The 144,179-nt window shown below is 36.2% G+C and overlaps 6 protein-coding genes, 1 long non-coding RNA gene and 1 other non-coding gene across 9 annotated transcripts; 5 read left to right on the forward strand and 3 right to left on the reverse strand.

Moving 5' to 3' along the window:
• The first annotated feature begins 6,128 nt into the window (after positions 1–6,128).
• Positions 6,129–17,426, forward strand: LOC120333184 (uncharacterized). The gene is made up of 5 exons (XM_078119390.1): positions 6,129–6,243; positions 7,320–7,415; positions 8,303–8,577; positions 12,327–12,455; positions 16,026–17,426. Exons 1-5 carry the CDS (start codon positions 6,129–6,131, stop codon positions 16,962–16,964), a joined length of 1,554 nt encoding a protein of 517 aa, XP_077975516.1. The 3' UTR covers positions 16,965–17,426.
• An 8,262-nt stretch (positions 17,427–25,688) lies between these two features.
• LOC120333185 (uncharacterized) lies at positions 25,689–30,285 on the reverse strand. The gene is made up of 4 exons (XM_039400554.2): positions 29,907–30,285; positions 29,274–29,369; positions 27,339–27,574; positions 25,689–26,464 (listed from the first exon to the last, which is right to left on the reverse strand). The coding sequence occupies exons 1-4, from the start codon at positions 30,157–30,159 to the stop codon at positions 26,264–26,266; spliced, it is 786 nt and encodes a 261-aa protein (XP_039256488.2). The 5' UTR covers positions 30,160–30,285; the 3' UTR covers positions 25,689–26,263.
• Positions 30,286–36,371: 6,086 nt separating this feature from the next.
• On the forward strand, positions 36,372–36,444 carry Trnat-ugu (transfer RNA threonine (anticodon UGU)). Its single transcript has one exon. It is a non-coding gene; the product is annotated as a tRNA-Thr (tRNA).
• Positions 36,445–37,072: 628 nt separating this feature from the next.
• Positions 37,073–86,423, forward strand: LOC120333168 (U4/U6 small nuclear ribonucleoprotein Prp3-like). The gene is made up of 14 exons (XM_039400534.2): positions 37,073–37,570; positions 38,385–38,488; positions 38,866–38,985; positions 40,178–40,282; positions 41,493–41,610; positions 41,808–41,871; positions 42,509–42,614; positions 42,962–43,156; positions 43,720–43,880; positions 44,726–44,802; positions 45,701–45,841; positions 78,351–78,564; positions 84,552–84,748; positions 85,279–86,423. Exons 1-14 carry the CDS (start codon positions 37,420–37,422, stop codon positions 85,464–85,466), a joined length of 1,941 nt encoding a protein of 646 aa, XP_039256468.2. The 5' UTR covers positions 37,073–37,419; the 3' UTR covers positions 85,467–86,423.
• Positions 47,750–63,659, reverse strand: LOC120333169 (melanocortin receptor 5-like). Of its 2 annotated transcripts, XM_039400536.2 has the most exons (11): positions 63,346–63,659; positions 60,465–60,613; positions 59,982–60,048; positions 54,448–54,589; positions 53,925–54,034; positions 53,307–53,479; positions 52,628–52,821; positions 52,057–52,127; positions 51,228–51,395; positions 50,491–50,512; positions 49,214–49,471 (listed from the first exon to the last, which is right to left on the reverse strand). In XM_039400536.2, the coding sequence occupies exons 1-11, from the start codon at positions 63,561–63,563 to the stop codon at positions 49,352–49,354; spliced, it is 1,434 nt and encodes a 477-aa protein (XP_039256470.1). In that variant the 5' UTR covers positions 63,564–63,659; the 3' UTR covers positions 49,214–49,351. The 2 variants fall into 2 exon arrangements, with proteins under 2 accessions (XP_039256469.2, XP_039256470.1); XM_039400535.2 differs by lacking the exon at positions 50,491–50,512 and having other exon boundaries at positions 47,750–49,471; positions 63,346–63,653.
• A 1,328-nt stretch (positions 86,424–87,751) lies between the features above and the next one.
• LOC120333195 (uncharacterized) lies at positions 87,752–92,195 on the forward strand. The gene is made up of 3 exons (XR_005568194.2): positions 87,752–87,917; positions 88,461–88,604; positions 89,056–92,195. It is a non-coding gene; the product is annotated as an uncharacterized LOC120333195 (long non-coding RNA).
• A 6,635-nt stretch (positions 92,196–98,830) lies between these two features.
• LOC120333173 (uncharacterized) lies at positions 98,831–112,949 on the reverse strand. Its single transcript, XM_078119164.1, has 2 exons — positions 111,242–112,949; positions 98,831–102,467 (listed from the first exon to the last, which is right to left on the reverse strand). Exons 1-2 carry the CDS (start codon positions 111,751–111,753, stop codon positions 101,033–101,035), a joined length of 1,947 nt encoding a protein of 648 aa, XP_077975290.1. The 5' UTR covers positions 111,754–112,949; the 3' UTR covers positions 98,831–101,032.
• Positions 112,950–132,678: 19,729 nt separating this feature from the next.
• On the forward strand, positions 132,679–134,173 carry LOC120333178 (uncharacterized). Its single transcript, XM_039400547.2, has one exon. The coding sequence runs from the start codon at positions 132,855–132,857 to the stop codon at positions 133,791–133,793; it is 939 nt and encodes a 312-aa protein (XP_039256481.2). The 5' UTR covers positions 132,679–132,854; the 3' UTR covers positions 133,794–134,173.
• Positions 134,174–144,179: the final 10,006 nt, after the last annotated feature.

Here is a 144,179-nt window from a genome sequence, read left to right on the forward strand (position 1 = left end):
AAGCCGAAAGGGTAAGAGCTATGCCCACTGCTGCTATTGCGACAGCGATATCAACCTAGAGGCCATGAAAACAGCAATTAGTGCCCACAATACTACCACGAAACACAAGAAATTTGCAAGAAGGATTGCAGGAAATCCAAGTATGAAAACCTGTTTTACAAGCAAAACTTTCCCGAAAAAAATAGACTACGAGGTGGCGGCTTCTGAGGGTGCTTTGGCATTCCATACTGCAAAACATCAGCGATCATTTCTTTCCAACGATTGCACCACGCAACTAATCTATTTTAAACGATCGTTCCCGATTCTGAGAACGTTAGGAATTTCTTAAGTGCTATAACAAAGTCTACAGCCATTATCACAGGAGTTCTTGCTCCTAATGCTCAGAAAAAAAATGCTGTCAGGATTCGGAAATCAGCCCTTTTCAATATCCGTTGATGCCTCCAACTTCCAACCACAACGAAGTGAAACTTTTTCCTTTGGTTATCAGATATTTTAGCTCTAGAGTGGGAGTTAGGATGCGTAATCTCGACCTATGATCGATGCCCTTTGAGTCCTCTGAACAAATAATGAACGGACCTCCTGAAGTATGCGCACCTCCTGAACTCAGGTTGTGTACCAGGTTAGGTTCAGGTTATGCGACATCTTGGTGCGCATACTTCAGGAAGTCCGTTCATTATTTGTTTAGAGGACTCAAAGGGCATCGATCGCAGGTCGAGAAGTTCATTAGGAGCACCTAATGAACTTTATTATTTTTTCTCTTGAGGAAAATGGCCTTGGGTTGGAAAATGTGACATCCTTCTATGCTGACAATGCAGCAGTAAACTTTAGGGGGTTGCAACAAAGGGAAAAAAACAACGTTTTTAATGATCTAAAAGAACGAACTTCTGCACGTCTGATCCCAAAAATGATCAAAACATCGCGAGTTCACTCACTTTAAATATACAGCATTTAGGAATGAGAGTTTACCGATCTCATCAGTTTTTCAAGGAAACTATATAAACCCTTTAGTTATTTTGAAATTGCTTACCGAGAAATATCGTGGTATTTTCGGTATCCTTTCTCGTGTTTGGTTTTGTAATGTAGCTTCAAATCAATATTCTTACGTGGCAGATATTACTTGAAAACACACCAAACACTGTGGTTCAACGTTGTTGTGGGTTAAGAAATTTGTTTCCTCACAGTTTACCTCGGTCATCTTTTTTACACTCATTGTATGATGATTTGTTATATTTGACTAATTTTATTTGGAATTTATTAAGTTGGATTCCGGACCCAGTTAAAAAAAACTGGATCACGTGGCGCTAAGTCAGTTCTGCGGTTCATCACTACTTTCACATGGCCAACGCTTGAAAAAAGAGGAGTGATAGAGGCACAAAACGTCTCTCCAATAGACCTCATTCATTAAAAACCCATCCTACGCGCAAAAAAAAGTGAGGTAAAATTTTTTTTTTTAACATTAGCTCTTATGGGGAATGTGATCACCAGAGCAGAAATTTGCATTTTATGTATGATTGCTTGATATGATATGCTTGATTCAGAGTTTAGACCATGAGAGGCCCCTTCATATTTTTGAGCTCAGAATTTCTCTCTAAACAACACCACATTTAATTGCTTAAAATTTAAAAATATGAAACTTTTCATTCTCCCCATTCATGGGTGTGAATTTTTAATTAAAAGAATAAAAATTTACTTGAGGCAGTTTTGCTTTCAATTTCTTTGATCAAACAACCGCTACAGCCATACTTTAACATAGAAACTTCCAGCAGAATGCGCATAATAATAATTTCCTCATTATGATGCAAACGACGCAATAATGGCTGTTTACAATGTGGTTGAAACCAGTTGTGTACATAATTTTCTACTCTAAAAAGCTTGATATATATACTTTTTGTAGGGTTTAAACTTGTCAAGTTTTCAAAAGAATTACAAACTTCGAAACCGAATTTCGAGGCTTTAAGTTTCAGCCTGCCTAGCCTATTGATAAATCCAGCCCTGGTGATGGTCCCTGCAGCAAATTTCTGACCCTAATCACTCAGCAGCTTGAAATAAATGGTTTTCAGCATTTATTAGCAAAGATAGATATTTTAATCAAACATATAGTTCAACTTAAAGCCTGTATAATGATATTATAAATATATGTCCCATTATTACTGCATTGTGAGAAGGCTTTCCACACTATCAAGTCTATAAGGTTTTAGCGTCTTCCAATGTCTCAGATGGGAACTTCAGTCTTCATTTCGCATATTCTTTTCATTAATGTCATTAGCATTTGAAGCTTGACTGATTCCAATGTACCTTTTCCATTGTTGTTTAACTGTGACTGTGATGGTCGTATCGCTCCCCAGTCTATACCGAATAACTGTGTGTTTTGTATATCATTTTTATTGATTCAATGCTTGTATTATGATGACAAAATAAATCTCCCTCTCGTATTCAGTCATGTTTTTTAACCTAGTTAGGAGACCGGTATTGTACTATTATAGGTTGGAGATATTCATCTTTTTTGTATATCGGTACAGTACAACTTATCCTGCCTATTGGCAGGATGGCCAACATTTTTGTTCGTAAGCCTAGGCTATTTCAGTATTTACTAAATAATTTAGTTTTCACCTCTTGTAGGCTTGGTACGGTAACGGTAGTTTAAATAACACGTCAACATGCCTTCATTAAATGATTGCTATCTGTAGAGGTATAAATACGTAAAACCAGTAAACAAACGTGATAGAAATGGTATGGGTTATAGATTGTCAATGTTAAACGCTTCCAGTACCGGACCCAAAGCGACATTAGCGCCGCATTTGCAGCGCGTATCCCACTGAGCACGGCGCGTTGGCAGAATCTCATGGTCTACTGAGAATGACGTCATCGGAAACAACGCGCTCATTAAAATTTTAATGAACGATTATCAAAAATCTTGACCATGTTTATCCTGATAAAAATATCAAAAAAGATGTAAAAAATATTCCATCTTCAAAACTGCTCACGTACACAAAGAAAGATATCTAAAAAATTACAAAAAAATGCAAATTTCTGCTCTGGTGATCACATTCCCCATAAGAGATAATGTCGAAAAAAAAATTTTTACATCACTTTTCTTTTTGCGCGTAGGATGGGTTTTCAATGAATAAGGTTCATTGAAGAAATACTTGACGCTAGCACAAAGTAAGAAATTTAGATAAAACCGAGCCATCACGAACCATCTCATCGGCTTGGTCCTGTCTGCACAATATCATCTATTCTCCTTGTACCGATCACAGGATTTCATTCCCATATTGGCACCGTCCTGACGTTTATAGATACAACATTGAAATTCCTTGATTTTAACAAACATGAATTCCGACATCGGGATTTGGAAAAGGGCTATTCCCAGTTGAAATAGTTTAAAAATAAATCAAAATGTTCTGCCAATAAATACAAATATCTGCCAATGATTTGGTAAAGGATAAATTGTTCTGCGGGCCGCACGGAAAGTGTTGGCGGGCCGCATGTGGCCCGTGGTTTGGACCACCCGGATATATCTGAATGAGCATCATTCTGGGTATCGTACTCACACTCGCTGCACAGTAATTTCACAATTTAATATTTTGGGGACATATACGATCGAGTTATTACAAGATGTATCCGAGTCGAATGGAACGTATTGTTTAACGTTAATACTGTATTTACAACTGAAGCTCCGCTATCATAGACCGCAGGAATCCACACATTAGGCTTTAACTAAAGTTTAACTACTGCCTCCCAATTTACAAGATTGTATTCATGAGTTAAAAGGAATAGAAGTAGATAGAATTGTGGCATACAATAACATAGTTATACTCTTGTTATTTCAGTAGGATTTTACTGTTGATTTTGAAATTAATAACATTGAACGTAGTCAAATTATTCAACTTGGAATTAGGCTTATAATCCGCCATGACTTGTTTTTTCACTAAAAACAATTGAGAATGGCCCCAAGCCATTACTCAATGACCATCTATCAGTTTTGATATAATTTATCTCTGTTTCACACTTGATAAAGACATTTTCATGCATAGGTAATTAGTATATAAGCCACTCATTATTCACTGATTGGGTATGTACCTAATCTTATTGTATCGTATCGTACTGTGATTGTAAGGTACTGTGATCGCACGTTGGACAATAAAGACATTGTCTCGTTAAAGTGTCTGTAGGCGAAGACGAGCATTGATACTAGTTCCTCACCGTCGCAAGTCAAGTGATCCCGTAACCCGCGTCTGTCATGACTTCTTTCGTCAACCATGACTATATAACACTAAACTAGCCTTTCTCAATTCAACTATAACAGAACAATATACCGTCTTTTCGGTCCCCCTCTCGCGGGAAATTACAAAACGCTTCTGGGGGGCACGATGGCTTGGCGGTAAAAACGCATTGATTTTAACATGGGTGCAATAGCAGATTAAACATCTAAGGTTTTAAATACCATGCCTCTCATCCAGGGTGTAATAAGTTGGGTAGGCAAATGGGTGGGAGGGCAACTAGGGCGCCCAATCGAAAAGATTCCGGTCAATCCAAATAATAACAGCTCGTTAGACCTCAGTAGTGGCTTGTATAAGACCTTGTTCAGAGCGAAAACCGATATTCATATAAGCGTACTATAAAAAAGGGTGGATATCTATACAGTGTAATATTTGAACTAAATTAGCCGAGACGAATTAACAACGTGTGTAAGCAATGCATACTTGTCGTTCACCGAATTGATTAATCTTGCTGTTTTGATATGACATATGAGGTGGAAACTCCCTAACCCGAAAAACCATTTTCATGTATGATTGATTACTCTTTGGTTGCTGAGATTAAATTCTCAAAGGAAATGTCAAAAAGATCAATAAATATGTAAATGAATTATATAGTTTTGACAGGTATATTTGACAAATGTACAATAATTAAGACGAATTTATTACTTCAACACGGTAGTTCAGTATAAATAGGCCAACACCGTTTAATCTAAAGGTAATATTAGGCTGAAAGAAGAATGACCTCATGCTGCGTGTTCTTGTTAATTGGCACCAAGTAACCTTTTTCGTGGCAATTGTATTTTTATTTACCCATTAAGTTGGAAATATGGCGTATGTAAATGCAGTGGCTAAATTCGGCACTGTATATTTGCTTGGTCAGGTGTAGCATTTCAAATAAATTAGCCGGTAGATTTTAACCACTCAGTAATCCGCACACATGATTAAAGTTGAATCTCAGGGCTGAAATTAAAGTCTCGAAATAAATGTCTGAGAAACCAATATATATGCAAATCAAATGATTTGGCAGACATTCAGACAGATATATCAAAATGATAAATTGAAGATTTCATCACGACAACTCTTTATAAAATAGGCCAACAAAGTCGAGAGATCTATTCTAATGACTAATTCGAGCCGAACGTACCTGTCTAGATGGTTGCTATAGACCTAAAGTGATAGTATTTTTGAGAACACGACACAAACAACTAGAATCGGGAATTGGCAGGCATTGCGATAAACTTCGGTTTGTTAAATTGCTCCAGGTTTGTGTTGAGGCACGAAATACGACAAGCTGTTCCGATAACCTGTATATTCGTTGCCGATGAAAATCCGACGTCGCCAACCTGATGAAATATCAACGTAGTTGGAAAGAAGGAGGCTCAATGATATATAAAGCTACAATGCAAGAAACACGAACTTGGAACAGTGATTCTCAAACGCTGGGTCGCGTCCCACAAGAGGGGTTTAGACAATTTTTTGAAGGGGCGTGAAGCTAATTAAAATTAATTTTGTTATGTTTGATCTTGCCCGCCTTATTTTGGATATTTACATTTCTTTACTGTATGGAGATTGCGATTCCATCCACATATTTCCAACCTTTTTGATTTTTAAATAAAATATATTTACTCCTTACTATCTATTATTTGTAGCTTATTGTAAGTAGTTATTTTAGGTGGGCGCGCGACTTGACAAGTAAATAGGGGCGCGGCTTAAAAAGTTTGAGAACAACTGCTTTAGAATGTCATGTTGCACAACATCATTTATATATTTGGTATTTCAGAGGTAAAAACAGTGACGATCATGACGATATTTTGTTTGGGGATTTTATTTAGCTTGGTAATAGCACAATGTTTTGGAACTAACAGACACATGGTTTGCAAGGAAATCGAAGACATTTTCGATGCTGGAAATGATAGTCCGATTAGTAACAGTGCGCGAGGCATACAAGGAACACCTGGGAAAAGAGGAAAATCAGGGATCAAAGGTGAAGTGGGACTCTCGACGCAGCGTTATAGAGTACTGGCCCATGATTTTGTAACTGCAATTTGGAAATTTGTGACTCTATAATATGGTTACAGATACATGAGAAAATTATAATGACGTCATGGAGGGTCTCCGGGGAAATTTGTTATGACATCATAATAACGATCCTAGATCTCTCAAAATGTATATGATGTCACAAATGAATTATAAACACGTGCGTCAATTGCGAAATTTTGTTTATGGACATGATACGTACATGGCATGGCGCAAGTATATGCAAGTATATTACATAGCAAATCGAATTCAAAAATAATTTGAGAAGCTCAAAGCAACATGGTAATGGTACAGAAAAACGTAAAATTTTGCCGTTTCATTATGTCCATATTACAGGCAAGTATGATATATATATAGGCTTACCATACGTCCCGCTTTTTAGCATTTTCTTGTCCCGCCGTCCCGACAACTCAGTCAAAAGTCCCGCTTTGGCGTTCAGCCATCCAGCATAATACACGAACTTGTTACTGTTGTTGCTTCGTAGCGCAACGCTAGCCTACTTACTGAAGGTGGATGCGTTATTTCGTTTGTTTCCTGCTAACATTGTTCGCGAACGTATCACATGTAAAATCAATTCTAATTGGTCCTGTTCGGACGTTCACGTGAATGTAACATTGAACAACGTCTTTTTAAAAGTACTATCAACAAAAAAGCATGCTTGGGCGAATAAGTAAATTCTCAATGCTTGAAAACGGCAGACTATTTTATTATTCTTTATACCTTTTGATATACATAAAAAAATCAAAATTCGGATCATTTGTGTCGTTAGCGTCTATTCCTTTCTATTTTTCGAACTGAACCCGATATTTAGATAGTTACAGGATCACGGCTAAGGGGTTGTGTCTTTGGAGGCATCCCGCTTTGAAGTCAAAAAAATATGGTTACCCTATCTATATATACCATATACCCATATTTAGAATTTATTCGTCTATAGGTTTTATTAGAAACGCGAACGTCGATTCAACGCGTACACGCACACCTACAATCTGAACTATAATGAAAATGTCTCAACTTGTTTTGCAGATTCTAAGATAATGAAAGACAGGATAAGTGAAATGGAAAAGAAAATAGCAAACTTGACGGCTCAAAACGAAGCGATGATGGAACGGACCGCCGAAGGTATGCAAAATGTCTCAACGTTTAATAATATTCAAATTGTAATGAAACTTGAGACTCGGGCGCACATATTAATGTAACTGCATTTATTTGGGAATTTGTTTTGTTGAATAAAAAGAAACAGACTTGTATGACGATTGGATTATTAAAAATTTCTGAAAAGACATGCTGTAGGCAACTGACAAGAAATAACATTTATAACAACAACATTCAGAAAGCTGTACACCAACTCATAGCATGAAAAAAAAAAGCAGTATGCCTGTGAACTTTGTGAAGTCCTTCACACAGAAAGTTCTTTGCAAAGACACATGCGAATTCATACACAAAAGCGACTTTCTTTTTGTGAAGTTTGTGGGAAAAGTTTTACAACACCAAGTGCATATATTAGCCACGTTTGAATCCATACTGGAGGAAAACCATATACTTGTGAACATTGTGAAAAGTCCTTTACACTGAAAGGGAACTTGGAAAGTCATATGCGAATTCACACACAAAAAAAAATGTCTTTTTGTGAAGTTTGCAAAAAAAGTTTTACACTTAGTCTATACAGGCGCCACATTCTGATTCACTCTGGAGAAAAACCATATTCCTGTGAACAATGTGGAAAATGCCATGCTCAGAAAGGTAATCTGAAGAGGCATGAAACGATTCATATTAAGAAACCTTTTGTTTGTAAAGAATGTCTGAAGTGCTTCAATGCTAATGAAGATTTACAAAGCCATATGCGAACCCATACAGAAGAAAAACAATTTATTTGCAAACAATGTGGAATAGGCTTTGCGATACATTCTAATCTGAATAGGCATATTCGAACTCATACTAGGGAAGCTTCGAGTACATTCGTGCACCGCATTCTATCTCAAACCAAAGAAAAATCGGACTCTTGTAAGCACTGCGGCAGACGTTTTACTGGGAAGCTAATTTGAAGGCACATGAAAAAATCCATGCAGAGAAGAGACCCTTTGTCTGTAAAGAATGTAAGAAATCGTTCAAATTTAAACAAATATTACAATTTCATATGCGGATCCATACTGGGGAAAAGCCATTTATTTGTACAATCTGTGGAAAGTGTTTTGCGAGACAATGTATTCCCAAAGATCATCTTAGAACTCATAGTGGAGAAAATTCATACACTTGTAAACAATGTGGAAAAAGTTTTCGATCAGTTCTGGCTTAAGACATCATAGGGCTATTCCAAGTGACACTACAGGACAATTCCAGAAATTTTGCATGTTGTTAGATGCAATATATTTTTTACATTATCAGCTACATGTTCCGTTTCATTGTCCAAACAATTGCTTTATTGAATATGAAAAATTTCACAAAAGTTACACACGAGACTTACTTAGTGGATATAAAAAAATGTAGTAAAATACGCAAATCCACCATGGATTAACGTTACATTGTGTTGTGCTGTAAATTTTTGCGATGGTACAGCAGTAGCCCATAATATTTTCTGGTGCAGTAGCTGAAGGACCCCCCTATGTGTTTCTCAAGTTACCCAATGTAACACTGTAAATCCATGCCAATAATGTGCATATTGTATGTGACACTACAAGACATTTTTCCACTTCGGAACAGCGGCCTCTATCATCTTTTAGAATCCTGGTAATAAATCGTTGAATGAGTGAAGAATAGTCCTACAGCACTGCAATTATTTAAACTTTATTAACTTAAATTCAGTGCGTCTATTTCATATGAAATAACTGTATCACGCAGTCAAACACTTTGTGTCACGAATCATCACGAAATATGTCAATTATACCAAAATTTTTACATTTCAGGCCATTTTTATAAATCATCAAAAACCTGGGTGAAATTTCAACTTTTTCGGTAAAATATATGCAGTCCAATAAAATTTCTATGACTTTTGATAAACTTTTAAAAAAAATTGATGGTTTGCTCGGAATTGCCCCTTTTCAAAATCCACACGAGGAAAACATTAGGATGTTTCAAATGTGGAATGCGGTTTTTGCATCAGTCTAGTTCAGTGGTTCTTAAACTGGGGGGGGGGGGCGAAATGCCCACAGGGGGGCGCGAAAGGTCACAAAATGAAATCGGAAATATTCATGTAACTGCTCCTGAAACGGTCTCCGCTCTCGTTAAAAATACCGACTTTTCCGCGGTTTATTAAATTTTTCTGTCTCGTAATATTCAATCTATGACAACTACAAGAATTTAAAATGTCTCACTATTTCAATTCATTTGTGTTCAAGGTAACTCGCGGTTGCGGCGACTCATGACAAAATAAACTGATTACCAATCTAAAATACCACTCCAATCCACGGACATAATAATGTGTGATCAACTGCCCGATTAGATTTAGTTTTGATATATATTGCGCTCATGCAAATTTGTTATCGTCGTTAGAAAGATCTGGTATAATATCCCAAAAAGTATATTTAATTTGGTACAATGAAAATAAATATAAAGTATATTAGTAGGCTAGATGAAAAATACATATTCAACGACTCGAAATCCCTGCGGTACGGCTCCTGAGACAGTCATCGAGATTACGACACTCGTTGAAAGACCCAACTTTTTCAATGGATATGTCATGGTTTTTCTGTTGAATAAAATATATAATCCATGACCGATGTACATATTTGATGGTTGCTTTATTTATTTAATAAAATCTGCGATTGCGTCGATAAAATAAGAGCACCACTGCCCCAAAAAAACACGGTAATCCGCGGACATAAAAAGTGTGGCAAAGTGCCCGATTACATTTTGTTTTGATTCGTATTCCTGCAAATCACATCAATATGTCCCTGCAATTTGTACGGCTTAATTAACGCCATGCTGATGAAAACAATCGAGATTTAAACAAAATGCAATCGCAAACGCCTTAGCGACTTTATTTTCAGCGATCGAGGACCGGGGAAACATCAACATGCATTGTAACTATTAAAAATGAACTGCTTTTAAATTTACATAAATTCATTCGCAATTCTCCTTTTTGTAAACTGTATTTTTTTAACCTGGTGGTTGTCCAATTATATTGGTAGTGAATTTTGAAAACGTTGGGAAAGGTAAGGAGTCTGTAATTGTTGCTTAGTAAATAAACAGTAAAGTGAATAATTTTTGCAGTAAATCATTTTTGCAGTGCTCAATAGTGATGAAGTAAACAATTGATTGAAATTTTATGTGTCTTATGTAAACGAAAATACATTTAAGCATAGGTTTATTGCGTGTTTAGTTTTACTTAAAAAATAGTTTGACTTTACCAGGTATTGCAAACTGAGCGGAAAAACGAGAATGTGTGATGACCACTATTTGGCTTTATAAATACGACAGTGAATGGCGAAGTTGTACTCCGATGCGTTTTATGCCTAAACAATCCGAGCAATGACGCTATAAGACCAACACTCTTACAGCGCTATTGTAATATATAGCAACCCGCCCATCACAAAAGCATTTTTTCAAAGCAAAAAGAGGGGGGCAAAAACACGCCTTTTCGTTATAAGTAGACAGTAACGGGCGAGGGCGATCTCTAAAGACAAGGATTGGTAGCGCTATAAACGCCGTTTAGCAAATACAAAAGTAAATTGTTGCAACAATTCGAAGCTGCTTTCGTGCCACTTGAAATACTCCCGCGTATCACTAGTGGTACGCGTAACTCAGATTGAGAACAATTGCTCTAACTAAGGCATAGTTTGATGACTTTTTGGGACGAAAATTCACAAGACACCATCAAGTTCCAATCAGATCGAGGCGTGTAATGAAGGCAAAGGGAGGATATATCGAAAAATAGCACTGAAATCTAATATTTATCTTTATAATACACTGTGCACAGTGCAGCGGGGCTCCAAGCGGTTAGAATTTAGAAATTTAGGCCGCCAAACCAAAAGCTGCATTGCAAAACCAGTAATCTACATCTTATTGATATTGTTGATGTTAGTTCGTTTCAGATCGTTTTGTTACGTAACAATGCTAGGAAGTCGTCGATTTTCGGCTTCGTGTGGTTTGATCACCGGCACAATTACGAAGGCTATCAGAATGAAATATTTTGTCAAAAGCATGGAAATTGGTCAAAATGTGCGTGCAAGCATGGAGGCCCAATATGCTACGCAAACAAAAGAAAACAGACGAATAATGACTTCCATTGTCAAGACTGTCATGTTCTGTGCTTCGGGTAACATACTCTGCACGGACATTCCGGGAATAGTGTTAATTTTGTGAACCTTCTTCTATTTCATATCGACGCAGGGGATGGAGATTTGAAAAAGCATTTCGCTCGAATGACCGGTAACGCCAAGTATACAAGCCCGATGGTACAGAATGAAATTCTCAAGGTAGCAAGCAACATGATAGTGCAAGATATCGTTATGGAGGCTAATAAATCGTTTGTGTCCGTATTAGCCGACGAATCATGTGATATTTCTGGGAAAGAACAACTAAGCATCGTTTTGAGGTACGGGAAAGGTGGTGAAGTGTGCGAGCGCTTCACATGATTAGTGGAAATGGATTCCGTTTCTGCCGAGTCAACTTCCTCAAATATTTTGACCCACCTCTCTGGTGTAAGAGTGTATTTGCAAAATCTTGTGGGGCAAGGCTATGATGGTGCAACGACAATGGTAGGTCACTCCAGCGGTGTGCAAAAACGCATTCGTGATCAATACCCGCGCGCAATATTTGTGCACTGCGCTTCTCATTGTTTGAATTTGGCCATGAATGACCAAAGTAAAGTTGCAATCATCAGTACTTGAGGCTCTTGATTCTTTGGCGAGAGATGCTAACAGTGAGACGCGGGCGAAGGCTTTCTCTCTGAAATCTGCTCTGAAAAAGTCTTCCGTTATCTACGCCGTATGTTTGATTGGTCGATATTCGGTACTGATGGAGCCACTAGCGCGCGCACTTCAGGCGGTCGCAGTCAGTGTGCCATCAGTAAAGAACCTCACATCCTCTCTTCAGAGCGTTATCGCTGAAGAACGCCATGACTCGGAAATTGCATTGAATATTTACAAAGAAGCTTGTGAAATAGCTGGCTTGAAAGAGTTGACAATACCCAGAGTAGTCGAAATACAAGTTTATCGCGATAATGTCTGTGCTGATTCAGCATCCCAGTATTTTAAACGTTCCGTATATCTCCCATACGTCGACGGCTTGAGCTGCTCTATTCGGGAACGCTTCGTTGACAACCCTTCATTTTTTTCATTGCTATCAATTTTTTCGCCGAACAAACCAGTTCACGTGAATGAGGTAGAGCGTCTGTATTTATTGAATAACCTCCAGAATGAAGTGAGGCTGTGGAGAACTTCTTTGAGTTCCGACGTTAAAGACAAATGTTTAGAGGGGCTTCTTCTGAGCGCTCGAAATTATCCAAGCGTGCACACCGCAATTCAGATCGCTATGACGCTAGCAACTACCTGTGAGGCTGAGCGTCTTTCTCATGCATGAAACAGGTAAAGACATGGCTGCGCTCATCAATGACGTCCAAACGCCTTTCTGATTTGTGTGTACTTCACTGTCGCCGTGAAATCGTCACCGAGGAGAAAATTAATCGAGTTGTGTCGAGCATAGCTGGCGGGAAGCGAAGAATGGACTTTTAATCGGGGCGATGTATTTCACTTATTCAAATTGCGTTGTTAATACTTGTTTCAAATTAAAAGTTGTTTATTAAAATGGATTTTGTATTCACAAAAAGCCAGCTGAGTTGTTGAATCAGTTTGCTTATTGATAAACTGTTGTTGTTTTGCGCTTGAAGAAAGTGTGTCTTAAACCCAATAAAATTTCTGAAATTTTCAAATCCCCCCCACCCCCCCAATTTTGGACTGGCTACGCCACTGTATCGGTAGCAAACTCCGAAAAACCATATACGTGTTCAATCTCCAAAAGTGATGGCGCCGGCGCGAATGAATTTTCTTCCAAAACTTACACGACAATTATCACAGGTAAGCTACTGATTTTTGAAGCAAATTGAAAAAGTTGTATAATTTGGTGTAAAAACGACTAAAACTCAATTTTTAGATGACGATTCGCTAACGAAGCTGACACAATGCCAGTATCCATCGGACATGGAGAACTTTATTGGCGTTGAAATCAGCACAAATTAAAAAAATTATAATAGACGAAGGCTCGTGTCGACCCCGAGGGCCTTTCCCGAGGAATACACAGCGGAAAAGGGGGTTTTCCGTATCATATTACACAAAACAAACAAAGAGAAAAGATTCAAGTTTTCCTGATATTTGTACAGCCTTGGTGATCTTTCCAACGTTGCCCGTAACTACCTCAACTGCCGAGAGTTTGTTTTCGAAACCGAAATTAATAAAAAATTATCTAAGGAGCACGATGTCGCAGGAAAGACTCTCTGGACTGGCTCTGCTGAGTATTGAATTTGAACGCTCGACCCAACTTGATATGACGAAGATGGTGGATGAGTTTGCTAACGCGAAAGCGCAAATTTTAGATTACCATTGCCTTTTTATACCGACATGTTATGCTTTTTGACGAAATAACAAAAAAAAGTTGTCTTAGCTTATGTCCGAGAGTTTTTAAGGTCATTTCCACGAAATATTTTTGCGGGAGTGTTGATGATGGCTAATAATGCCTTGTCGAGTAACGTCCCTACTAATTGATTGTGCTATCTGTCTAATGCTAACGTGTCGCAGTTGCGTCACTTGCTAGAATGTTCTGTCGCTGTAAGCATCTTATGTTGTTTGTAAAGCTGGTGTAATAAAGAAGTGTAAGCGTTAACAGTTGAACCCTTATTCTATAATAGCTTGGGTGTAGAACTTAAGATATAACCAAGACATTATTAACACGAGAGTCTCGCTACATATTGATTCATTCATTAGTATTGTATGCTCTCATTACAAAATATTCATAAACCTAAGTGCATGTCACAAGTCCACTGATGATTAAGCTTCCACTGGAACAGTTTTTTTTTTTGAATAAGGAGGGGGTTGAAGAGACCCAATAGGAAAAATGTGTCTGTAAAGGTTGTAAACACTGATTTGTTTAGACTAGGGGTGTGAAACCGGCGGCCCGCGAACCCCAGGCGACTTTTATCATTTTACCTGGCGTCGTTACCGCAAGACTAAGCAATAGTCGCATTATTTTCTCTTGCATCCCCAGCATATAAGAACTAGTATGTTTTGTATGGCCCGGATAGAAGTTAGTTATATGGCGAAAAAATGCTGCGCACCCCTGTGGACTATTAACTATTTGTGAAGATGAATATCCGAGTTTGTGAAATTCTTCCGCTGATGCTTTATGTTTGGCATGAGAATCATAGCAAAGTCTGTTTCAAATCCCAGAATACAATTGGCCAATCGATTTACAAAGCTAAAGGCTGTCTATCTTCCGAACATTAAAACGGCGGGACGCGTGCGATATCCTGTAGAGATCGTAGAAAAAATAGGTCTAGGAACTCGAAGCATAAAACATCGGCGTTGTGTCAAACAAAAGAAGTCCAAAAAGTCAAACATGCCCTTTCGATAGATCACAGCATTAGATGGCAAAACCGCAGGATTTTAGAAACGCACCACAGGAAACGTCGTCTCGAACCATATAAATAATAAACAAAGAAGAAAATCGATAATTGATAAAGAAGCGATATTGTTCTCGTCTGTTTGTAATCGTTGTTTAGTCCCCGGGCTTGTTTGAACTTTCGCTATATTACTCATATCTATTATATCAAACTATCTATCGTGCATTTAGGATTAGATATCACGCAATGATAATTGTCTTCGTCATGTATATATACGCTAGTATCTCTACCTTATCGTGTCACAGCATTGGTTACTGACTGTTACGAGTATCAGACGGTGTTTCGATTAAGTTTCGCTATACTTAAAGACTCAATGTAATTGTGTTGCATGTTCTTGTGTTCAGGTAAAGATGTGTTTTAAGATTCTTAAATCCATAATTTTTGTTATATTTATAAATAATAAACTGTCACAACAGTCCTGGAAACTAAATTACACGGAAATATGTAGTACATCAAGAAATGGAGAAAACCAGAAATATATGGCAGCCTGATTTAATCACCCAACGGGCCGCAGTTTGCCAGTGTCAGATATAATACCTCAATATGCATCCATGCATTGTTGTAAACACGTGTTATTTGTAAATCATAAATTTAAATAATTCGTAAATCAAATAATTTAATTGTTATTATGGAGCTTTAGTTTTAGTTACAATAATAATAAAAATTAGTCACGACTAAGCTGCGATAGACTTCACCAGACTAATAGTAGCTAACAGTACCTGTAAGCGGCACGTGTATGAAAGTTTTAAGCGAAAATGATGGTTTTAGATACGTAAACCATTCTTTAAGTGCCAACTACACAAAAAAAACTCAGAATAAACATTAAAAATTAAGTGCAGCGAAAATTTCTTGGGGGTCAAAGATCGGGGAAACATACATAGACAACAAATATACTAACACGAAGAATGGTTGTCCAGTTACTTTTATTTAACCTGCTACTCTGCTGCTGAAGATTAAGTTTACTGGTCGCGTATTAGATCAACGTTCAATATGCTTCTAGAGCCTACACGTACCAGTAAACCAAAAAATTATAAATGTCTGCTTCTGATGTGTTTTATTGTATCACAGGTCATACTAGAAATCTTGTTACGAATGTATTACGACTTATTCGTAAATTGTGAAGCGACGTGATTTGGTCACCTGTATATGTATCCAAGGGAATTGTATCTATAGTACCGGCAACAATTCATAATATTGAAAAAACAATGTCGTACTCTTTTGAACAACTTGATAGGTCCAATACACGGGAAGAATCTTTGCAAAGTCATACACTAGTCTTCACACGAAAACGACTGTCCGTTTGTGAAAAAAGTTTTACATCACCAAATGCATGCCGTCGCCACATTCAAATTCATAATGGAGAAAAACCATATTCTTGTGAACTATGCTGTAGATTTATTCCACATCAAGTGAAGGTGCATAAACAAATGTATAGCGAACATGAAGCATTTGCTTGTGAACATGGTAATAAGCGCTACACTACGAAAAGTAATTTGAAAGAGCATAAAAGAATTCCTACTCGGAAGAAAATGTTTCATTTTGAGGAATGTCAGAAGTCCTGCAAGAATAATTCTCAATTACAACGTCATGTGAGAATCCATACCGGAGAAAAACCATTTGTTTGTAAACATTGTGCGAAGTGTTTCGCAAGACATTATCATCTGAAAATGCATATAAGAACCCATACTGGAGAGAAACCCTTTGTTTGTAAACATTGTGGAAAGAGTTTCGTAACACATGACCGTCTGAAGAGGCATATGAGAACCCATACTGGAGAAAAGTCATACACTTGTGAACAATGTGAAAAACGTTTTTCGGACAGTTCTAACTTGAAGAGGCATGTCAAAATGCACACCGGAGAAAAACAGTACGGTTGTTCTCAATGTGAAATGAAGTTTTCGCATCGTTTTCATTTAAAAACTCATATTCGAACCCATACTGGAGAAAAACCATACACATGCAAACAGTGTGAAAAGTGTTTTTCAGATAGTTCCAACTTAAGAAGGCATTTGAAAATCCATATACGCGAAAAGCATCATGTTCGAACGGGAGGAAAGTAAAACCGTTCGTCGAATGAAAACGAGGAAAAGCTGTTACAGTTGCGTCAAATGTAGAAAGACGTTCTCGCATGGCCATATTGGCAGAAATGATATCAGTGTGTCTTTTGCGTGATCTGTAGGAAGCGATTCATTAGTTCATTTATATTGAAAAATATAATGTTCACAACGTTGCAGAAACTTCTTTGCCGAAGCGTGGCAATCAACAATCAAAATGGTACTTAGACGCCATAATAGAAATACTAATATTGCTAAAAGTTAATTTTTAAAAGTGACTGAAATAAATTAAGCTGAAAATATTGTTCTGAATGCACTAGTAAAGACTTAGCGGAAGGATTGCAAAATATATGGGGCTTTTTTGTCTGTTTAAAATTATTGAAAACGGATTTTTATCTACTGACATTTCAAAATGAGTTTGGCTTTCATTTATTACTGCAATTAATCTATAGCTTTTAAATAAGAGGATTATTTGTGGAATTGTATACTTTGCTGAATTTATTTTTATTTTTCTTAATTTTGGTGACTGCTACTATGGATTCATCTAAGAAGCGCACGATTACCATCGAGTATATACATGTTAAAAATAAACAAAAGAGCTATGCTCTAATACAGCCCCCTCCCCCCAGAGGGGGGGGGAGTCGAAGGGGGCGATTTCGCCTAACCTGGTTTTGTTCGGCGCATCGTGCACTTGATTACTGTACTCTGCGTGCTTTTGTAGGTTTGAATCACGTGGGCGATTATCACACGCGAAAGGATTGCTGGACTCGTCTCCGCCATAAGGTACGGTAGTTCGCGTATACCAGTGGTCCGCAAAATACGGCCGAAGTAAAATAATAGTCGGTCAAGGCTTTTTCCACATTCGAGTCGACAAATCTAAAACGAGAATATCGGTTGGAAACCGAAGACTTATCGATCGATAGTTAGGGGATCCCCCAAAACAGAAACTGCAGTTTCGATTCATCCGCTCTTGTAACTTGCGCACTGCGCATCGCACACACACACTCGGCGGGTCTCAAAATTCTCTCGCTTTACAAAAATCTAGATCACTATATCAATAATTGATTGATAACTCGCTAATTATACCACATAATTCGCCCAAAATCAATAGGTTTCTGGTCCGAGATAAGATGAATGCACATGCAAAATTTGGAGCAGATTCAACCTCGCATTCGCGAGATATCGCGGTCATCAGACAGACAGACATACATACAGACAAATACCTATCAATATACTTACCGATCTTAAGATCGATAAGTAACAAATGACTGATCAATTCTATGGACTGGACTGGTAATGTTAGGATGAGGATTCGAGGATGAATTTTACCGAAGATCGTTATATATCATGTATTTTGGTGCAGGTCATCAGGCTGTAAAATCATTACAATCATTAATCACAAAATTGAGAAAATTAACTTTGTTTTTATTATTTTAATGTGAAATGGGCTATGAGGCAAGTACACGGCGGTTTTCGAAGGAGTAGAACCCTGTGTTCTTTCATTTCCGATCTCCTATATGATGAATATCGGGTTTTCATGCTACTATTGCTATCAAAACAATGAAATCGCCTCTCCATCAGAAAACGGGGTGATTTTAGATTGTGTCTGACAAAAATGTCACCAAATAATAAATCGCTGAAGAACACCAAGCTCATCCATTTCATTAAAAACACTATAAAATATGATTTGCCGTCTTATTTTGTCCATACTGGAGGTAAACAATGTGGAAGGTGTTTTTTACAAGAAAAACATTAAAGGCATATTCGATTTCATACATAAAAAAACATTACGATTTCAAGCAATTGGAGAACCTTTTTCTATTTATAACGATGCTAAGCTATAGCTTTGCATAGTTACAAGCCGTACTGGCAGAAATGCTATGAGTGTGAGGTCTGCGAAAAGGCTGATGGATTTTCCAAATGAAAGACTATCTCTCTCCCGAACTTGTGAGAAAATGTGCTTGATGCATGCGACTTCCGGTAGCGATGAGAGTCCTGTTTACATCAGAGAAACATCAGTGTTGTGTTGAACGAACGGAGTCCAAACTTATCGATATCTCACACGAAGTATTGAATGTTAGAACAGCAAGATTTCACAAAACACATCACAGGAAGGCTCGTCTCGAACCATATGAACGAAGATAAAAATTCGATGAATGATAATAAAGCGTTCCAGTCTCCCTTAGAAATCGTTGTTCAGATTGTCCCCAAGCTTGTTTAATCTTCCGCCAAGTTACTTATTGTATCAAACTATCGTGCATTCAGATTAGATATCACGCACTCATAATTATCTTTGCTATATTTATTTACGTTAGTATCTTTACCACATCATGCTCTGATTAGGAATTTTTGTATAGAAGTCGAATCGTCGGCAAATTACAGTTTCGCTAGCACCGCTAGTGCTGTAAATAGATGAACCTCAACTTGTTTAGACCAGGGCTCTTTGGTCAAGAACAAAGTGACTATAAACCGAGGGGAGACACCGACTGCAATGATGCATATCGGACTTCATTATGAGTCCGGCGAATAGCGGGAACGCTGCAGCCTCGGTTTGTTTCAGCTTCGTCAGTCTGCTGATCAGGTTTCGTTTGTTAATTTGTTTGGAGATTTGTTACTGTTTTGGATTATATTCGGGTAAGTTCAGTATTTTTTCTTGCTATTTGCCTAGTGGAATAATACTGGTATCGTGCGGTTTCGTGAAAGTTGCGATAGTTATCTATCTTATTATCTCGTGTGAGTTATGCAACTTTGAAACCTCATACCTCACTAACCTCTTATTATATTTAGACATGTTTTATATTGTTTGAGAGGCAATCTAGGAGACTAATTATAATTATGAGATGAAGAAATGTTGCAATTATCGTACGAACATCGGCAAAATTGAAAAGCGTGAATTTTTTTTGAAAAGCCTTCGAATTAAATAACAAAAACTTCGATTTGTCCTCGTTTTAACCTGGACCTTGTTTCGAATGGTAATCTTTGATTGAATATATCGTGCATGAGTAAAATTGTATAAGCTTTTCTATTCAATGTTCAACAATCTTTCACGTGTCGGCTGCGCGGACTTGAGTTAAACAAACTAACTACTTTGTTACACAGCGACGTTTCGCAATTACGTTGCAACGTAGCAGTTCTGCATTCTTTATGAAAAACACATATCGCTTTCCTTCGCAAGTGTAAAACGTTATTAACCTAACGCAGGGATCTCTAACACGGCCGGCGTCATGGTTAAGATTTTTCCAGAAAAAAAAACTAAAATAGTACGATGTCAACTATGAGTTTTATCGTGTTATTTAACATCAAGAGTCCGGCACGACAATCATTAGTCATTAATTCTGCACATATGCAGTTAAAGCAAAACTAAATTAATATAAACTTTTTATAAAGAAGTAAACCCACACGCGATGTCCAAGGATCGTACATTTTCGGAAGAGCACAGAATATTTCAAGAGAAGTGAGGAGGATCTGTATTTTGTATTAAATTGTATTAACAAGGTTCAGTGTCTCATATGTTGTGCAATTATTGCTATTCGAAAAGAATGCAACATTCGATGACATTATGACTCATTACATAGGGGGAAATACCATGTCTATACGGAAACAATTCGTCACGAAAATGCATCGCAGTTAAAATTTTCACTGGTGAAACATAGAATTTTTTTTTCAGTCTCAAACAAAACTTGTTAAGCTTCAGTGAGAGCAAGCTTTTCCATAAGTGAGATGATTACGAAATAGTCGCGTTCTTTCGTTGAAGAAAGCCTTATTAAAGGGTGTATGTTGAAGGCCTGTGGAGTAATAGCAGCATTGCCGACGTTTCTTACAACAACGTGTTGACATATTCACGCATTCCTTCTCGTTCGTTGGTTGCTTGAAGAGATGATAGTTTCCTCGCCTTCGTTTTTGTCGCTTGTTTCGCTATTTGAATCAGTTAGAGACCTTTAGTCCATTTGCTTTCGATTTTCCACATTCCTTTTGAGCTCCTCACTTCTTTCCGGCTTCGCATTTCTTAGCCTTAGATCTCATAATGAATAAGGTTGATGCACTACTTCGCACTCCGTTTTCGCAGCTGCCGCTGGAACAAAAATTAGAGATACAACGTCTTGGGCCTTATCAACCAAAAAATTGTTCACTGGAACAATTCCATGACGGAGGAAAGCGTCGGCGTACATTCTGCGCAGAAACTTGGTATAAAACACACGAATGGTTGTGTTACAGCGAGGACAAAAATGCACTTTTTTGTTTTTATTGCTTACTTTTTGCTACCGCCCGTGACTCACGTTGGTGTAAATTTGGTTTTAGAGATCTTAAACATCTTTCCGAGCGTGCCAGGGATCATCAATCTTCTATGGAGCATCTGGACAATGCAATAAAATACCGAACATTCGGAAATGTTAATATTGCAGCACAGTTGGATGAAGGACGCGCGGTTTCTATTCGTCGGTACAACCAAAACGTCAAGAAAAACCGCCATGTTCTCGGTCGATTGATAGATGTTTTGAAGTTCATTGGTTGTCACGAGCTGTCCCTCCGTGGGCACGATGAACGGGCTGGCTCTTCTAATAGAGGGGTATTTTTGGATATGGTGGAATACACCGCATCCCTAGATACAGTATTGAGAGATCATCTTGATGCCGCAACTGTTTCGAAAGGGCCATCTAAGATTCTAAGGATATTCAAAATGATTTGCTCGACTCAATGTATAAAATTTATTTACAACATTTAGCTCTGGAAATTGAGAATTGCCAGTTCCTTTTGATTCAGTCTGACGAGACAACTGACATCACGTGCGTTTCCCAACTGGCTGATTTTTCGGTTTGTGAAAGATGGTAAACCTACCGAGAGATTTCACAGCTTTGTGCCAATCGTTGATCGCACGGCTTGCGGGATATCGGCTGTACTGAAAGAAGTGTTACAGCCTTACAACGCGATGTCAAAATTGATAGCTCAAACTTATGACGGCGCGGCAGTCGTGAGTGGGTCGAAACATGGTGTTCAAGTTTATATAAAAGAAGATTTTCCTCATGCGCATTTTTTACATTGTTATGCACACCAATTCAACCTCGTTATTAAAAATATGTGTCTTGATACCCCTCTCGTCCGTATATTTTTTGCAAATGTTTCGGGGTTTTCTTCATTTTTTTCCGTTTCGCCGAAGCGCTCTGACCTCCTTCGCCAGATATGGAGCCGCCGTCTCCCAGCTTGTGCACCAACACGTTGGAACTTCCAATCACGCGTGGTGCAGGGCGTGTCCGAAATTAGGTCTGAGCTCAATGAGTTTTTCATTGGCATTCAGAGCTCTCCGGTTTGGGACGAACGCTCTGTGAGGGAGGCGGCAGGTCTAAACTCTAAAGCGTCTGCTAGAAGATGGTGAGTTTTCATTTTTCCTCGCTTTTTTCTCCACAATATTCTATCACGTGGATGTATTATACGGCGCATTGCAGTCAAGGCTAATGGATGGAGCGTCTGTGCTGTCGTGTAATCCAGACTTCTGCGATGCTGTATCTCGTATCCGAGAAACAATAAAATACGACGACACATGGAGTGCTTCTTTACGCCGCGGGCAAACAACGCAGCGTTTGATTTTGTCTGCAAAGGAATGCTGTGACATTCTGGTGAATCAAATAGGCGATCGTCTGCGCACTGAACACCTTGCCGCGTTCTCTTTGATCAACCCCAAATTTTTTTCAAAATTTGCACGTCAATTTCCCATCCATTTGTTGGCTACTGTTCCAAATTTTACCCCATGATAAACGTGGGTAAATTGGAAAATGAATTGCGATGTATATACACCAATCAAACTTTTTTGAACATCACATCAACTTGCGCGCTCTATGGGTTCCTCATAGATAACACTCTAGTAACTACCTTTGCGGCGTCTGCAAAATTTCTGGACATCATTTGACGACGCCTATTTCTTCCGCCGACGCAGAGCGAACATTCAGCACGCTGAAGCGTATTAAAACGTATCTCAGAAACACAATGAAGCAAGATAGATTAAATTCCTTGGCTGTTTTATCCATTCACAGATACGTTATTTCTGGGATGCATGACTTTAATCAGCGCGTTATTGAGCATTTTGCTTCCAAGAAACCGCGGCGTGTTGCATATATGTTCAAGCAGTAGAAGTCTAGCAGCATATATATCTATGAGTGAGCGACGCATGTCCTTATCTTTGCATTAACTTTCCTTTCTTCATAGTAACGTTTTAAACCTTATTTTGGGTTTTGTCTGCTTTCCCGAAGTTTCTGTTAATATGTCATTGTATTTATCTAGGTAAATATTGTCTTTCCTTTGGAAAGAGGTTTCAAAATAAACTATGTCTATATTTATTAATCCCTTGACTTGGACCGGTTTTAAAGACACTTTCTTATCGTTAAAAATTGTCGCTTTTGCCGATTGGTTGTTACCGATGGAATAGTTTTTATACTCATAAAATGAGGGGAGAACTTACAGCGCTCATCCTGTCCCCGTAGATGGGGGTGACTTGGTCCCGCAGTAGCTTGCCCCGGTTGTCAAAATGACCACGCGCCGCCACTGAATTTTAATGATATACAAGTAAATACAACAGTGAAAAATTAGCCTTTTTTTCCGACAGAACCCTATAAAGACGCGGGGTTCCGATTTTTTGGTTTGGCCATTTAGTTACGTCCCATAATCAGATACCAAACGTATATATAATATCATGGCCCTTGTTTTTCAGGAATTAATATCTATGTGTGAGGGACAAATGTCACAGGGCAGCTGATATAACTTAGGGTGACCATACCTCCTCCTTTTGGAGGACTTGTCCTCTTTTTTCGTTGAAAATTTTATGTCCTCCGAGGACGCTCTGAAACAGGGGTGGGCAACATACGGGCCGCGTCCGGCCCGCGACGAGATTTGGACCGGCCCGCTGACTGTACCGGTATCCAACCATACTCTGTAATGTGGTCCGACGCATCATTCCTGAAAGTTGCCGATCGCTCTACTCTCACCGCACTGTCAGAGCGAGCTGGTGAAATAAACAATTGCCTTGGCGAACAAACAATGGACCTTTCCCCGACCTTTGAATCCCGAAAAATCCTTCCTATACTTTACCATTGCAAAATTTCTGGGCTTATTTTAAGAGTGGTTTCGCGAGTTGGCGCCTGTAAAATGGGGTATGTGTTTCAAACCATCATTATGATTCATCACATACAACAATCTGTTTTTCAAAAGTACCGATAAAGAATTTTAGCCCAGTCTATCACAACTATTTCTACACTAATTTTTTATTACTGCGATTAAATTAAAACTCATAAGAAGACAGAGTGATCATTGAATTATCTTATATATATTTAAATTTCCGAAACACAACTGAAAACTGACGAATAGAGTTCAAAAACGAGGAAATGTTTACGACAACGCCTGAAAATCTGTTTGAGGGAGAAAAGCGTCTGAGCAGATGCGAAAAGGGAGAATTGTTACGTCACTTTTTGCATCTTGCTGATTGGCCAATGTCACGAAGTAAACAAGGAAGTCGATGCTCGGGGAAAGGTCCATTGAGTTAGCACACTTGTAAAACAACAAATCAGAGAGCGTTGTAAACATTACCTACTACTGTTATCAGTTATATTTAGATTCTATATATAAATAGATTTTATATTAGGTTTTATCAACCATGGAATATCCCAAGAAACGTAAAGTTGACAGAGTGTCGAGCATTTAACAAAGATTGGGTACCGAAGTATTTTTTACAAAAGTTGGCGACAAAGCAGTATGTTTACTGTTTGGTCAAAGTGTTGCGGTATTGAAAGAGTACAACATTAGTCGTCATTATGTAACTATGGCATTAATTTATCAGCAGTAGAACGGCAAACTAGAGCAACAGAACTGGACAGAAAACTCGCTAGGCAGCAGAATGTTTTTTAAGCGCGATTTATAATTTTCTTTCTTGCATTAGCGAATAATTATGTGATTAAGATAATGAATACTATTCATGTAATAATCCGGCCTGCCGAGGTCTTCATTTTCTCACATCTGGCCCGCCGACTAAAAAAGTTGCCCACCCCTGCTCTAAAACATGGTTGTCCAACCCACTTGACATGGTTTTTATATTTCAGTTTTAAAGATACAGTTAAGTCAAAAGTTTTTACCAAACATAGATATTTCTATGCCAAGTATGACACCGCTTTTATCCAATGAGTTTGTCAATATGCGATGGACGATGTAGCAATCAATGCATAGCGAATTTTTCATATGCCTGTCAGAAATTAGTGATCTCACAGGGTATTTGAATTAGTTCATCAGAGAAAAAACCTGCTCGTACAAGTAGCCTATGTGCTGTCAAATATTGAGGTCATAAAAACCGCCTCTTCTAGTTTCAAAGAGAAAGGACAGAAAAACAGATTGAAATACATGGCACACGATAATAATAAATTCAAACATCTCTCTCCAGCAATAACGCTCACAATGGGATCTAAATAAGATTTCGACAGCTGGGTGGTACTTCTCGCACGTTTGAATGACAAGAAATAATTTTTTATATTAGAGGTTTCAAAAATAGCCTAGATTTGTAAAAGACATTGGGATTCGAATAATACCGCGCGGGCCACTCGGAAACCTACGGCGGGCCACATGTGGCCCGCGGGCCCCGGGTTGGACGATCCTGCTCTAAAATGTGCTCCTTTTTCAAGAGATTTAAAATTCTTTTACGACATATTCAACATTTTTTGACGGGTTAATAAAATTTTGTAAGCAATGCATTGAGATACCATATATGTCGATAAATACCTTAATAAATCCCGAATACAAAATAGGTTGAAAATAACTTAGTTAGGTTGTTAGGACAAACCTGGGGGTTTTAAGTTATTGCGTGGGCAACACCTCATTTCTAATCTACTAAAAAATTGTAGCTCAGTTTTACGAACAAGTTGTATGTAAGAAATAAGTGTATATAAATTGATTTAAGATCAAGACGTCTTTAGTGGCACTATAAAGAATACATTTGTGGCAACAACTATTTAATTATAGATGTGCTAAATTATCATCCGTTATGGACGGCCGCAAAATAACGCTAAGTCATAAGGTAGACTATGTCAATTCCTGCAAGAATCTATGAAAAAACACTTTAATCCGCATTCGAAAGCAGTTCGAAATTTGAGAAATGACTGAGCTACCAACATTTTCGAGGTATCGTATCATTCTTCCGATCTCAAAAAATTTTGCTCACCCTTGGTTCCAACTAGATGACAAAGTTTAGGTCATATTGCGTTATATTGAAAATATTAGTCAATAAGAGTATATAATACACGACTAGGATCTTGCCAACAAACGATTTATAACAGTCAATTGATCTGGCACAACGCTCCATGGGCATTCCATGTGTCCCAGATAGCTCCAAATCCTTGGTCGGTCGCATTGGGATCCGGCGATGCAACAAGATAAACCAGCGTTCGCTTAGCTTCACCTTTGTTCCACTTTGACGCGTTGGATCGGGGTTTCACATACGGTGTTTTGATGCCGGTAGAAAGAATTGCACCCTCGCCCTAAATGTAACAGAAAAAAATTGTTAATTTACCATGTCAACCATGTTAATTTATTATATCAACGCACTGTTTATCCTTGCTGGGGGTTTGCAGGTTTGAATCACTTAGCCTTCTCGTTTTAACTAGCGCTTACCAATTTCGAGTTGAGTGATCATTTTCTATGGATTATGGCTAGCCATTCCGAATCGAATAGTAAACTATTCGAACTGGTTCGGACATCTTTTTTGCCCGTATAAAGTCTTTGTGAATCCTACTATTTTTCGTGAAGCCATATCTTCTGGCAGAAAGGCTAACTCTATTCTTCGTAATGACTTATTGATGAAACATGTTTCTTATCGTGTGTGACAGCTCAGCGACCTGACTGAGTGATGGATTCTATGTTATCAGAAATTACCCATTACAAAACAAATTTACATATTACAATTATGTCTTTATATTAATTTGAATATCTTCCGAATATTCGATTCGAAAAAAAATATTTGATTAATTTGATTGATTAATTCCGAAATCATCAGGTATTCGAAAATGCCGGGCCCTAGTAATTTCGACTTTTATCCGGAAGAGTTTAGTTGCGGTAACGAAATGGAAAATCGGTCCCGTAAGGCTGGACGAACTAGAAGCTAAAACTGCTTTCTCGCAATAGCTACTTAATGTTTTACATAAAATTGTCATGTTGAATATTTACACTCTACACAGCTCGCTGGGCCACCACCAAAATAGACGTAAAAATGTTACAATCGTGAAGTCCAGGAATAATTTTTATGTTGCCAAGATTTGCCGTAGTAATTTTGTAACGATTATATCGTAGTTTCGAATCTCCTAGCCTGAAAAACAAATTTAAAGAATTGTATATTATCCCACATCTTCGGCTTACCCTTCGTTTCATTCCTGTCCAAACGTACAAAAGTGTTTTCCCGGCTACAATTTGCGGTCTTAGATACGTCATTATTGCATCGTAATGATCTTTGCTATATATATCGGCCAATCGCGATCCTTTACTTGTACAACGTTGCTGAGCTTTTGCTAGATTGATGTCCTGGGTTCGGGAAACGTCGGTCCAAAAACATGTAGAATTATAAAATATCCCGGAAAACGTTCTTTGGCATCTTTCTATGAAAAATATAAATTACAAGAGATGACAACATAATTTTTTATATTATTCTGGGTGAGAGGTAAGACGGCTAAACTATATAAGTAGCGACGATCCCTAATTTGGTCACAAGTCCGCATCGGGTGTGGTAATAATACTAAACCAATTAATCATTACTTATCGATCTCGATCGGTATGTTTGTTGATAGGATTTTGTCTGTTTGGCGATTAGACACTTTCGTATGTAACGCGATATCTTGCGAAAGCGAGTTGAATCTGCTCCAAATTTTATATGTGCATGCATCATATCTCGGACCAGAAGCCTATTGATTTTGGATAAATTATGTCGGATATTTAGCGAGGTAATAATTAATTAGTGATGAGACACGCGATGTCGCTATTGAGTCAGAGCGGAGGAATCGAAACCGCAAGATCGATGAGTCGGCGGTTTTCCATCGCTATCTAGTTTGAGATGTTGGTTGTTTGTCCAAGTCAAAATCTATTACGGTTATATGAATCACGACGTGACAGCAATAAATCCAGCAACCCTGTTTTAATCAAGGCAAGATAATAAAAGTCGAAGAAAATAATCACGATGTCGCAGGAATATCTGGGATTTTTCAGGATAAGTGTTGGAATTAAACTTCCCGCGTTTCCTCGAAAATAAGACGACTTGTTTCAATTTTCCTTCGAAAAATACCACTAGGGCTAATTTGGGGGGATGTCTTTTATTTTTATTTATCAAAAACAAAATTACAAAGTAGAGAATTACGAGATTTTCAAATATACAAAATATGAAAACCGATATCCATTAACATATAAATGACACGTTTTTAATTTAGATAATTGCTAAGCATAGATTTTTAATCATTCAAAACGAGTAGGAAAGATTTCTTGCTATCGACTAGGTCGAATAAAAATTTGCGATATCGGATAAGTCTCATTTTATGGAAAGGGCTTATTTTGAAATAATTTTTAAAATTCATGTTAGGTCTTATTTTCCGGGAAACACGGTAAATTTCAACGCAAAAAATTGTTTCTTCTAATTTCAAAGCCATGGAGTTTAAAAATAATAATTGTTATCAAATCTAAAAAATAAAAACTATAGAGTTAGGTTCAACATATTCATTATCATTTTGTAGGTTTCATTTTTTGGGACATCCTGTATTTTCGCCCTGATGGTGTGCTACGTATACTTGTCTACTATTTGATGCGACATCTTATAAAGAAACTGGTTTGCGCTGAATTTTTGTAAGCTTCCAAGTTCTTATTATACCAAGTCTGTTGTTTTTTATTCAAACAAAATAAACTTCCAGACAAATGCAGGTAAATTAATATATGCGTCTGGGTCCCAATTTTTATTACGATTGAGACAGTGGTTCGGTGAAGCGCGCCCCACAAGTGGGCGAAGACAATTTTTTGAGGTGGCGTGAAGCTAAGTAAAAAAAAAACATTTGTTCGATTTTATCTTGCCCGTCGTATTTTGGATATTTTCATTTCTTTGTTGTTTAACTTTAGAGATTGCCATTCTACCACGTATTTTCAACGTGCTTTTTGAACAAAACATACTTTGGCCTTATTCTCTGTTATTTGTAGCTTATTTTTAGCAGGTTATTTTTGAGGTGGGCGCGAGACTTGACAAATTCCAGAAGAAGGCGCGGTTTGAAAAGTTTGAGAATCACAGGATTAGAATATTAAACGTTGAGACATTTTGCATACCTTCGGCAGTCCTTTCCATCATAACTTCGTTTTGAGATGCCAAGTTTGCTATTTTCTTTTCCATGTCATCCATCCTGTCTTTCATTATCTTGAAATCTGCAAAACAAGTTGAGACATTTTCAATACAGTCCAAATGGTAGTTATGCATGTACGCGTTGAATCGACGTTAAACCTAAAGATTAATAAATTCCAACCGCAAATATGGGCATATGTTATATATATCATATTTGCCTGTAATATGGACATAATCAATCGGGAAAAATTTAACACTATGACGTCATGTTTTTCTGTATCATGTTGTTATTACAGTTTTGAACTTCCTAAATTATATTGGAATTCGATCTATCATATAATACACGTGATTATCGTATGTATCTTGTCTATAAAGGAAATTTCGCGATTTACAAACGAAATTAGTGACGTCAAAATTAATTTTAAAATATCCAGGATCTTGATTATGATAGAATAACAAATTTTCTGGAAACCATGCTTGACGTCATAAAAAAAATTTCATGTTTTTAAATACAAAATATAACACCGTATAATGTCGTCAGAAATTTTCAATTGCAGCAACAAAATCATGGGCCAGAACTTTATAACGCAGCATCAAGATTTCCAGCTCAGCACACTTACCAGGAGCAATTTCACGGCGTATTGTTTTCTTTATTTTACCATAATCCACTATTCCAGGTACGCCCGGAGGTCCCACTTCACCTTTGACCCCCTTTTTCCCAGGTGGCCCCTGTATGCCTCGCTCTCTGTCACTAATAAGACTATCATTTTCAGCATCGAAAGGGTCGATTTCTTTGCAAACCATGTGTTTGTTAATTCCAACGCATTGTGCTATTACAAAACTGAATAAAAATCCCAAACGAAATATTGCCATGTTCGTCGCAGTGTTTTTACCTCTGAAATATCAAATATAAATAATATAATTGGTCTGCTTTGGCCAAGAGACGTATTGGTGTAGAAATACAGAAATTATATTGTGCAACATGACATTCTAGAGAGGTGGTTCAAATTTTTTAAGCCGGAGTGGTTTACAACCTTTTTGGTGAAGCTTAATCCCAATGAAACATTCCATAGGCTCGGGAAATCTCTGTCTAATAGTTCAGTTTCTTGCCTAATCGCGTATACTTATAGACTATAAATATATACAAAATCATCCTTAATGCTCGCAAAAACAATGGTATTTAGACTGTGAACTCGCGGATTTTGATGGGAACTTATGGAACCTCTGAATTGCACTGGTGGAATTCTAGGGTGCCACGGAACCCCGGCTGTAAACCACCGTAATAGACGATAAAATATTTGCGTTACGCGGCGCATATCTTGTATTAATCACCTACATCTAAATTCTGAACTGAGAAAGTATGCTTAAACGTATATACACAGATGTAGAATGGCCACATACTAGCGTAGTTACTCAATATCAGCAAAATTCAAAAGGGTCGTGATTCTACAGATAATTTATTAAAAAAAAAATGGAAAAAATAGCTTTCTGAAAAAAGATTTTCCTGTTCAATCGCTTATATACTTAAAAGTAATTTTTCCAGTATAATCAAACAGAAATCAATTTCTGCGACAACAATTCAAAGAACCGCAAGGCCTAACAATCCTATTTGTTTGCGTCGAGTTATTTTTATAACATCTACTTGCAGTTGATTCCTTTTACTGTGTTTAACTACACATGTTTTCACCGGAAATAAAAACACTACATCTTTAGGTTTATTTAGTGTGAAATATCATCTATACAGGCACGTTCACTCGACCTCGTTATTGGAATAAATCTTTCGATTTTGCTGGCCCATTTTATAATGAGACGTGATGGAATCTTCAATTTATCATTTTGATATGTTTGTTTGAATGTCGGCCAAAACTATAATTTACATATATATTAAATTATTAGAAATTTGATATATCTGTCCGATTATCTGCCAAAATTATTCCATTTACATACGGTATATATATATTAAATTATTAGACATTTGATATATCTGGCCGAATGTCTGCCAAAACCATTTATATACATCTATATTGGATATATATATTTCTCAAGCTAGCGATTCAACCTTAATCCTGTGTTTGATTGCTAAGTGGTAAATTCTTTCGGAGAATTTATTTGAAATGCTACACCTGACCGTACAAATATGGATGCTCCAGAAGTACCAAGATGGCGGTCCAGTATGTTCCCCAGCTTTTCCATTTAGGGGGGGTGTTTCGAAATTTAGGGGGTGGTAAATAATTTGCTATTTGAGATAAAACTAGGCTAATTGTATTCTTAAAAAAATGGTATGTATTTAAGAAACGATGTACTAGAGGGGCCCCCCAAGTTGATTGACGGCGAGCCAAAATCCACAGCAGAATAAAATTGTAGGGCCAGAAAAGGGCAGCGAGGAAAAGTACGGGACGGCACGGCTGGGGTTCAGGGCGCGCCTAAGCGCCCTGAGAAAATTTTGAGAAATAGGCACCAAAATAGGCTCTAAGCTCGATTTTAGATACACCTAGCATCGCAGTTTGTTATGTAATGAAATCAATAATTATAATATTTAGCTGATAGAACTCCCGGGAAATAGATAATAAAGCAAGGCTTTCCACCGTAACTATATACTACTAGGTTTCAACAAGTAATTTGCAACTGATAGTGACTAATGAAGTTACTAGCTCATCTGGCATTGTATGAATGGCTACTTATGGCTTGTTTTGTTACACATTTCACATTTTTTTTAACATGTTTGTTTGAACTTTGTATGAATTATGCAATGAATTAAATTTTGAAATACGCGCGTCAACTGATCATAATGGCGCATAATGTTGTATTCCTTCAGAACTGAAATATTTTGTTGGTAAGAAGACAAATCGCTGAAATTTGATTCTTTTCAATAAAAAAATAAAAACGCTATCATTCATCTAAAAAACGTCTGTTTTCGGTGCCTAGTTTTCGTTTTGTGACATTATTAAGCTTTCCTAATATACGGCTGATATCTAAAATACTGCAGTGTGTAATCCTAATACCCATACGTATACATAAGATACCGATATAATTCAAATGTTACGAAATAAACGTCCTTAAACGGTGATAATGATGTAACAATAGACGGTATCTAAAACTCAAAATGTACCACATGAAGGGTTAAACTATTTCACTCAAGTTCGGCGGGCCATTTTAAATCGTCACGCGAGCCGTAATTGGCCCGCAGACTGCGGTTTGGAACCACTCATCTACACTGATGAATATGCCATAGGCGTTATATTTGAATACAATTATACTAGAGTTAGGAATTACAGTGTGGAATCTCACCTCAAAATTAGGGGGGGTGTTTGAAATTTTAGGGGGGGTGTTCACCCCCTATAGGGGGGGTGTAGGGAAATCACTGTGGCGGTCACCGGAACGTAGTGTGTGTACCAGGTTGAAGTTATTAGGCCATAATTTTATTCTAATTTTCCTTATTACTTATCGATTTTAATCGGTAAGTATGTTGATAGGTATTAGTCTGTCTGTATGTATGTCTGTTAGATGCACGCGATATCTCACGAAAGCGAGATTGAATCTGCTCCAGATTTTGCATGTGCATTCATCTTATCTCGGACCAGTAGCCTATTGATTTTGGGCGAATTAGGTCGTATAATTAGCAGGTTATCAATCAATTATTGATATAGTGATCTAGATTTTTGTAAAGCGAGAGAATTTTGAGACCCGCCGAGTGTGTGTGTGTGCGATGCGCAGTGCGCAAGTTACAAGAGCGGATGAATCGAAACTGCAGTTTCCGTTTTGGGGGATCCCCTAACTATCGATCGATAAGTCTTCGGTTTCCAACCGATATTCTCGTTTTAAATCTTTCACGAGATCAGGGACTAGCCAAGTGACTCCCTTATTATTCGTACCTGAAATTTGTGCCTAACCCTAACCTGGTACACATACTACTTTCCGGCGTCCACCATCTTGGTGCACATACACCTGGCTGTACAAATATGTAGTGCCGAATTTCGTCACTGTATTTACATACGCCAAATCTCCAACTGAGTGGAGAAATAAAAATACAATTGCCACTAAAATGGTTCACTTGGTGCCAAATAACAAGAACACGTACATGGGGTCTGTCTTCTTTCAGATCGATGTTATTGTCAGATTAAACCATATTGTAATATTTTCTTCTGAACTATCGTGATGAAGTATTTAGTTCAACTTAAATTATTATAGATCCGTCAAATATGTCAGGCCAAATCCTATGATTTCCAGTATTCAAATATATAGTGATCTTTTCCTTCGAGAATGTAATCTCAACGACAAAAGAGTAGTACATGAAAATGGCTTTTCGGGGTCGAGGTTTCACCTCATCTCCCATATCGAAACAGCAAGATTAATACTGTGGACGACAAGTTTGCATTAGAGATGTACCGATACCACTTTTGTCGCCGATACCAATGAAAAAAGCCGACGCCGATATTCGAAAACGGCCGATATTACGATACCGATATTATGTAATTAGTACCTCAAGTGTGCAGGGCAGACGGTTTAAAACAATACTCTTTGGGCATTATTAATAGTGCACATTATTTCGGTTCAAAAAAGGGAAATATCACACACACACATATATATATATTAAGAAGTATATGTTTGGGATCCAAATGCTTTGATTGATTCAGATGCATTAAGCACTGGCGCTAGTATTCTCGGTGTTCAATTAGAAAACCAATAGAATTTGGCTACTGTTGGTGTTGAAATAAATAAATGTTTGAGCCTACTTATCGTATGAAACTGATACATCGAGTCATGGCGCATGATTTTGTGCCAATATAACGTCGTATTTTCTATTTCACACATGTCGATTGATATATTTCTTCATAATTATCATGCAAGATTAAAAATTTTAATATAAAAATTTGGCAGCGAAACAGCCGGTTTGGCTGATAGATGGCTAAAACAGATCAGAATACGATTTCCGTTTCTACATTTTCACATTATCTATACTGCTTTGGAATTTTCAGTGTTTTAAAATTGTATTTTTCGTCAGAAGGCTATTACTTTTATTTATTTCAACAATTTCTGTGGACCCTATTTGATTCGTTTTTTTTTGTGTACGATTACGATATCAAAAATTGCACACCTTGCGAAGGTTACGTTTGCGTTAGTCGTGAAGTTTGCGGTAATCTCCTGACTCTCTCGATTTCATTTATTTTTGCAAAATTGTTTTGTGAACTCAGCAAACACGCTGCGCTGGCACGATGAGTCTGGTAGTCTTTCGCAGCCACGCGTCAATTGCGAAAATATTGTATGGGTCTTTATTTCAATTGAACTTTTTGTTACCACTTTTTTATTACTTATGTCGATACAATATTCCATGTAAGACTAAAATAAAATATTTGAATCCGGTACGTTTTGAACTCGGTGTTTATATATTTGAGCATCGCTTTTTTGTTAATACGACGCTTATGTGAAAACGTCTTTCGCTCTGGACAGGGCCTTGTACAAGCAACCATGAGGTCTAACGTGCTGCTAATATTTGGATCGTACAGAATCTTTCCAATTCGAAATCGCCATTTTATTACACCTTGCGTGAGGGGCAAACCCTAGATGTGTAATATGTTATTGTAATACATTTAAAATTTATGCGTTTTAACTGCCAAGCCATCGAGCCACCAAGAAGGGCTTCGTAATCTCCCAAGGGAGGGGGAGCCAATAAAACGGCTTGATAAAAGCACCACGATATATTGTTCTCTTATAGTTTGGTTGAGAATTGCTAGCTTATTGTTATACAGTCATGGTTGACGGAGAAAGTCGTGACAGACTCCAAGTTACGTCGTGATCATTTTATGTAGTAGGTAAGGAGCTAGTATCGGCTCTGTTTATATCAGCTTATTCATATTAGTCTTATGACGAGTAAAGTGAAAATCTGGGGTTTAATCCTGTTGCAAGCGTGGGCGTCTGGGCGCCGGCGTTTGTCATTGGCTACAGCACTCTTGTAAGCCACAGTTCTATCCTCACTTGTGCCTCTGTCTTCAATTCTTTTTTTTGTAGTTCCTCTTAATGGATAAACTCCAAATGAACACAATTTGCTTAGTGTTCAGAGCAACCATTTTGTAAACCCAGCGACATGAGCTAACGCTTCATTGGTGGATTCCTACTTGCGTTTTATTCAAATAATGCAAATAATAATCTTTTTCATTTCCGATCTTCACATTATTTTGATGATTATGCCGGCCACCATATTAACCATCGCGCCTCTGACTACCCTGCGTGGGTTTGCTGATTCTAAACCCCTGGGTGATAATTATGTGCCAGAGGATTGCTGGAATCCTTGTCGCCGTTGGGTGGTTTCCGTGACCACTGCTCGGTTACGACTCCCTCTATCAACAAGTCCATGCATTTGAAAGAAATAATTGGCTATCTAATCCCATACCAGACATGTAATTGAGATTGTGATCTCGATAATAGCGATCTTTAATAGCGAAGCTTTGATTATTTACATGATATTATCAACAAATGAAACAAACCAAGGAATACGTTTAAACTTAAATTAACCAATTACCGTGCCGTATTATCGCTGTAATAACCATAGCATGCGTGTCGCCAAAACGATAAAATGCAAAATTACTGTACAGCGAGTGTGAGTTCGATTCCCTATAATGACGCACATTCAGATATCATTGGACATGATTCCATGATAATTGCGATTATCAGCTTTGTCAAGACCGATTTGTGGCAGAAGTCCTGAGACTATTTAATATTCCGTAGCTTTGTACATTGGTGTATCGGCCGCCATACCTCAGTGGTTGGAGCACTGGTCTCGTGGACCAGGGGTCGTGAGTTCGGTCCTCACTGGTGGCTTCCATCTATCTTCTCGTTTTCTGCAAAGCAATTTCTAAATTTACTTTGAATGTTACCCATTAGCCACAGCAATGAACTTCCAGTTCTAAATACATTGGCTCGATATCAACGACGGAAAAGAGAGAAATTCTTGAAAAATAAGGGTAAGGGTACGATAGATAATGACTCCCCGTCTTACACCAGTATCCAGCCAGGGATGTATTTTTAAAATGCTTTTCTTTGATTTTCGATCAGGATGCGGCCTCGTATTTTTGTCGCGTTGTACGTTGGCTGCCATAGCTCAGTGTTTAGAGCACTGGTCTTGTAAACCAGAGGTCGTGAGTTCTATCCTCACTGGCGGCTTTATAATCCCTATTTATTCTATACTAACACAATTCAACTCCTGTGTTTACTCTTCAATATGAGTACTGCTGTGAGCAATTTACACAGCTAAATAACATATAGATAGGCCAGAATAGGTCGATGCAACGCACTCGAGTGAGTGAAAAGTTAGCTCTACATATTAATTAAGATAGTACAATTGACATATGTCATGGAATAAATTCCTTTATGAAGTGTATACATACACCTCAATGTAATATAATGGTTTATGTTCAGTTGTCTTTGACTCCGACCACCATCGGTAAAACGTATGCGAGACGTTTTTTTTAATACAAAATGCATCATGCCAGATTGCAGTGCATCAAACTGAGACATATGTATATTTTAGCATTGAATCTGTCATAATTCAAGTTCACTATTTACTAATAATTATATCGTCATAAGTATATACAATATACTTTTAATATTATACTTATATTAGAACAGAAATTATTTCTGAGATTTCTTATTTCCATGGAGAAATCTGGCATCTGTTATGCACTTTTACCGAGTGCGGTTTAATAATTCACCACTGTGAAGTTAGCATTATTATTAGACTATTGCTGTAGATTTTTAGATTATTCGGCATTTTGGTGTCATGAATTAATTTTAGCGGTTCATGTTTACTGAGATTCCACTTATTAATAATACTTAACTTTATATTTGATAGGGTTTTATTACAAAACAGATTGCCTGTTTCTACCATCACCTCATGTTTCAGAGAATTTGTAAAATCCTATCCTTTTGTCCTTGATCAAATAAAATGGCTGTAACATCGTGTACGTTATTCACCCTTTCGAATCTACCTCCAATTGAAATACATAGCATATTTTCAGACAGTAGCCTAGGATAACTTTAACAATTTTCTGAATCTAGATAGGCTAGTTCTGTAGTTTACATTTTAAAAGCAAAAGTTATCACTGTTCCAGGATTTTGTTTTTCAGTTCTAAATCAACTATGAAAATGGCGTTATCAAGAAAAGAAGCTGATGAATTGAAGCCTCAAATCAGTGGAATTGTTGAAAAAGTACTTGGTTTCTCCGACAATTCTGTTGTCGTGGCAGCAATCCAATGTCTACAGAAGGACATGGACAAAGGAAGAATAATTGGTTTGTATTTATTGTTGCTTTACCACAATGATAAATCGTAAACAGGATTTCTAAAGCCCTCCATTTGAAATGCAAAAATCTTTGTTGCATCTCCTGAACAATTTCTGGAAGTTGTTGTTTCTATTTCCTCTTTCAGTCTTTATTCTGTTATTTGTGTATCAATTTTTATTTATTAGAGTTCTCGGGGCTTAACCACCTGAATATCTATTACTCTAAGATTTTCATTGGCGGAATAAATATGAAATCGACTCATGCTGATCGTTATCATAAGAATGTTGGTGTCTTATCGATTGGTTTTTCGACTCGGCTCCTAGTTGTGTTCATCTTACTTCTACAAGGACTCTTTGTCGTTCTCAAACATCATTTTATTCAGACATCTCTTTATGGTATACCTATAAACATGGTTCATGGTTATACTTATGGTTCAATAGCAAATATTGTGAAATTGAAGATTGAAATTATTTATTTATCCGGTAGATCATTATTGGATAGAGATGCATCCAGTGCTATCATTTTTGCTTATTAATATCTCCAGTGACAGAGCAGTTATGTTGGTATTGAGAACAAATTTTACCTATTTGATGTGAATCATCTCGTAAATCTATAATTTGAAATTAAAAGTGTTGAAAAGAAACATATCACCTAATGTCATGCAATGAAGCGCATCTCTCATTGACAGTAAGGAATGGCTAGGATTTTATATTAGAGTTACATATCTGACATTTGTTATTGCGTTTTTGAGACTTCACGTTTTTCAAGTTTTAAAATATAGCTTCTTATTGAACCTCTTATTTATTCACAACATTTCATTCAGAACATCTGCAACCTCTGATGGATAAATCAGCAAAAAAGTTTGTTGAGGAGTTGTATACAACAGTTGAACTTTCTAAAACGAAAAAGAAAAGCAGAAAAAGAAAGGTCAGTTTTTCTTTGTTTTTTCTTCGGAACCATTTTTTATGAGCAGGCTCTGAACAAGGTTCTAGACATGTTGCCAGATTGATTGGCATATAATAAATACAGGTTAGGTGGAAACGATTAGAATTTGAAATCTCAAAATGCGAAGTGAATTATTTGAATGCAGACTTAAAATATCTGGTTTACCAGAAATTCGTTGTCTTGGCGATTAAGATTTGATTTTCATGTAGGTTTTTGTGTGGGAACAGTTTTTTGTGGCTCTCAAACAAGTCGAATATTTATATTGCAATTGCCCCATTTTGAAATAATTTCACACTTGTCGTCAAGTAACTTACCTGTCAACAAAGCAATTCTTATTCTTTCTAATCATATTGTTTTAGGAGGATGAAGTTGAAACAGCAGGGACCAAGAAAGTTCGTCGTTTTGTTGAACCTGATATTCCTGTTGCTCTTCCTGCTGAACCCATCGCTGAGAGTCCTGGAATGCTCACCACTCAACAGGTGAAGACGAGATTTTGTCGTTTCCATTCACTTACTATCTTTCAATTAACCTATACGAACCTGCCGAAATCCTATGTTATTCTGCAAGCTTCCATTGAACCCCATCAATTTTACCAGTAAGAGTTGATAAGGCTATAAAAATGCAACAATCTTCAATTTAATTCGTTATTATGTAGCATAGGTTGAGTTTTTAGGACATACACTCTAACAATGATATGACTCATCAACACCCTGAATGCAGCGCTCATTTAATCAATGTTAGGCAATCCACTGTTCGGATACGACCGCCAGCCAAATTCATTCAGCTTGAGACGTATCAACTAGCTTTCACAAGAATAGGGCTAGTCGCTTTTTATACAGTTCTAACTAAACCGCAGTGTTGCCACTATTCAAAGAATATGCGTATCGCCAAATAATCTTCAGCGGAATAAAACTACGGTATATGTAACTAATTATTTCCTCACTTAAAGCTCCAGATAAGTAGCTGCTTATACCTGGACAATAACTAATTTTACTAATCAGCATGTCTAATATATTTGTGTGTCATGTCGTGGGCCTTGGGCTTAATATGCTTAACTTCTGATATTCATCTATTGCATTTAACTACTCGACCTTATCGTCTCATATTTAGTTATTTTAAATACATTTTATATCAAAAATATCATAGTTCCACAGTGTGACCAGAAAAGCCTCCATTTAATATATGGAGTCTATATCGGTAATATGGAAGAGAAGACCACTCAAATTGATGTTTTTCTGAATTACTCATATGCTATTCCAAATTCAAAGTCATTGGATAAATATATAAAACACTTAAAGTCCCTAAAATCACGAATTAACTAACGTATTTTACGCAGCACACTAGGTCATGATGCGCACCGTCAATAAATTGCTCAGATTGGGTTTTTATTCATACATAAGGCGGAACCGTACTGGTTTTGAGCGCAGGCACATTACCTGGTCTATTACATTAGGCGCGTCGCGTTGGCTCGGAAGCCGCACAATCAATTTTCAGAAAAAAGTATTTGAAACGCTGCCTTCCGTAAAATACTGTATATAGAATATAACTATCTTTAGATATATTTGAATACTGTTTTCATTTTCTACATACCTGTGCTAGGTATGCCTAACTATCAGTGTATAATTTTTTTGCGTTACTGCTAACTATCATTATCCTCTTTCCAACATACAGATCAAAAACATGATGGAACACGCCAGAAAACAAATTGAACAAAGGAAGGAACAATTGAAAATGATGGATCCAGCTGATATCAGAGCTCAGGCTGAAGCAGCTAAGGTATCGGATCACGTATATATTGGGGAATAAAAATGTTGCCTCGTTGGTTAGCGACCTATTTGTCGTCATGTTAATTGGTTCAATTTGCTTCAAATTCTGAAGATCAATCATTTATATTTGCTTCTCTGCCACAAACCATGATGACACCTAACACAATTTTTAAAGTAAGTCAACTTGGTTCAGAGAAAGCAAGGAGGAAGAGCATAGCCTGAAATACGGTTGAAAACTAACATGTTTTATGTGTCTGAGAATTGCTATACCAGGGGAGGGCAAGGTTTTTGAACCAGGGGCCAACAATTTTGCCCACCTAGACTGGCGGGCCATGTAATTATGACGTTGAAAGTTACATTTTAAGAATAAATTTACAGTGTTACAAAAGCAAATTTGAAAAATAAGCCTCATGCCAAAACTAAAATTGCAATAAATTTTTTCGAGCTATTTGACAGCTAAAACATCAAAATTTGGTTTTAGTTCGATTGTGGCAGCATCAGACAAGCAGATTGAATTGCCTAACTGAATTACCCACGGGACGTAGTTTGCCCATGTCAGTGCTAGACTATACAACATCACCTTTTCTCGGTTCCCATTAGTTTGTTGTGTGGTCGAGCTCCCTCATCCTCTTTCTTTTTTCATGTAGAATTTAACACAGTCATTGTCATGCTGAGCATTATTAACATGTTCTCATTGTACTGCAATTATTTAATTTGCATGGCTTCAAATTCTCTGTGCGGCAGCGGTTCCCAGAGATTTTGTTCGTGCAGTGCCAAATTATCAGAGAAAAAACTCACGGCGTGAAAACGATAAAAATTTTGGTGATAATTAACGTGTACTCCACGTATTCAAAGTCTGTAAACATGTAGGCGTAAGGAATAAAGGCAAAATGTCAACTCTTCTTCCTCATCTTTGCCTGATTTTTCTTTGAAATGCTAAACAAATCACCAAGGTTGTGATGAGAACTTCGTGGACACCCTGTATGTTAAGGATATTGTCTTATGCATCGTGCTGTGCTGGTGCAACAATTTTTGAGTGAAGTCATTCCTTTACCAAATATATCAAAATTTTTTAGGAAACTATTGAAACATACCGTAAATGAAACCCAGAACCTCAGATCATAGCACTCGAAAATACTACATTGGGTCGCGTTGTGCTTTCATTTCTATATTAATCATCACATCTATATTAATTATCATTTTTTGTGAAAATTTTGCAGATTTCCAATGGCAGTGAACAGCAGGCTCTAATAGAAAGTTCAATGACAAAAGCTGAAAAGGCTGCAGAATTGCAGAGAAAAATACAAGAAAAATTAGCTGCTAGGCCTGGACTCTTAAGTAAGTGTTGCAAGGGTTTGTCCAACATACAGGTTAATATTGCTAGTGGTACAGATATATCTCAGGTTACTCATGGTTTTATTTTCCTCTATTTCAGTGGAACATTTGGTCCAACTTTTGTCAACAGAAGAGGACTCAGTGTGTAACATTACCCTGAATCTATGTCAATTATTAACTGATTTTCTGTTTAAACTTAGGTGCACCACCTTCGACCCCCGAAGCAATGACATCACTGATTGCTAAAATCACAGGCAAAGTTGGGTATGATGAAATTTTTATTCCCCTGAAATTTATTACAAACCTTAGCTGCGAGAAAGCTTGCAGTTTCCAAGTGTCATTTTTTTGGATGCCCCTTACCCTTGTGAAAAACATCAATTTTCTCTAAAGTGTTGCCAACTCAAATTACCTTGTATTTTTATTGTTTTTTTACTCCACTCCTCCTGTATCATGACGGCTTGAATACAGCGAAATCCGGCGGGTTTGGAGCCTCGACCTTTACCACCTTGCCGTTGACCCACATATGATAGTATCATCCTAACTGTAGATTTTCTAGGTATTCAATTTTGTATATATTTTTTAAAAGTTAATGTTGTTTTGTGAAACAAAATCTCTAAAATTAAGTGTATCAACACTTTAATTTTATTGGAGATTTGACTGGTAATCTGACAAAAGGCCAAGGTTTGTCATATTATTTAGTCCTCTCCCGGCGTCTTATTTCAAGTTCTGTTCAGCAAATTAAGTGTTTGAACATTGGCATTTTTATTTTTAAACTTCTTCTCCAAACAGCTTAGATGAGAGCCTTTGGTTCACCTTATGGTTAAGCCCTCTCTTGTTGGTTTTCTCTCTCCTTGTTATAATGTCAAATCTTATCTCATACCAATTTTCTTATGTTCAACAGCGCGGAGGAAAGTGCACCAAAGCCACTTATATTAGATGACCAAGGAAGAACAGTTGATGCAACAGGGCAGTTGCTCAACATTCCACAAAGAGTTCCAACTTTGAAGGTGAAAGCTGAAATTCTCTTAACAAGACTCCAAGAACACTTTATTAAATTTCATTTTAATTAAGCATGAATTCCATGAAACGCTCACCTAAGCTTTCTCTCCGAATCATAATTTCATTCCCATCTTCCTTTTAGTTTCCATTTTAGTTCTATTACGACTTTGGGGAATGCCTGCGTTAGATAAGTGAATATCCCTCTGCCCATGGGTTCCAGTCCCTTTACGCATCTTGATGTAAAATAGGCGAACAAAATTGGTCACCTCCATATTGGTAAACATACACATGTTTATATCTGATGCCTCCCCAATTTTTTCATTCATTCATGAAATATTCAATTTCCCTACTTCAGGCAAACATCAGAGCCAAAAAGCGTGAAGAATTTCGACAAAAAATGCTGGAGAAGCCGGAAGAAGAATCTTCATCAGAAGTTAAAACGTTTTATGATCCCAGAGTTCCACAGGAAGGTCCGACAAGACAGAAACGACAATTTAAATTTTACGATAAAGGAAGATTTGTACAAATTGCCCAAAAGATAAGGACAAAGGTACTTGATTTTTTTTATTAAATGTTCGTTCATTTAGTGATATTCGGATGCCTGTGTATTACTTTACATTTGGATAAGATATTTCTCCCTTATCTTGAAGAGTGAAACATCTTCATCATATAGAAAACTTTGGCCTCTAGTTCATTTCATCTTAGGTATGAGAATATCTAACCAATTATTTATTGAAGATAACCAGCAGTTATGCGAACCACCCTATGACAGGATCACTTGTGAACAAGTACCCCATATGATTTGATATGAGAGTCAATGCACCATAGTCAAGGGCATATTTGACATATTGGCCTAACATGCTCATTCATATCAAAGGTTCTAAACTGGTTATAGAGCTTCCAACAGCTAATTTATATCTATTTTCTATTACGGTATAAGTTCACAGATTTTTGGGTAACTTACATGCTAAATTCAAGACCCTATCTCTCATTTGCTATTTGCTATCCTGTTGCTATTAAATTAATTACACCTTTGGTCTAGTTGCATGGGTTTTGAAACCCTATAAGTTTTAACACGCATTTGTTTTTAACATAATGGTTTTTAATCTTCAGACTCAACTGGAAAAATTACAAAATGAGATTGCACAAGCAGCTAAGAAGACAGGCATCCAGCAAGCCTCAAAACTTGCTCTTATCGCACCAAAAGCTGTCGTTGAATCTGGACAAATACCTGACCTCGAGTGGTGGGACGAGTATCTCATCCCGCAAGAAAGGTGAGTTTTTTTCATATTTTTAGGAAGTCATGAAATTTTGCCACTTAAGTTGTTAAATCTTCTCTGGTGCATCTGGATATCTTTTATGTGGGGAATAAATATGTGCGAAAGAATTACTGGACTCTTCACTGTAGGGTGGTTCACATAACCACTAGTCAGTTACATTAGTCCTTCTTCATCGATTCCATATTTCTAAACCCATCATGGTCTAATAATTGGATGACAGCCTTTTGTTTCTATATGACTAAGCCATCTTATCGTTATTGGTTTTTTTCTCTTTTCAAAAAATATGAAAAATCCCATCCTTTTACTACATTAAAGGCCTCTCATGCGGCTTACCACTAAAGTAAAGTTAATTCCTAGCTTAGTGGTTGGATTGAAATAGGGTTAACTGAATATTAATCATAACAACTCAACAAAAAGATTTAGAGGAGTCTACTGCCAAAATGCTTTGTATTTATATATAAGGAAGAAGTGAAATTGCACTTCTGAGTTATCACTCCCCCGGCGGTGTGTAGTTTTTTGACAGTTTGAAACGCTCAACCACATCCTCATAAAGAAAAAACAGTTCATTTCTATGCAAGCATCTTCAAGAATCCACAACTTCAATCTGATGGAAATTGCAGTGATTAGTGAATGCAGATGTTATTTCTGATGGAATAAATTCTTTCCCTGGACATGCAGATTTTTTTCACAGTATTTCACATTCTTAGCGTCTACTTCTATAATATAGTTCATTCATGCCCTTTCTAAAATGCTGAATGATTTTTAACTGTAGCGTTTAACTATTCGTTTATCGTATAGTGTTTATATCATTACAATAAAACTGTTCGTTTTATTTACAGTTCCATTGACACATCAGAAGAAAAATATCATGGGATAACAAATTTGATTGAACATCCTACGCAGATGGATCCACCAGGTTTGTAGGGAAATATCACGTTTTAGGGAAATATCCTCATTTCGCTTGTTACATGTCGTACTAGATGCAGGGTGGTGACTAATACAGAGTCTTCTTTAGGTTTGAGTGTCATCATGTAGAAATGGCAAGTTTCTGTTTCCTGTTGAAAATTTTATTTGCATTTTTGGTTTATTTTAGGCATTTATTTTTGCTTTGTGGATTGTGGCAAAATCAGGACTGCTGCTTTGGATAAAGTCCTACCAAAAATGTTCTATTGTTTGCAAATAGTTCTTTCTTATACTCAAAATGTCTTACCTGTGATGGCTAAAATTTACTCACATGAAATATATTACCAACTTGGTTAAAACACTCTCCATGAATGTAGAACAGGCTATTGCAGACATGGGCAAACTACGTCCCTCGAACCAAATCAGGCCGAAATATTTTTGCACCTGAGCTGATATCCATACAGCAGAACGTCATTGATCATATATTTGACACATCTTATCGGCTTTCCTCTTTTTCAAGTCCATGCTTCCGAAAACAAATAACTGACTAACTAATCCCAAATCCGACATGGATTGGTAACCGGACGAGAGGCCGTACTTTGCAACATGATTAAGCCGTCTTTTCGGTACTCCCCTAGTATGTGTACCAGGTTAGGGTTCGGCCATAATTTTATTCCGATTTTTCCTATTTTAGTTCTATTACGAGTCCAGGGACTGTTTGTGTTAGCCAAGTGAATATACCCCCTGGCCATAAGTTTCAGTCCTTTAATACAACTTTACACAAAATAGGCAAACAAAATTAGTTACCTCCATATTGGTACACATCCTTCTGCAGCGTCGGCTTTCCTCTCCCCCGAGACAAATATGTAAAGCCTATTCTTTTAACAAATTAATCAAGAATCAAATTTCAGGTGAAAAGAAAGAGGTCACGATGGGTCTTTTCTTAACCAAGAAAGAACGAAAGAAATTGAGAAGATTGAACAGGAGGGAAGCCATGAAAGATGAACAGGAAAAAGTTCGACTCGGACTTGCGCCCGCTCCTGAACCAAAAGGTAAGAGAAAATTGTTTTTACAATTATGAGGGCGCTAAAGTGCCAATATTATTCTGGTCACATTGTATGACTGTAACCTTTTTAGAAGTTTAATTTAGGTATTCTGTATTTTTTTGCTTTACCTGCTCTTGAAATTCAACAAATAGATGTCCCTGAACCGATGACTTATAAGAATCTTTTGTGAATTATGGCCTATGGTCTATTGCTAAGAATCGCATTATAGCCAGGGGTACGCATGCATGCATTGGATATATTTGCTTTCATTCTATATATAAAATTCTTGTTTTACGGATTTGATTTAAGAATAGAATCAGAAATATTGGTACATGTAACCTGTCTCAATTTAGTATTGTAATTCAATACAGTGCGGCCCGCGAAACGAATTTTTAATTTAGTTTAATTTGGTGCATGCGATCAATCTCAATCTCTTTGCATTGCAAAGTCTATACCAAAGTCCAGATTATTATCTATTCCTATGACGTTACAATGACCCAGCTAGCTTGTGCCAATCGCATAACGCATGTCATAAGATCATTAATCAAAATTTGTGTTCCCTCCTGTGTTAAAGGTTGCACACCCCTAGTGTAGACGAATGGTACGGACCGTATATCGTAATAAGAACAAGTCATAACTCATGAACAATATTTTATTTCAGTATTTTACAATTAATTATGGATTTTAGGGGACAAATTTCATCAAAATAATATCATACATTTAAACAAAGTGCCCGCTATTTTTTCTGCTGATTCTATTGATTGTTGTAGACAAATTTCATAATTTTTGATTTAAAGGCTCGCATTGCAACTCTTCTTGGTTTGCTAAGCTTCCCACTTACTCAATACATGTATTTCTATTCATTGCGTAATATTGGCGCGGTCATCTTCGTCAACTGGGTAGTTTTCTCTGTGTGTGAGGACAAACCATAATTGCATGTCCTTGTAAGTGGGTGGATAGATGCAAAGTTAAGATGACTTGAATAAAAATTGAAATAGTCATATGTTGTATGACTTGTATCCCAACGCGGATTGTTAATCGCTAATCACACGATAGACCTTGGTCCGTCTCCGAATCAGCCAGTCGGGTTAATGTATATAGGACACTTTACGTCTAAGCTGCAGGAAATGACCTTTAATAAAATTTATAGCTTCACAGTGTCGCAAAACCTGAGAATTTATATTCGTCAATAGTTCGATATCTATATTAAGACTGTCGTTGTTCTATGTGTGTCTAAAATTCAGGGTGGTCCAAGGTTGTCAGCTCCGCGGGCCATAAAATTATTTTTGCATTGTTCACGGGCCACAACAGTGCCAAAAATAGGTGAACACTGAACAGTGCAATACAAAACAAACACTTTTATTGTGCAAACACATAGTTATCAGGCATAGCCATTCTAGGCTAATAGAATCCGCATTCGATTTTTAGTTTTGTATGATGCCTATATATTTAGCATATATTCCCTACCAAAATGTTAGAAGCCAGATAACAATTTAGACTGCCAAGCACATCATTCAACTTCGTTAGTTGCCTCAGCTAGCCATAACACTTTAATTCAGTGACATTAGTGATTCCAATATTATATCAAAAGATTTTTCTGATTACTTTTATGACGAAACAACACGAAATGCGATTTTTTGATTACTCTCCGAATGTGACGCGGGCCACAGGTAATGAAGCGGCGGGCCAGAGTTTGGACCACCCTGGTCTAAATAGTTCAATTACTTTCGTTTTGATAAAACAAGCAATCTTATCCGATATGATTGGAATATTCTCATTGGCTTTCCGCTCGCTATTAAACCAAATGATCACCGCGGAAGTGTAAATGTAATCTATATGTCGAATCCAAAGATAGCTATAGAAAGTTCAGTTAGCTGTCTAATGGTGGATGACAGACGGATTTGTAAATAGCTGAAGATGGTCTTAAATAATCAGTATTGTATAGAACCATATGTAGCACCATTTTATTTCAATTTTTTAATAAAAATCTTTAATACACATTCAGAGAAATAAGTACGTAAACAAGAGTAAACTATAAGAATGTTATATATATATCCCATAGATTCATTTTTCAATTCACATTATGGAATAAAGGATCTATACTTATCTCGAATAGTGGACGCCAATTCAAAGGCATGCCAGGAAGACGCTTAACACCAGGCATGGTAGATTAGTAAAGAGGCCCCAGAAGATTTCTGGTGTCACTAAGTGGCAACAGGTGTTCCCGCACTTTAATTACTGGGTCGCCTCCATCGCCTTATAATTACTGGGTCGTAATTTAATTGAATGTTGCACCCCAAGTTGTTAGTAGTACGTATATAGAAAGTAAGTAAAATACAAAATAATAACGCATTCAATAGCAGATAGAGTACTATGTAGTAGAGATACGTGGCGGGTTCGGTCGTCTCAAGCAGTTATGAGTGTTTTTTTCTGCTGAATGTTTTCATAGGTGATGTGCTGCAATGCTGTTCTGTTCACTTAGTTCACTGAGTAATAAGCTCTTGTGGCTGATTTGTACACTTATCATGAGCTGTTAGGGATTGTAATCTATTATTATATTTTGTCTTCGAAATATACGGAATGCCACTTTTGTCAGAATATTATGGTGCCTATTTGATTTAAAATGCAAGTGAATATTTCAACTTCATATTAGAATTTGAAGCAAATAACAATTATCTGCCTTGCAAAATATAAGGTATCCATAAAGTCTTAAAATATTTTTAAATTACAAAGGGGATTTACCGATACCATGTATTGTTTTGGCCCTCGCAGATGTATCAAATGAAGTAAAAATACTGAACAATTAGTGATTGAAAAACAACAAACCTGGTTAAGATATATTGGGAACTGACTTCATAACAAAATTGAAACTGTAAAGGGACTTATTGGACACCCTGTATTTATTCTGTGTTAATAGAGTATTGTGGCTAATACGATCGTCATAGGCTGTTTTGGAATGTGATCTAATATTATATTTTCATTTTTCATTATCTTTTTTATTTGTCTGAAATCCCAATTTTGCCAGCAGATTTGAAATTTCTAGATTTTCAACTGCGACATATTTCTTCCGTGTTATTTACTAATTTCCAGCTTCGCCTTCATATTCAGCATTCTTCAGTTTCTTTCTCGGCCTGATTTTCCGAGGTTTCCTCCGTTTTAGCGACTTTGGGGGTTTCTTCGGTACAATCTTCCTGTGCGTCTGTTTCAAATTCATGAATATTTTCTAATTCTGACGATTCCATTTGTGAAGTCATATTCTTATCGGTTTCGGTTGAGTTGCTGTTGTCAACGCTGTCGTCGATGGCGCTGAAGAACACTATCGAATCGTCTTCTTCCATAATCGCCGGCGACATTTCAGGCGAAACCACAGTACTTGCGGTGCATCTGGTAAATCCATTTGTATTTGAGGATGCCGAAATACTTCTCGTTAAGGAATTATATCTTTCTATGGGGGAGTAAATATTAAGTGATAGTTGGCTGTTTTTATCTTGACGCTTTCCTGTAGTATTGATGACGTCATTGTTGTCCCCCCTCCACACTTGTTGGTGATTGGTTGTCGGTATGAAAGTAATAGGCATCCCCGTTTTGGGGTCTTTCTGTGTCTGCGCTTTTCCGTTTACTGTCGTAATATTCATCCTGAGAAATCACAAAATAGTACAATCGTTATCGTTGCTATGTAAAACCCTATTTCCAAGTGTTAAAAATATCGGAATAGCAAAATCTTTTTTGACATTAATAGCGAGGTTTGGAACCTTCAACTGGCGCAGTGGACATGTCAAGAATTGGTGAACATTGAATGAAATAACTTGTACAATTTACTGGTGCACGACAAATTATATCTAATCTCGAAAGCTATTCTTAACCTATGCAAATGTGTCGATGTCATATTAGGTTAAACAAGCAAATCGAAGTTTGAGTTGAATGCAGCTATACTTTCCACGTTGCATTAAAACACTTCAAATCGAGACGTTCAGGAAAACATCTAATTAAAGGCGAATTCCACAAAGCTTTTGGGGTCAGCCAGGTATCAAATTCCGCTGACATTTATAGAAGCTAAATTTGAAACAAATATGTTGTAACCGTTCAAAACTGAACAACACTTAATAATAATTCGTAATTAACTCCACCCAATTAAAATAGAGCTCGGCACCTCATTGGTCTCTCGCAATTAACTCTACTCAACGTTAACGTTCGACACCTCATTGGTCACTCGTAATTAACTCCATCCAATTACATTAGCGCTCGGTACTTCATTGGTCGCTCGTAATTAATTCCGCCCAATTACAGTAGCTCTCGGCACTTCATTCGTCACTCGTAATCAACTCCGCCCAATTACAGTGGCTCTTGGTACTTCATTGGTAGTTCGTGACTAACCCCACGCACAGGTCCCTCATGATTAACTTCGCCCACAGATAAGTTTCTTTTACTCCTTGGTACGCGTGACTTTGCTATGAGCAAATTTTCTCAAAAAATATGAAATTATGAAATTTCCCATTGAACAAAGTGGCAAGTCTAGTATGGTTCCATTAGTCGTTAAATATCAGATCTGCGGGGTGACGTATATTTTTTACAACATTATCATGCGATTCACAACACTCACACAACGACGGAAATACCTGGACAACGTTAAGCAATTGCGTTGTTGTATATTTTACCTGTACAACTGCTGTCAAGGTCCTTTATTTTGTATGAAAGACATGAAAAAATGTTTGAATAGTGTTAATGAATCAATAATATTGCTGCAGCTGGAAATGAAAAACTTTTATTCGGCCATATCTGCTTTTTAAGCAGAGCTTTTAAACTTACAAAAAACGTGTCATTTTCAATACACCCTATCATTACAAATATATATCGTTTACTACAACTGTTACTGAAAAATGTCTCTCTATTTTGCTTATTTTTATTATTTGATTGATGGCTAAACGACTTCTGCAGCAAGTTCGCTGTCTATATGACAGCTAAATAGCAATATATCCATCACCATTTCCAACTGTCTATATTACAGCAATGGTGATTGTGACCATATCTTCATCTATATTCCTCCCTAGTTTATTTGTAATTCTTGAAGCATGATGGGCCGTGCGAAATATTCAAAATTTCAATGCTCTTAATTCCGATCTGGCTATTAGGCTAGGCTACTTTAAGTGTCTGAATTTTAAAAATAGTAATAATGTTTTGTTTTTTATTCAGTAAATTTGTTCGGAAACCATTAATATGGGTTGACAATTAATATCCGAACAATTCGGTATTTCAGAATTCAATCGCTCATATAATATCAAACAGTTGAAATGTGCCTATTTCAAAATATCTGAAATTCTAAGACTTGATTAAATAGAAAAAATTTTAATCTTTTTTTTCCAATTCTAAAGAAGAATTGTCAGATTTCACTCACTTTCTCTCCTCTCCGCTTTTCGATCTTTTTGCGATCATCTTTCGTCGTCTTTTGCGATCAGAGTCTCCTCTTGTAATCATGGACTTGAATTTCTCCCAACTAAACTTTCTCTTCTTTCCGATTGTTGTGGCAAACATCTTCTTCAAAGCTTTACGGAAATTCTCGTTTCTGGAACGAAAATCATGTTCAGTGTAGAGAAGATAAATGAACCCAGCCACAGGCTCAGCTTTTGAAATTACTGAACGCTATCATTGAGATAACTTTTTTAAAGCTGCAATAACCGAAACAATTGAAGCCCCTGAATGCTTGTTTTGAACCTAGTTCGGAGCGCGGGTATATAGCATGTTATAGATGTACTATTTTAAACAAAATTTCCTCTTATTTTGACTGGCCAAAGTAAGCCCAAATGCGGACAAAGCTCAAATTCGATTTTATTATTTCTGACAAAGTATGGATACGATGGATAAAGCAAACAGCAGATGCTTTAAATTGCGTTTTTTCTTTGCAACCCCAGGCCATGTAACGCAGTTTAGCGATTGCTTGTCTTAAGCCTTACTCTGAGCGTCTGGATATAGGTAATTGATACCACCAATGTAATCTCCAAAGCTAAAAAAAACCTAGGCCATTGCAAATTTCTCGTCTTTGACTGTATGGTACCTTCTGCAAAAATGCATATGTTTAGAATGACCTTTCAAAACGGATTTTTTCTTTTCTAGTCCCAAACATTCTATCAGACAGTAGCGCTCACCGTACTTGTTTTGAGCCGTTTTCATAGCTTAAATGTGTAATATAGCATAGATGTGTTATTAATTTTTAAAACATAAATTACCTCCAACTGTATATAATGAAGTTCCACGCGCTGTTACTGACAAGCAGAAGAACAAGGAACACGTAGATAATCTGAATATCATTAAAATTTATTCAATTGCATAAAAAACAGCATTTTATTGAACCCCTTTGCCATTAAACGCTTATAGGAGTGTCTGTAACCTGTAATTATGTCTGTCGTTAAAATAGGGCAAAAAGTCGAAATAATTTTAAACCATTATTCGATTTTTAAAACAAAGATATTTCCAAGAACTCCTACAGCTTGGCTACCTTATAGCTGCCGCCCACCTAGCCTTCAGGCCATGTAAGTGTGACGTAAAAAGTTACTTTTTTTAAACAATATTTACAGTGTTCCAAAACAAAAGTGAAAAACAATAAATCTCTGGCCCAAACTCAATTTAATCACAATCTCAACAAATTCCTTTTTAAAATTTTTTTTCATCAAATCATCGAAATTTGGTTTTAGTTCGGTTGTGGCAGAATCCGGCGTGCCAGATTAAATTACCCAACGGGCCCGATTTGGCCCGCGGGCCGTACTTTGCCCATGTCAGGTATTGCGTGTATACACTCACCCCTTCAGTGTAGTTTCCCTCCTCGTATGTCCCTTTTGCATTTTGGTCGTTGAAGACCATAAGAACGATAAGTGATGGAACTGTACTCATTGTGAACACCAGTACCATGACCAACAGAGTTACTGTAGCTTTTACTTCGTTTCTTCGTCGTATTGCCTGACTCGTTTGTCGTGTAGGACTCGTTTTTGGTACATCTGGAAAATTACAGAAGATTTCCTATATATTTTGTCTAAAAATAACTGTCATTCCATTTGTTTTTACCTCATTTTGGTTGTTGGAATGAAAAATTTCCTTCAATTTTACGGTAGTGAAAAAGCCTATTATTATTCAATAGGGCTCTTTACCGCCGTAGGTTGTTTTACGTAACCGATGGTCGGTTACGGCTTCCTCTACCATCGAGTCCATGTAAACAAGTAATTGGCTAACGAATTCCATAACCGACATGGACTAGCAACCGGAAGAACCGTGGCGCGTCATGATTAAACGGTCGACTTTCCAAAATCGACTTTCCTCTCACCCAATATAAAAATGATATTCAATCCTATCGGTATTTTTATGTTAAATTATCTGCGTTTTCGAGAGCCGATCTTATGACTGCGAAACGTTGCGTCATCAATTGACGATTTGACTTTTTCTATCCATATATTTGAGCATTGTCCTATAACTGAACGACACTCACTGTTAGTTCTTTTCTTTATTTTTGCCCATTTTTTAAACAAAAGTGCTCCCGTTCCAAGATTTAATCCAAGTAGTGTTATATAAGGAAGCCCGATCGAAAATATTGTGTAGAAGAATACCACATCGCTGTCTTTCACTCCCATTGTGAACACCATCGTAGAAGTGAGAACAAAACTGTGAAATAAAATATGATTTATAAAGTGAAATAGGCATGTAAAATGATTTATGAGCGTATGTGTGTGCAGTAATATATTTATGATAGCTTGTGAACTAAGGGGAAAATCTTTACATTTCATAATCGTTATGGTCGTGGAGTCGATTATTTATCTTTTCAAGTGTTATTTATTTTGCCCGTCATGTAATTAATAGAACTACGCTCGAGTAACGAAAGAATTGATAATAACAGCCTAATTCTCGCGACAAATGCAATCTTTAACCACTGGAAATTTCAAAACAATTGGTCCAATAATAGCTATAATGAAAAAAATGCTTTTTTTACAAGAAGAAGAAAAGCATCACAACAAAAACAACATAATAACGAAACGATCCATATGCCCATTTTAGGCCAATAACGACTCTCTAAATTTGGATTAAAATTGTGAAACTTAATTTCCATTACCTGAAATACTCGTCTCCCATTGCTATTGGAAGGATGACCGATAATGTAATGCAGGCAACCCAAACAAGCATTATCAATACTCCCGCCATTTTGTTGCCTATAGCTCGTCCCTGGAAAAGGAAAGTTTTTTACACGTATTTTTACTATAAATAGAATGTTGGTGCGACAATTGGGTCAAAAACATGTTACATGCCATTACGGGCATTACATAAACCCATTTTTTCATAACTTCATTTTCGAATGTAGCGTTTCTTTATAGACGTGTTGATATATATGTGCGTATGTTTTTTACAGTACTAATATCCATGTTTCATTTATGCTAATGATCTGGATACATTAATAAAAAGACAATTTTTACATAGAAATTTCACTCGATTGGCACTACACTGTGTAGCTGCCAAAAATTTAAATCTGCTGTCTAATGTGGCAGCACAATATGCGCTCTACGGGGAAGGCTATTCAAAAGCGATTGGAATAATATTTCTATCTTTAAACCTAACTTCTGCATTTACGTTATCATTACCTGGTTATACTTGATAGGACAAAGAACAGCCAGAAATCTATCGACGCTTAGAAGTACAAGACTTAGTATTGATGCCATGATTGAAAGAACTCCCACAATGCTCAGAAGCATTCCGTAGGTAGTCAAGCCTTCCCGGTGAATTCTGAAAAAAGAATTATTCTGTTTAGCACATTCATAATCGTGTTATCTTGCGTCGTGTTATCTTTACTTGCATCGAATTATTGGGAATATGGAAACAGAATGGTCTGGAAAACGTAATGCTTTTTGTGGCGCCCGATGTCTCAGAAATCTCGTGCCCAACTCAAGATTTGTTCCACACTTGTCTCCTTTTCAGCACAATTGCTACGCCTGTACCACTGCTCGGATCAGGGTAGCGAAAAGTGGGGACACTCTTTGGCATTACAGCACTTGCGAGTGTGTTGCAAAAATAAAAATAAAATCAGATGATGATATCGTGAAAGCACTCCTTCTGTATGGAAACCTCAAAAATTGTTGACTTTTATTTGAGTCGTTTATTTTCAGCATAAGGATAGTTCACGGGAATTATATTTAAAACTTTCGGCAAATCAAATATCTTTGTACATATTCACAATAAGCCGTCTGTTGTTTGAGCAACAGTTTAGTGACTTCATGGGTGCCATGACATAAGAATTAGAAAATACGAGCATGAATTGGGAAAAATTATTCCTTTGAGGAACCTGCATTTGATAAAACCTTCGATGATCAGATTTTAGATTAATTTTCAAAAACATGTTACCTTGTGTGTTTCGCGGATATAATTATTCAAATCAATGTTATTTTAATCTCTTCGAAGCAAATAGGTCCGTAATCGATACTGAATTACCTGCTATTTTGACACGGCATATCTATCAGAACTCAAGTAAACAGAACGTGTGTATACATGTACAGAAACACGAATGGCCAGTCGAACACGTAACTCTTTGTCCAAGGTTGTGGGTAGCTGATTAGATTATGGGATCGTGTTTTCGCGTAAAATTGACATTAAAACGACGTCCAGTGTAAACATTAGATAAAAGGAAAATACGTGTAGGGTTGTCGCGCCAGACGGAAATTATTTATCCGGGAACTCGTATCGCTGGTCATTCCGGACTCAAAAACATGTCAACTTGTTTTTCAGTAAGAGTTCCGTATGGTTCATATTTTCTAATTGTTTTTAGTTTGCCAAAGACAATTTCAACATTTTCGAATTCGTGCTCACGCTTCTTAGCCAATATAAGGAGTATATAGATTTTTATTGTTAACGTAAATATGCAGCCGCGAGCAATGAAATCAATAAAGGTTACGCACTCGGAATTTATTTGCATATTATTTAATTATCTGAAGTAAACGAAACAATTCAAACTGTCTATTGGAATCACTTGAAATAAATTCAAAAATGAAATCTCTTCGCGACACACCAATAATCATTCCGCGATACACTAATGTGCCGCGGCACGGTGGTTGGGAAACACTGATCTAAACGAAACAAATAATATTATTCAAATATGTAAAAATTATTGCATTCTCACGAGGCTGATCTGACTTCAAATAAAATACTGACAAAGAATAATTTAGAATAACAATGCAACTGACACATACGGATCCGCAGTAGAAAGTAAACAAGGAGAAAGGACTTGCAGTTCAGTACACAATACCCTATAGTTAACCCCGTAAAGCATAATTTGTTTAATTAATAATTACAATTCGACATTAATAATGTAATAAAAAACAATCCTGACAGGAAGAGGTAATATGTTTCGTCACATTCGTCTCTATTCTAATTGATGTAGCAAATTTAAAATTTAAGAATACAAAAAAAATAGAACGATATGCGTCCGATGATTCTAATGTTTTTTTTTGTATACATCGAGTAGATTTCTCTTATGTTTTTTTTTAGAGTTTTCATATCACAGACCCAGAGCAGAATTCTCTTTCCATATTTAGTTTCACTTGTGCCTTCTCAACTTATGTAACAACCAGGCGTAGGAAAAATAAGAAATGTGTGCCCGTTTCGTAGAGACATTTCCAAAATTCTACTGATCACGTTAAGTTTGTGAAATTGTCTTATGTATTGTCTCACGTATTCTATTAATTAGCTACAAGTAGGATTGCCTATAGTTGTATAGTATAGTTTCTTATTTTGAGTTTATTTTCTTCAATTCTGACTTGGAGCGTCCTTGCGTGTTACTTTATTTTGACTTGCGTGAACTTCCTGCATTAAATGGTTTTCCAAATTCGCGCCGCTTTGTAGGTAATAATGCTTTGTGGTTCGTTTGTCATTTATTATTTATGGGTGAATTCAAGTGCAAGAACCTTTTTCCATCCCAACCACCTATGAAAAAAAAACTAAATTTTGGAAATAGTAGCTCGAAAATTAAATCAAAAATCCGGAAAAGTAGCTCTGACATGTTGTAAAGGAGTAACTCCACTCCACTTCCCAGTCCTAAAATTTTAATAGGCCCACAAGTCTGTCATTGTGTGGACTACTATCAGGACATTCCTGTTTACATATAAACCGCACCAAACTCACAACTTCAAATATTAAAACAGGTGATATCCGACATTTTTGTCGATATCTGTTGTCACCACAAACGGTAGCTCAAACGATTAAACTACGAAATGAAATCAGCCATGACTCCCATTGTCGTATTGTGTTGTAATTTCAACACAAAATCAGGCTTTGTCGGTTTTTTGTTCGACCTTGTTTGTTCAGGATGTTTTTAGTGGGCGTGAATTCCCACATTAAAGGATATTTGGAAATGTGCTCGAGCGGAACGCTTTCCTTTATGACGCCATAAACTCACAACTCGCTTCCGTATTTGAAAACATTCTATATAGTGATCATTACTTCAAGGCGGAATTGATTCTCGTCCTCTCTGAATTAACAGAATATTAATCAATTGTGATTACCTAAATCATTCACAAATAAATACATTTTTCATTAGTCGCCATTTAATATGCATAATCAAGAAGCTAACGATTGTCTTACAAAAGTAGGTACAAAACACGCTCTGCAAATATTTCATTCTTGACTAGCCGTGAGTTCTGATTGGTTTATTTATTCATTTAAATATTGGGTCATATTTCACGTCAATCGCAATCCAATTTGTAAATGGTGTTTTGACGGCAACGGGTTGCTTGAGTCATAATTTTATTATAGGATTGCTCAAATGACTTTACTATGCATTTCATGCCAACCCTGTTATACCTGACGTTGCGACTGACTGGATTGGATAAGAGCGTGCACTGCGATTAAAACCCATTTAAACTTTAAAATATCATTACCGCGATATTTTCTATTCGGTCAAAAATCATTCATAACCTTATTGGAGCGAATATTATAAATTTTAAATTCATTGATCTGTCCTTAATAGTTCGTTTTCCTTGTTTCAAATATTTTATAGCTTGTTTTTATAATTGTTCTAAACAAAACACAGCAACCAATTTGAGAGTTGTTACCGGAAAGGGTGAAATTTAAGTAAAGCTGTTTTGTGAAAATAAGGAAAAACAAGTTGAACACTTCGAATTATAACACGCTTATATGTCATTTGTTTATATGACGTCTGTGTATTAGAGAAAAATATTTATAAATTTTTATTCTGTTTATTTTAAGTGCGTTGTAAACCTGAGCGTTTTACGCCCTAAATTTAATACGTCTACGTCAAAGTTTATCTCTGTAAAATCAATTTTCGAAAAGAAAGAAAGAACAGAAAATTCTTTTGAATAATTTAACATAAATAGATGTAAGACGAGCTGAGTTTCAGGTCAATTTTTTTAGTTTGCCATGCATATCGAAATACAAAATATTTTTCAGTGATGGATTTTATGGAACTTTTTTTATCATGTAATATTCGCAGTTTACAAACATCTCTGGGGATTTAAAAATAGTCCGCAATTTGTTTTTTTTTCACTACTATTCAACATCCTTGGCGGTCTTGCTCAAAGCAAAGTGTCGCGTACTCAAAGTAAAGTAGATTCCATGAGCAAAAATTTGGGCGACTACTGAAGAGACATAAACTACTAAAACTATATAGTATAGTGGCGGTACAATTTAGCATCAAGTAGTAGTAATGACTCAGGCAATAAGTGATTACCCATGGTGGTGACTGGTGATAAGGATTACGAAATATAAGCGACTGGACACGATTTAAATTAAGCACGACGAAACATTTCGGGCATGGCGTTTGTATTGGTTAAGAACATGATTTAGTCTAAACTTCGGATGATACTGGTAAAAAGGATCCAGCATTCGAAAATAATATAAGATGCTGCACTTATCGGATCTCGATGCAGGACCTAATATTTAACTTCGCTAGAAAGTCCAGATTGACCTAAATATGTCATTAATGTCAATATCTCGCAGTAAATATTCAAATTATTTGAATTCGAGAATGAATAAAATTTTAAGCGGAATACTGAAATTCACTGGTGGCTTTTAGCTTCATCTAAATTTTTTAATTTTAGATTTTACCATATCGGTGTTGTGACCATTTGTCAAACATATGAACGCGGTTTAATTTGAGTTTGCGAAAGTTCAAAAATTACCCAAGCAGATTAAAATACATGGCAGGAAATCAATATTTGATTTCAACTCGTTCCCAGGAGACGAAATATTTCTGTGTTATGACATCATAATAGCGATTTCTCCTGTCGTTAGAATCGGGAACTAAGTGTTGCTTTAGATTAATTTCGTTTAATAATTGAATTTCTTCTGCTAGTTTAATTCTATTACACAATATTTTACCACAATTTACCAAAATACCTGTTGTTTGTGCGCATAGAAATACGGGCTTGTTTGTGACTTGAATCGATAGACATTGTAAAGACCGGTCAATTACCTCCAAGGTGGGGGTATTTCAACAACAACAATGTGAATAAAAATAGGAATCAATGTTATTTTGGGTTTGATGGCTTATCTCATTGGTTCTCAAACGGTGTGGCGCGCTTCACAAAGGGCGGCGTAGACAATTTTTTGAGGGTGCGTGAAGCTAATTAAAAATAAAAATATTCGTTTGATTTGATCTTGTCCGCCTTATTTTGAATATAAACATTTTTAGAACTTTTCATTTATTTTATTATTCACTTTCTTTTCACGTATTTTCAACGTGATTTCGTATAAAACATACTTTCGTCTTACTCAAAGAGTTGGGAACCCACTGCCCTAGCGGTTGAAGCGTTCTGCTATTTTGGCAAAAAATCTACACTTTTGGATTCTAATCCTATGGCCACGATTTCATCGGAGGTGTAATAAATTGAGTAGGCGATGCCGAATGGGAAAGATTTCGATCCTCCTAGAATTGTAAACTTCTAACATATAGTTAGCTATCAGTGGCCGGTCATACATGACCTTGTTCGTTGCGAATAAGTGTCGTTTAAAATATTGTAAAGGTGTTCTTAGAAAAATTCTACAGCTAGCAATAGTAGTATTTCCCATAATTTCAGTATATTGCATTTGCGCTTATTATAGTTGTGTAGTACGAATATACGAAACGTGTTACAAAAGTCAAAATCATCAAACAAACACATCAGCTCACCTTGCGCACACACTATCTGGATGAACGGTTTTTCCATTCCAGGTATAAATTGTTTCAGTATCACCATCTGTAAAAATATCAAAAATGAAAGATTTGACTATAGTTAGGCATCTTATTGCCAGGTCCTCCTTCACCCTCTTGGTGTTCGGAATAAGACAATGGATAATTTAAAGACTTATTGCTCTGCTCTATATAGAATTATCTTCAGTTTTTTTTTCTTTTCTGGCCGAGATTGCCTTTGTTTCATGTCTCGCGCCAAAGTCTACTAATATCTCTCCCGCAAGAATAAATGTATTTGTATAGCTCTGCCCCTCTTCCGTGGTGGCTCGCACCCACTTTTTAGTATTTTTTCCATTTTTAGGTATAGTTTTTTTAGAACCTTTCTCTGCGCAAACATACGTATATAGAAACCATCGCTACCTAAAATTATCAAGTTTTTATGCCAGTATAGCAATATGAAAAAAAAACAGCTCCCAGAATTACCATAATTCGTTTTGTTGTGGTCATATGGTGTTAGTAATACAATCGGTATCTCTACCAGAGCTCCGGGTAACACCAAGATCCCAACGAGTAGATCAGCAACCGCCAGAGAACATTTGAACATATGGAAAGGGTTGTGGAATATCTTGTTTCTGAAATAGCAAAAATCTTAATTAAAAGCAAAATTGTCTTCGATTTAGAATATTATTGCCATCTAACCATGAAAAGCTGTTTAAAATGAATAACAATTTTTACAGTAAGCAATAATTTGCTCTCACACTCGTTATGGGGCAAGACTGACTGATGGAAATCTGAACTGTATTTCATTATCAAGCATTTTTACATTCGTAGGTGTACGTTTTACTATTATAAAAGATGCCGGGGTCGAAGGTCATCGACCATATGCGGATATGAATACTGAGTTTACCGCCGGCACGCTAAAACTGCTATGAATATGTAAACAGTTTGAATGAAATGTTTGGACCGAATCGATCTATCAGTTGACATTATTATCGGTTGACAATACGAAACGAGATTCCGCTTGTGATCTGTGGTTGCCAGATAGTTGCCGCAAATTGAAAATTTCGAGACGCATTTCCAGGAAAATTTGATTTATAATCCGTTTATTTATGCGGTGATATAGGGCGTGAAATTTACAATGCGGAAATTAGAGTGTTTATTTTATTGGTGTTTTTTCTGACATTTTTTATTTTCGCGGAAAACAGGTCATTACACTATATTATTGCAGTTTTGAATCAATTATTCCCCAGAACGAAAAAGGGGGCAAATTACCGCAACTTCATGTGACCGGGCCACGTTGCCAAGTCGCTTTAGATACCTCTTGAGGTTCGAATCTCATTGGGCTAATCTAATACATTGGTCTCACAATATACTTACCGGTAATAGGTTCGACTGAACCGGTACAAATATGCATTTTGTGTTGTCAGATAATATGCTTATAATGGATTTTGTATCTCCAAATCCTACTTAATTGAAGAAGCGTGCGAGAATTTTTATCTGGAACAACTTTATATTATTCAAGTTGTACAAGCGATAAATATTTTGTTACTAATCATTTCAATTGTTTATGAGCATTGAAAAAGGAATTTTCTGCAAGAATGCAAAAAATGTATTTTTCTTTCAATCTACGTTTAACAGAGAACACTCCTTTCGTCCAAGGCGTTTAATAAAATTAATATTCATTATTAAAATTGGAGATGAATATTTGATCTGCAATTTTTGCAATGCATTTTAAACTCCTGAAATGCTCTCGAGTATCATTTGTTCATCAAACAAATTACAGCCAATATTGAGTCCCATTTTCATATATCGAAAAATCGTCACAATGGAGATTCCGATATTTTTAGGTTGGGACAAAAGTAATGTTATTAATAATTAATTTATAGTAATCGTCACCCTGTTTTGGGATTTTACCGGCATTACAGACTTGTTAAAATCAATTTTTTCGTTCCTAACCCCAATGGCCGCCTGAAAAAAAACGTGAAAAATCACCAAAAACCCTGCATGTTACGCTTGCAATGTATGTTTTGTCTCATCTCTAGTTAGTCACAAAAACTTGGATATTTTTTAGTATTATGAGTAACATCGAAAATTGGAATATCGGAATCCAATTTCCCGACTATCACACATTGGTAAATTACATAAAAACTTTATCTAGCAATTTTATCAACTCCAAATAATTAATTCGTCGTAAAAAGCAAAACAACTTTTGTTCCAATTTAATAAATCGTGAATGACCATTGCATTTTCATTACATTCATTGCAATAAAAGGGCTTATTTATATACAGTTAATTAATGGTAGACTGCTTGGATTGCCAAATAGTAGCTGATTATGTTGCTATTCAAATTACATAAAAATACGCGTGTTGGTTTGCTTTAGTTACCTTTGTAGAAAACGAGTGCCATAAAACATTTTTTGAAATTGATTGACGGACACTTGTTTTTACATTTATATAAAATAAAGGTAGAATTCAACAAATAGTTGACGATCCTATTTCTTGCTTTTCACATTATTTGTAATAATACCTGTGTTGTTTTGCTTTAGTAAACTTCCAGTGAAAAACATTTTTTGACATTGAGTGATGATGGTCTCAAAACAAGGGTTTTGTTTATCCTCTTCTAATTTGGATTATTTCATATCATGCTTGGGGTATACGTAAGAGTTTCTACCCCAAAGGAGTTTATCTTTTTCCCGTGAAAGGCCTGTTGCCATTTATATCAAATATAGATGTTTTTTTTAAATGATTCAGATTGTTTTTGTCATGCGCGCGGTATCTTGTTTCCATTGTCTCGCGAACTCTCGCGACTTCTATGACGTCATAATATAATTTGGAATAATGGCGGGAATTGTCGCCTGACAAGTGTTTTCATTGGAAAGATCGATGTTTTAACATTTCATACTCTGAACTTTGTAACGTTAATTATATCGATAACTTTTCATGGTGTGCTTCATGCCTTCGCCCGGAGCGAACAAGGCACTGGACAGATTGCTACGTATAAAACAATTGAAGGATCGTATACTTTCATTAAAGTTCGACATACCCACGCTATTTATCACAAATGGAGTTATTTATTTTAATATGGAATCCCTGCATATTTGGGTATGCAGGCCCCTATACCTATTTAGTGCGAAGAATTTGCTTAATGATTCGTTTGCAATCTTGCTATACTTTTTCTACGCATAAAAACCATTGAACGATCGTATACTTTGTTGTTCGCCATATTTTACTCTTTTTATTACACATTAATGATTGCATTTTTACTTAGTTAGGTCCACGGTCCACTGGATTCTCTGTCAAATTAATGCATCACTTGCAATTTTTTTTCCAATAATTCTATATTACGTCATAAAAACTTGCTTACCTCATTATGACAAGAATAATGCCAATGTTGCCAAGTACGATGAACACGCTCAAGAATAAAAGAACTATGAACAGCAAAGCTATTGTTACTGGGTAACATTTATCGCATGATGTTGGTGCATCGTGCTGACTGATGTTACAGTTTCTTGTGTCACAAAATGGAACCACGATGCACCAGACTGAGAGGTTCTCTCTTGAAGCCGTAGCGTTGTCGAACATTGTTTTGTATTGAAGGTGTATATTATTATAAGTACTATAAAAAGTATTTAAAAATATTATAGATTCTTAAGTAGATTATATAAACGGCCAAATGTGAAATTTTATCCCAGCTCAAGGTAGTTTTGCTTTATCGAAAAAGACTTGTTGGTGGAACTCTATACTCTCCACCAGAACAATTTTTACTCAAAGTATTGGAAAGTTAACTGACTATAGTTATTTTGTATTTTTTACATTTGTTCCTCACAGAACTGTATTTCGAACCTGTTTCTCATTTTTATTTAAAGAGAATAAACCATCCTCCACATCAAATATAGTACATGTTGACACACCCTTTGAAACATTTTGGGCTCTTCTTTATTTTGACTTGGTATAAACGATTTTCTATTACGAATTTTGAATAAAAAATTTTCTATTACGGCCAGGATCGGGATCATATTTTTTTAGCAGGGCTAAAAAAGTCAGCCAACTTACAAATCTTAAGAGGACTCGAGTAAATTTGAGAATAACTGCCTACTTAGGACAACCTGTCAGCTGAATGAGCAACCTGTCAGCTGAATGTCCAGGAACTGTCTTATATAGCCTTCATCTTATATTATTACACTTCTGTTCTATTTGGCATACTGCAATATCTGCTGCTCCATCTTATTAAATACATGTACAAAACACCCCCTTTTTGCACTATTCCGCGGCACAAATTTTCTATTGATGTTATATTAACTCCCTACAGGCCAGATAAGCTAATTATTTTCGGCCATGTTCGAATCCATGGTTGGAGAACTTACTAAAAAAAATTAATAAACCAATATCTTACATTATTTTCTCTATTTTTATGCCTGGTGATATCTCATCAGTCATCACACAAATAGATTCATCGTGCAGGGAAATGTTGTAACATTTTCCAAATACGTCACTAGAGTTTGGCAGCCCTTTTCAATTTACGAAAAATAATTCTAATGAAAAGTTTTATGCTTTTGCCGTCGAAGTACTTTAAATATTTAATGAGAAATGTGTTATATGTGTATCCTTCGTGTCAAACTGATTTTAAAAAATCGATTGACCACAAAAACTGTTTTATAGATAAAGGCTACATCACAGAAATATTTGCATAACATTTATACCCACATTCGTAGGCCTATATTTTTGGTAAACAAGGAAAGTACGTATGAATGTTTTCTTAATGAAAATCCAGTTATGACTATACGCAAGTAATGATCTTTTACATAGCCGATAAAATATTTTTAAAATTTTTTTTATATTTCCTCCACAAATTTAATTTTTAAGAGAGAAAATGGTGCCACTTGGTATGCGATATTAGCGTCATGAAACTAAAAACTGAGTGTCACCAGTCACCACTCACTTCAGTATACGTTTAATCTCGTGAATACATTCTCATAGAATTCAGTTTCTAACCCAAACTCTGTCATTGTTGGGTTGGGGTTAGGTTGATACTAAAATCACACAACTGAGATCGCATACCGAAGTGACACCGAGAAAATTATCTCAACATGGCCACGCGCACTTACTCAGTATTGAAGGAGATTCCTAGAAGTCCTAGACCAGGGCTACTCAACTATTTTCACCGAAGGTCCGTACACAAAATTTTAAAATTACTGGGGTCCGGTCATTCCAGAAATATATTTTAACTATGCAAACGAAAATTCGAATGCATCGTTTGACAAAATACAAGAGCAATGCTCAATATCGCGCTTCGGTGCTCTGACATTCTTTTCCTTGATGGTTTAGCAGGAAAGGGAATACGTCGTGATTATGAAATAAAAAACCAAAGTCGAACGCGGCTGTGGTCCAAATTTAATACTCAAAAGGTCCTGATTTGACCGCGGTCCGCTAGTTGAGTAGCCCTGTCGTAAACTACACTCAAATGCCAAGAGATACTGACACTATATACAAATATGCGCCTTACGCCCCAGTAAATGCATATTGGAGCGAGAATTCAGTTCATATTCGAATGAGCCCCGCCATTACAATAATAATAATATTTTTAAAATCACTATTTAAGACCAAGTGGGAAAAGACGTTTTTAAAACTGAATTATTTTGACTTCAAAATTTAAAGTTTCAAGTATTAGAAAAGAGCCTCAGTCAATGTTTACGTGTATTTTTATGTATTGGTTTTAATGCGGTTATTAAAATGATACAATCGAATGAGTTTCATGTCTTTTGTGTGCAAACTATAATGCGCGAACCACTATCTTTGTAATGAATCCCAACATTCTACGCTTGCTCCTACCCACCCGGTGGTTTCCAACACGTTTTAATACCGCTCTTTGCCAAATATGAAACTCGTCATTCTTCCATCACTATTCATAAAAAACATTTCACGTCTGTTTTTTAATCTTTCATGAACCATTAAATGGTGATGCGCGCAACTTGCACCAAGGTATTCTACTCACAAATGTAAAGTAAAGTTTTTTTTCCTTCAAACATAATTAAATTCTTTTCCGATTAGCAAAACTCTGCTCTAACCATTCGTTTAACGTTTTAACTCATCTGCCATTGCTACCTTCATTTTAATTATGATTTATTTATACATAAACTCATTATTCAATTATTATTGACTTCAATTTAACAATTATTACTAATACACTAACTTCGTACTTTTTTAGTCATTTATTAAACGGAAATGACATCATGTTAATTCAAGACTCTATCAAGTCGTGATTCGCAATCGCTTTGCTTGCTATTTTTTGGATAAAAATGTTCAAATTCATATTTGGAGGGTGTTTTAAATGTTCCATTCTGAAAAAGATACGTTTGAGAACTCGGACGATGTCAAAAGTAGTTTGGTAATTACAATGACAATTTTATGATTATTAGAGGTTGTTGCGTCACAAACGTAAGGTCTCACCACCTCTTGTGACAGAGGCAATGCAATGTCTGTTCCGATGACGACCGTTATCGCCTGTGTTTTCTTTTAGGTTGCTATTAATACGAAGTTTAGCCCAAATCGATCGGCTAGGATCAATGTTTTATAATTACCGCGGCTATCCCGATATCGTCCGCCCCACTTCATTTCAACATAATTTACCCATACCATACCTAAAATAAAGAGAAAACGGATTCATGAGATGTTTGCGGTGGGGCTTATAGCAGGTAACACAAAGTAAGAGAAGCAGAATCAAAAACATACCACAAATTATTGATGGACTGGAGGGGTAATAACAGTCCTTGTATTTACCAAATCCTAACCTAAGATAATGACAAATTTTAACCGGATAGTAACAAGCACTGTCATGGCATGTTCGTTGTTCTGTCTAAGTTGGCCCTGCTAACGTTGATATTTGGTGTTGCACTCACAATTCGTTATGCTACTTCTCAATGGAAATCTAAATATAATTGAACACGAGATGGTTCGTGCCGGAGTCACTGGCTCTGGCGATTTCATGGCTTTATTAATAATAACTAAATTCAAACATGCGGTTTGATTTCATCCAGTATCAGTACAGAGTTCATGGAATAACGTTATGATTAGACCAGTGTTCTTCAACCTTTTTTTATCGTGGCATACCTTTTACAATTTTTCAAGACTTTGTATACCTTACAAATATCAATGTTTATTTGGGGCTTGAATAAACATTAAATTTTAAGCACATATTGTACTGCGATATCATCATGCGTCATCTTAGCGTCTACGGGAATAATGTTCAACCTAAATCAAACGAAGTGCATGGCAGCCACCAACCCAGATACGTGACCGCATTATCTGTAATTCTATATAATTTGTGATGTAACAATGTGCTCACATCGGTCCTTTGCATAAATAATATTTTATATTTCATGTGCGCTCGTGTACCCGGTTGAAGAGCACTGGATAAGACCGATTAGAACCACATTTTCCCGTCGCGGACGAATTCCCCACCAGGGAGAGAATTTTGAGATTCCTGAGGAATAATTTTGCTGTAATAATATTTATATTCTTCAACCCAGATACGTGACCGCATTATCTGTAATTCTATATAATTTGTGATGTAACAATGTGCTCACATCGGTCCTTTGCGTAAATAATATTTTATATTTTATGTGCGCTCGTGTACCCGGTTGAAGAGCACTGGATAAGACCGATTAGAACCACATTTTCCTGTCGCAGACGAATTCCCCACCAGGGAGAGAATTTTGAGATTCCTGAGGAATAATTTTGCTGTAATAATACTTATATTCTTCAACCCAGATACGTGACCGCATTATCTGTAATTCTATATAATTTGTGATGTAACAATGTGCTCACATCGGTCCTTTGCGTATATAACATTTTATATTTCATGTGCGCTCGTGTACCCGGTTGAAGAGCACTGGATAAGACCGATTAGAACCACGTTTTCCTGTCGCGGACGAATTCCCCACCAGGGGAAGAATTTTGAGATTCCTGAGGAATAATTTTGCTGTAATAATACTTATATTCGTCAATTCCTAATTACTACTAAACAGGAATACTTATGTATGTACACATTATGAACTGCATGAAAGCCGGTAGGGTACTCCCGTAGTATGTGCAACAAGGTGGCGTACACCGGAACGTAGTATGTGTACCAGGTTAGGGTTAGGCCATAATTTCAGGTACAAATACTACGAGAGTAACTCGGCTACTCCCCGAACTCGTAATAGAACTGAAATAAGAAAAATTGGGTAAAATTATGGCCTAACCCTAATCTGGTACACATACTATGTTCAGGTGTCCGCCATCTTGGTTTACATACTACGGGAGCGCCAACGGGAGATCATAACGGTAGCTAAAGATCTGTTACAGATTGAACAAATTAAGTAGGTTTTATGCATAGTAAGAGAGGAATTAAGAGTTCTAAAATAAGGGGAGGGTTTGAACCTAATTTCTGATCAGCTTTTCTCAATGCTAGTTGTCTGATAAACAAGCATCTGCTACCGTTCCCATCCATTTGATAAGGTTTTATCTGCTTTTGCCCAACATAGTCAACCCAAGACAGCGATTTCGCTGATCAAGTAGTATTATAATCATTTATTTGCTCATTTTGACGTATTTCTGCGAGAAATATCGATATGTATTTTATTTATCGTTGAGAAAAATACATACAAATGCAAACTGTACAAAATACCAATATTGGATATTTATATTATCAGAAATTTTTTATATGCCGGAACTGATAGGCTACAAGAAGAGTTTTTGCTTATTGGTCGCGAAATATCGTACACATAAAATCTACTCTAAATTTAAAATGATTTGGCAGGTTTTTATTTAAAAGCAATATTTTGCGCGAGGCAATGCGGTCACCCAGCAAGCATAGTCTAAAGACGTATAACAAAATCAAAATTTCGAATAATTTAAACGATTATTGAAAAACATTTTCTCGCACGTCGCATTGGCCATGCTTATATCGTTATTTGTACCGTCTGTATTAGGATTTATATAGAGTCAAGTGTTTACCATATAACACGAATTGTACGTTATTATGGCAGACGTATGGTGCTTGAAACGATATATTTAGTGATAGTTCTGAATCATCCCTCTGTGTATTTTCACCCGGAATGCTACGACAAAATTGGGTACCGTTCAAAATGTCACGTCGATTAGGTTGTCGACTATCGGCAAAAACATTCTTGGCAAATAAAGTGTCATCATACTTGGCGACCTTAACAGTACCATTTACTATTTACTTTGTATTGCATGTTAATAGTACTAATTTTTGTAATGTATGTTCGATGGTGTTTCACAGCTTTGTTTTCCTAAAACGCCTTAACTGTATCAACAACACCAAACAAAATATTTATCTTTACCTTAGCATATTCAACAGCAATGTATTCATTAGTTTATTTAAAAGACTTTATTTGCTAAACTTGTGCGAGAGTCTCGAAAAAGAATTCTGTGATTGATCGAAGTTTACAAACTCTCGTAATGACCTAATCCAAGCCAGCATCGAAGACCTCATTTAACTTGATATTTCACCGAAATCGCCAATATATCTAAGGATCTGTGCAATGACGCCCAAGCTGAACATAGCGATCGATAAATAATAGTCAAAAACAGCTATATTCAATGAATTGCATGCGCCTTTGTTTGTCCACTATATACCGTCATGAGAATTGTGGCAACTCTCGAACAAGTCTACCTCACTAGCTAGAATCTGCAATCATCTATGCTCGGATATCACAAATAGTTGTGTGTGGAGCAGGAATGGTTTCTGTCTTGAATAGATAGATAAAATTAACACGCATTTTCTGTAGAGTGTGTCTCCGATCAAGTTTATTTCAGTTATCTGAATATGACTTCCCAATTTCATAAAAATTGTGACTGTCAATATCAACTGCTAATATTTCACAACCCTATACTCAAGGTATCATCTTGTTTCAACAATCACTTGTTTATTTCCTATTCATAACCCAATTGATTTTACTTTCATTATTTTCGGAATGGCTTCGACTGAGTCTACATCGCTGAATTTGGAATGATTTGATCGGGTTTTTCATTCAAGAACATCTTTCCCGCAATGGGATGGGTTATTGGTCAACCAACAAGCAAAATTAAATCGAAATTGCAATTAATTTAGATGAATGCTAAATAGCCTTTTCCACGCGCGTTGCATTGGCCTTGCTTGTATCGTTATTCGTATTGGGCTCTTTCATAGGTCAAGTGTTTGCTTTTTCTAAGTTCATAAAAATTTTGACTGTCAAAAACTGCTAAGATATACAACCCTGTACTCGATGTCTCATCTTGTTCCAACAATCACTTGATTCCTCCCTATCCATAATCTTTTCTCTCGTTATTTTCAGAATGGCTTCGACTGAAACTCTATCGCTAAATGTTGTTCGCCGTCACTCTCCCGTATTTTATATCAATCATGTCGCCTTCGCATCCCCGGTATAAGTCACGTGACTTTGTTTTTGTTGTCGCTCGTCCTAAATTCGATCTCCGACCAGGTCTGGGTGAGACATGACGTCTTGAATATAAATCTAGCATACGTGCTGCGATAAATATTTTGTTAGGGATTGAACACTGGACCGAACTTGTTCAACTTTGGGCCAGGTCCGTGAAGTTTTTCGTAACCTAATAAGAGATACTGTCGATTGGGTTTCTGTGGACCAACTATTTATCCTTCTATGCTTTTGCCGAAGTTTCAATTTAAAAAAATAAAATTAAAATTAAAAAAGGATTCCAAATGTGATGCGATCTTCAAAGTAATTCAACAAAATAAAGCGTTCATGTTGTACGTGTTCATCTTGTACCGCCATCGAAATAAATTTTATTTCTTGAATTTATTTAATTTTGATTGAGCTTTCCACTAAACACCACGCGGCGAACGAATTCAGTTGAATTGCTTTAAATATTGAATTATTTTGAAGATCTCTCACAAATTGAAAAAAAAAAATTTTTTTTTCAAATCAATGACTTGTACTGTGTGCCTACTTCTTGTCCTGCTTTGGCTAATTGTCAAATCTTTTTGCGCGTTGTTGAATTACTCAAAATGTATAAAAGAAATTTTAGAAATCAACTTTGATGGAAAAGTAGAATCTCGGCATATTCAAAAATTTCTTATGAAAAAGATCGATGCTATGATCTTGGCCTCTAATTATTGAGCCCCTATTTTGAGTTTTTTTTTTTAAATAATAGTTATTAAGTGGAGCGTTAGTGTTGAATCGTACAATTTAATATTCCTGTTGACTCTTTTTTTCTACAAAACTTCGTGCCACACTGTCTTCTTCGTTGCAATAATTTTTCAACTTTGCACTTATTTATGGCGAACGTGACAATGCGCTCGTCGCAAATGTTGTGGGCATGGTATTTTTGCCACCTACTTTGAAATTGAAATGTATTATAATAAAATTTCCACCTTGCAGAATATTTTTACGCATCCAAAATTATAAGCTGGTTTTTATTTGTTGTGCAAAAAATCGCCATTTTGTCTTTGTTACTTGGAGGATATTTAATTCAATTTCACTAACTTCACAGAGCAGGTACATAAGGCAGTTACTTCCATCTACCAAGCAATATTTTTATTCATTTTATTTTATATATTTTCGTTAAAATTCCATAAGAATGATGCAAAAACTATTATCCCCTATGGTATTATTGTACCGAAATTTTACTATATCATCAAGGCGTTACCTCAACCATTTTGCGGTAACACGATTGTTTTTCTTGCGGTCGATCCGTTCGCAACTCCCCGATGTCAATTATCACCGGAGCAGTTAACTCGCATTACTTTTTCAATACTACATCAATACTTTTTATATCTTGACTTTTATCGCATCGCCTTAAAAATATATATTTGCAATAAAAAACACCTTATACTCGACAATATTGTTAGTAGTCAGTCTGGTCAATCGACGAAAAAATAGGATTTTGCGCATTTGTTATCGTATCGTATAATTTATCTGTTTTTTATTTCTTTTATTTTAAATGTATCAATTTTTCCATCGATAAAATGGAGGCATATGTTCAAGGCAGGCCTACTTTGGACAGAAATATTAAAATCTCGTACATGTTGATTGCTTTTATAGAGCCTTACTAGCCTAATAGTAATATGTATTCCTACAGACTTTTTTTTTGGAAAGCATTAATTTGCTCTAATTTTCGTTCAAATCTAGTTCTACGAATGTACCCGATATAACCCCGATTAAATTAGTTTAGAGTCCACAAACAGCCGTTAAAAACCAATGCTTGCGTTATTGATCAATCCCAGGAGATGCTTCAATGTCTGCGGTTGTTGGAGGTGTTTGCTTGAGTCAAGATGAACTTTACATATATCAGATATAATTCCTAAATAATCTGTATTAACCTGCGGTCAAGTGAAATTGAAGGTTGTGGGGGCTCAAGTGATTCGAAGCCTAAGAAACCTCCTTGGTGAATTAGACTGCTGGCAGTGAGTATATGGAATGGAATCAGTGGCGTATCTATACGTAAAAGGGAGCCCAAGGGAGCCCAAAATTAAAAAATTGCGCCCCCTCGATCGTTATTTGACAAGTTTTATTAACAGTTGTTCTCGAAATGAGAACCTTGTACATTATTATTTCTGTAAAAATACGAGTTTCATCCATTTCCAGTTTTTAATTAGTTCAGTAATAAAACTTTTTACGATCATAACTTTTCGCTATTTTTGCCCGTATCCCAACAACGCCCATTAAACGAGCCCTGGCTGGCATACCCTGGCCTATATACTCTACTGAGTGGAATATGACTTATGATGAACTTAACGTGTAATTCGCCTCAGATGTAATACACCAAAGATTCTCTATTTAACCCCTTTGTCAATTAGAAAGATAAGGTTATGGGTGCTCAAGTGATACAAAGGTTTGATACATTATACATCAGGAATTGAAAGGTGTGATTCGTATTAAGAAAGCTCCATGGTCATAAATGTTATGGAATGGTAGGTATGTTTTTTCACTCTTTAATTATTTCCTACGGAAGACTATGAACATAGCAGATGTCCGCCCATTTCCAACCTCACAATTACACTAGCTGGTAGTAGATCCCCGGAGATATTTCTATGTCTGCGTTCGTTTGAAATTGTATCGGAGGTGTTACTTGTCTCAAGAAGAACTTAACATATGTCAAATATGGTGACCGTACATTTGAAACATGTATCCGCGGGTTCAATCTATGTGCAGGTGCTAAAACCATGGGTCAGGGTTAGTATGGGTTCAAATTCACGTAAAACAAAAAAAAATTTCATGGGTGCAATAGTATGCAGGTGCAATTGTCGTGGGTTCAGCTGTACGTGGGTTCAAATGTAATGGAACCGTCAAATATAATATAATAGTCTGACGTCTGTATTACCTCGTGGTTAAGAGAAGGCGTTGGGAAACGGTTGGCGCGATCAAACGATTCATTGATACATTATGTTTCGAGAAAGCTTTGTAGTGAGTTAACCTGGTTAACGTAGGTATATGAAGTGGGATCTGGGGTTGAATTGATTTTTCAAGCAAAATTATTTTCACAAATATCAAAAGGTGATAGATGACATTCTTTTGGAATTTGGAATTAATTCGGCTCTTAATGTTTTCCTCAGAGTGTCCGATTCTTAGTCTTCTCATTTTTGTGCATCAACTACAGATCCAGTTTCCATAAATTTACAATGAATTGCATAAATTGTTCGTTGTGTAGGAGCCAAATTTTCTGTTAAAGGGCGCCGAGTTTGCCCTAATAATTTATTTGCTTCTTGCCTAAAAGCAATTTTGCTCCTCATTTCTTGGGTTAATCTCCTTATCATTCTATGGGTTGATGAAAAATGCAAACAATACCTAAATTTTACTACTTATCCGTACTATGTTTTCAGAAGAAATGACTTCATGATGTGTACCTAAAAAGCAAATCAAAATCAAAAGTGTATACCTACTTTTGATACACCCTGTATACATAACCTAACTCAGAACAGTTGGAGAATAGGTGGGTGGGGGGGGGGTCACCCATAAACCAATAAATTTAGTTCGGTATTGAATTCATAATTAATGTTATACGATAAAGATCTATTTGAATTTCAGAACCTAATTAGAAATATTTTTTTCTGTTAAAAGCTCCATTTTTGTGACAAGTCAATGATTTGCGTTGATTTTTGCGAATAAAACTTAATATATTCCATAATTCTACTGTAATATGAAATATTGGAAATCGCAAATTTTTAAATATTAATCTACTCAGATAAAGAATTTTATCAAACAACACGATCTTGTGAACTATAATCGCCGGTAATAGATACCTTTTGATCAAAACTGCGCATTGCTTTGTAGATAAAATTACCCCATTTAGATCAAATAATGATAATAAATCATAAATTTAAAATTTTGATATTCATTGAGTATGTATAGTCGTTTTTGTTTGTTTTGAAAAAAGTTGACTATTTGGTAATTCACCATAACCCGACTAAAAAGTCATTAAGGACCATAAGATCGTCGCGTTCTGTGTATTGTTTACATCATAATATACCAAGAAAACCAAAATGAGTAATAAATAGCTTGCGAATTCAATTTGTATATTTATTCTGACGCCATAATTACGTTTATTTTATCATAAACGCTTCAAAATACCTGGTACATAGCTTGCAAAATTTGTTAAACGTGGTATCTGAAAAAAACTTTTCTAGAAGTGTTATGACTGTGTGAAAAAAACTTTTTTGCGACTTTACCAGGAAACATAGTGCGTTTGATATGCTTCATTTTTTAAGACGTGTATTCACGTCTTTCACCTAGATTAAGGCCCTGTACAAATAATCTGTAAGTAGCTGCAATGTCTGAGGGTTTTTCCACAGTTATTAAAGTTTAAGACTTGAACATAGCTCTGTATGTGCCAAGTGAGGCTTTGCATTTTCATTTGCGAAATTATTAGTTTGCAGTGTTCAATGCGTGGACGAAATAAAATATCTGAATCTAAACAGGATCAGAAACCAATGTGACTCAATCGTAGTTTTTAAGGCCACAATGAGCTCCAGTTTCTCATAGTTGAAATGTGTTTAATAATATATTCCTACAAGCTCTGTCCAAGAAGCCTGGTTTTGAACGATTGATCGTTCTCTCAGTCAGCCTTTTTTTTTCTAACTGGCCTGTTTGAACAGATTGTTTATTTCATACAGATTTTTCACTTCCTTCACTCTTATGTTTATACTCCTACAAGGCTCCGCGCTAGCAGCCTGGTTTTAAACGATCGATCGTTCTCTTAGTCGGTCTAGTTTCTAATACCGGAATGAATTGTTTATGACAAAATATCTCGAGTTTGCACCCAAGATCTATAAAGATTGATATTGATATACTGGGACATTGACCTAGTCCTTAGGAAGTGGTTCCTAGCTATTTTTGATTGCATCCCTTCGCATATTTTGAAAGTCTTCATTCCTCACAAGAGCAAGCACTGAATACACATATTTTTTAAACGATATACTACAGTCGCTATGAATAAAACTTTGCTTTACTTTGTTGTTTAGTCTTTAATGTATGCATCACTGATGAGTGGTCATACGTGCAATCGGCACCCTGACATTTGTATAATAAGAATAGTTAAATTCCCCCCCCCCCCCCCCATTTAGAAATACCGCCACCGCCATAGGTAACGAATTTGACTCGGTTTTATGACAATAGACTGTCTAGGTTTCGAAGCCAAGATTACAATCGTAAGTTCCTCATCAATGTATCAAGACAACGCTTCCAAATTCAGAAGTATCATCGCCCATATGCTACCCAGTTTATTAGTGTTTTCCTTCAATTCCATTACATGTAAACACTTTAATCAACTCGCTCATGCCCTTTTTGTCATCGCGCATGGTACCACATGTATTCATTCATTGTTAAGTTGTCTCAGGGGTCTGTTGTTGTTTACGTTCAATATTATTTATCACAAGGTAGGGATGGGACGAGTCCGGCATTACAGAGATTCGACGAATCCGAGTAATAGGTCAAGGACTCGAATCGAATCCTCCGAGTCCGTGACGTCACAATGTAAGAGTGGAAAAACACGTTTTTGACCATACTACAGCATCGCGCGCTAACAAACATACGACGTAGCTCATATTTTTTGCCTAATGGTTCTGCAGATAGCTGTTGAATCAATTTAAAAATATATTTTTCTTTTTTTTTGGCTGCCATAATACAAACGTAAACGTGGGTCAATGTGCCCCTTGGCTGTGAACTGGATTTTCAGCCAACCACTTTGCGTCAATTCTGGGCGGCTATTTAGAAATTCTTACATGTCAAATAAAAAAATAAAAAGCTTTTGACTACAATGCTTTCCCATAATTCCAGATATTTCTAACCTTAAATTTACTATGCCGCGTGTGCAAATGGTAGAGAAACGCTCCATGCTTTCCATTGCTCCAAAGGATAGATATTTTGAAAGCGACTGGCGTATCATTGTTATAAGCTATCAATTGTTTTTACCTTGCGTTATATTATCTGGATATCTGTCGTCGTTTTTATTAGGAGTGTTTATAATACACACGAGTGATATTGTTGAATATCTAACCTTGAATTTCAACTAGTTACGGAAGATAGTGAGATTTATAGGGGGAAAAGTACAAAAATAGGCGTAAATTAGTAAAAACAGAATTGATTATAGACTCGATAAAAACGACGTGGACTCGAAATCGAATCCGAGTCCAAAAAATGCCTGGATTCGACTCGAATCCGAGTCCGGATCCGAATCCCGGCCCATCCCTATCACAAGGGGCTTGTGTGTTGTATTCGGGGTGAAAAATTCATAAGTGTTCCTCTTAGATTTCTCTACATGTAAACACCTCAATCAACTGGCTCGCGCGTGTAGACTTCTTCCGTCGCGCTCTTCAAGCGCATTGTATCTATCACGTGTATTCATCCTTGTTAAGTTGTCTCAGAAATCTGTTGTTGTTTACGTTCAGTATTATTTGTCACAAAGGACTTTGTGTGTTGTATTCGGGATGATGGACTTTATTAGAATCTAATAATATTTGTCCTTACTGGCGCAGAATTGAACGCCACCTTGATTTACAGTAAATCGGACGGAACCATACAAATAACCGTGAAATTAAATCCGTCATGAAACGAAAGATAAAATCAAGCCGTGATAAGGATTTGTCTGGCTACCTACCGACTTGTCGGTTTTAGCTAGGTGTGTTAAAAATAGTGAGTTCAAATTAAAATAAATGAGATTCGAATACATTATATTATAAGAGTGTTCATACAGTCTTGAAATGTTTTAAAATTGTAAAGGGAATTTATTGACACCATATATTATTTTGGACCTCACGGATGTATTAAATGAAGTAAAAATACTTAAACAATCACTGATTAAAAAACAATAAACCTGGTCAAGATATATTAAGAACTGACTTTATAACAAAATTGAAATTGTAAAGATATTTTATGGACACCGTGTCTTTTTAAAAACACGAATCGAGATTTTTAAATAGAACAGTGGATTTTCCAATCATTTGGCGACGTCGTATTTAATGTTAAACTTTGCAGCATGAAATTTTAATATATTTAAAGGAGTCATTTGAAATATCCAAGATGAAATAATTTGCAATTATAAAAAGAATTATAAATATTACTATTTATATGTGTTGTTGATTCAGTTTTGCAACTGCATTCGTAACGAATATTATAATTCATTTTTGACATTGAAGGATTAAGTTAGCTGTTATTGTTCTTTTTTTATGTTATTTTCTTATATTTGTTATAAACAGTAGCGTAGCCAGAAATTTCCGGAAGGGTGTTCTCGAATTTCTCATTGCCAAGTTAGTTTATATTGTAACGACCTACTATTTACAATGTGCCCATCTCATTTCGAGATTCGCGTTCGAAAACCATCCTCATTTCCATAACCCATACTTATCTATTGCGTTTGTACACGTCTAAGTATGTGCCCCATTTATCTCGGCTTTGTGCAACAATTCTAAATATATAAACCCCTATAACGTGAAATATCCTAAGCAATTCAAGAGTCTTTCTGCACACTAACACAAAGATATTTCTATAACGTCTGACCTTGGTCACGTTAATATATTTGTGTTAGTGTGCAGCAAGACTCTTGAATCACTTGGGATTGTTATCTCTACTCTTGCTACAGCATTCTTGCATTATATGTATACGGACCCACCGACACAAAAGCATAGAAGTAGGATAAGTAGTTAGTCCCGCTGAAACCAAATCATTAGCGAGCGTGAAATATTTTGCTATTTTCAGCGAGTATCATTTTCCGAGAGCTTGGGCATTGTGTATTATAGTGTGCCCCTAATCATCTTCAGTCAAAATTCGTTCTTATATCAATTCAAACAATTTCGCTGTTTTCGCTTTAATCGCTTGAAACGCTCTAATCAGGTTGAAAATTTTCCATTTGCAGTGAAGCTGTCCAATCTCATGCGCGTCCTTGGGAACGATGCGGTGCAAGATCCAACTAAAGTGGAACAACATGTCCGTGCTCAAATGGCCAAAAGAAAGCGTGAACACGAGCAAGCCAATGCAGCGAGAAAATTGACAACTGAACAGAGAAAAGAAAAGAAGATGAAGAAATTAAAGGAAGATGTTTCTTCGGGAGTGCATGTTGCTATCTACAGGTATGAGTTTACGCTAAAAACGTTATAAATAGCAGTTACTGCTGCCGCATGGTTAATACAATTCTTGAATGACCTGGAAGAGCTCTATCGATGTAAATCTACTTTTTAAATTCCAATATGTGCAATACATATTAAAACTCATTTCTCTTAAAAATGCATCTGAAACGCACAAGGGAAAAATTTTGTCGTTTGGGGGGAGGATTTGCTACAAAATTACTAGTAGTGGTACTTATGCATAGAGAGAGGGGAATAAATATTTCCAAAATAGACGGAAGGGGGGCTTTAACGACGAAGGTTGGGAACCACTGGTGTACGTCAATCAACGGTAAATAAATATTGTCTCCATCCACTGGCGTACGTTAATAAATGGTAAATAAACTTTGTCACCATCCACTGGTGTACGGCAATAAACATTAAATAAAATGTGTCGTCATCCACTGCTGTACGGCAATAAACGGTAAACAAAATTTGTCGCCATCCATTGGTGTACGTCAATAAACGGTAAATGAAATTGGTCGCCATCGCTTTGCGTAACCGGTAAACCATTTCCAGTATTTGATGTGTGAATAATTATTATTTTTGTTTTTTCTGAATGAGAATTTTCTTAAAATTCAAATTTTCCGAACTCACGTAACAATCCAGACATTGCGACTCTTTATAATCTTTTGAATAAATAAATTAGGTTACAATTGCGTAATAAAATAATAGATTAGATTAAGTTCATGCTTTCTAGGTCATTTGATGAATCTATATTTTGCACCTAAAGGTTTACGAGGTTTTATAAGTTCACTTGGCTAACACAAACAGTCTCCGAACTCGTAATAGAAATAAAACAAGGAAAATTGGAATGAAATTATGGCCTAACCCTAACCTGGTACACATACGGGAGTACCGACAATTTTTCGTTCAGAAAAACGGAAAAGAATTTTCACTTTTGACTTCCCAATGTTGAATGACAGCCGGATTTTGAAATATTTTTGATTGCTACAAATCCTAAAGTCTTTAATTTCTTTATTTGTGGTATTAAGTATTTATTGTTTATGTTACATGTAGTGTCGAGTTCAATTGCGACATACGTCTCTGACGCGTGAACCTAATATTATCGTAATAAGTGATTTCAGCTTCACACTGCAGGTTCTTCATTTCGACAAGTTTTTACATCACGTGCATCGGGTTATTTTTGAAACTTACGAAGAGCGTCCTGGCGATGCTGCCCAATGCCCACAATTATGTATTTCAGCTTCAAACCAATTATGCAGTTTATCTTACCAGGGTTTACCAAACTGAGGTCCGCGGACCCTTTGGTGTCTGCGATGGTGACCGTACATTTGAACCCATGTGTATATCCGCGGGATCAATCCATATGCGGGTGCTAAAACCCACGGGTTAGGATTAGTATGGGTTCGAATATACGCAAAACAAAAAAAAATCCATAGGTGCAATATATGCAGGTACAATTGTCGTGGGTTCAAATGTACGGGAACCGTCTGCGATGATTGCACAGAGGTTCCGGTTCGCAACGATATGAAAAGGGTCGATCGATCTTCAATGATCGATTTCAATTAAAAAGCCATTTTTTTTTTTTGAGCGTTGCGGACGAATATACATTGCTGTCAGAAGAGGCAAATAAAATTTTATTGCCTTTCGCAACGACCTACAAGTGTGAGGCAGCATTTTCAGCTCTTACCAATATGCTGACAATATACAGGTCGAGATTTGGGGATCCGTCTAGAGTCTAGAATAAATAAGACTCACAAACAAGGGTCCGTCGTCGAAAAAGTTTGGGATGGCTGGGGTTAAAATCGAATAATTTAACGCAAACAATACAAAACAGGTTTCCAAAGCGTTTTGTGGTGGATGTTTTTTAGATTGGATTTGATTTGTAACACCGATTTCACAATACTCATAAGATGTTAGAAACTCTGAATACCTAGCAAACAAAAACTTCAAACGTAGAAGATCCAACTTATTTAGAGATTTGATCAGATTAACATGGCAATGGAAACTCTTCATAAAATCTTCCGATATTACATAATAAAATAATTTGACTGCTTATTTATTTTTGTTGAAACTGTTTCATAACCGCGCAATAAGTTTGCGCTGTTTAAATCCGTAAATTATATATTTTATTTTCTATATTTTCCCTAATAGGTTATGCAAATTATTTTTGCATATTTGTGTTATCATAAACAATATGATAACGAATTTGTCATAACGAAATTCCACTATTTTTGTTTTGATACCTAAATGGAGCATATTCAGTTCTATTCAATGTTTTGTTTATTATTTTTTGTTGAGGTATGGGGGAGGGGGGGGGGGCATTTATTTCCCAACTGGTTTTCGAATTACTGTATTTTCCCGTAATTGCTAGACGTTTCCGCAACTAATTGGGCCATTTAATTTCAAAATTTTAGTACTAAAAATGGAATAAGTCGCTAGAACGCTATTGTTCTTACTTTTTCGAATTTTCTCAAAGCCCTACAGTATAGCCCTAAATTTTACTAATTCACAAAAAATACACGCTCACATGACATTAGGTATATTTACATTTAACACGTCTATTAACATCATAACATCTTAGCAATTGACTAATTTAACTGACATTGGATGACAATAATAGTCATTTGACCTTGGTATTCAAATATCCCAGCATTGCTATTTTGTTTATAAAAGTGACGAATGATCAGTACCGAGCAATTAAACTTTGACCCCATCGGAACACTTATTGTTCGTAGAGTGATCATGTGAATAGTTGTGATTAAAATGCGGTGATATACCTGAGTAGCTCAAAGCCTATATTAGTATTATGTATAAAAAAAAAAGGAAAGTTAATTGATTCCAACAGTATTCCAACTAAATATATATTTTTGTGGAGTTGAATTAAGACGGCCAACCCTCGAAGCAGGAATGTCAAAACGCTATCCGTGTGACGCAGTGTTTCCCAACCAGGTGTTTTTTTGTTTTTTGCGAAACCTCTTTTAAACATGGGCACCTTTAAATAATAATAATAATGACCTCATCCGTGGTGTAATAAATTAGGTACGATATTTGCCGAACTTTGAAGTTTCCTGTCCATTTAAAATCTCCGTTCACGGCAGTGGCTACGTGCGTAGTGTGAAGAGCCTTGTTCTGAGCTAGAATGTGAATAATTTCGCAAAAATGGCAGCTACGTGTGTTATTGGTCAGCGCTTTCTCCAGTGCGCGTGTCAGATCTTATCATTTAACTTTTGCAACCGTCGCCACCAATTCGTTACATTTTTTCGGTAACGCCTATTACTTAAATCCGATAGAAAAATAAACTTTTAAAACTTTTTGGTAGTTTTCCTATATTGTAATTGTAACGCCCATCTTTCAATCCCCCACTTATCGGCTTTTTGTACCCAAACCAAGCATCATTACCGGTGATAAATTGGTATTATTTTTACGGCTTTGTCGGGCGATTTTTCGCTTATTTCTTACTGTTTGCTTATTTCTTACTGCAACAATTTGTTTCATGATTGTGCATTTTTTACATCACAATTAGGCGTTTTTAGTTTAAAAATTGGAGGGTTGCACACATCAAGGCGACTGTGTGGTGCCAAGTTTTATTATCGGACTAATTTTGTGTGTCGTCAAAACTATCTTTAGGCTCACGTAAACAGTTTTAAGAGTAAAACGAACCAAAGTACCTCGATTCTCTCCTCACACAGACTGCAAAGGTTCGTTCTTTCTCAGGCCTTTATTCCTACACCTTGACTAACCCTTTCTGTCGATCATATAGGAAATGTGAAGCGGTTTGGCGCCCCCAGAGTACTGCTTGGCCTATTTAAAGCCAATGTTTTGTATTAGACCATTCAATAAGCTACTATCAGTAATCAGTAGTATTTTATTCTTTCACCATACTCAATATACAGTTATACGACCGAATATAATGATGGAAGGTAATTATGACATTTCAACCAATGCTGGTTAACGAGCAAAGACACCCATGATTACGTCTAATAGTAATTAGTACAGGAGGGAGAGAAAAAAGTTAAAATACTGAAAATTGTCACATGCCACCATTGAAAAGTACCGTCTAATATTTGCCTGTTCTGACCTAACGTATACAAGCTGCAGGTGGATCATCCCTCATTTGCACATATCTTCATTGGGGAAGTCAATATCCGAATAGTTCGCTACTCCTTGCACTCGGGCAATAGTAGGGACGTCCAAAACTAATCGAATATTTGAAATTCATCATATTCGATATTGTAAATTTTTGAACAATTTAGAATATTCTTATTAAAAAATTAGTGATTTTGAGCCGCCAGGCAAACAAATCTAAACGTACGATATCTCAACTGATAACAAACAACACAGAGAAAACGATGATCTTTATATTTATGTCGTTTTAGACATGATGAAATAGTGATTGAAGGTATTTTTCAATAAGAATGTTTTTGATATTTCATATTCGAAGATATTTTCTCAGAATGTATTCGGGATAGGGAAATATTCAGTTTTGATCATTACTGAATACAAGATAATTCATTGTGATATCTGCCAAAATTTTACTTGAAGTAACAAAAGTTATGGCTTCCTTGCAAACAAATTTTAGAGGGACATGTCCACTTTCTCGTAACGTGTGGCACAAAAATGCGTCTATTATGCGCGCCGTGTTTATGTTTGCAGAGAATACTTTACATTGTAAACAAATTTGGTTCATAAGGGGCTTCCTCAATGGCATTTAATCTGCTCAGTCGAAGTCAAAGAAATATAACTGAACTAGGTGCTCCCGAAGTATGCGAACCAAGATGGCGGACATCGGAACGTAACATGGGTAACAGGTTAGGGTTAGGCGATAATTTTTTTCCAATTTTCCTTATTTTAGTCCTATTATCAGTTCGAAGACTAGCCAAGAGCCTCCCGTAGTATTTATACCTAAAATTATGGCCTAACCCTAACCTAGTACACATATTACATTCCGATGTCCGCCATCTTGGTTCGCATACTTCGGGAGCCCCCTGAATGCTTGTTATTTTCATAGACGATATTGCCACGTGAAATATTTCCCTTGTTCAGGATGGCCGCCGTAGATTCTCCCGGTGTTATTAGCATATGGTTTCTAGACTTCTGGAAACTGTTCATGTGTGGGAGGGTTGCACCAATGTTTTCAAGTTCAATTACAGCTACTGCATCGTTTTTTTTTTAAACTTTGTGATTTGGTGAGATGAGTTCCCATAACAAACTATAATTTATCTCGATTGTTTCTGCGAAAAACATGATCAAAGTTCCTTCAAAATTTGCTGATATTATCATGAAACCAATAATAATTATGGACTGATCATTCGAGCCAATTTTTTTCTGAAAAGAGCTATTTAAAATTGTAGTAATAATGTTTTTGGTGGAAAAAAAGACAAAGTTTAGATTTAGTTAGCGGAACACCTGCTATCACCGTGATTTTATAACAAAAGATCTCTCAGAATATCATTCGCAAAAATCACCAACCAATCGTATTGCCGAATTCATAATTCGTATTTTTTTTTCATAAAGCCATGCCCGACGTCATATTTTTATATCATCATTTTATATCCCTGGCCATATTCTGCTTCGAATACAATACTGTCATTTTAAAATCGTATTTTATCGATTCAAATAGAGAGCGCATCAATCCACCAGTTTTCTATTCAAAATAAATCTTTAGCGGCACCTGCTGTTGTATTTGTAACTAAATTTGATTTTCTCGGAGCTGGTGTCAAAATTTTCACAATCCGGAGTCGTGAATTTTTTTTTTTAGCCTGTCAAAATCAGAACTTCCAGCTCCCTGATCAATCACTTTATATTTGCTCCGATATATATTCGTTATCTTATATGTTTAAAATATAAGCAGCGCAGTTGTATGAAAGCGTGGGTCACGGTTGTCCCGCCTCTTTATTAACGTTCCTTTGCCAGGATTTATTGGGATATTCTATCTTATCCTATTGCATAAACTGGGTTTTAAACGGCGATTGTTTTTGCACTTCTAGAGTCAAAAGTCTGCGAGATCCGGCGAAGAAATTCAAAATCGAAGCGAACAGTAATCAATTATATATGACAGGATGTGTTGTTTTGTTCAAAGATATAAACGTTGTTGTTGTGGAGGGTGGGCCGAAGGCGCAGAGAAAATTTCAAAGATTAATGATGATAAGAATGAAATGGGCCGACGAGAAAAAGTGGAAGAGAGGCGAGTTATGTTATATGTAAATATTGGGGATTTGGATATTTAAAGTTTCGTATTCATTCCTTGTGATATTGCAGAGTCACTTTGTCTTGCTTAGAATTTCAACTTTGAATAAATCTCATTTTCTGATAGTTTCTAGTTTGCAGTTTAATTGGAGTCATTGCACAGGTTAAGTCGTAAGATCAATTACACTCAAAATTGATATTTTATGGCGATGCTTATGCAATAGAAATGTCCTCCCACTCGGAGGTATATATATGATTTGGGTAGAGTTGTGTTTCAGCATTTGCCTCTGCACATCTCATGTGTTCCAGTCGATATTATTACTCTTAAGAATATAGCCCACTTAAATATAAATTATGATTATATGTTAGTGTGCAGCAGAACTCTCAAACTGAATAATATGGTCATGCTTATTCCGGCTACAGCACCCTTTCATTATACGCATACCAGCGCAAAGGCATAGGGGAGAAGGATTGGAAGTTAGTCCTGTTTAACCTCTACTGATACTAATAAATATGTTCAATTTTCAGATGAAGGCGAAGAGTCCGGCCCTAATTCATGCCAGCTTATATGGGAAGGCCAGTCGAAGTCGAAGAACTTCGGACCAATAACAGTTAAACAATGTTTAACCGAATTGGCCGCTCGAGAATTTTTCAAAAAACATGGCGTCGAACATTACTGGGATCTCGCTCACTCGACGAAAATTTTAGAAGAGTGAGTGTAATAAAACGAAGAATATCAATGTCGGAATATAATAAGAAGTGGACGAGTGATGTGGAGATATTGAAGGGCGGTGGCATTACTGCCAAGTACAAGCTTGTTTACAAGACAATAATAACAGCGACAGTTTGAGGCTGTCTATCCTTTCTATTTAACCGTAAGCCCGTTCTATTTATATGGACCCGTTGAATAGACCCTGGTTTGCTGAAAGGAGCCATATTTCAGCAATTGCATAATATAAAATGGCTACTTATCTTCGCTATATTTATCTCAACGTCGCCCAGTCGAAGCAAAGTCCCCAGCTATTGCTTAAGGTTAGAATGAATACTTTGACAATCGCTGATACTTCAGAGGCTATAGCTAGGCTTGTCCCTGCGACGGACAGATCAGACGGGGGTTGTTGCGAAATTTGAAATCATTCCATCCGTACTGCTAGGAAGTGGAAACGGCTAGAAGGGACTTTTACAAACTTGAGAGGTTCTTGGAATCAATTGGATTTCAAATTTTGTAATAATTTTTCAATGTGCAAAAAATTAAAACATAAATGTGAATATGAACCTATGAGGCGAATTTAATACAAAATATTTGAAATGATCACGAGGAGACGTATTTCTCAGCTTTTTATCATTCTATCTATTGTCTTGAAGCAGATTATGGTGTACTCCCGAAGTATGTGAACCAAGATGGCGGACACTGGAACGTAGTATGTGTATCAGGTCAGGGCTAGGCCGTAGTTTAGGTACAAATGCCACGGTAGTCACTTGGCTTTCCCCCAAAATGAGGAAAATTGTAATAAAACTATGGTGTCCGCCATTTTGGTTCCCATACTTAGGGAGTATCGATTATGGTGCTCGATTTCTCTGGAAACTTTCAGCAAGTGACTTGTTTCGTCTAAGTACAAATGTCGTTCTGCGATTCAACTATGTGAAAAATTTAATAAACGAAAATACAATTATCTTTGTAATCTGTGAGAGTGACTGGGCGATATTACAGATTAAAGTTGTTGTGCACACGGGTTTATTTGTAAAATTGTTGTTGGGTTGTTGTGAAAGGGTTTGCTTAGAAACTAATAAACTTATCGGTGTCAAATGCGCAACACCCGAACAGTCACTAAGAGACTTCCACTTTATGATTTAAATAAAGTGATTGGTCGTTATTACGTTAGGTCATTACGCCACTCGAAAAATAGTCGACATTTTCAGCAGATAACGACTTTTTAGTTGCGTAAAATATTCAATGCATGACCGACGCAAGCATTTAAAATGTCTTGTCATATTAATTTAATTGCGTCAAATTACGGTGAAATAAATACACTAAAACTCTATAAAATGCTACAGCAATCTAAGGCGCGGACATAAAATAAACTGGTCGAATATAAATAGATTGTCGGCTTTTTTGCGACCTTGGCATCTGTCAACTCCGATATATTATTTTGGCACTGGGTGCCAGCACTCAAGCTAACTTTAAAGATACTGCCGTTAGAGAAATCCCAAGTCTGCGTTAAAATACCAAAGAGTGAAATCAGCAACTTCGCAAAGTATTTAATTCATGTCCAATACGGGTATATTTAATAAATGTGTTTAATATAATTAACTGTTGAGTAGACCAAAAATATAAATGCATTACTTTTCCTGAATGCGGCGCCATAAATGTGCGTGCGAAAAGTATTAATCATGAAAAGTTCAATGATATAATTTTGAATTGGGAATAACTGGAACTGGTATTTTTACTCAAATAATATTGTACAAGTATCTCAATTCAATAATAGTCATTATAAATTGTCAAACAACTATCAAGGGGGCGCATTTTCAGACTTTGCCATGAGCGCCGTTTTACGTAGATACGCCACTGATGTGTTTACCCCCATTATCAAACGACACTCAAATTTGTATTACCTCAGTGAAGTTTGATTTGAAATGAGTTCATCTTCATGAGATAATGAATAATACCGAGTCCGGCCAGTTATGTCGATAGAGTTAAAATTCCGAACGTGGTCGAGAGACGTAGACGGAGAAAATTTGCTTTGCGGACCGCGTGTTGGAGACCCCTGGTTTGACTTGTGTAGTAATTTATTTGTTATTGTTGACGCTGTAATTCCCTTGATTGACAGTGTGTTTCTAAACAATTTATTACAAAACAATTGAGAGAGTCTTTGTGGGCAATTACTTGTCCAGGCACATCTCGCTTAGTCATGGGCGCTTTACTTTTGTGGAGAATGGCGCTCGTTTCGTTGTAAATAAGTTGAAATTAGTATAGCGACTTTTAACATTAGAACGATTAGTTTAGGGTTTTTCCACAAAGGTTTAGTTTAAGGATAGTTTTATGAGCATTGGATTGTCTTTGTGATTGGTTTTACAGTTATAGGTTATTTAATTGATTTGATTAGATTTCATTGACGAATGATTTCATGTTAAACTTGTGATATTTCAAGCACGGAATAGCAGCTTCGGTATGTTATAATATGTAATTCTTTCTGACTTGAAGGCTGTAAGTTATTTAATAGTAATTTGGTTCGACTTTCTAATTAACTATGTTTAATAAATGTGTTGGGAAATTTGAGTAGGCTTTCTAGAAGCCGAATTAGGTATGATTATTTCTTTATTGCAAGTATTTTATACTTATTGTTTCTACATTTGTATTAAGGTAACCGTGTGAACTGTATACTTCGCGTTGTTTGATTTTCTGGATTTGAGAATACAAACTTGGGGCTTGAAATACCGCGTTAATGAACTGTTAATGAGTATCAAGTGTGCAGTCGGTGTCGTCCAGGTAACAAAAAACGTCTGTTACAGTTTTCGAAATCTTGCATTCACATCCCATACCCACGACCAACAACAAATGGCAATGTAGAAACCAAAAAAATCTGGTATTTCGAACAATAGCAGTTAATTAGATATCAATAGACCGTTGTGCAGAGCATTGTTTCGGGAAAGTTTTGAAAACGACTTACAAATTAAAAAGATAAATTATAATTATGTATCCTCATTTTCAGGCATGTTTTTAATTGCTCTAATCTTTACGATGAGATCTGGGAGTTACTTCCTGGACATATTCGACGGATACTCAGTTACATTTGACTTTTTCCTGTCGCACTCTTCGAAACAATTGCAGTTGCTTGGGTCATCAAACTAGAAAAGTGAGTGCTTTACACTTTGTTGTCATTTTTGTATTGAAAATTATTTAGAGCAAGAATTTACGCCAGGAGTTCGCAACCGTTATTACCACAGGAGGGGCAGATACAAATAACTGGGTGAAACCGCAGGCCGCACCTTTTGTAACACAAACTTTCTAGAAAGTATTTCTGATACTCAATTATGTTTTCATGATGCAAGTATAGTTGCGTAGGACTCAACTAAATTGCCATCACAGCTTAAATTAAATCCACCACCTCACTTAGGTGTAATGGATTGGGTATAGGCAGTGCCGCACCAGAAAGAATCCAGGCCTTCAAACTAAAGCAAATCTTTGTGGAGCAGTGGCAACTGCCTTGTTGATATCAATACTCAAAACGAGTATAAACATGTCATGTAAAATTTATTTTACATTACGTTATTTTGACAAATAACCAGTCCACTTATTTTTTTCAGCTTCGAAAATGACATATAGAGAAATTGATTCAATCAAAACCAGCCTGAAATATACCTGCCCAGTTTTTATGGGGGTTACTCGTTATTCTGATTGCGAGCTTCGTGCTGAACATGTTTCTCAACCCTCTCAGTTACTACGCTTGGAACAAAGACACCGCCTCGAAAGACGAGTTAACCTATATGCCATGGGCCGCGTTTATTATCGTAATATTGATACTAAGCTTGATGTTCTGTATTCGAAGTTACGGAATCTGCGACTCTGTTGAATTTGTATTCTGGCATTGACTATTGGGACACGTAACATATTTTCGAATGTAGATGAGAGTTCACAAGAATATGCCACCTATAGATAATAAATATCGAAAATCAAACTTTTTTCGTATAATTTAAATTCAACGAAAACTCCGATTTCATCATTATCATTCTGTATAGCTCATTAATTTCTTCCGTGAGAATTCGCACTGATCCATTTCGGGTCGAAAATCCCGATTCGAATATTCTAAAATACCCAAAACATTGACAAAACTTTGTTCCATTGGCGGCACATTCTGGTATTCAAGCAACGAATTATTTTGTTTGAGTAGCGCAGTATTTTTTGGTCGACTACTGACTTGTTTTATAATCAAGTCGTTTGACTACTGAAATATCACTGTACTTGCTTTAATATCGTTTACAATAAAAGCTCTAGTATGATAAAGCAAATCTGTTATGACCCTTTGAAAAACAAAGTTTCCCACAAAATTGATTTCTAATTGGGCGGCAATTTGTGGGTTCACAATCTATGACAAAATTCTGTCGAAAGCACACCGCTTTCAACAGATCCCCCACCTCTGATTTATACACTGTGCTCCGGTACATTCAAATTTATTTTTCCATTTTTTATTGTACAATTTATTTTGTATATACACACAATGTTTTGCCCTGTTTGAATTTGGTATTTATTCTTCTGTGTCTGCTTTCTATCGCTTTTTCTTATTTCATATTGTAATGTATTGTTTCTGTCTTGTTTTGGTTGTTTTGAATGATTTTTACTTTGATTGGCACAAGATATTCATGCTAGATTTTACTGACCTAGAAGTCGTTAATATTTGAATCTATTCCGAACCAAAGTTCTATCATCTAAAATTATTTGCAATCAGAAAATTGTACCTTGGCCTCGAGTTAATGCTTTAGGTTAGATTAAAAATGCTAAATTTAGCTTAATTACACAAAATTCTACTCAATGGTACAAGATTTTTTAGTTATTTTTCAAGCGCGACTTCGAAGAACGCGCGACTTCAAAAATTCCGATTTTTTTAAGGAATGTCAGATTGCAAATTTATGCAAAACTTATCTATAGCTATCGGATACTTTTTACTTTGGACTCCCAAGTGAAAGCTTTCGATTCAAATTTCAAATTCACTGTTTTAATGTAAATTTTCACCCAAACAAGTATCAGTATAAACAAGTTTTTTGTAAAATTCGTCGAACGGCTTCCTCCAACATACGCAATTTCTTTTTCCAGCCAGGGTTATTTGTTTTATTGTTGTTTTCTATTGAAGCTGTCTTTTCTGTCTCACATTGAAGTGTAATGCGTGTTACTTTTATATATTTGTCGTCAAAATCAGTTTTTTCCCAATACCTAAACCTCAATCTAAAGCAGTGGTTCTACAAATTTTCAAGCCCCGTTTTTAGAATTTGTCAAGTCTCTTGCCCTACCTCAAAAATAAGTAGCTAACAATAAGCTACATATAACAGTTTGTAAGGCGAAAGTCTTATTTAAAAAAGACTTAAAAATACAAGAATGGAATGTAAATATCAAAAAAGGCAGGCAAGATCAAATCTAGCATATATTTCCATTATTAATTAGCTTCAAGCCCCCTTCAAAAAATTGTGGGACACGCGCCGTTTGGGAACCACCGATCTGAAGTCAATCTAAATTGCCGGTGGAAAAGCATATAATCGAACCGATTAGCGTCTAATTCTAATACACAGTACCCTATATTTGAATTAAAACCATCGTTTCTTTGAATATCTTGGTTTTTGAGTAAATATTTACGTCTTGCTTGCCCTATAAAAAGCTATGCTGCATTCAATTGCTTCTATTGTTAAGTTCCGCCCAAAGAAATCGCCCATATACACAATTTTATTTATATTCATATTCTATATATGCTCATATATTGAATTTACCTTTTTGTGTCACAATTTTACTAAATATTACTATTACTATTTGCATATCTGCTAATACGGACCGTCACCTCACCCTGGAAGGTAGCAAAATCTCCTATGTGCTCCTTTTGATAAGCTCTATGCTGGAGTAACAACTTTCCCAGCGTCTTCTTGAGATCATAGGTTAGACCTGTCAGGTCTGCTCATTCAGAGACTTATTTGGGGCCTAGTTTAAACCAAGTTAGGAATTCCATGCCCAATCTTGGGGTTTATTTTGCTTATGTATCTACTTGTCCAAAGCATTGCTCAAAAAACCTGTTTAGAAATAAGATGAATCGCTCTATTTGGAGCTAAAGCTTAGCTCAACCAAAAACTTTATTACCTCCAAATTCTGTTTTTTATTTTTCAATATTGACTTTTTCACAGCCTTGGTTCGAGTCTAACAAGAGACCCATGCCCAAACCTGTGTTATTTTATGCTGTTCTTTCTGCTTTTCGCCCCCTCCCCCTTATTTTGAAATGTAAAAATGAAAGCATCCAACTTTTAAACCCTCAGAACTCGTGAAGACCCATATTCTCCGTTTTTCGGTCAAAACCGCTCCCTGTTTTGGTCTAACATGGCAAAAAGAAATTTCAGAGCCCTTCTTTTGAAATCTTGGCCCCTGATTCTATACGCCCAGTATCTGCTTGCCCCCTGTTTAGAAAGCGAGTACGAAAAAAGGTTCCCGTCTAATTATGGCTCATCAATTGAAGCCATTTTAATTTGAAGCAATGTTACTCAGTTTTTAATGTTAATACTTAGAAAATACACAATACCTCGTCCCAAACTTCCCAAGTTTCCTAAAGTGCAAAAGTATTCATTTATAGAGAAAATTTGGCGAAATATTAGAATTTTAGCTATTTTGTGTGCCTTGTGTGTTTTTAGATTTGAAAAATGTACTTAGAAATGCTTGTTTTATAAAGGAATCTGTAAATAAATTGAAAAAAAAGCGATTTCAAAGTGTTTTTGCTAAATTATGACGTCACTTTAACGCTAAGTCCGCAGGAATACCACTCCCACCGTTTTATACTGATATGATGTTTCAAACCTCCATATACCCCAATGTAAGGCCCGGGAGCGAAATAGGATCATTCAATGGAAGAGGAAAAAAGTTGAGACGACTTATGTTGAAAAATGATTTAAATCATTAATTATTACTTATCGATCTTAAAATCAGTAAGTATGTTGATAGGTATTTGTAGGTTTGTTTGTCTGTCTGTCTGTTAGATGCACGCGATATCTCACGAAAGCGAGGTTGAATCTGCTCCAAATTTTGCATGTACATTCATCATAGCTCGGATCAGAAGCCTATTGATTTTAGATGAATTATGTCGTATATTTAGCGAGTTAATAATTAATTAGAGAGTGAACACACGGTGTCACTATGGAGTAAGAGCGCTGTTTTGGAGGATCCCCTAACCTTCGATCGATAAGTCTACGATCTCCGACCGATATTATCGTTTTACAACTAGTAGGCTTAAGGTTTATACTCTAACAAGTCCGCCCGCCATTATTAGACCAGAACAGGAGTAACTTAGAGACACGTGGCCGAGTTAGAATTTCTTATATATTCATCGATACCTAACTAACAGCCAATCATAACGCATATTCCAGGTCACGTGATCGGCGCAGAACTTCATTTGCCATGTTCCAGCCATGCGCAGACGGACACCTTAACAGGAAGTTGAATTTCCTTACCGGAAGTTCCTAATTGCCATGCGCACGAAAATACTCAATTCCTATTGGCTGATTCAAAATTTCTCAACCTGCGCAGTAGATTACCGGCCATCTACTTGCCATGCGCAAGAATTATTGAAAAATGACCGTTGCCAGATTTCAGAATTTCGTTTTTGAACAGTCTAAACCAGAATCGCAACCGTCAAAAATAGTAAATTTTTGCGCATGGCAAGTGCATGTCCGTTTTGGTTCTGCGCAGGTCACGTGACTTTGAAATTTTCTGATAGGTCGAATTTCATCCAATTGAAATATTCCTTTATTGTATTAGGTTTAAAGGACCCCGCCCTTGCTACTATAAGGGCAAGGAAGAAAGTGCTTAAGTTCGATGGAATCCTCACCAGAGTTACTTGAGCTACACTTCTCTTGACATTATAACACTTCATTTACTGACTATTAGGCCTATTTAAGTTACCTTAACTTACTTTTGGTGAACTTTGGCTGCTAAAAAACCTTAGCTGTGCCCTTTAAAAGATAGCTGATGGCCATAATTTTCTTCTGAATAAGTTATTGTCGCAGAGTTAAAAACTGTGATCTAAAATGGCTGTTACTCACATGTTAATCATTATAGGGCACTCGATTTCCATTCTTACAACCCTATCCAGGGTGAGTAAATAGAGGTAAATCTGTAAAAAGAGAATCCCTTTTTTGGGCGCTCGCATAGTATGTGTACCAAGATGGCGCACAACCTGATAACCCTAGCCTGGTACACATACTACGGGAGCGCCCTTTTATGTATGTATAACGATTTATTATTGTACATAGATTTGCTCAAGAGTGAAAACCTAGCTATTTCTGCTCTTTTATGTCTTAATTAAGAGAATTATAAGACGATGCCATAAATGGGTTCTCCAAATGTTCCATAAGGGCTTTGTGAGAGAAATCTAGAGGCTCAAATACAAAAGAACAAATACATCGGAGTTATTAAATAAAATAATTTCAGTTCACTCAGGGACATTAATCTATGAATGACTTGTTTTTATTTTATAAATTTATTGCGGCGCTCTGTAACGCCAAACGTTTGAGAACTCAATGGAATGAAGCACACAAAGCAGTAATATTTTGCATATGATGAGTTTATTGCAATAAATCTTCACACAATAAAAAAAAGCATAATGAAATACTGGTATAATATTTTGAAATGAAAAAGAGCACAATGTCTAAAAATTGACTGGACACTATATGAAAGCAATTCTATAATAACTGATACAGATTGGGGTTAAAAGGAGGTTGTAAATGGGGCAAATTTACAATCAACTCTGACTCTCGAGATCGAAAATAGACTTCCGACTGTGGGCTGCAAAAAAATTGTGGTTTAGATGATAAAGAGTCAGGGGGAAAAGAGGTTTTAAAGGGGGCTAATTTACAATAGACGGTTGACTCCATGTTATAAAATGGGCCCCCAGCTTTAGGCTGTGAAAAATAGGAATTTAAGAAAATAAGGAAAAAAAAGGATATGAATAGGATAAGAATTTGAATGCGATACCTTTGGATTATTTTACGTTCTTCCCTAACAGTACAAACTTGGAATTTCCAAGTCTCAAGTGAAAAAAAGTATTTCTATATCAGTGCTTCCTAAACAGTGGGGTGAGCCCCAATTTTTTGAGCTAAAAACTAATTTAAAATAAAAAATATTAGTTAGATTCGATCTTGCCTGCCTCTTTGGATATTTGAATTTATTTATTTTGGATATTTACGGTCCATCCATGTATTTTCAATTTTTAATAATAAAACATATTTGTGTCACATATGTGTTATCTGTATTGTAGGCTAGTTATATTTTAGGTGGGGCTCCAAACATGATAAATTGAGGAAAGGGTAGGTTAAAAAGCTTGTTCTATATCTATATGATCTAGGAGGCTTTAGAAATGTAAATATTGGCTTCAAACAATAAAAATTATTAGGACTTGTTTTAACACTTGAAAATACCATCATGGAGCTATGCTTTAAAACTTTACAGCAGTGGTTCTTAAATTTTTAAGCTGCGCTCCCTTAAATATCCAAAATAAAAAGAGCAAGATCAAATCTAACAAATATTTCCGTTTATAAGAAGCCTCACGCCCCTCAAATAATTGTCTGTGACCTCCTTGTTTGCTCTACATTGAAAACAAGGGAACCTTCAGGATTAAATTTCAAAGTTCCCGAATTATGTGCACCAAGATGGCGCACAACCTGAACATAGTATGCCTCCCAGTTTAGAGTTCAGGTTGTATACTTCCGGAGCGCCGAAATTTCAATGCTTTACAGATGCTAATTTCCTAAACCTGGTTTGTTATTACAACTATAGTAATAATGATATTCTGGGTGTCTTGATTAAATAGGATATTGGTTTAGGGGTTCTTACGTTTTATTTTCTTGGAGAAAATTTGAAAATTTATCCCCAATGCAGGTAAAATCTACCCCAAGTTGAAACACTTGGGTTTGGCCAAGCTGAAACGGATTAGAGTCTTTCTAAGATTAGAGTCTTTCTAAAAAACATTAGTGCTTATCAACGGTTGAATAACTTGTACTCGCTTAGTGAAAGGCACGAAACAGATCATGACAAAAGAATTAGGTGATATGGGAACCAACGGTAAAAAGTCTTCCATAAAGTCTTAAATTTTCTTAAAATTCATATATACTGAATATTGTGTTGGCCCTCACAGATATATTAAATGTTAAAATATTTGAACAATTAGTATTTAAAAAACAACAAACCTGGTTAAGATATATTGAGAACTGACTTCATAACCATATTGGAATAGTAAAGGGACTTTATATACGCCCTGTATTACATATGGCAACAAAAAATCAATGAAATCTAAGATTTAAAAGGGCTTTGGCTTTGCTACATATCAGAGAATTATCAGAAACTCACTTACAGTTACAGCAAAGGCACAATCCAATCTCAAACAATAATTCAGCATTAATATACCAGTAATGAATACATATTAGATGAATCTGGGTAAAAATTCAATAATTATGATCAAAATTGATAAAATGGGAAAAATAGTTTGAAATATCAAGCTTCAGCTATAGTTATCATATAAAAACAACACAAAAATAAAATTATTATTTATCCCATACAAAAAGTACAGGGCTAGAATCAATTCCCATTTCCAGATGATTTAGACTACATTTGTGTGAGTAAAATTTAAAGATTAAAATGGTAAAATGAAACGAGAGTTCAATATTTCACATGAAGTTGACTTTTTATCCCATAAAAAACAACACAGGGCTGAAATCAAACTTATCGGGCATTTTCAGATGATTTACATTTGTGTGAGTAAAATTTAAGGATTACAATTAAAATGAAATGAAAGTATAATATTTCACATAAAGTTGACATTTTCATCCCATGAAAAACAACACAGGAATAAATTAAACTTATTATTTATCCCCTACTGAGCTGAAATCAAACTTATCGGGCATTTTCAGATGATTTACATTTGTGTGAGTAAAATTTAAGGATTATAATTAAAATGAAAGCATAATATTTCACATAAAGTTGACATTTTTATCCAATGAAAACAGCACAGGGCTAAATTAAACTTATTATTATCTCATAAAAACAGTACAGGGCTAAAATCAAATCTTGCAGGCATTCCAAGATAAGACAAATTTGCATACAGCAATTTTAGAAACTCAATAACTGGTTGTTGATCGTGGGAAGGGCCAGATTCCGCCATCATGACAAGAACTATCATAATGAATACAAATTTGCTTGTATGTCCATTGCAGCAGGGTCTCGTTGCTTAAATAATCGGAACGGAAACACGGCATCTGAATGGCAGAATAATGACCAGACCCGACTACTTGGCGTTTTAATGAATCTCCAACTTCCAAAGTGACTTTCAGATCTTCTAAATCCCCTCCAAGTTAGTAAAGATGGAAACCAAGAAGTATGAGATGAATCGTAGGGTTGTAGACCGCAAGATTATTACATCAATCATCCAATCTTTGGACTTGCAGAAGGACTTTAAAAACTTCTTCCCAGAAATTATCATCTGGTTACATCTTGATCATTTCTAACATCCACTAGATATTATCCTGCACGAGACACATCACTTGCTCAACAGAGTCGAGTCGCAGTAACCTTTTAAAGTGTTGTGACATGTTTGCTCGATTCTCTCAGATGTTATATATTCTTCAGCATATCCTTCTCCATAGACTTGCAAACATTGGTCTCTGTCTGAAATATTGTAAAAGTGAATGTCATTACTAAAAATTTGGTAATGAAAATATCAGCGGTTTTCAAACATTTCGGTAGAGTGGACCCTGAAGAAACATTTTAGAGGCTAGGGCTGACATAGGCAAACTACAGCCTACATTCGAAATTCGGCCTGTTTAGTAATTCAATCTGGCCCACCTGATTTTACCACAACCAATCAAATTTGATGTTTTAGCTAAAAATTAACCCAAAAAATTTGTTGAGATTGCAATTACGGTAAATTTAGTTTCGGCTTATTGTTTTCCACCTTCGCTTTGTAACACTGTAAATATTGTTCATAACTTTTTATGTCACACTTACATGGCCCAGCAGTCTAAGTGGGCAAAATTTTGGGCCCCTGGTTTAAAAACCTTGCCCACCCCTGGGCTAGAGTGTAATATTCATAAGGCATGAGTGTGAGAATGGCCTTGACAGGGATTTCATTTTATTTGAACAATATACATATATTAATATAGACCAGGGTGGTCCAAGGTTGTCGGCTCCGCAGGCCACAAAATTATTTTTTCATTGTTCGCGGGCCACAATGGTGCCAAGAATAGGTAAACAGTGCAATTACAAAACAAACACTTTAATTGTGCAAACACATATTTATCAGACATAGCCATCTCAGGCTAATAGAATCCGCATTCGATTTTTAGTTTTCTATGATGCCTATATTGTTAGCATATATTCCCAGCCAAAAAGATAGAAAGCCAGATAATAATTTAGACTGCCAAGCACATCATTCAACTTCGCTATTAGCCTCAGCTAGCCATAACACTATTCAATTCAGTGACATAAGTGATGTAACAATACAATATGTCAAAAGATTTTTTGGAATAATTTGATTACGAAACAACACGGAATGCGATTTATTGATTACTTTCCGAATGTGACGCGGGCCACTAATAATGAAGCGGCGGGCCACATGTGGCCTAGGTTTGGACCACCCTGATATAGACTTTCGGATTTGAAATCTAGTGTGCCATGGTTATAGGCTTGAGAGTTGTTCAAACTCCAAATATACATGCAGACATGAGCAAATTGATCTTTGAAGTGTAGCAAGTATTATAAAGACAAATCTAAAATGGAATTCGATTCTATTTGAACAATATGAGTCACTTTTATTAACATAGACTAAATATTGCAATTTGAATGAAAAATTCCCTAAACCATGTCTTAAACAATGTAGCTGAACTCTGGAATACCCTAACAATTTTATGGTCTGGTGGTCTTGTGTAAATTTCACCTTTTTACTAGTTATAAAAAATAAACTTGACTTGAAGCAATAAATATTTTTTTAAATTTGACCCCAGAAAAATTCTCTCGGTAGTTTGGTATGTCAAATTTATTGCAACTTATTTTAATTGTGTTTTGTGTAGAGTTGGCGCTTACGAAAATATTCAACTAAGTGCAGTTTAGGGGTTCTGATAGCTATAATTAGCGACTAGTTCCTAAATATTGCAACACTAACTGAATCTTCTCGGAAGACATGATGACATTTGAGTTATCTAATTTACAACAATTTTTGGAAACAGGAATGAAAACTGATGAACTTAATGATCGAGGCAATACTTACAGCCATACTTGAATACCTGTCGGATGTACAGAAGTCTCAGAGCGGCAGCAGAAATCACAATTGTAACGTCATTTTAGACTTATGACTGATTGAGAATTGTACCGTAATAAACATAAAAAACAAAATTCCATCGGTGTCAGTGGCGTATCCTATCTAGGGTGTGGCAGCCATGGCTCGTGCCATGGGCGATGTTTGAACAGGAGCGCAAAAAAAGGTGAAAAGTATTAATTATAAAAAGTTTTAATGAAATAATTTCAAATTGGAAATAACTGAAACTCGTATTTCATCAACAGTCATTATAGATTGTCAACAACTATCAAGGGGTGTATTTTAAGACTTTGCCACGGATGCGATTTTACGTAAATACAGCACTGCCACATTCAATATACAAATATTAAAATACAAACTACGACTCTATCGAAGCACAAAGAGAAAAATAATTTGGTGTAACCTAGTTTCCTTGCACTAATATGCTTATAACAGAAGGGAGTTGAAGAACATGGGTATTCGAAGAAACCAATATGTACTGTACTTAAAAGCCATAAAATTAAACTGATCGTGTTTTTCTTCGTTTTAATTTTAGTTGTGTATTCACTCCTTTATTAATATCTATAGCAGGGGTATGCAACCTTTATTACAGGAGGACGAGTATCTTTTGCTAATGACAGGGCCGCGAAAACACCATTAAAAATCGACACGCCACACAATTCCGCAATTCTTTGCAGAAAGCAGAAAATAATTATCGTCTTCGCCCTCATGTTGAGGGCGCTTTTTTGAAAGAACACCAACTTCCCCCTATAAGAGTGATCCTCAAGGCAAGTTCCAGAAAATTGTATAAAGCACATATTTAATGGGAAAACCTCACAGACTCCAACAGAGGTCGAAAGCAGACAGTGTCATGCTATACGTTCATATATTGTCGAGTCGCACAAACGAATTCAATTGGCACAAAAAAATATGCTGAAATATAAAAGTCTACACTTATACAAATATTAAAATATAAACTACAGCTCTATCAAAGCACATAAAGAAAAATAATTTGGTATACCCTAGTTTCACTGCATTAATATGCTATTAACAGAAGGGTGTTGACTGTTGAAGAACATTGGAACTCTTAGAAACCAATATGTACTTTACTTCAAAAGTATCAAATTAATTTTTTGCTAGGCACCAAATGTTGCTAAATTAAATAACATTATTTCATTAAAGGTTAAAATGGTCCATTCTGCAAATGTGAATGCTGGTGACTGTACATTTGAACCCACGTACATTTGAACCCATGCGTATATCCACGGGTTCAATCTATATGCGGGTGCTAAAACCCATGGGTTAGGATTAGTATGGGTTTAACTATCCGTGAAACAAAAAAAAATCCATAGGTGCAATAGCATACAGGTGCAATTGTCATGGGTTCAAATGTACGTGGGTTCAAATGTAATGGAACCGTGAATGCTATATCAATAATAAACAATGTCCAAGCAACAGATTAAGCGAAGCAAAATTTTAAACCAAGCAGTTTATTTTCTGCTGCTGCACATACATACATACTCGAAAAATAGGTAAAAATATTCTCAGTTTAAGAAAAACAAGCAATACTTTGGCACCCGTTAAATATGAACTATTCCATCGTAGTACACATTAGAAAATCCAAATAAACAAGACTGTGCGAGCATATAAGAGTAATTAACAAACTGTACTATACAAAAGCATATACTCAACAATGGGTATCCCCTTAGTATGTGAACCAAAATGGGGGACAACGAAACATAGTATGTGTACCCAGGTAGGCCATAATTTTTTAGCCCATGTGACTCCTGAAGTATTTGTACTTGTAATCATGGCCTGACCCCAACCTTGTAAACATACTATGTTCCGGTGTCCACCATCTTAGTTCGCATACTACGGAAGTACCCAACAATGCTAACAATGTTAAACAGCAAATCAAAATTACGACAAGTAGATGATTGTTCAGCTGTTGTTAGAGTAACCTGTTTATTTCCACAAATGATTTTTATAACAGAAGAGTCATCACTATTGATGCAATTATATAATTTTATTATATTCTTTGAAGTTTGCTACATATTAACTTTCAATTGTCTATTTTGCATAGATGATGTTTTCAACACTTCACATTCAACCAGTTATTCTCCAGTGTGTACTCTTGAAATCTCTCATTGTCCCCAACAATTGACACCAGTATGGGTTCGTACATGTGTTTTCAAGTTGGAATTGTGAGAGAAAATTAGATTTTTTGATAAGAGCTTTCCACTTCCATTACAACTGCATGGCTATTCCTTAGTATGGGTACGAATATGAGTTTTCAAGTAAGAATTCACTTTAAAACGCTTCCCACATTGCCCACAAACATATGGTTTTTCTCCAGAATGGATACGAATATGGGTTTTCAAGTGAGATTTCTCATTGAAACGCTTCCCACATTGCTCACATTCATATGGTTTTTCTCCAGTATGAATACGAATATGGTTTTTCAAGTGAGAATTCACATTAAAACGCTTCCCACATTGCTCACAAGCATATGGTTTTTCTCCAGTGTGGGTACGAATATGGATTTTCAAATTACACTTTGCAGAAAAATACTTTCCACAATGTTCACAACCGTATGGCTTTTCTCCAGTATGAGTTCGTATATGAAATTTTAAATAGTATCTTTGTGAGAAATATGCGCCGCAAAGCTCACAGCCATATGGCTTTTCTCCAGTATGGGTTCGAATATGCCTTGTTAAGTGAGAATTCATATTGAAACGCTTCCCACATTGCTCACAAGCATATGGTCTTTCTCCAGTATGAGTTCGGATATGCCTTATCAATTCAGCATTTTTGAAAAATGACTTTTCACATAATTCGCAAGCATGTGGTCTTTCTCCGGCATGAATTTGAGTATGCAGTTTCAAATCATATTTACTTGGGAAGTGCTTTCCACAACGCTTACACAGTTTTTCTATTGTATGAGCTTTAATAAAATGACTTTTCAATATACAACCATCACTAAAACGCTTCGGACACTTTTCACAAAGATATGGTTTTATTCCAGTATGGATTCGTATATGCCTTGTTAAATGAGAGTTTTGTAAGAATCGCTTTCCACAGTGTTCACAAGCATATGGCTTTTCTCCAGTGTGAATTAGAATATGCTGTTTCAAATCAGAAGTACGTGGAAAACGCTTTCCACATTGCTTACAATGGTATGATTTTTCTCCTGTATGGCTCAGAATATGATTTCTCAAGTTATAATTTTCAGTGAAACGCATTTGACAATATTTACAAGTGTATGGCTTTATACCAGTATGGGTTCGAATATGTCTTTTAAGATGGGTTTTTTGTGCGAAATACATTCCACAATGTTCACAACTATATGGCTTTTCTCTAGTATGAATTCGGATATGTCGTTTTAATTGTGAGGTGAAACCAAAACGCTTTCCGCATTGTTTACAAGTGTATGGCTTTTCTCCAGTATGGGATCGGATATGTCCTTTTAGGAAAGAACTTTGAGAAAATTGCTTTCCACAGTGTTCACAAACGTAAGGCTTTTCTCCTGTATGGGTTAGAATATGTCTTTTCAAATGAGAATTTACTGTAAAACACTTTCCACATTGTTTACAAACAAATGGCTTTTCTCCTGTATGAATTCGTAAATGCACTTTCAAGAAAGTATTTCTAGCAAAACGTTTTCCACAGTGCTCACAAGTATGAGGTTTTTCGCCGAGCATTTTCCACAAAATTCCTGATTAAATAGTTGGTTTGGCGTATGAATTCGTGAATGCCCTTGCGGAGGCCCTTCAATTGTAGCTGCCTTCTAATCAGATATGCAATTTTTGAGAACCATATTTCTCCAAAAAATAAGACCGGTTTTTATTTTAAGTTTCTTCCGAAAATGACACTAGGGCTTATTTTTGGAGGATGATTGTTTATTGTCCGGACAATTTGTATGATTGTTTACAAACAAATGGCTTTTCTCCAGTATGATTTCGTAAATGCACTCTAAGTAAGAATTTCTAGCAAAATGTTTTCCACAGTGCTCACAAGTATGTAGTTTTTCTCCATGCATTTTCCACAAAATTCCTGATTAAATAGTTGGTTTGGCGTATGAATTTGTAAACGCCTTTGCGGAACCCTTCGTTTGTAGTTGTCTTCTAATCAAAGATGCAATTGATGAGAACTGGCATATTTCAATGACGAAAAGTTGTTGCTCCAAGTTAATTATAAGTATCAAAAATCTTGAAGTATGATCTGTGAATACTATTTATGGATCATAAATATACATACATACTTTATATATGGAAAGAAATAAAACTATGAGAAAAGCAAATACTTCTATCCAAAAAAATAGACGTCCCCCCTAATACCGCAATAAAAGAATGAGAATTACCATTCAGTAGCAAAAACAGTATCATTATGCATTGCTACTGCAATCAAATTTAACTAATGTATCAATAACTTTACCAAGTTTTGATACGCTTGTGGCCCATTTTAAAAGGTTTGTGGGTTTTGGCAACACTAAGAAATTGGAATTTCTCTCAAGTACTAGATTGACTAAACTAAAAACTTATTTTCCGGGCACACCATTCAAATTTGGCCCTTCTCCACGTTCCCCAGTTTGCACACCCCGGATATAGATCATTGCTTGTCAAACTTTTTCAAAATTGTACAATCTTTAACCCTTTCCATGCAATTTTTGTTTTTTATTAAATAATCGTATTTGCTATGCCGATTTTATGCATTTGTACCCCCACAACTAATCGATCGACTAACAAAAAACTTAATGATCCTCTGCTGCCCACTGACGGCTCGTTGGAAAGCTTATTTAAAGAGCTTGCAATTGGCGATTAAAAAAAAAGTTTTTTTGAAAGTGGTGGTCTGAGTCACAAACCGGATAGAAAAGACCTTTTTTTTCTTGAGAGTTGAAACTTCAAACCTTGATAAAAAATAGAAATATTCGCTAAATCCTTTACTGTTACCGCTTCGTGGTTGGCAAACAATAGCATAATATTGCTGTAGCAATTTCGTGATCTAACTCAAAATACTTTGGTAGATGGAAGGGATAATATGTCTGCTATTACCACCCAAAAAAACACTCCCTCGTTCCGCCGCAAATAAAATTCCCGTCTTAAACGAAAGCGAGATTTTCGCTTATGTTAATCTCGAAGAAGACTTCTTATTAGGGATGGGCAATATAGAATACCGAATCCGGAGGATTCGAATCCCAAAGTATTCGAATCCAACAGGATCCGATAACAGGATTCGGTTTCCGCTTCTCCGGCGCCATGCGTCGATTTTTGCATTTCGGGTTTCTAAATATCAATTAAAGACGAGCGTTTTTCTCGCGTGGAAATCTCTCTCGTTTAACTAGACTTGCGTCTGCTCGGAAAGAACCCGTAAAATCGGTAAACATCAAACACAGTAATCTCAATCGGCGTATTCTGGACAAGAAGTCGTGAAGTACACCTTACGACGAAGACTCGTTATTGCACCATTTTTTGCGTTTTCCTGCTTTGCTATCTAGCGAGGGTTTAATAATAATAATTATTTGTGCCGACTTACTGGCGATATTACGATAATCTGATTGCAACAATCTTCAATTGTTTACAGGCGTGCCTTGCTTCATTTTACATTACTGTAAATGATTTTCCGTGACCGGTGAGTTTTCCCCAGAAAATGATGCATGTAAATCAAAAGCCAGGCGTAAAATGTTATGACATTACTTGCGAATAATTTAAATCAAATATTATTTTGGAATAATTTTATTACTTTTATTACACCAGTTTCCGAAATACAAAGTTATATCGCATAACACGACGATCTGTCGCATTTAAAATTCACTCCCAAAAGATTACATATCTTTCGGTCCGTTTCTATCGTTCAAGATAGACGCACGTTTGATCGAGTGTCTGTAGTAATTTTATTCGCCGATAAAATTAAAAAAAAGAAGCCGCATCTGGCGAAAATAGTTACGTATTGAGTTTGAGTAGAGCCAAGTCTGGGTAGATAATGATATGTAACAATAATAAAAGAAATTGAATTCGTCTTTAGATGATGTTAACTAATAACTAACTACGAAATCGCGTTTACGGGAACCTTGTTTTGCACGTCTTGATCGCACAGAATAATAAGTTGATTTTAATTGATAGTGGTTAAATTTAATATTTTACACCGGTGCATAGGTTGCAGTGGCCACACGCTGGTCCTGCATCTAATTAATTCTCAGCGGTGGTGTTTTAGTACACTCGACACTCTATAACATTAATAATGATTTAATGTCGTTTCATATCTATTTTTGTATTTAACCGCTTACTATTAAAGTGTTTGTGAAGCGTAATTTAGCATATAAGTATTTAGCGATTACATACATTTGGAACAATTGAAAGCAAAAATATTGTAATTTTCTTAGATTTCATTGTCCTGGGAAATGCCTGTTTAGTATCAAATCAAATCCAATGTTAAGGACATTTCCAAATAAATAATACATTTATAGTAATACATTTATAATTTTTTGACATCTAAATCCAGCAATCAGGAAAATTCCCTCTATTTGAATAAGTATGAAAATAGAATAGGATTCGGTATTCTGGATTCGATTTAACTATTCTAGAATATTCTAGAATAGTAAATTATTCTACATTGCCCATCCCTACTTCTTATCAATAAACTAAAACCCGGAAAAACTAGACCAACAGTTTGCAGCCGATTGCTAAATAAAACAGTGGAGTACATCAACGTACCCGCCGCAATCTAGCGAGTTTTGTCGTTGGTACGTATACGTGCCCACCGCACGAATAGGTTAATAACCTCCACTCATACTGTACAGTACTCTGGTACACCAGTACACTCCAGACTGGATTCCATGGCAAATGCACGCCGAGGGCGCCAGCACTTCACAAAAATGCTCGCGAGCGCATTCAATTCAAATTTGAAAATTTGCAATTGCTCCCCAATAAAAATCAGTTATAATGGTTTTCACATCAATAACAAGTAATATAAAGATGCTTACAATTTTTTGCTCCACAATTTTGGCTACAACTAGCTTGCAAGATTTGGTCTGATCAAAAAATGCAAAGCTAAAAGGACCTCATTTCAAAATTGCTTGGCAGACTCCATGCAGATGCTGGTCAGTTACGGCTCTGATCCAGCCTTTTTTTTCAGCCAATAATTTTATGTAAAAACACTCCCAGGATTAATGACAAAGTATAAAAATAATGTTTGGGGTCAAAGGTCAAATGACCATTATGCCCTGATTCAACGTACGGATGCACTGATCAGTACTGGTATCTAAAGTCAAACAAACACTCTCTAACTAAATGACAAAGTATAGAAAAATGTTTGGGTATCAAAGGTCAAACGTCATCTTTGCGTCGATTTAACAAATTTTCATCCAATAATTTTACACGAATGTCAGGATGTACTGAACAGTATCTGAAGTCAAAGTCAGTTGCACACCGTGATCTTTAATTGCACGCTGGGAATTCTGATTTGCACGCCCGATTTCTCTTTTAAAAAGGCAATGAAATCCAGACTGGAGTACACTCAACTCATCTCGCACTAAAAACTAATACCTGAATACGGTGTTGAGTGAGATGATTGCTGGACTTGTCGTCATTTTGTAATTACAGCATTACAGTGTGGTTTGGGTACCGTAAAAGCGCCTAACTTCGGACAAAATTACCATATTTCCATCAATAAGTCAAACAATTTATTGTACAAATTGCGCCAAAATTGCTCGCTGAAACATTGATGCGATATGTTACATTCCCTGCAAATTTCGTGCCCATCGGAATATTTTTACTATTGAAATAATCGATTTTTTTTGCCATCTGACCATTTTCTTTCACTGCCCTAACTTCGGACAGTCATTTTTCTCATTGCGTAACTGCGACGCACAGAAAGAAAGAGGCTTCCCACGCGGATGACGCAATCATGTCGTTGCGTGAGATAAGACACTCGATCGGCGTCGTAACGTAACATCTTAACATGCATTATTTGAAATTTCAATCGTCCTATGTTTACCTTGTTGCATTTATTTGGTATTTTAGTTACGTCAGAATAATAACACGTTGGCCTTTATAATTAGGAATTAACATACGCAAATTAATCTAATGCAAACCGTTTCGATTTACAATAAACATTTTAACCGGCTTGTAAGCCTTTGAAATATTAATACTCACGACAGATAGCTTTGTTGATGTTACGTTGTTATCTTTATGAGTAATTAATTTTTCATCAAACTTAACGCGAACCCAATTGTAACGTTTAATCTTCAATTTAATTTCACTAATTAACATTGAGATGGGTGCCGTGATTTTGTTTCGGAATAAAATGAATTCTCCACACGAGTGTATCTAATAACTATCGATTTTGACTTCAAAGCGTAAAATAGTTGTTTTCGTCAGTATACAGTGCCACATGGACGTTGCATTTCTCTAGTTTTATATTTTCGAATTTTGACAACATTGGTTACGTAAGAAACGTATTCACGTTGAAGTGATTTTGGCATATGTTCACACATGGACCGAACAAAATACAGAAATAGTACACTGGAATGCATCTTTACCTTACACGAAAATTGCTAATATGGCGCCGTTGCGTCCGGCATCAAAATTCGTTTCCGCGACGACGTGTCGGAAGTGAGCGAAAAATGATCTACGTGAGGTTGACGTAACTTTTAACGCAGCGTGAAATCTCAATAATTTTACAAAATTCACAATTCGGAATTTTACGTTCTATTTAAATCGCGTATGACATCTTGCGATCACTCTGATAAATTGCACAAATGCACAATTTAGGTATCGTACCTGTACCTGTTTTGCTTCTTTCAAATCAGTACCGGTACGTCTGAACTAACAAACCTGGGTCCTGACAGAAGGATTTACATAGGATAGGATTTACATATTTATCCCGGGGGAGAGGAAAGCCAATAAGACGGCTTATCCATATGGCGAACCACGGCCTCTCGTCCGGTTACCATTCCAAGTCGGGTATGGGATTAGTTTTTACTGTATTGTTTGTTTTCGGAAGCATGGACTTGGTGGTGGAGGAAGCCGTAACCGACCAGCGGTTACGTGAACCACCCAACGACGGCGAGGAGTCCAGCTATCCTCTCGCACATAACCATCCCTGCATGGGATTCGAACCTGCGAACCCACGCAGAGTGATTAGAGGTGCGGTGGCGAGCGTATTCCTAACGCTTAGCCCGTTGAGCCACACCGCCGCGCCTTACCCAGAACCCAGACATATATATTTCCATTATTTCAATATAGTTATTGCGGTAAAACCAAGGGAGAAAATGTTGGTAACGGTATATACAGTACCGTACTCGTAAATGACATGTCGATCAATGTACCGTTCGAGTTTATATCCCTAAAAGTTTGCGGGTACCCTCAATTGGAATGACCTTCTTCGCGGATGTCTTTAAGTTGTCATTCATATTTAGGACAACAATTGAGCACAGATGAACAACAGGTTTATTACTAATCATTACCACAAATGAAATATTAAAAGGCTGCAAATCCTATACCGGTAATTCTCGCTGATGAAACGCTTTACAACAGAGTAGACAGGGGGCCCACCAATACCAGGTAGCGATTATAACTTGTACGTGCAGCTGAAAAGCACCGAGTCTCGTTTTACTCTTCAACAATCGAATCCCACGCGAATTAAATGTTCCCATGAAACAATATCACCTAAGATTAACAATGTTAATAAATGTTCGGAAACAATGACAAAAGTCAGCGCAGCCTGTAAGAATTGTTAACTGACAAAATTTAAGAGTTTGTTGAATTAAGTAGAAAGCGAAAACCTGTATTGAAATTAAAAAAACTAAATTAATAGTAATAGGGAACACGGGGTATTAGGGCGTGGCTTCGAGTGATATGGGCGTCTATTTCACATTTAATTCATTGTCATTTAATTCACAATATATATAATACCGTGTTTTCCCGAAAATAAGACCTAGCCTGAATTTTAAAAATGATTTTAATATAAGTCCTCCCCTAATTTTTTTTTACATAATCGATGGCAAGAAATCTCTCCTACACATTTTAATTGATTTACTTTTTTACTAATTCACTTTCTATATTCTTCGGTGACCGTACATTTGAACCCATGTACATTTGAACCCATGCGTATATCCACGGGTTCAATCTATATGCGGGTGCTAAAACCCATGGGTTAGGGTTAGTATGGGTTTAACTATCCGTGAAACAAAAAAAATTCCATAGGTGCAATTGTCATGGGTTCAAATGTACGTGGGTTCAAATGTAATGGAACCATATTCTTCACCAGAGAATGGACCTTTCTCCGACCTTTAACCCCCGAAAAATTCTTCCTATACTTTACCATTGCAAAATTTTCGGGGCTATTTTAAGAGTGCTTTTGCGAGTTGGCGCCTGTGAAATGGGTATGTGTTTCAAACCATCATTATGATTCATCGCATACAACAATCTGTTTTTTAAATGTACTGGTAAAGAATTTTAGCCTAATCTATCACAGCTATTTCTACACTAATTTATATGACTGCAATTAAATTAAAACTCCTAGGAAGACAGGGTGACCATTGAATTATCCGATTTATATTTAAATTTCCAAAACACAACTGAAAACTAACGAAAAGAGTTCAAAAATGCGAAAACGGGGTAATGTTTACGTCCACGCTGGAAAATCTATCTGAGTGTAAAATTGTCTGAGCGGATGCCAAAAGGGAGCATTGTTACGTCACTTTTTGCATCTTGCTGATTAGCCAAGGTCACGAAGTAAACAAGGAAATCGATGCTCGGGGAAAGGTCCATAGATTACACATGATGTGTATATTATTTTTTTTTTGATACATCCATTTTGTTATAAAAATGTAAATTGTTTTAACGGCTCGTTATATCGTGCATTTTCTCCACTATCAAGTCCATGCATCTGGAACAAATAACTTGCTAACTAATCCCATACTCGACATAAACTGGTTGCTAGATAAGAGGCAGTGGTTCATTCATATGTTTAATAACGAAATAAACATGTAAAGCTTAACTATAGGTGTATGAGAGAGAAATTTTATTTTTAAGTAGATGTATATCGAGATCACATGACCTAAAATATCTATGACAGTCCCTTTTTATATACTGAGAGTGTAACATAACAAAACCTGTGTCTATTTATTTGTATATGGCCAAAATTAGGAACGGAAGAATATTTACGGGCCAGGACAAGGGAGCACCCGCAAGGTACATATTTATCAAGATACCTGTATAATTGAATTGATGCGAATATACACGTTCTTAACTGTGATAATGACGTAACATTTGGACGTGTCTAGAAAGTAATGCGGTAAAGAAATAAAGTGTTAAACACGCGGCAGTGCGGCCCATGCACCTCTGATTACTCTGCGTAGGTTGGCAGGTTCAAATCCCACATGGGGATGCGGATGGTTTATATGCGAGAGGATTGCTGGACTCGCTCGCTGCCTCGTAGGGTGGTTCATGTAACCGCTGGTCGGTTACGGCTTCCTCCACCATTACATCTATGCTCCCGAAATCAAATAACTAACTAATCCGACATGGAATTGGTAACTAGACAAGAAGAGAGGCCGTGGTTTGCCATATGGCTTCCTCTCCCGCGAGATAAATATGTGAATCCCATATTTCACTTGAGTTCGGCGGGCCATATCAAATCGTTAAGCGGGCCATAATTGGCCCGCTGTTTGGCAACCACTGCCGTAAATAGTCGTATCGTTACCACCCAATCATCTACCGAAAACCTTTGATTCTCTTAATTTATTCTTATTTATATTAATTAGTATGTTTTCTGATTTAACGAAAAATAAATTCTCTGATTTAACGAAAAATAAATTCTCTCTCTCTAAATTGAATATGTGAATTTATTTATTTTTTCATGGTCAAAACTGTCCAATCTACGTTTTATCACACACGTTCTGATTGAGTGTATATATAATTCAATTCTATCTGTGTAATAAACAGTGTCCCAGACCCAGTAACAGATTGAGTCAAAATTGTAACCAACTGCTGCTGCAGAAAACATACACAAAAAAATTTCCATTGTAAAAATACAAGCAATATTTTGGCACTTATCAAAGCAGTCAAACATGAACTATCGTAACATCACAATAGATATTAGGAAATCCAAATAAACAAAACTCAGGACTATGCAAAAACACAAGGTAAATAAACAGACCGTAGTATACAAGAAAAAAACTCGATGTGTTCTATCAGCATATTTAAAAGTATGCAACTTATATGCTACGCCTGTTCAGCAGTTGTTGAAGTAACCTGCTTATTCCCAGTACATACACATGTTGCTTGACCATGGAAAGTCTTTGTAATGAATTATTTTTATTATATTCTCTGAAGTTTACTGCAGATGAATTTCAATTGTCTATTTTGCATAAATGTTTTAACACACTTCTCATTTATATGGTTTTTCTCCAGTGTGCAATCCCTCATTGTCTCTAACTAACGACCTTTTCAGCAAATGGCTTTACTTCAGTATGAGTTCTTGCATGTCTTTTCAAGTTAGACTTGTGAGAAAAACCTTTTCCACATTGTTCACAACAATATGGCTTTTCTCCAGTATGGGTTAGCATATGGCCACTAAAGTCAGGATTTCCAGAAAAACGCTTTCCGCATTGTTTACAAGCGTATGGCTTTTCTCCAGTATGCGTTCGCATATGGCCTTCCAAGAAAGATTTTTGGGAAAAACACATTCCACAGTGTTTACAAGTGTATGGCTTTTCTCCCGTATGGATTCGAATATGTCTTTTCAAATGACCATTTACAGCAAAACACTTTCCACAGTGTTTACAAGTGTATGGCTTTTCTCCTGTATGGATTCGTATATGCTGTTTCAATCTGAATTTTAGAGAAAAACGTTTTCCACAGTGCTCACAAATATGTAGTTTTTCTTTAGTATGAAATCGAACATGCAGTTCTAATTCAGAATTATTTGAAAAACAATTTCCACATTGCTCACAAACATGAAATTTCTCTTCATTGTTCATTTGTCAATGAACGTGTATCTAAATTGGAATCCAAAATAGGAATTTTTCACGAGAATGAATCGTAATGAATATGCAACTGAACTTTTTCCACAGCGATTAAAGATATGTGTCTCTTCTCCGGGATGAGTTTGAATGTACCACTTGTAATCAGTGAATGAAGTAAAGTATTTCTCACAAATGAGTCTGAGTGAATTCGAATATGGGTTTGTAAGAACGCTCAGTGAATTTTTTTCCTGTTAGAAATGGATTGAAGTTTTAAAATATGAAAAGTGTGTTAATTGGCAAAAATATTAGTTTGTGGTGAATTAATCAAACTACTATCAATTGTGCAAGTCAAAAAAATTGCAAATTACAATTAGGATTGACGGTGTATATAAAGAAAAACAACTAGGGCCTATATAGCGAATCATAAAGCACAAATGCGCTCAATGATCAATGTATTCTCCAATGCACCACCCGTCCGGCTCAGATTTATTATCGCGATCAAGAAAATGTAGCCTACTTATTCTATGTATATTCCAATGATAACCAACCCTTATTTGATATTAATAACATATTCGTCCATGCATGCACCATAGGTACCGGTACTTTGGTTCTGGTGGAAATTCAGACTTTCCAGTTTCCAATATTTCGTTATCGTTATTCTAATGAAAAAATCAAGCGGGCAAGAGTTGGGGTCTGGTATAGTTTAGTACCACATCCACTTCTAGTTGGCCTGGCTCAACAATTTTTGCATATGTCATTTCTAACCCCCAACTGACTACGTCACCGAAAAATTACGTCAATGCAACGTCACAGTGGCGTGCCGTAGAAGCGCCTAACTTCGGACAGTTCCTGACACCGGACAAAATTTCGGGTCCAGTATAGTTTAGTACCACAAGTACTTCCAGTGGGCGTAGCATAACGATTTTTGCATATGTTATTCCTAACCTTCACCTGACTATGCCATCCAAAAATTACGTCACTACGACGTCACCATCACGTCATAGGGATTGCCGAAGTATAATTACGATCGCCCGAAATGGCATCTGCGCCGCCGATAAGAACTTGCTAAAGCCGGCGATCTCTCTCCTATCGTGATCGTTGCGACGAGAAAACGAGAGAAATAGCTTGCTCGATTTCGGGTTATCGTCTGCGCGTTTTGGACGACCATCTGCATACTTCGGTGGCCTTATTACGCCACTGTGACGTCGGAATGACGTAATTTTTCGGTGACGTAGTCAGGTGGGGGTTAAGATTGACATATGCAAAAATTATTGAGCCAGGCCAACTAGAAGTAGATGTGGTACTAACTATACCAGACCCAAAATTTCAAACTGTCATATCTTGGGTAAAAAGCGCCGTATACTGACAGTTTCAATTAATATATTTAGCGCTGTTAAGTGTTCATCTATTCTTCACTTTTTGAATTTTTCATAAAATAATTTTCAGTGAGAAAACGGCGATTTTCACAAAAAACGACTGGCCGCTTTTCCAAGACGCATAGACAAAATACCATCACCCGGTAGAGGGCGTAAATAGGTGTACATAATCCATTGAACTGATCACGAGATGTCGTATGAGATTCGTGTAAAAAATAAATTCTGAATTTTAAATTCCATAAAAATTTTGGGATTTCGTGCCTGCGTCAAAAGTTACCTCGCCGTCACGTTAGTCGTTTTCGCTGACGTCGAATTAGACGTCATGTTGCGTCATTGACGTGAAGTTGACGCCAGACATGTAGGCACCGATTACGCTCGTCAAATTTCGCGGATTCAAAAGTGGCGAACCGCTTAGATAAGATATACTTAATGTCAGAGTCAATGATAAAATTACAAAAATTCAATCTTGAAAAGTACGTACATAAAGTCCATCTTTAACGTCCTTTTCTCGATTCCATATCACGGGAATGTTCACGCATGACCATATAGATGCTATGAAATGACGGAATTGTGCCGTACTGTGCTCAGCAGGAGATCCAAGCGTTTACTGACAAGCATCAAAATGAAAAAAAGGAGGTAAGTTTCTTGGTATCTTTTTTGGTCATTTAAATCTGTCTCTGTAGCTACATGATATCACGATTTACTACAACTTCCAACGACTTTGAAAATATGGAATTGAACTACAGCATTTCCATTTTACGTCAACGAGTGTTTTTTATTCCTTATTTTTGTAGGAAAAGCGCTGTTGTTATACACATATACGTTTCACATTTAAATTGATTTAAAAAGTATTGCCCAATGATTTTAAATCGTGTTTTTGTTTTATTGTGTTATTTTAACAGTTTTTGGTGGACGGGCACGTACTTGTACTTGTACGAACTTTTTTATTAAGTTATGCCCGTCCTCCAGGTCCTCTGCATTTTGTTCGTCCGTTTTTTTCAGATGGACCGAAATAAAATTGATTTATTGATTGCAAAACGCGATTACAACTTTAATTCGGAGGACTTGAGAAGAGCTATGGATGACGTCGGAAAGGGGGATGTCATATGCAAAACTGCACAGGGTTAAGAAGTCAACTCTTCATGACAAAATGAAGAACCTTAATTTAAAAACAAATTAGTCATCCCCCAGAACTGACTGAAGAGGAGGAGTGCCGATTTGCTTCATGTCTGGAAATAGTAGCTCGTTGCCCCCTCGTTGTTCCGGTCGGTCCAGACGACATGAGAAATATCGTCAAAACTTATTTGGACAGAAAAGGGGTAAAATCTTAATTCCCAGAGAACAAACCTGGCATTAAGTGGCTGAATAACTTTTGCAAAAGACCGCGGTTGACGAAACGTCTAGCTTCTAACATAAAACGGACGAGAGCTGCAGTCGGACGCGCATAAATTGAATCATATTTTGCAGAGCTGAAGCACATACTATGCAAAGTTCCGCAAGCAAATATCTTCAACTATGACGAGACTAACCTCCAAGACGACCCAGGGAAAAAGAGGTCGATTGTCCCGCTTGGAACAAATAGGGTCGAGAGAATACAGGAGCATTCAAAAACATTCATATCCCTAATGTTCTGCGGATCAGCAGATGGATTTCTGCTTCCTCCAATGGTTGCGTACGCTGCAATGAACGTCTATACTTATTACTTACTGAACGTCTGATGGTCCACCGGGCACTATATACGACGTCATACTCAGTGGTTGGTTTGATAGTAGAACATACATAAGGTGGTTCAAGGAACAGTTTGTGCCCCATTGCCAGCAACTCGAATGAAAAAAAGTTCTTGTGGGAAATAACCTATCTTCCCACCTAATTATGGACGTAATCGAAATGGCCGATCGCCACAATATTTATTTCACCTGCTTACCGCCGAACAGTACCCACATCTTGCAAACGCTGGATTGTTCGTTTTTTTCTTCATTAAAGTCGTGGAGGAAAATTTTGTCTCAATGGCGAACGGAAACAAGAACAATAGGATTCCCAAAGGAGCATTTTCCTCTACTCCTAAAAACTTTATATTTAGACACAGAGAAAACTGCGGCAAAAAATCTCATTTCGAATTTGCGGTCTCCACCCATTCAACCCTGAGATTGTTTTGAAGAACTTGCCACAAAACCAAACTGATTACATTTCCGTACCGCTATCAGATAAAGAAGGAAGTGAACCCGACGCTACCACATCGTGCTTCATTAAATATTTAAATCAAATGCACAAAGAGACTACAAGTCCAGTGCGTCGCCGAAGAAGCCTAAAGACTACGCCGGGCGGAATTTATGTCTACGCGACCAAAGAAATACAAGAGAGCTCGAATATATGGACACGTCACAAGGTGTCGCTATTTTTCATCCCGACACATAAAAAACGAATCTCTTGAAGTCCACAGAAGTTTTTGAAATAAGTAAAAGTAATAGCCTTCTAGCAAATGAATCAGTCTTTAACCACTGAAAATTTCAAAGCAATTGGTCCAGTATTCGAAGAGAAAAGCGATTTCATCATGACGAAAGAGAAGAATAATAACAACAACAAGAGAGCTATGCTCAAATATATGGACACGTTGCGCCACCTAATGGCAATAATTTTGATGACGTCATAGCAAAAAAAAAGTAATAGCCTTCTGAAACGGCAATGTTTCACCAATCCAACCTAACGCAGGCTCTAATCGCTGCTTCTGTCAGCGCTATGCCTGTAAGAATAATATGTATCAAAGAAGAAAAGCGTATAGGTATATGAGAATCATAACAGTTGCAAACTGCTTAGATGGGCTATTTATATTGAAATACTTTGACACTCTCCTGCACTTGAAACTACACATCAACCTGATGTTCATTAAGTTTTTTTTCTCAACTATGAAGAGGTTAACGAGGCATTAATAAATAAAGCTGAGGAATTTGTTTGTTTACTGTATGGGGGGAATATGAAAAATGTAAATGATACCAGGGCACTTCTTTTTAAAATTGGCAGGGCAGGACTTCAGTCAATTATTCCCCCACCTATTGGCCATGGATGGGTTCTCAATGATGGTGTTTTGCGGGTTAAATTGATGGAAATACTTTCAGTCCCCGAATCAGTTCTTGAGTTGGCAAACTGCAAGTGTATTAACTGATTTATTTGTGTTTTTGTGCTAACGATGTTAATTTGTGACTCCATTGCTTGAAAATAAATACGTTTGATAGCTTCTATAAGATGAATGCAACCTCTTATGCTGTTCTTTGTTGTAAAATGCTTGTCTGAGGAAGTCTGATTTTGGTCAAACAACCGTCTTATCAAAGAAAAGGTGATTGATGTAACATGTGTTATGTGGTTATGACTGACGCTCTCTGACTGACTGACTACCTTTGTTGACGAATCTTAATGGCTAAATAAACTCTTGTTTTGATGTCATAAAACCTCAAAACGAGATTCAGATATATTAAGAGCACGGTGGATTAATAGTTAAATTATGACATCACACATAAGTCGCGTCCCACGAGGCTCCTTCCGCCATTGTCGTTCAGGCTTTGCTTCATAGTTTCAGATTTTTTGCATCGGGCATCGCTTTTCTCATTCAGAATTTTGACTAAAGGTTGCAAGTCATTGGCGGGCCGCACATATTTTTAAAAAGGTAAAAATCGAATGAATTTCCGATGAATCACATCTTATCACACAGATCAAAAGTGAAATTTTAAGCAGCGCGCGAAGACTGACCATTTGAATATTTTTTGCGCCATTAAACCATTACTTTTCTGCGTTTTGTTGCCATTTGTCTAAATTATAAGCTCATTAAACGATAATTGAGAATTATATACTTGTTATGTTATAATATAATTTAGTCTACACGTAAATTCTTTTGCGTAAAAAATATAATCGACAAAACAGCTATAATTTGTTACTATAATTCAGTGATGCAATGAGTGTATATATGGTCATTAAGTGAAGCGTGGCGGGCCGTCGATTGCCGCCCACTGCAGTATAAACTAGTATGTAGCTTATTCATTTGCGTTGGTTTTGTCATATTGAATTTCGTCAATCAATCAATGTTTATTCACATTGGAATAAAACTGAATAGATTGATGTCCACCACACCTGGTACAAACTAGTCCCTGGAGGGCCGTGCGTGGAGTCACCACAGAGCCATCTGCTTTATACTTTCAGGAAGCAGACCACTGCAAGTTTATAGTTAAAATAACTGAACAATAAATACAGTAATATTTTGATGACGTGAATCGTTTTAGTGATTTGCTGATATATTTATAAAAATAGGCTCTTGACTCACAAGAAAAATCGGTATTTTATAGTAATGAAACGATCGATATGATATATGGTATTTTTTTTTTTCAATTTAACTGTACATCAGAAAATTCAGTCACAGGCGGGACACTGGTTTAGCCTACAGTCACTCATGAATGCAAAGATAAGGAATAAAGTCGATTACTCATTCGGATGTAACAAAGCAAAATATTATTGGCGCTCATAACACTCACTCGATTGCATTTACTAATACCGCTACCGGCCGACCAGCTGGAAGTTTAGGTACGGTACCACATGAATGTAATAACGAGCAATTTTGGCGCCGTTTGGACATTAAATGGTCAAGTTATTGTTGAGAATAAGCCCATTTTGTTCGAAGTTAAGCACTTTTCCGGTACCTGCCGACTAGCACACATTTCACTTCCCAACTCTCAAATCCTAGTCACTAGTACTAGACTAGAGCGTTAGTTTGATTGCTCGTAAAATGCTCCGTGAAACTGGATGGACTAGCCTAGCAGTTCCCAACTAGACTCACTTACACGAAAAAAGACACTACGTAACAAAAAGTAAACTACATAAAATGATTTATTGATACATGTGTGCAACATACATGAACATATACATTTAAATTGTGAAACAATAAAATAATTATATTAAATACATTGTATGAAATATCCAATCATATATTAGTTATGTTCAACACAATTCTGTTAATTCCGGGCGCAATTAACAAATCTTTACCCCCTTTGCGAACCGCCAGACTAATTCATTTATTATTAGCTGTCAGTACATTTCATTGACAGCTCATAAAACGTCTAGAACAAAATAGTGATTTCCACGGTGTAGGCACGGTGAGTACTAAAGTTGTTCATGGGATAGGACAGCACACATTTGCATTCCCATGAGAAGACACAAAAACCGTATGATTTTCGGGGAAATGATGGCAAAACATTTCGTCATGTTTTTCGTGTCCATATATTTGAGCATATCCCTCTTATTAGTAATAAAGAGCAAAATATATTAAGCATTAACAATATACTTCGCGAAGGGCTGATGGATACATGTATATTGGTTATGTATATACAGTTAACAAAGTCCGTAAATTTTGTTGTTTTGCATGTGTTGTAAATTAGTCCTATTTAGTAGACGCTAAACCAAAATTCAACACTTTTTATTGAATTTTGTTCCAATGGGAATCCCATGGGATGAGATGGGACAGGCATATTTGCTATGGGATGGGAATGGGACAGAAAATATGTCCCATGGACAAGCTTGCAGATTTCCACGAATAGTTGCATCTAACATATATGTCTGTGGATGTGTGTACAGAACTTTATCCATAGTGGGAGGCATAAAATTGTAATGAACGTTAAGGACCCAGCCTCATTAATATAATTGATATAGCTACTATACCATTATCAGAGTGGTGACTATCGCAAGGTCGAAGGCGGGCCCTTGCGCAAATATTAAACATTCTAATCGAACTGACCAGGCCCTTTCATTTTTTCAGTTTTTAGGAAGAATTTTGAATTAGAAATCATATTATTTCCTCAATATTAATTCGCAGCATGTTCATTCTGATAATATCGAATATTGCGCTCTCCAAGAAAGCTGCTTGATTGGCTCTCATTCTCAACTACTGTTGTGCTCCATACACCCATAGCCGCTTCTGACCATGACGAACGAACATGCTTCTTCCATTTCCCTGAACTTTTTGTTCGGAAACAAGGAAACATAACTGTTCTCCAGTCAGAAAATGCAAGGTTTAGAAAAAATAGGTTTGTAAAGACTGAAGTCTGCCGCATGATAAAACTATAAAATATATAAATTGTTAGATTGCAGGTCATTGCCGCCATATCAGTCACGAGGCAGCAAAAAGTAAGGATGGCAGTTTTTCGAATTGTTGGTATAACTGAATTACTCCCTTCGAAGTCTTTTCCCGTAGTCAGGTGGTGGCGCAATAACGGCCAAACGAATAGACCAAGCAATGTGGACGGTAACACCACAGGAACAATAAATTCAGACGATGTGAGAACTTCGCCAGGTAGAAATCTGAGATTTTCAATAAAACATATTCCATACATTTTATGCCACACTGTTGCTGTCATGAACAAGGTCGAATTCACAATTGGTAACAACACAACCATGGCGCCAACGGCGTTGCTATAAGGAATGACGTCACTTTCGTTGTTAAGTGCTTTAAAGTTGACTTTCCGTATATTGAACGCTGTCGGAGCCATAACACCACGTATATTGCTGAAATGTTGAGCCAATACAGAAGATTCTCGCTTTTTCCCAGTAATGTGCAATTAATACCGGGAAGGCCTTCCACCCAAAATGAAATACTGCTGTAAAGAAAATACCCCGATGAAAAATACGCTGCAAAAACGCGGCAGAAAATCAATGTTTTCCCAAAATTATTTTTTTCTTCTTCTCTGCACGCTTTCCGGGGACTTTGTAATTTTCGTCGTCGATTCCAGGTCAGCATAAAAGCGATATAAATACTGAAAAGGGCGTAACAATAAGAAGGAATACGTAACAATGCCATATTCGGCTTCACAAATACGAAAGTGTTATTTGGACCAATTTCTGGTTCTTTGGTGTGCACGTCTGTTTGATAAAGAATGTTATCGGGGGACAGTTGTCGGGTTGTAATAACATAAACATCTGGAAATCGATGTCCATCGCTCGCACTTGTCTCTATTGGCATGGTTGATGAGTTTTAAGAAATATTTTTTATTGTTGGCCGTCCCAATACCTTTCTGTCGTTTTAATAGCGGGAAAATTGTTAACTCTTGCAGGGCTCCATATTATCTCTGATTTCACTTTTTGTCTCCGGGCAGTTCAGTTATTCCCAAGTTTGTTGTTTCAATTTATACGGTTTTGCAGAGATTGGTTCTTTCAAATCCACTCTCGGTCGCTTTGAACAGCTAAATAATATTTAATGATTAGAATGAAACAATATCAATTTGTAAAATAATAACGTCAGTAAATTAGAAGTTTTTTTTTATTAAATGTTAGATCATAATGCAATAAAAGAATCAACACCGGTCCGGTCGCAGGTTATTTAATTAAAATATTCCGAGCCATCAATTTTATATTAATTAATTTTTTTAATTTCTTTTTGTAAATTTCAAATTGTAATTTTGGCATCCGGAAAATAGCTGAGTTAAGATACATTCAATTTTTTTTATAATTCCAAAGGTTAGCATTATCGCCAGAGGCGTATGCCCATCCTGCTCTTCCTAGTCACTCTCGTGTTCGGGTATACATTTTAATTCTGCATAACTTTCTACAAAACATATGACACTCGCTGTCTTCTTCTTTTAACCCTTATATATAAGTATTCTGGACAGAAAACTCGGCAATGCAAGTTGAATTTACAACATTGCCATCTATATATACTACACGCTACCGTTGTACGTTTATTTTTTGCCTTAGCGTTTTTTTACAGATCCTTTTCAATCGTCTCATATCAAATTATCTCTACATGACGCTAAATTTCCAAAACCGTAAAACTAGCTTTGCACTAGCTATAATGAAATATTAATGCCCTCTATTATCTTTGGATAATACAGTAAATAAAGCTTCGAATATTGAAGTTATGTGACTTCGATATTTTGGAAAATATTCAGAGTCGCCAATCCAAACGAGATATGTCGTCTAGAGACCAACATCTTTGTAAAATAATAGTGATTTATTGACTAGATTCAATGTTTCCTCTTTACGATTATGGTATTCATAGTATTCCTGACTGTGATATACAATAACGCGACGTGTAAATAATAGTAAAACCGTTCAATCTGGCATTATTTACAATCTTCCTGATAAAATAAAATCATTTCCGTATCGGCGAATAAATCTGAAGTGAAATAGGAGAAATGGACATTTTCCCCAATTAAAAACAAGATAGATATGATCGGCAAAAGTACCTTCGCTCGGGGAAATTTATCTAATTCGCTTCAGTATTTTGATTTATAGGAGAAAGCGCCTTCAATGATGCCTATCATATTTCACATATGTATGATTATTTATTTGACTCGGGACTTATCTTGTGACAAATGTGGTGCATAATTATAGTCATCCAACTGTTTTTAGTATTGTCGTTATATCTTACAAATGCTTATATTCTTCAGCAAAAACTTCACGCAGTGTGTATAAATAATAAATTGTTGAATCCCGCTTGAAAGACATTCGTATATTATGTCATAAAAACGAAAGTTTGTTGTTAGAATTAATGAGGCATTAAATATGTCATTATTCCGAATATAAATGTATGATTTATATTATTGCAATTTTAACTCACAATATTCTCTTTATATATTTTGTTCTTGATAATATGAGCTTTAATTTCTGGACAGATGGATGAGCATATATAACATACGAAGGTTAATAAATTCAAATAAATTATTTTTGAATATTATATTGCAACAACACGCTTCATATATTCTCTCAACTATTACTGCCATTGGGCTGAGTTTTAAACTACAATCATGTATGATGCTGGTGTAAAACACGCAAAAACGTCACAAACCCCGTCGGGAAAGCAAGAATTCCTCAATTGCTTCAATTACCGATTCAACTGTTTTCCTCACGCTTCGTTTTGTACCTTCCAGAATTATACAGTACTGTTATCGGTATTGTCGTCAATGACAGATATGCGCTTCCACATGGATTTTTGCACAGACGGTAAATGTACGTCATGGTCGATGTTTTTGTCACTGGAAATTAACCGCACGTATCCACTAAATTGAGGTTGACTTTAGAAATTTCTCACTGAAGCGATTATACTTGGACCAAACTTACTCGTGCGTGTATAGTAGTGAGAAACGTTTCTTTCGTTAATTCTGTTTTTTTTTTCAAGAGCAATACAATATTTTTTATAATCCGGAAGCGTAGCAATATTTTCTGCGTTGCAAGTATTTTGGTATTCTTGAATTACACAATGCTATTAATTTCGAATATCCCATTTTCTAACAAAGTCACGATTAACGCAAAATTTTATACCGTAAAACGCAAATCATGATTTTACATTAAAAGTATAAAATCTTCCACAAAAATAGTTATTATGATTCGAATACTCTGTGTTTTAAGTAAATAAATTACAATTCATAACAGCTTTTCATACAAAAATCATATACAGGACGGTTTATTCGAATAAATTACTAAAAAAAATTTATATCAAAACTTTTCTCGTAATGATCCTAACTGAACTCGTGTGAAAATAGACCATACTCGTGATATTATTCCCATAGATTTAATATTGTATTTGTTGCTGCCTACACCAAACATGCTACTTCGTGGCAGCAATATACTTGACACTCTGAAATAGATACCAAGATCACTTGCGGTAAAAATCTGTAGCTTGCGCGAAACCTGATTCCATTGACATTCAGAGCAACGAAATTTCGTTTTGTCCAATTTAGAAGTCTTCACGGGTGTTGTAGATTCTCTTTGACAGTGATCTGCATTTCATCGGACTTCTACTTAAAAATTTGTGCTATCAAGAAAATCGAGAATATTACAAAAATTCTTGGGTTCGATTTTTTTTTTCGGTCGAATGAAATTTGCTTCTATTTAGCATGTGTATATAGCTAATGACATCACTACGAATGCCAAACGAAACTATTTGATCCGATTATTATGTGTATGTTGGCATATAAGGGCATTCGATGATGCAATTTTACTACAATATGTGTTTTGATTTTTTAGGACCAAGCAAAAGCTAGTTTCGCTGTATTGTGAGTACGAATATGCTGCGATACCCTCGAGGACAATATATCCCGGCTCGCCTGGTTCTACACGTTGTTTCCTAACTATAAGACAGACTTAACATTGCCGAATCCAATGTTTCATTAGATCGCTAACGGTGTCCATCCATAGCCTGACATTCTAAAGATCAAACCTTTCTTCCCGACCCAACACCTCTCTTAAAAACTGTAGATTGAATAAAATTTTCCAGAAAAAAAACTGCGCCTGAAATATATGAAACATCGCGGAATACTTTTCCCCATACGTATATAACGCATTTCTCGAATCAAGTGCGCGTGGTTCTCCTATACCTACCCATCTATTGCCTACGTCTGACAACATCATGATTCATAAAAAGTTTTAAAAAACGAGTGAAGTCATTTTATCGACGGAACTAGTTGTCATTAACACTATAAAATAAAACGTAATCATAATTTAATTTGCAGGTATATTATTAGGTTCCAGCAACGAATTCATAGAAATTTTTCGATCAAGATGATAAATTATGTATCGAAACAAAACCGAATCCTACTGTTCTTCGCGAGTATGCTTTCATTTTGCGGGAGATAAAATAAACGAGAATATAGGTCAGAGACCGAAGATTTATCGATCGAAAGTTAGGGCATCCCCAAAACAGCGCTCTTACTCCATAGTGACACCTTGTGTTCCATCACTAATTAATAATACCTCGCTAATTATACGACATAATTCATCCAAAATCAATAGGCTTCTGGTACGACATATGATGAATGCACATGCAAAATCTGGAGCAGATTCAATCTCGCTTTGGTGAGATATCGCGTGCATCTAACAGACAGATAAACAAACAGACAGACAAATACCTATCAACATACTTATCGATTAAAATCGATAAGTAATGACCATGAGCAGGTGGTACATGTGCCATACATCGAGAATATGATTCAGCAGCAGACCTCCATAGTCATTCAAAACAACTTTCACTGCACTTGCAAAAAATGTTGCTTAAAATCGCCCGTATATGCAGTGCAAAAGAGCTATTTTTCAGAGTGAAATTGCTAGTTGTATAAACATACTCACTGGATGAACGCGAATAACAACGATTACGAAGTAATATTATTTCAAACGCCAAACTAACTAATGGCTTCTGAATATAGGACTAGGGAAAACCTGGCTGGTTTTATGGTAGGTGATTATGCTTTGTTGTCATTAACAGCCATCCCATGTTTTGAAATTCCCCAATTAGTCGATCATAGCACGATTGTTCAAAATTGTTTCAATTTTAATGTAATGGCGTCATTGGTGCGGTAGTGTAAGTAGACCATCCATCCTTCCGTTATAATTTTGATTTTGTTTTATTTAAATGTGAACTTTTTTATCTTAGGGTTTTATGTGGGACTTTTCTAGAACTAAGAGCTACACGTGAGAGCTGGGCTTCTGATTGGACTGACTTGCACCAGATAAGACCGTCTCCATGCTGCGACTTATCTGGTTCATTTTTATTTTGGGATCATCGAATAATAAGTCTACTTATGTAATACGTAAATTGGCAAACGACAAAGGTTTAGTTTGTTGTTATATCATGTTGTGTCTTACATTGTTTAATGTCGGTTTAGCATTTGTATTGCGTAAGTTCAAACCATCGAATACAATGACTTAAGCAGCATGTTGAACTGATTCATATTAAAGTCAGTATTATACAGGGCGGCCCCGAAAAAACGGAACTATCCATTTCTCAATTACTTTTACTCTGAATTATTTAATGAACTTCTGTTTGCAGTCAACATCCAGGACGTTTTGCACAAAATTTACGTTGTTCCTAGAATATGTTCCAAATGCTTTCCTCGCCATTTAAGAAAGAATTGTAGGGGCTCCCGAAGTATGCGAACCAAGATGGCGGACATCGGAATGTAATATGTGTACTAGGTTAGGGTTAGGCCATAATTTTAGGTATAAATACTACGGGAGGCTCTTGGCTAGTCTTCGAACTGATAATAGGACTAAAATAAGGAAAATTGGAAAAAACTTATCGCCTAACCCTAACCTGTTACCCATGTTACGTTCCGATGTCCGCCATCTTGGTTCGCATACTTCGGGAGCACCGAATTGTATTATTTTTGCAACATTGTTAATCACTCTTTTTGGGTATTTCTTCTTTTGCAGCCTTGAGTTCCCCAATCGTTTTCGAACACCCTACATATCGAAATCTGAAAGATTTCAGTCCGATAAATAAGGTGCCCACTGGATGTATTTGCTGACTTTCCTCTCATGAAAGCAAGCGTCTGATTTGATTTGGGGGGTGGGAGGGGGTCATGCTGAAACCATCGCTCGTCATCTCTATCAATCCCTCAAGCCATGTCCAGATTTTGTTCCGTATTCATCGTTTGAACTCTTTCATTTCCATGTCCTGGCAGCAGAAGATGCTCTTCAGCAGGAAAATAAGTGAGTGGTTGAAAATTTTGCGAAACTTCTGAGTATAATCATACTCAAACAGAAGTTCAAGCGCAAATAAAATTAAATATTTTTTTGGAGATTGTTATGAAATTTTTGGTTTCAATTTTCTGGATAACCCTGAGTTTCCAGAAGCGAACATGCACCATTACCATTGGGTTTGAACCTATGTTCATGTCTTTCAGTGTTCCATTTTTTTGGCAACAAAATCAAATTGAAATATCCTTACGTGTGAGATAGGGTCAAAAGTTTTTTATTGCTTTTTTCAGCTCATTCTTGGTAGAGCGTGTATTTAGTGCAGTGACCGCACTTTTATATATCAAGAGAGATTCCCCCGACAGTGTCAGTGGAGACTCAAGACTGTTTTTAAAGCCAGATATTATCAAGCTGAAGGTATTTCACTTGGCTCAACCTTCACATTATACTAATGATAAATGGAGAATAAATATGCTTTGACATTTTTGTCAGGGGGGCGTTTGATAGTTGAAAAGTCGTCCAAGGGGGCGCTGGCAGAAAAAAGTTTGGGAAACACTGAGATAAACAATCAAAGTACCGATTCCATTTATCGTCATTACAATACGTGAAAAGGCGCAGAAAATCGTTTGAAGATTTTTCTCGAAAACGAAACACTTCGCGCTGACGGCGAAAAGTGGCTATTATTCGGAATTATTCAAATACTTCCAACTTACTTTAATATTCGAATATATTTGATTCGTTTTGGACAACCCTGCCTCGACCTATTTTAGCGTCAAAAAAATCGTCAATACAAGTGAAGGTGGGCGGCGAAGTAAAACTCTCCGTAAAAAAGGCTGAGAAGCAATGATCTATAGCAGGGGTGGTCAACCCCTGGCACGCGTGCCAAACTTGGCATGCGAGCTCATTTATTTGGCACGGGAGCGAGGCCTCGGAAACGAAATCGTTCTCCTTCAGAAAAAAAGTTTAATGACTCTGAATTATCTGATATGGAACTGAGTATTCGTTTATTTATTATGATTTGTTAACAATCCATCATTTGAACTCTTTTTGTCCTTTCATGGCATATGGCTACAAACAAATATATTATGACGTAATAAATGAGTGAGCTCTCGAAAAATTTTGTCGAGAATGCCGTGGCATTCATTTGGCTACATTCTTACGTGGTATAGTCCGTCTGTACCACCGTTTTTCTTCATTTCTGCTTGATTTATGAGTTGTACGGCTTAATTGGTTACTTGCTAACTTACTGTTGATACTATATATTGATTAAAAGTAATATAAGCGATTAGGGAAGAAAATACAAGAAAGAAGTGCAGAAAACGACCTATTGCGTGATTGGTATGCCATTCCCAAAAGTTCTTCCTGTCTTAAAAACTTTGTAACTGCATTAATTTCAATTTACATATGCCTTTGCATCTTTTTTCTCAGTTATGAACCTTATCAAGTCTCGTAACAGGAGTAGCCCGAAAAATGAAATCAGTAGTCCGTGTGTTTCTCGGAAAGTTACAAAATATAAACCCAATGTAAAATCTCTATCAGTGGTAATTAGATTTGCTGTTTTTGTTAAATTGCTTTCAAAGTACTGCCTGGTTGTAAATCGCAATTTCCTGTGTTTGTTTTATTATTTTTTGGTGGGCGGGCACGTGCACTGCAGGCTTTTTAACTTTTTTTAAGTTATGCCCGTCTCCCAGGTATCTCTGCATTTTGTTTTGTCTGTTTACTTTTTATATTGTTTATGTCAGAGAACCAAAATAAATGATTGATTGATAGAAAGTAATCAAGTCCATTTGTCGGATTGATATATTTCCGAATGGTGAAATGTGCTGTACGTGTTTGAAAGGTTTATTGTATATTTTCGAATGAAAAGTAGCAGATAATTGTTTTCAATTTTGGTCGGCACGCGGAAGAATTTTGTCGTTAAATTTAGCCGATTTTAGCACGCGAGCCGAAAAATGTTGCCCACCCCTGGTCTAGTGAGAATGACGTCATCGGAAACACCGCGTTCAATAAAATTTTAATGAAAGATTATCAAAAATCTTGACCATGTTTATCATGATAAAATATCAATAAAGATGTAAAAAATATTCTATCCTCAAAACTGCATATTACCAAGTAGATATTGTTGAATTGATCTTTATTTTACCATTTTTCCTGTAATTCTTTCGGTAAACCTGTTATCTATCGTAAATACAGCACATTTGACAATGTTGTAGTGTGACCTTTTTGGCCTCACATTTTTGATATTTGTAGTTAGAGCTCTTGGGGCTCTGTCAAACAAAGTTACATACAAAATATTGGTTGTAAATTGCAAAACATGAACATGTTGTTGAAATAACATGGCATTTTACCACCCGTATATCATTCATTGTTGAGAATAGTAGTAAAATCATAAAATTTGAAAATCCGTTTTTGTGAAATTTTTGTTGTAGCTGAATTTCAGGAACAGCATGACAACAGGCAAGAGAAGCACGGTCGCCTCTTTTAGTTTATGACAGGGTTTCCTAAAAGGGGACACCGTCCTCCTTGGAGGCCGCTGATCGGTTATCTGGGATCACGAACAAACAGATGGAAATGCGAATATATGATAACAATGTATTTTATAGAAGAGAAGAAGCAAACGTGTTGAGAGTTTTTGGTAGTTTGAAAAGCATTGGCATGGAACATAAGAATAAACTACATTCTTTTCCAGAGATATACTATAAAATGTAGCACTTTTCTCATTCTTTTTCTCGTGATATCATTATCTTTCACTGCGTCGTCGTGATCATCCCGCTGCATAACAATTCTCGCTAACAAATAATTGACTTCTCCACCGGGTGTATATCCACTTGAATCACTGGCGACTGCATTAGCAGGATAGTATTGTTAATTGCAACAAAAATGGGTATTTTGAAATAGTACTCTTTATTTTACGCCTATGTTTCGACAGTATTTCCATATACTGTATATGGGTCGCGACTCAAAGCTGGGCTCAACAAATACCTAAAAGTTATTGAATTTATTTCATAGTAAATTTGGTGCTTGCGTAGTTTGTGCATCAAGATTAGAGATGTACCGATGTATCGGTATCGCCCATTTGTCGGTATCGGTTAGATTAAGACCGATATTTCCGCTATATATTCACCTTTTTGATATGGTCCAGAATGTTTAAAAGATAAGTTGGAATACTACTTTTTAATTTATTTTTTGTCTGGAGAGATCGTGAGCTATGAGCCATACATGTCCCCACCCCCGCGAGAAGATAGGATTCACGTGTTTTTACCTATTTATCAGTCAAACTAGCTCAACTAATTTGGGTATTTTTGCTGTCAAATTTTTATATTGACATTTTTAATATTACATAGTAATTATGAAGAAATATATCAACACAGCACATAACAAAAAGCAACTAGGCGCCCAGTTTTAAATCATACAGTGGAATTGGGGTCCTTATTAACGGCACATGGACTTTTGGCACGGGTATAAATTTTGACTATTTGTTGTCAAGTACGAGTGTCATTTAGTCCGTCGACATCGATAAACTAAATTCCGACACAATTATCCTTCAACGCAGGTATTAATTTTAATTTTGTTTAACTACACAATTTCGTTATAGATATATTGACATGATCGCCTAGCTAGACTGTCTCAAAATATATGATAGCAATTGTAAAATATTATAAAATAGTAAAGTAAAAAAACATCCTCGATGGTTATAGGTTTGCCTTTGTTTTGTCGGGGCTGATTGATATTCTTTCATGTTGGCTTTGACTTATTGCGTCGACGATTACGATTAGCCACGAAATAAACTATATTTGTAAAATGCTTTTACTTCGAACGTAGGACGGCGGCGCTAGAATGTGTGGGTGATATTCGATATTCTTTCAAACACGAATAACGATATTCGAAGGTCGCGATATTAACATTAAATTCAAATTGGAAATCCCGGCTTATGAGTTTTCTAATTGAACACCGAGATTACTAGCGTTACTGTACAATGTATCTTAATCAGTTAAAGCAAACACCAAAGACATTAATTTCGGTGACCGTACATTTGAACCCATGTGTATATCCGCGGGTTCAATCAATATACGGGTGCTAAAACCCATGGGTTAGGTTAGTATGGGTACAAATATCCGTAAAACCAAAAAAAATTCCATAGGTGCAATTGTCGTGGGTTCAAATGTACGTGGGTTCAAATGTAATGGAACTATTAATTTCATATTATATGATATATCTTTTTTTCCGATCTGAAATAATGTGTACTATTAACAACGACCATTGTTTTAACCCGCCTGCCCTACACAGCACACCTAATTAAGTAATAATTACATAGTATCGGTAATATCGGCTTTTTTGTAGTATCGGCGTTTTTAGCTGGTATCGGATCGGTATCGGCGACAAAAGTGGTATCGGTACATCTTTAATCAAGATTGCGCACACTTCGAACATAGTATTGAAACAGGTTATGGTTCAGGTTGTGCATCATAATGATGCACAACCTGAACCATGTTTGACGAAAAACACTAATACAAATATCTCAATAAATACCTAAAAGTTATTGATTTCCTAGTAAATTTGGTGCTTGCGTAGTTTGTGAACCAAGATTGCGCACAACCTGAACATAGTATTGTAACAAGTTATGGCTCAGGTTGTGCGTTATTATGATGCACAAGTTTGACGAAAAACACTAATACAAATATCGAGCCGTAAAAAAAATTGCTCAAGGCTGCAAACTCCACACTCATGTAGAAATGATGGGCAATGACCCCAAGATGAATAATCCCACACAAAAAAAACTTTATATCTGAAATCAAACTTGGCCAAAAAGGTCCCCTTATCTGCCAGACTACATGGGAAAACTACATAATTTAATTGTTAAATTGCATGTCATTGCCGCCATGTCATTCATAAGCACAGTCTATGCATATTCACCATGGGTTTAAATTCGAAGTTTCAACTTCAAAAAAAAAAGCACTTGCAGTACAAAACGATGTAAATACGGACGCCGTCGAAATCTTCGAGTTGATTATCTGGGACTAACACATTTTATTTGTGGCCCAATTATTGCTGCTCATTGATTCTATTAGGCAATTTTCGTCTCGCGGGGCGTTTAGTATAAATGGTAGTCTTTTTTTTACCAATATGTTTATTGCATCTTAATTAGGGTTACGGATAAATATATACCCTCCTATCTCAACTTGAAGGAGTCGTTTATATTAAGAGCTATTGGACAGTAAAATACACAAGTCAGCTATACAGCACATTTACTCATAATCAAATGCTGCGATGTTCGAAGCTTCCGATAAATAATTTTGATATAAATGTACCATGATATGTGTTTGGTAAAATGATGATAAATGCTTCGAATGCTATGCTTACGGTAATCATAAGCATAGCCATGTTAAAAGGTATTCAACGGCCGACTACATTCCGGAAATTGAATAGGAAATTACTCTGGTGATTGGGTCTCTATTAGTCGCGTTTTCATACGATAATTTCAGTAGCAAGCGACATGGTATAGGGTGCAGTCAGCGGGAGTAAAAGATATTGTTATTTCAGACAGTATTGTCAGGTCCGGAACATTATGTTTGAGCTGAAATATGTTATATAGAGTGTAAACAAATGAACGCTGTTAAAAACAAATCTTAATATTAAAAATAGCTAATTTATATTGTATGGTTTAACAGATTTTGCGGTACAACCATGATTTAACTCTGTAAATTTGGAATAAATTATGACATTGCTACAGAGTAAAAGTCCATTTTCATGATTCTTGCTTAGAGGTGTTATCACGGTTTACGTGAAATAACTGATGGATATATATGGCCCGTCCCAATCCTAATTTGAATCACGTATTATTGCCAAATTCAACGGCACACCACAACAAACGAAAAAACAAAGTAAAAACAAAGTGTAACTTTGTTTTATGTTCATATTTCAATGAGAGATTTGTGGTTGTTTTAATTAGCACAATCAATCGCTCTATATTAGAATCAATACGTGAAAGAGCAACTCGAAATTCGCCGTCAACATCTTTTATGTAGGATCGTTTTCGATCAGTAAAGGGGAGGAAAAGCTTTGTTCGCACATATAAGTTGTGCTAAACTGGAGCAATATTTCAATAGCTGCATTGGAAATGTGCCTATATTCTTCTTTAATTGAAATCCAAAACACATCAAGTGGCATTTCGCTGAATTTCAGTCGTAGCGTTCTGTTATTTCTTACTTCAAAGAAATCTTTTCGAATACGCAGGGGTAATTCTTTCGTTGACATTTCAGCACTAGTTGAGAAAGGATTTCGGATCCAGTCGTATCGACAATAGGCTTTACAATATATCTGCTTGACATATAGGCCTACTCCTTGTTACGTCACAAATGCACAGTGGGGGGGGGTCAAGAATTTGAATTGGTGTCGCTCAAGCTAACGTAAAAGCAGGTTAAATTTACGTTAGTCGTAGCCTAACGTAAAATTACCAGAAGATAAAAAAAAATTGTAAAATGAAGAGAAAACTCGCAATTCCTGTGCGGCACACCGGTTGCGGAGCACTGATTTAAAAGACAGTATATCGCCGAAGCAGATATATTCATATTTATTCAAATTGCTTATATAGATTGAAAACTTTATCATGAAAGTTGCATTTAACGTATTGCAAAGTTCGTGCTGTTTAGTGTGTTTTTGGCAGGGAAGAATTTTATTATTTTTGAATATAAATTAAGATATTGAAATGTGGACACGAAGCACCGTATAAGGTGGTGTGTATGCACGCACAACTATATTGCTATTGCAGACTTTATTCACATTCAAAACAGAACACATTCCAGATAGATAAACTTAACAGTTAATACACGGTATGTACGGTACACCTGATAAGTACAGAACTTAATGAACGGGCACAGGTCGCTATATTACACAACGTTCAAATACTCTTATTCAAATATTTACTAGTGCTTCTACGTTAACTACGGAAACTCAATAAATATGGTAAATATGCTGATATAGGAATCGTTTCTTGACGTTTAGTTCTGAATGAAAAGATAAAACCACAAAACAGGTAAAATCACGGGGTAGAGCACGGTCACATTATGTATAACGTGTTTATATAACTATGCCATTTTATTGAAAATTTACATGTGTTTAATTTCATAACTATATATATTCATAAGAAATAAAGAATATTTATCTACTGAATAATTAATAGGAAATATTGAGGCGTACATGTGACGTTTAGGAGAAATATACAGCGGCACAGTGTGTGCTTTGGACAACTATTTGAAAATTACATCAAAACAAACACAAAGCCGTACACGAACTTATGATATGGATGAACATTTTGTAAAAGTAAAACCCTATGCTTGTAAGCAATGCGATAAGTCCTTTATGATCAAAAAATCTTTGCAAATACATATTAAAATTCATACAGGAAAGCACATTCGGGGAACTTGTGGAAAGCAAAGCAAAACTGAATTACGGGGGCATGAAAGAATCCACACAGAAAAAAAACCTTGTGTTTGTAAGGAATGTCAGAAATTCTTCAACTGTAAATCACAGTTGCAATCTCATATTCAATTCCACTCCGGAGATAAACTGCATATTTATTGCGGTAAGAGTTTCACAACGAAAAGTACTTTTCAGGGACATGGACGAATCCACACCAAAAAACAAAATTTTGTTTGTAAAGAATGCCAAAAGTCCTTCAGATGTCAGACAATTTTGCGAAGTCACATGCAAACCCATACTGGGGGAAAACCATTCATTTGTGACCATTGTGGAAAGTGTTTTTCGCGAAGATCTTGTCTGAAACAGCATACAAGAATCCACACTGGTGAAAAGCCTTTCACTTGTAAACATTGTGGAATGTGTTTTTCGAAAACTTCTAGTCTGAAAGACCATATTAGAACCCATACTGGAGAAAAGCCATTCCCTTGTGAACATTGTGCAAAGTGTTTTTCGAAAGGTTCTGGTCTGAAGATGCATATTAGAACCCATACTGGAGAAAGGCCATTCTGTTGTGGACATTGTGGAAGGTGTTTTACTCAACGTGATGGTCTGAAAAAGCATATTAGAACCCATACTGGAGAAAGGCCTTTCACTTGTATACATTGTGGAATGTGTTTTTCGCAAAGTTCTCATCTGAAAGAGCATATTAAAATCCATACTGGAGAAAAGCCTTTCACTTGTAAACATTGTGGAAAGTGTTTTGCGCGAATTTCTTATCTGAAAAGGCATGTTAGAACCCATACTGCCTTTCCATTGTAAAAAGTGTTTTGTGCAGAGTTCTATCCCGAACGAGCATATTAGAACCCATACTGGAGAAAAACCCGTTTGTTTGTACAGATTGTCAGAAATCCTTCAGTTGTAAATCAATTTTGCATTCCCATATGCTAACCCATACTGGAGAAAAACCATGAACTTGTAAACATTGTGAAAAGTGTTTTTTAAAACGTTGTCATCTGAAAGTGCATATTAGAGCCCATACTGCAGAAAAGTCTTTTGTTTGTACAAAATGTCAGAAATCCTACAGACAGTATTCAAATTTACACTCCCACATGCGAACCCATACGAGAGAAAAACCATCAACTTGTAAACATTGTGTGAAGTGCTTTTCGCTAAAATTTAGTCTCAAAAAGCATATTAGAACCCATACTGGAGAGAAGCCTTTCACTTGTGAACACTGTGGAATGTGTTTTTCAAAACGTTCTCATTTAAAAATACATTTTAATATTCAAAGCCATAATTTTGTAGGCAAAAGTTTTTTTTTTTTTGTAAACTTCTAGACTTGAACTTGTTGATATTATACTACAGAAAAGCCAATATGCTTGCAGCATATGTTTTGAGAATAATTTGACGCTGGCTGAAGCTTGAAAAAATCTATTTCAAATCGCATCAAACGTCTCGGCAACCGTATTATGCATATGTATTATTAAAGATTTTTAGATTCACGAGTAGAAAACTTACCGAGAGGTATGTGGAGCATCCTCAGTTCAAAATGATATCTTTGATGTCATGAAAAATTACTGGGAACAGACAAGCAATAGTGGTTCCGTGTGTTTGTTACATGCTATGAATATCGATTTTAAATTTATCAATTGCATGATTTTTTGTCAATTATGTTCACTACTCGGCCTTAAAGACAACCAATAATAAAGTACGCGAAACATTAAATGAAGGTGTTTGATATTCATAACTTAAAGAGAGAGTTGAGGTTATTTTGAGATATTTAACTCAGCCCGGGAGAGTAATTACACAAGCGGAAAAATTTAATTTCTTTGTGAAGTGGATTTGAACGCAGGGAAGAAAAACATATCGCATATTGGTGCTTCTTGGTTAGAATATAGGAGAATTGCAACTCCGTTAATAGTCACCGAAAACTGAAAATGAATAAAACCCTGTCGCCGTGCGTGTCGTCGATGTCGCGGCCTCCAGCTGTGCTTCGCGGTCAACGTTATTGGATGGGACGCCAGTACTTATCATATCGCTTATGCCAGTGGTTCCCAACCTTTCTACCCTGGCGGACCGGTAAAATTAAATTTTCTCGCGAACTGGAAAAAATTGAAATGACCGGAACAGAAACGAATAACATATATTTGCGTAATACGATGCAATTTTCGGCACTCAATATGCTTCTAGACAAAAAAGGGACACTTGAAAACATTTCATACGATTAAAACCTATGCATTGGAGGGCACCCATAATGCGTAAGAAAGGCACACATAAATTATCTCGCATAAAAACATGTACAAACACAATAACTCTAGTGAGAATTTTGCTACTGTTTCGTTCCCAATATAAAATCGCAAACGAGGCCTCAAGGAAGTTTCTGCAACATGTAGCTCTGCAGCGGCATGCAGCCGATTTCTTTGCTTCGTTTTAATTAAAGCTAATGATGAAAATGTTTTTTCGCATAACGCAGTAACTGGTTAAAAATACGGCGATAGTTTAATTGCTCGATTACACAGCGATGGGTATGCTTAGCAACTGGTTAAAAATACGGACACAGCGATGGGTATTTTTATCAAGAGATATCCAAAATTGGGGTCTCGTGTAGTTTCGTACCTAACGTACTTCTAGTAGGCGTAGCATAACAATCCTTTGACATGCCAATCCTAACCCTCACCTGACTACGCCATCCAAAAATTGCGTCACTACGACGTCACAACACGTCATAGAGCTTGCCAAATACTCGCACGATCGCTCGAAATGGCATCGGCGCCGACGACAAAGAACTCACTAACGTCAGCGATCTCTCTCCTATCGGGATCGTTGCGACCAAAGTGACCATAAACCAAGTGAGGACATGCATTGGTAACGTTATAAGCGCTCGTGTGACGTCACACCAGCCATTTTGTGTCCAGGGTGCTATTGCTGTATGATCCTAACTAAGTGATTCAAACCTGCGATCGGTAAACATCTGAATAAAAAAAAATGCTCAATAATTCGGACCAAACTTTTGCAGCGGCAAAACGAATAAACATTCTTCTAAAAAATTATTTATCCGCAGATGTTTCTCGGATTACTCGGCTCGGCGGTATGGTCAGCATACGAAGTTAAGGTTAAAGTCATCCAACTTCACTCGATAAATCAACACCCAATAAGACCAGAATATTAAACAAAAAGATGCACATTTTATTATAAAATCCCTGATGTAAGTATCGCTACTTGCACAGAACCTATTTTAACAAACTGACATAACTACAATACAAAGTATACTACAGAAACTTGCACTATTATTGCGGTACATGTCATGATATTAGAATATGCGTATCGCAAATTTTCAACAAGGTGTACATTGCCAAAATAATATTAAAAAAATATACTACATGCATGGGATGAAGGATAACTGCCTATATATAGTTTACAAGAACATCTAATAATCTAGAGTGTATAAAATAATAAATTATCTATTTGACTTGAGCTCTTGCCGCAGGTCTACTAGCATACCGTTTTTCAATAATTTTATTTGTCTCCTCTTTTGCGTGAATATTAAACCCTAAATCGAGAAAACTTTTCAAAATTTTAAAAGCGATATTGTGGCAAGATTGGAAATTATATTTCAAGCAACTTTATCTGTCAGAAAAGTAACAGGCGAGCATATATTATGGAAGGCATTCATATTGGCGCGAAATATAGTTTATACTTGTTTAATAACGTAAATTTAATTTCGGGCCGTTTGAACAGAAGTCATGTGCTATATATGGATTCATACTACACAAGTCCCGTTCTGGCACGCGAAATGGCATTGCGTTATACGGGACTTGTCGGAACCGTGAATATCAACAGAAAGGGCATGTCCGATTCGTTGAAAAACATGAAGAAAGACCAACGCAACGTGGTATGATACGAAGAGAGTGGCCATGTCATCCACAATTCACACAAACTCCTACGTTACAAAAGAAGTTCGTTCAAAAGCTGCACGAATCGTTACTAGAAGCGTGAAAAAAAACGCACGAATCGTTACTAGAAGCGTGAAAAAGCGCTTGTGTATTGAAAATAAAACAAGAGAGCAATGCTCAAATATATGGACGCGCAGACCAATTCCCCGAAACTCATATATCTGTATATATGCGGTAACTTAGTGCCTGTATCGGGGTACCGTGGCGGTATATGAACTGTCATAGATTTTTTAGGTCTTGTGACAATGATCCATTCTTCTTGATTATGTTTAAACATCATAAAACATCAATTGAAATATCACAGGGAACGGTTCTTCCTTGTCATATAAAAACTCAATTCCTTTTCTCATATCAATTAAAAAAAATAAGGTAAGCTACAAAATTTATGATGTTTACATCAAAACTGTAACGAAAATATAGGAGCGTAATTCACTGCGGTACCTTACCAGTACCTCCTGTTGATGTAGGCCTGCTATTCGATCGTGGAACGGTTCTTCTTTGGCATATAGAAACTCAAATCATTTTGCACTTATCAAAATTAACAAATACGGTAGACTAGATTTGCTAGAAAACCTACATTACTGCAATAGTAAGATCGCGAAAGGAACAAGAGAGCTACGCCCAAATATATGGACACGTCTGTTCGCAGTACAGTACGGTTTACAGTACCGTCAGATCACAGTCTACAAATATATTCACACCAAGCGAAGCAGTACAGTAGGACACAAAATGGCGTCCGATGTCCGCAGAACGTTTAATGACGTCATAGCAAACAAAAACAAATCTCACAGCGCTAACAGAGATATATAAAATGAATAAAAGTAATAGCCTTCTGGGGAAAAATTTCATCTTTAACCACTAAAAATTTCAAAGCAATTGGCCCAGTGATCAATCAAAAAGAAAAGCGGTTTTTTAATATTTCCACTGGGTGTCCAAAAAAATCCGAAAGAACAACATAACAACAAAACGATCGTTATGTCCACTAAACGTGTCCAATAAGTCAATTTCACTGCGGTACGGTAACTTAGCAGTACGTACCTGCAGCCTTGATCACGCAACCGCTTGAAATAAGTCTCAAAACAGTGTCCCCATGAGTAAATTTTAGAACAGCGAAATTTTGGATAAAATATCAGATCTTATAGGATTCATAAATTTAGGAATAAATAAAAGTAATAGTCTTCTGGAAACAAAATCAAACTTTAACCACTGAAAATTTCAAAGCAATTGGTCCAACGTGTCCAATTACACACGAAACATGCAGTAAAACATCTTTCCAATAAAATGGTATAGTTATCCAAACACGTTATACATATCGATTAATTGCTTTCGCACAGATACACAAGTAATCTTCAATAATTATATTGCTAAAAACAATTTGAGTTCCCAAAACTTTAATAGTGTTTTCAGCGAATTTGTAATATTGCTTGTTCACCTGGTTGATCGCCATTTGAAAGGGAACAGTTCAATACTAGGTCAACATGGCAAATAGTTAACGAAATCACGCATGCAAAAAATAAATCCAAGCAAAAAGTTGACGAGATCGATATTGAAAATGCCTGTATAATTAGAGATAAACTTCTGATCGCAACAAAATTTAATAAGTATTTTTCTGCAATTGGGTCTAGCCTTTCAGGCAAGTTTTCTATTGAACAGGTTAGGTTTAAACAATTCTTCACAAATGTATAAACCAGTACATCTTTATGAGTCTAGCGACTACAAATGAATTGATAATATAAATACAGGGTGTCCAAAAAGTTTCGCTTGATCACGAAGTTTTAAAACCGAATGATAATTTTTTTTAAATTATAAAACGATTTATAGTCAACCTGTATTGGATAGGATGGTATAGATGTGGGATGTTGCAGTTCTCATTTATCATACAATAAAATTTATTTAAATTTACATTTGTTATTTCCATAAAATCGGGCGAAACTTTTTGGACACCTTGTACATAACTTGAAAGACAGGAAGTAAGTTGGCCCAGAAAACATACCAGTACGCTTCCTTAAATTAATGGCAGATCTCATTGCACCATGTTTGGCTGAATTTTTCATTTGTTCACTTTTGTTCTTTCCTGCATGTCACAAAATTGCTCGAGTGATTCTTCTTTTCATATCTGGCAATAAAAAACATCTGTCAAATCACAGACCAATTTCAATTCTTTCAAACGAACTAATTTCTAGTTATGTAAGTAATAGATCCCAATATGTTCAAGTGGGATTGTATTGTTCCTTTTCCTTACCAGTGACACATGGAGTTCCTCAAGGTAGTTGTTTGGGTCCACTTCTATTTCTAATTTATATTAACGACATAACTTATTGCTCATGCTTCTTTACCAAATTGTTTGCTGATGATACTAATCTTCTCGACAGCGACAAATCTTCTGCACCTCTTCAATTGAGAGTAAATTCTGAAATTGCGAAGGTATCAAATTGGATGAGGTTCAATAAACAAACACTAAACATTGAAAAATCAAAAACTATGTTAATATCCCCACGCAAATGCACATCTAAAAATGGAATAGCAATACAAATTGATGATAAAGAACTTGAAACTGTCAATTCTAAATAAATATCTTGTGTTATATCATATGGCCGAACGCCAAGCTTAAATTTTCCAAGTGTTATGGAGTTTCTAAAATTATTACAAGAACCAAATGTCACTTCATAATATACCTAAATAAGCCCTGTACCACACAATTTTTTCTTGGAACATTTTTTTTTATCTTGGATCCATGAATTGAGATAAATTACTACTAAACGCTCGTCCAAGCTCAAAACCTTTCCAAGTGTTGCGGATTTCCTAATAATTTGAAGTTTAAAGGCAATTTACATTGGTTTTGCAAGAAAAGTCCAGACATTATGCAAAATGATATCAAATTCAAAGCATGAAGTTGAATTTGAGATTATATATTCTTGAATATGTCTGAAATTATGTAGATATCGCGGACGTCATTTGTATATCTATGCGAAGTACTCACTCATATTCCATAAGAATAAATGTTTAAAACAATCATTACTGGCAATATTGATAATAAATATTAAAATTGGGTCTAGTCGAAAATCAAAATTGTACACCCAAAAGGTCTGTAAGGGGCAAAGTTTTCACAAAGTGGAATCGGGGTTAGAGTATAGTCAATCGATAGAGTTTGATACAAAATCTAAACAACAGCCCCGCTTTCTTAATACAGCAATGCATATGTTCCACGCGAGATAAAATTTTGTTCAGATCATCATTTCAAGCAAAAACGTTCGAATTCATGAATAAAAGTAAATATCTTCTTGTCAAGAGTCTTATTTACGGCGAAGATTTGCAACACCTCATAAATTTTAAATAACTAATCGTTTACCCAAAGCATCCGCTAGTTGAAATGCTCCATCACGATAAAATTTAAACAATTTTGAACAATCGTGCTATGACTGACTACTAGGGTAATTTTAAAACATGGGATGTCTGTTCACGACAACAAAGCAATATAACGTACCATAAAACCAGCCAGGTATTTCCCAGTGCTATATTCAGAAGCCATTAGTTTAAATTGGATTCAGCGTTAGAAATGATGTTACTCGTTCTTCAACCAGTTAGTATATGTAAGTGGGACTACGTATTTCAACTCGGAATTTTACCTTCAAATATTAACTTTCTGTACTGCGTATATCAATTTTTATATGCAGAAACTGCAACTTCTCAAACACGACCATTGTCGAAAACTTAACATGAAAGTCTGAATGAGTATGGAGATCTGCTGAATCATATGTTCGATTTATGGCCCATGTACATGCTCATATTTTATCTCCCGAAATATAAAAGCATACTCGCGAAGAACAGTAGTGTTCGGCTTTGTTTCGATAAATAATTTATCATGTAGGACGCACCATGGTTTGATTTTTCATGAATTCGTTGCTAGAAACTAATGATATACCTGTAAATAGCAATATGATTATGTTTTATTACTTATCGATCTTAAGATCGGTAAGTATATTGATAGGTATTTGTCTGTCTGTGTGTCTGTTAGATGCACGCGATATCTCACGAAAGCGAGATTGAATCTGCTCCAGATTTTGCATGTGCATTCATCTTATCTCGGACCAGAAGCCTGTTGATTTTGGGCGAATTGTGTCGTATAATTAGCGAGTTATTAATTAATTAGTGATGGGACACAAGGTGTCATTATGGAGTAAGAGCGCTGTTTTGGGGGATCCCCTAACTTTCGCTCGATAAGTCTTCGGTCACTGACCGATATTCTCGTATACTTATTAATACATGCGTACAAGTATTCCGCGATGTTTCATATAGTTCAGGAGCAGTATTTTTTAGCAGCTTGGTCCTAAAGAATTAAAACACATATTTTAGTAAAGTTGCATCACCGAATACACTTCTATGTCAACATACCCATAATTATCGGATCAAATAGTTTTGTTTGGCATTCGTAGTAATGCCATTAGCGATATACGCAAGCTGAAGAGAAACAAATTTCATTCGACCGAAAAAGTCTCAACCCATGAATTTTTGTAATATCCACGATTTTTTTGATAGCACAAACTTTTAAGTAGAAGTCCAATGAAATGCAGATCACTCTCAAAGAGAATATACAACACCCGTGACGACTTCTAAATTGGACGAAACGAAATTTCGTTGCTCTGAATGTCAATGGAATCAGGTTTCGTGAAGTTACAGATTTTTACCGCAAGTGATCTTGATCTGATATCTATTTCAGAGTGTGAAGTATATTGCTACCACGAAGTGGCATGTTTGTGTAGGCAGCAACAACTACAATTTTGACTTTATGTAAATATTATAAAAAATAGGGTTATTTGTACGAGTTCAGTTAGAATCATTACGAGTAATGTTTTGTTATTAATTTTATTTAGGAATTTATTCGAATGAACTCATCCTGAATATGATTTTCATATGCAAAGTTTTTATGAATCATAATTTTATTACTTAAAACATTGCGTATTCGAATAAAAATATTTGTGGAGATAATAAACATTTTTGTGGAGATTTTATACTTTCAATGTAAAATCATGATTTGCGTTAAAATTTTGCGTTAATCGTGACTTTGTCAGTAAACGGGATATTCGAAATAAATGGCAGCCTGTAATTCAAGAATACCAAACTATGAAGATATAAAAATACCTCAGCTTGCAACGCAGGATATATTGTCACGCTTCCGGATTATAAAAACACATTGTATTGCTAATAAATAGAACAGAATTAAAGGAAAGAAAATTTTCACTACTATACATGAGTAAGAGTGGTCCAAGTAAACCGGTCCAGGACGAGTAATCAACACCCATATTCTTTCTTAAGGCACATCTATTTAGTGGATACGTGAGGTTATTTTCCAGAGTGACGAAAACATAGACCATGACGTACATTCACCGTTCGTGCAAAAATCCACCTGAGAGCGTATATCTGTCATTAACGACAATACCAAGGACTGTATGTAATCTACCAATGGACCGAGTCTGGGAGGTATAAAATAGTAATTGTCTGGCAAAACGAAGCGTGAGGAAAAAACTTGAATCGGTAATTTCCGTAATTGAGGAATCCTTCCCTACCCGACAATGTTTGGCACGTTTTTGGCTACTTCAGCGTAGTTCACACCAAAGTTATTGTTTTGCAATGAGAATGTTTTTAAAAAAAATTCAGTTAAGCTTTAAAGCCAGTAATAGTTGTCAGATTATACATAAAGCGTGCTGATGCAGTTATAAGGTCAAAATTATTTATTTCAAGAGGAGGATCAGAATTAGACGTTCGTATGCTATATAGGCTTACTCAAGCTCATAATATCAAGGGCAAAAACTGTATAGCAGAGAATATTGTGAGGTATAAATTGTCGTAATAAAAATCCTACGTGCGTAATTTGGCATTATGTCGCAATAACTAAAAAACAAAATTAAGTTTTGAATTGTATATATTATATAAATGTCTTTCAAGCAGTGTCCAATAATTTATAGCCAGCAACTGAGGTTTCGGCTGAAGAAAATGGGCCTTCGTAGGATATAAAAATATTACAAAAAACAATTGTATGACTATAAGTTATGCACAACGTCTGCCACAAGATAAGTCCTGAGCCAAATAAATTATGATACATATGTGAAATATGATATGCATAGTCATAGGCGCTTTCTCCTATAAAGCAAAATATTGATGCGAATTTGATAAAATTTCCTGGGCGACTTTTGCCGAGCATATCAATCTCTCTATCATGTTTCTGGATGAGAAAAATGACCATTTCTTCTACTATATTTCCGGTAAAATCTTCTATACGGAAAGGGTTTTATTTTATCGGATTGTAAATAATAAAAGATTGGAACCGCTTTGCTATTATTAACACCTTATTGTATATCACAGTCAAGAATAGTATAAGCATATGGGCCATGATCGTAAAGAGGAAATATGAATAGCTAGTCAATAAATCACTATTATTTTATGAAGTCGTTGGTATATTTGGATGACATATCTCGATAGACTCTAAAAATAGTTTCTCCAACATCGAAATCACATAACTTGCATCTTCGAAGCTTTATTTACCGTATTATTCAATGATACGTGAATATTTCATTACGGTTTGTCCAAAGCTTGTTTCATGGGTTCGGAAATTTAGCTTCAGGTAGAGATTTGATGAGACGATTTGGAAAGGTTCCGTTGATTACGCTAAATCAAAACATAAATCGATAAAAATAGCGTGTAGCATAGATAGCCATTGTGTAACTTCGATTTGTATTGTCGAGAGCCTGGTATTTAAATTCGGCCCTGAATAAGAACGTAGGAAGAAGATTCGATTGCCAATATGTTACGCAAAAATAGTGACTTAAAATTATGACGAAAACCATGCGTTTTTCCGTTCAATCTTATATCCGGTCCATAGAGGGAAAGAAAGCCAAGATGGCCATACACCGCTGCTTTAGTCTAGTCTAGTTCCCGAATAATGTGTTATACGCTGCGAAAAATACTGAGTGGTGTTTTGTAGTATCAAATGCTCAACATATACTAAATGGAGGCGTGTTAACTTTAACGAATCAATTAACCGTATATTCAGAGATTGATGGCATACAACAGAAAAGTCAAGTTAACATCGATTTGCTAACCTTTGGAATTATGAAAGGTTGAAAGTAAATTAGATGTCAAAATAACAATTAAAAGTTTTCAAATAGAATATCAAAAATGTTCATATCCATTATAAATGCCTAAGAATATACTTCTTTCGATAACCCTGCGATCGGACTAATATTTTTTCTTTTAT

Source organism: Styela clava, chromosome 13 (genome assembly GCF_964204865.1).
Source record: "Styela clava chromosome 13, kaStyClav1.hap1.2, whole genome shotgun sequence".
NCBI lineage: Eukaryota > Metazoa > Chordata > Ascidiacea > Stolidobranchia > Styelidae > Styela > Styela clava.

Excerpts from the sequence above, each read along its gene's own strand:
- LOC120333169 (XM_039400535.2), bottom strand. The coding sequence starts at position 63,563 with ATGTTCGACAACGCTACGGCTTCAAGAGAGAACCTCTCAGTCTGGTGC. Across the intron at positions 60,614-63,345 it reads ATTATTCTTGTCATAATGAG|AAACAAGATATTCCACAACC; the intron begins GTAAGCAAGTTT and ends TTGCTATTTCAG. Across the intron at positions 60,049-60,464 it reads CCACAACAAAACGAATTATG|ATGGTGATACTGAAACAATT; the intron begins GTAATTCTGGGA and ends ATATTTTTACAG.
- LOC120333184 (XM_078119390.1), top strand. The coding sequence starts at position 6,129 with ATGGTTTGCAAGGAAATCGAAGACATTTTCGATGCTGGAAATGATAGT. Across the intron at positions 6,244-7,319 it reads AGGAAAATCAGGGATCAAAG|ATTCTAAGATAATGAAAGAC; the intron begins GTGAAGTGGGAC and ends CTTGTTTTGCAG. Across the intron at positions 12,456-16,025 it reads TACAAGTTTATCGCGATAAT|AGCGACGTGATTTGGTCACC; the intron begins GTCTGTGCTGAT and ends CGTAAATTGTGA.
- LOC120333178 (XM_039400547.2), top strand. The coding sequence starts at position 132,855 with ATGGATGAACATTTTGTAAAAGTAAAACCCTATGCTTGTAAGCAATGC.
- LOC120333168 (XM_039400534.2), top strand. The coding sequence starts at position 37,420 with ATGAAAATGGCGTTATCAAGAAAAGAAGCTGATGAATTGAAGCCTCAA. Across the intron at positions 40,283-41,492 it reads CTCAGGCTGAAGCAGCTAAG|ATTTCCAATGGCAGTGAACA; the intron begins GTATCGGATCAC and ends AAAATTTTGCAG. Across the intron at positions 43,881-44,725 it reads TATCTCATCCCGCAAGAAAG|TTCCATTGACACATCAGAAG; the intron begins GTGAGTTTTTTT and ends TTTTATTTACAG.
- LOC120333185 (XM_039400554.2), bottom strand. The coding sequence starts at position 30,159 with ATGGCAATATTTCGTTTGGGATTTTTATTCAGTTTTGTAATAGCACAA. Across the intron at positions 29,370-29,906 it reads ACGCCGTGAAATTGCTCCTG|ATTTCAAGATAATGAAAGAC; the intron begins GTAAGTGTGCTG and ends CTTGTTTTGCAG. Across the intron at positions 27,575-29,273 it reads GATGGAAAGGACTGCCGAAG|AAAGATGCCAAAGAACGTTT; the intron begins GTATGCAAAATG and ends TATTTTTCATAG.
- LOC120333173 (XM_078119164.1), bottom strand. The coding sequence starts at position 111,753 with ATGAACAATGAAGAGAAATTTCATGTTTGTGAGCAATGTGGAAATTGT. Across the intron at positions 102,468-111,241 it reads AGACATGCAAGAACTCATAC|CGGCGAAAAACCTCATACTT; the intron begins TGAAGTAAAGCC and ends GTGGAAAATGCT.